This window comes from Durio zibethinus, chromosome 17, assembly GCF_047325235.1.
Source record: "Durio zibethinus cultivar Kanyao isolate XHJ-2024 chromosome 17, ASM4732523v1, whole genome shotgun sequence".
Classification (NCBI taxonomy): Eukaryota; Viridiplantae; Streptophyta; class Magnoliopsida; order Malvales; family Malvaceae; genus Durio; species Durio zibethinus.
This window is the reverse complement of record NC_143178.1, coordinates 25,355,848-25,500,026: the sequence shown is the minus strand read 5'-3', so window position 1 is coordinate 25,500,026 and position 144,179 is coordinate 25,355,848. Positions and strand designations below refer to the sequence as shown.

General features: G+C 29.3%; 1 pseudogene across 2 annotated transcripts; it reads left to right on the top strand.

Annotated features, from left to right (window-relative positions):
* The first annotated feature begins 23,184 nt into the window (after positions 1-23,184).
* On the top strand, positions 23,185-25,722 carry LOC111290184 (protein LATERAL ORGAN BOUNDARIES pseudogene; annotated as a pseudogene). 2 transcript variants are annotated; one of them, XR_016329425.1, is made up of 2 exons: positions 23,185-23,608; positions 24,656-25,722. The product of XR_016329425.1 is annotated as a protein LATERAL ORGAN BOUNDARIES pseudogene, transcript variant X2 (transcript). The 2 variants fall into 2 exon arrangements; XR_016329424.1 differs by having other exon boundaries at positions 24,652-25,722.
* Positions 25,723-144,179: the final 118,457 nt, after the last annotated feature.

Sequence of the window (144,179 nt, the reverse complement as noted above, 5' to 3'; positions counted from 1 at the left end):
GAGTCAAAATATTTTTCTTTAGAGAAAATATGCTACGTATTAGCTTGGACCGTTAAAAGACTTAGATAGTACATGCTTTATCATACTATCTTGCTTATAACAAAATTGGATCCAATCAAATATATCTTTGATAAGCCTTCATTATCTAGAAGAATTGTTAGATGACAAGTAATGCTCTCAAAATATGACATCGTATATGTGAGTTAAAAGGCAATAAAAGGAAATGCTATAGTCGATTTTCTTATAGATCGTGCTATTGAGGATTATGAGTCAATGAGGTTGGAATTTTTTAATAAAGATTTGATGGTTGTTTCCCAATTTAAAAAGGAAAAGCAAGATGAAAAGTGTTGAAGAATATACTTTGATAGAGCTGCCAATACCTTGGGACATAGAATTAGGGTAATTTTGATTTCTCTATAAGAACACTATTATCCTATAATAACGTGGCTGAATTTCGATTACACAAATAACATTATTGAATACAAGGCTTGTGTTATAAGTTTACAAGCTGCTATAAATAGAAGGATTAAAGTATTGAAAGTGTTTAGAGACTCAGCTCTAATTATATATCAGTTGAAAAGAGAATGAGAGATGAGAGATTCAAAACTCATTCCATATCATAACTATATCCTAGAGTTGGTCAACTAATTTGAAGATATTTAGTTTAATCATTTACCTCATGAAGAGAATTTGATTGTCGATGCCTTGGCTACTCTAGCAGCAATGATCCAAATTAATAATAATACCGATATTCAACCCATTAAGATAGATGTTAAAGATATGCTAGTTCATTGTTCTAATATAAAATAAGAAGAAATGAAAAGCCACAGTATTATGATATTTTGCAATACATGAATAATTAGTAATAACCCGACTAAGCAACTGAGAATGATAAAAGAGTCATCCGGAGATTGGACATGAGTTTTTTTCCTAGATTGTGATATTTTGTACAAAAAGAGCCAGGATTAGGTATTGAGATGCGTAAATATGATTGAGGCAAAAAAGATTATTAAAGAGGTGTATGATAGAATATATGAAGAACATACGCAAGAAAACATGATGGCAAGACAGATCATGAGAGTTGGGTATTATTGGTTGACAATGAAAAGCAACTACATTGACTATGCTTGTAAATGTCATAAGTGCCAGATCTATGCTAATAAGATCCATGCTCTACCAACTATTTTATATATTTTAGCACCACTTTGGCCATTCCCTATGTAGGGCATGGATGTCATTGGTCCTATTACTCCAAAGGCTTCTAATGGGCATAGGTTGATTTTCGTAATGATAGATTATTTCATAAAATAGGTGAAAATAGCTTCATTTGAAAGTGTGACATAATTTGTGATCTACAAGTTAAAAAAAAAAAAGAGATCATTTGCATATATAAACTTCTTGAGAGAATCATTTTAGATAATGCTAAGAATCTAAATAATAAGATGATATAGGAAACATGTGCCTAGTACAAAACATCATAATTCGATATTATACCATTCGAAAATGAATGAAGCAGTTGAGGGACAAACAAGAATATAGAAAGAATTCTTGAAAAGATGACTGAGACTTATACAGACTGGCATAAGAAATTGTCATTTGCGTTACCTGCTTATATGATATCAGTGTGTACCTTTATTGGGTAACACCATTTTCTTTGGTTTAAGGGATGGATGTTGTTTTGTAGATGACAGTAGAAATCCTATCCTTAAAGGTCTTAAGGGAGGTTGGATTGGAAAAGACTGAATGGGTTCGAGAGTGCTATGAGCAATTAAATTTCATTGAAGAAAAGAGATTGATAACACTGTGTCATGGTCAGCTATATCAGGGAAGAATGACGAAAGCTCATGATAAAAAAATGTTTGACCTTGTTGTTTTCGAGAATGAGAGTTGGTTTTAAAAAGAATTCTTTCAATCCAACATGAGAAGAGCCATATATAGCCAAAAGAGCTTTCTCGGGTAGAGCATTAATATTAGCAGAGATGAATAAAGATGATTTGTCCAATCCTATAAACTTTAATACTGTGAAAAAATACTATGCTTAAAAAAAAAAAGAAAAAAATTAAGAAAAAGGGAAAAAAAGAATGAAAAAAGAATACTCAAGTCAAAAACCCAAAAGGACGGTTCGAGTCAAAGAGGGTTCATCTAAGTTGAAAACTTGAAAAGGCAGCTTAGATGAGGTAGGCACAACATCAAATTTGGGAATTTACTAACATGAAGGCTAGCATGTTTTGATGAGCTCTAAGTTGTTAAGTGCATCAAGTGGTTGAGTTTTTGAAAAAGACTTTAAGATATGTTATCATGATTATTTGATTGTTTATTTTGGGCGTTGTTACCCCATACCCATTTTTATAACCATTCTTTCTTGTTAATGACCAAAGTTGTTTTGCCATTTCATTCCTAGTGTCTCTCTTTTAATGACTATTTTTCATTTATTTCTAATCTATCCTTTGGCTTTTCCCTTTAATACCTTGCAACAAAAAAAATATGTGATTGCATTTTTACTTTTTGAAATTGAAATAATAATTGATAAATAAATAGTAGCATGAAAGATTTTTTACATTACCTTGGAAAAGTTAAGAGTGATAAAGGCAAACATAAAGTGTTCAGCTCTTGGTAAGGACATTGAATTTGGAGAGGAAAGATTCCATTAAAAAGAAAATATGGAAAGATGATTGAGAACCAAATCAATTTGGTCTTAGTACTTAAAGATCGAAAACTTTGAGAAAGCTTGAGAAACTTGAGTACCACAATTGAAAAAAAATTAATTAATTGACATTTGCATAGCATACATTGCATTTGAAAATGTTTAGTGCATGAATCTAGGGAACAGGGATATTGCAAGATCCTACATAAAGAAGATAGATATGAAAACTTTCCAATGAAAGAATTTCAAAATCTCATTTGAAAAAAGAAGACATCTGAGGTAAGATTTGGATCTTTGAAAAAGGATAGCTCGATATTAGGAACGATTTGTAAGACTTCCGGACATAATCTTCTAAAATTTTTTTCAAATACAATTTATAAGACCTTTGGGTATAATTGTTAAAAAGAACCTTTGTTCATAGGAGCTTTATTTATTTTTAAAAGTTGTTGAGCCTCTATTTAGAGGAGCCTTATTTATTTTTCAAAGTTGTTGAGCCTCTACTTAGAGAAGCCTTATTTATTTTTCAAAGGTCGTTGAGTCTCTACTTAGAGGAGCTTTATTTATTTTTCAAAGTTGTTGAGCTTCTGTTTAAAAAGTTTGAGTATGCTTAAAAAAAAAAGAGAAAAAATGTGTCGAGTTAATTAAGTTATCTATATCTTTGCACAATTCATGTTTCATAAAAACTATGCAAAAAAAGGTAGCTGTAGACACCCCAATCTATCTAGGGTTTTTTTTTTTTTTTGTTAATTAAAAAAATAAAACTTAAAAAAAAGAAAAAATCAGTGGTTGAGTTTGTGTAAAACTTGGATTAAAGAGTTTAAGGTGGATTGGAAAAGTTTGAGTTGAATTAAAATTTGAAAGGAGAATTTAAAAAGAATTTGGATTTAAGCTTATAAATACAGCCCTACCAAATAGTAAAGCATACAGAGAGATAGGGAAAAAAATAATACAGTAGCAAGCAAAAAAGAGATACATGCAAAAATCAGAAATAAAAATTTTAAAGATTTTTTTTTTGAAAAAATCTGAAAAATTCCTAGATTCTGACAACTTTTTGTGATATTTGAAGTTTCTGGCGAGATTTTTAGTTTTCGATGAGATTTCCAGATTCCAATGTGGAATCCTAGAATACAGCATCGACATTCATCGACTTTAGAGAAAGGGAAAGAGAGAGAGAAAAAAATGGAGAAGAAAGAGAATGAATAGAAGAGATTTAAAGAAAAAAAAAAGAAATTTGGACTTTTATACCTTCTAGAAACGACATTATTTTTGCATTAAAAAATCCCAAGATCCACATGTTTTCTAGTGGGTGACCTAACCCGAGCATCGACTCGTTGCTTTGACCTGCATACAAGCTAAGCCTTTCAGCCAAGCTAAGTCACACTAAGCCTCCAAGCATGTCCTGAAGCCACCATCTATGTCTCCAATCGAGCTTTCTAGCTACCAAACCAAGCCATTTCTATTTTTGGTATTTTATTTATTTATTGTTTATTTATTTTAAAAATATTTTTGCATGATTAAATTTTAGGAAAATTTAGAAAGTATTTTTTTACAAAATAAAATTTTGGGAATAAATACTAATTATCCAATGATAGAATTTTTAGAGATTTCAAATGATAAATTTTTATAAAATTCCTAGGTGATAAGTTTTTCTAAATTTGTCCCAAGTGGTGGAATCATTTAGATAAAACTTTAATAATAATAATTAATATTTATTTTTAATTTAAAAAATAATAAAAATTTAAAATTAAATACTAATTACCCATGATAAGATTTATAGAAATTTCAAATGGCAAATTTCCTAAGAAATCTCTAGGTGAGAAATTTCTTTAAATTTGTTCCAAATGGTGGAAGAATTTAAATGAAACTTAAAAAAAAAATTATCATATTATTTTCTTTCCAAAGATAAAAAAAAATTTCTAAATAGACCTAAATAGTGAAAAATTTAGAAATAAAACTTGTAAAATAAAAAATAAATTTCAAGGATGAAATTCTCAGTAATCTCAAATGGATGATTATCTAGAAAATTTTTAAGTGAGAAGATATTTCTAATTTGGCCTAAATTGTGGAATAATTACATATATTTTCAATAAAAAAAACCAAACAAAAATAAAAAAAAAATTATTAAACTTTTTTTCGACAACGGAGCATCTTCAAGAAAATAAATGGGATTCTTAAATACTATTGAGATGAGAAAATATTTTTAAGAATTCTACCAGATTAATAAAAAATCTTAAGAATTATTTTCAATATTAAATTTAAGACTATTAGAATTAAGACCTTAAGATATTTTAAAATAAAATGGTACCATCCTTTAGATAAGCATATAGGGGTGCTATAACCTTTCCCATATGTAACCAAACTCTTGAACTCTATTTTGATTAGTAAACCAAAGCTTATTCTTTTAGAAACCCTTCGTCAAGCTTAGAATCTCTTTGAAATGATAGATTCATTAGGTGGCCAATCACACCTAGTTAAAAAAGATTGATGACGACTCATCTTGTTAAGTTTAGCTATAAATTTATGGATTTATTTGTTATGACAATACATTTGGTACACAAAATTATGGTAGGATAAGATAAAATAATATTATAAATTAAATTAAATTAAATAATATCATCTCATATTATGTTTGATATGTGCAAGGATTAGAACATAATAATTTATTTATTGGTCAAAATTATCCTTTCTTAAAATTTATATAATTTAAATTATTGATGTAATTTTTAAGGATATAATAAGACATATAAGTTCAATCCCATGGGTTAAAAATAATTTTCTCCACTTTAGGAGATTGAATCATCTTATACCAAGAGGATATTAATTCTCTTTGTAATTATATCATTTTCTTTAAAAACAAACCAAACATAATATAAGATAATTATCATTTTATACATCAAACATGACCCTAGGATTAATTAGTTTTTTTTTCTTTATAAAAAAGACTTAATTAACAAGACTTTATATTTGATATATTATTATTGTATAAATTTTATATACTGACAGTAAATTAGATGATAGTACCTCATTAATCAAATTAGTTTTATCAAAGTTTATATTTGATGTACTGTTAGTATACAAATTTTATACACTATCAATAAATCATGTGATATCACTTCATTATTAAGGTGAATCAGATGCTATTATTTCATTAATGAGTAGATTTTTTAGAAAAATAATTTTTGGTATATTTATTTCTATGGTATGATCTTTTGAGGATTTTCAAATGAGAAAGAAATATCTATATATGGTATTTATCGACTTAGAGAAAGTATATGATAGAGTTCTTCAAGAGGTACTTTGGTGGGCCTTAATGAAAAAAAAAAGTCCCTTTAAAGTACATCAACATAGTCAAAGATATGTATGAAGGAAAGGTAGCAAATGTGAGGATGGTTGGGGGTATGATAGATAGCTTCTCTATCACCTCAAGATTACATCAAGGCTTAGCAACTAAGTTCTTTTCTTCTTGAATTAGCTATGGACGAGTTCATTGGAAGTATCCAAGATAAGGTGCCATGATGTATGTTATTTGTCAATGATATAGTCTTAGTTGCTGAAACTTGTGATACCCTTAATACAAAATTAGAATTATGGAGGAGTATATTAGAGCCTCAAGGTTTTAAATTAAGTAGATTTGAGTATATGGAATGCAAGTTTAGTAATCATAAGGAAATTGGTAGTAGTGTAATTAACAATACAAAAAAATTTTCATATACTGACACTTTGTTATACTGATAGTTAAATTACGTCAGTAAAAGATACTTTTACTAATAGATTTTTAATAACGTTAGAATATACCATACCTTTACCAATACTTTATACAACTGTCGGTATAGATAAACTTTTTTTGATAGTATATAACTATATGTCAGTATAAGTATGCTATACATTAATACTTATTTATACTGATGGTCAAATTATGTAAGTACAATGTATCTATACTAATGAATTTTTGTTACGTTAGTATAGATAGTGTCTATACCAACACTTTGTAAATCCATCAATATAGGTAAACTTTTTTCGATGGTATATAAATATTCGTTAGTATAAATATGTTACATACTGACAGTTATAATAACTGTTAGTATAAGCCAAAAAAATATTTATTCCTAATTTTTTTTAAAAAATATTAATTCATAATATTTCCCTCTAATAAAAATTTTCAAAAACTATAATTTGATAAAGCTATAATTATTAATAAATAAAATTTGTAACTTAATTAATTTTAAATGATAATAAGTTTTAAATAAAATTTATAAGTATTATATTAATTAATAAATTTATAATTAAATATTAGACAAAAATTTTTTTAAATTTAAATATTCTATTAAATTGGTTTCAATTAATATTTCAATTTTAATATAGTTTCATAGCTCGAAAATCAATTATAAAGAATCTACATATATAGCAGTATTTATATTCATATAAATATTTTTCTCTGTTATTTGTAAAAATTTTTTTATAAAATAATATTTATCATTTATTGTATTAAGAGTTTGGGATTGCAAAGTTTAAGAAAAAGGAATGAATTTTAAAAATGATCACCAGGCATTTAACCAAAATAAACGCCTTCAATTTTTTGTAAGGGAATATTTAAGGTGTTTTCTGGGCAAAAACGCATTGAATATTCCAAAAAAAAAATACTGAGATTATTGAAGGCATTTTAGATAGAAAAAGCCTCGAATTATCCCCTCTAAAAAATTGGAAAAAATTATTGAAGGTGTTTTTGGCCAGAAATGCATTCAATAACCTTATTGAATATTTTGTTAGGGATTATTCAAATAGTTTTCTGAGCAAAAATGCCTTCAATAATCTCTTCATAAATTTCTGAAGGTAATTATTTAAGACGTTTTTTGCCATCAATACCTTGACTAACACCAAGGGATTATTGAAGGCATTTTATTATAAAAACACCTTGAATGATCCAAAAAAAAGGGAAGAGATTATTGAAAGCATTTTTTACAGAAAACCTCTCGAATTATCCCCGTTAAAAAATTAGAAGGGATAATTCGAGGTACTTTCTATCAAATTTTTTAGGGGGATAACTCGAGGTGTTTTTTGCCAAAAATACCTTCAATAATCTAGGAATTATTCAAGGCATTTTTTGCCAGAAATGTTTTTAATAAACCCATTCAATATTTTGTTAGGGATTATTCAAGATATTTTTTAAGTTAAAACACATTCAATAATCTCTTCATAAATGCCTAAAGGGGATTATTCAAGGTATTTTATCTCAAAAACGCCTTGAATGATCCCAAAAAAATAAGAAGGGATTGCTGAAGGCATATTTGACATAAAACGCCTCGAATAATCTCTTTTAAAAAATTGAAAGGGATTATTAAAGGGCGTTTTTGGCTAAAAAGGCCTTCAATAATCTAGGAATTATTGAAAGCTTTTTTGGCCAAAAACACCTTCAATAATCCCATTCAATATTTTATTAGAGATTTTTCAAGGTATTTTCTAAGCAAAAATGCCTTCAATAATCTCCTCATAAATGCCTAAAAGAGATTATTTAAGGTTTTTTATCACAAAAACACTTGAAGGATCTCACAAAAAATGAGAGGGGATTATTGAAGGTTTTTTTACAGAAAAAGCCTCGAATAATCCCCTTTAAAAAATTAGAGGGGATCGTTTCAAGTATTTTGGTCAAAAATACCTTGAATAATCCACTTATAAAAAATATAAAGGGATTATTTAAGATATTTCTAGCTAAAAATGCTATCAATAACCCTATTCAATTTTTTTATGAGGGATAATTCAAGGCATTTGCTGGGTCAAAATGCCTTGATTAATCTTCTCATAAAAAAAATGAAAGGGATTATTCAATGCATTTTTAGCCACAAATGACTTGAATAACCAAATGCTAAGATTTTCTAGAGATTATTCAAGGTATTGTTTTGGTAAAAAATACCTTCAATAATCCACCGTCCTTACCTTATGATCCCATGTCTTGGGAATGAAAATCTTTTAAAAAAATCTAAACTTATTAAAATAAAAGTAGTGAAAATTTTGTTCCCACCATTCTTACCTTGCCTTTCAGTCCTTACCTTGCCTAAAGCTTATCTCGTCTCACTCTCTCTCACCTTTGATCTTTTTAACTTTTTATCTAAAATCCTTGTTTAAATTTTCAAGCTTTAAAACTTTGTTTTCCTTGCAAAAATCCCTCATTTCTACATAGTTTTTATAAGCTGCCTAGATTTTGTCCTTTTACAATTATGAGTTATTTCAAATATTCTTGTTTTTGTTTTGAGTTACTTTTCTTTTATCTTCTGTCGCTCTTGCTTATTCAATTGAAACTGATCTTGGTTGTGCTTCTCTTGAAAATATATAAGTTTAATTATAAAGATATGTCTGAAATATTATTCTTAATGAAAATGTGACATTATGCTTATATAGTTAAATTTTATTTAGTGCTTAAATTAAATGCTATTGTTTTAATTTAAGTTTTTAAATTAAATATAATTTTATTACTAGGGCAAATCATCTTACATTCTATGGATAAGGTGTGGATAAATTTCATGTCAAGAGCCAGTGAAGAATACATAAAAAAAAGTCACTAGTTTTTTAGACTTTGCCTTTGCAATATCATCTGAAGATGGAAAATTTTGGTGTCCTTGTGTTAATGTGTCAACACATTTAGAGTTTGTAAGAGAGATGCATTTGATCACATAATATGTAATGATTTTCTCAAATAATATGTTTGACGGGTATTTCACGGGGAGGTCTTAGATGTATATTTATCTACTGAAACAACTAATGACAAAGAAAAAGGGCTAGGTTCTGATATTCATGATTTATTACATAATATGATGGCTGAAAGAGCTATAAATGTTGATGTGAGTAACATACTAGCTGGAGATACTAGTGGAGAGGAACACCATGGTCATAAAATTGATAATGACAAGTATTATGATTTACTTAAAAATGTAGAGAAGAAACTATATCCAAATAGTAAAAACTTTACAAAGTTTTCTTTTGTAATCTATTTGTTCCACATTAAGTGTTTTAATGGTTGGACAAATAAATCCTTCAATACATTGTTAGAGGTTTTAAATCTTGCTCTGCCATAAAGTAATATATTGCTAGGGTCTTATCAAAAATTGAAAAAGATGATTTATGCCTTAAGTTTGAGATATGAAAAAATCCATGCTTGTCCTAATGATTGCATGTTGTTTTGGAAAGATAGGGCAAATGAAGAAATATGTTAAAAAAAGAGCTTGAATGATGTAAAAAGTGATCCTCATGATATAGTGTCAGAAAAAAAAAAAGCTACTAAGATTTTGCATTGGGTTTCCTTTAATTTTAAGACTATAAAGGTTATTCATGTCTTCAAAAATTACTTCCTTGATAACTTGGCATGAATATGAGTGTTTTAAAGATAGACATGTAAGACATCTTACAAATTCTCTAGCTTGAAAAAAATTAGATTCTCGATATCCTGAGTTTTTCTTTGATCCTTGTAATATTTGCTTAGGATTGGCTTCTAATGATTTTAACCATTTCAAAACTATGATGTGACACATAGCATTTGGCTTGTTATATTGATACCTTATAACTTGCTTCTATGGATGTACATAAAACAGCTAAACTTTTTTCTTTCCCTACTTATTCTTGGTCAAAAATGTCTTAGAAACAATATAGATATATACCTACAATCTTTGATAAAAGAGTTGTAGGAACTTTAGAAAGTTGGTGTTCAGACTTTTGATGCTTCAAAAAATCAAAACTTTCAATTTTGTGCAACATTAATTTGGACCATTAACAACTTTTTTGCATATGCCAATTTGTCTAGATGGAATACCAGGGGAGAGTATGTGTGTCCTTGTTATGGATTTGATACTACACCTAAATGGTTATAACATGGTATAAAGTATTATTACATGTGCCATCATAAGTGGTTGTAACCTAATCATAGGTTTCAAAATGATAAAAACTCATTTGATAGGACTTAAAAATTTTAAAATGCTCATTCACCACCATTCGAGAGTGAAGTGCTAAGACAGTTGAAACAATGAAATGGTAATGAAGATGGGCTATGAAAAAAGAAGAGTATTTTGTTCACATTACCTTATTGGGAACATCTTCTATTGTGTCATAATCTTGATGTGATGCATATAAAAAAGAATGTTTATGATAACATTTTTAATGCATTGATTGGGTAAGAAAGAAAGTCAAAGAATAACTACAAAGTGTGACTTGACCTTATGGAAATAGGTATAAGGAATGTTCTTCATCCAAAGACTCATCTTGGCATTAACACTTAATACTTGCCTCAAGTTTCATATCAAATGAGCTTAATTAAAAAAATTTTTTAAAAAAAACTTTCAAGGAAATGAAAACTCCAGATGAATACTCTTCAAATATCTCACGTTGTGTGTAACTTAAACAATGGAAGCTAATATGGCTCAAAAGTTATGATTGTCATCTCTTAATGCAAAAGTTTCTTCTTATAGCAATACAATAGTCAATGCCTGATAAGGTGTGCTTGGTTTTTATTGATTGATGTACCTTTTTTTAAAGAACTTTATTCTAAAGTTCTCAAAAAACATAAGATTGAATTATTTGAGTTTAAAGTTGCATCAATTTTATGTGAAATGAAAAAGATTTTTTCTCTTTTTTCACAATAACGGTACATTTAGTTACCCATTTGGCAAATGAAATAAAAATTATTGGTCCAATCATTTATCGGTGGATGTATCCTATTAAGAGGTATATTTTAAGGTGTTATAGATTTTTTTCTTAAATTTTAACTAGAATGTTTGTTAATGATCTTTTCAATCGAACTTTCATTTATATAGGTTTCTTCTTACTCTTAAATCATATGTGCATAATAGAGCTTGTCCTGAAGGTTCAATTGCAGAATGGTACCTAGTAAATAAATGCATAACTTTTTGTTCAAGATACTTTGATGTGATAGAAACTATTTTTAATTGACTCATTCAAAATGATGGCAAGAATCCCTTTGTAGAGAAAGAAATATCCATTCTTTCTATTATAAAAAGATCGTTGATAACATTAAAACGTAAAGGTTTTAATGTTAACAAGCGTAAAAAAGTCTTATGAATTGTACTTGATACTATAACTTTGGTTCAAGCACATCATATATGCTATTTAATTTTGCTAAAATTGCTCTTTTTATAAAGTAAGATCACTTATCTACATGCATATTATAGTAGATAATTTTTTTTATAATATAGTATAGTATATAGTCTTCTAAGAATTTTTTTCATGTAGAAAACATTAGCAATTTATTAAGAAACATAATTGGTCTTTTTGACTTAAGCCATATGAGATACAAAAGTTATAAAATAAAAATTTTCATGATTGGTTTCATGATCATGTAAGTCATATATCATGGTTTGGAATATGTAATTAAAGTTTTTATAGTTAGATTATTATTTTAACCAATTATGAAATTGGATAGATTGCCATTTTTGGATTAACAAGGAGATGCAAACATCACAGATCAATTTAGATGGCTTGCTCATGGTCCAATTGATACTGTTAGAAAATACAATGGTTATATCATTAATAGTTTTAGATTTCGTACCAAGACACATGAGAGATACTTGAAAACTCAAGCTAGTGAGGTTATTGTAACAACCAAGATGATGAGTTATGCAAGTACAAGAGATGCACAACCTATTGAAAAGGAAGTTAACTATTATGGGGTTTTAAAAGGCATCATTCAATAGAATTATACTGGTAGAATAAAAGTTGTGTTATTTAAATGTGATTGGATTTATATAAATAGAGGTTGCAATAAGGATAAATTTGATTTCACTCTTGTAAATTTTTAACGTCTAGCTTATAGTGAAACTAATTTGGTTCATGATCCTTTTATCTTGGCATCATAAGTTAAAAATTTTTTTTATGTGAAGGATAAAAGACATAATGGTTGGGTTTTTGTCAAGCATGCAAAACTTAGAGATGCATTTGATATGGATGATGAATCATCCTTATATAGAGAGCAAGAAAATAGATAAATCCATCTTGAATTTGACGATATATAGTACTTCAAATTGGGTTACAAGTGAAGTTGATAATGAAGGAATGAAGGTCACACCAAAGATAAAAAAATGACCATTCCTATAGAAGAACATAATGGGGAGGACATTTTTTAATTCTATGTAATAGTTTAAATTGTTGTTAAGGTTTTGCAATGTAAGACATACACTAATATATATTGTTTTTGTGTTACTTGCTTGAATTACTTAATTTTGTGTGATCATGTAATATATTAAATCGTATTTTATGCTTTATATGTTTACCACTATCAAGTTTTCTGTTATATTATACATGGTATATTTTGTGTATTATTAGACTTGAAATGGCAAAGCGTAGATGATTGAATATCACTAAGGCAAATCATGCCGATAGTTTCACAACATAAGCCTCTACAAGAACCTCAAGAACCAATTTCTCAATCTACAAATAATGAAGATCAAGATAAACAAGTTGAATATAATTCAGGTATAAAAACACTATATTCTGTTAGTACAATTATTTATGTGTTATAATGTGATACAATTATAATTTTTAATGAATTTAATTGCTTTTGTTTACATGTAATTTTTCTATGTAAAAAATGTTTAACATAAAAAAGCTCAAGGTTCTACACGTATGGCTAATATTTGGGATTTGAAAAAAAGGAAGCATGTTATTGTTAAGGTCAATGATGATGCTATACCTATCGGTGATGAATCATGCTCTTTAACTTGATTCATTAGTAGTATGGTGAGAATGCCTAGCTTTGCACTAATTAATTATACAAATTGGCATGAAATGTTGGATGATAAGAATGAAGAAATGTGAAAAACATTAGACGTATCAATACGATAATGTTTTAGTTGCTAGCTAATACCATGACAATAATCTTTTAGTTTCTAGTTAATAGTAGCAATTCATACAATATATATTGACATTTTCTTTCCAATTACCTTTTTCGAATTGTAGTTAAAGTTTGAATTTCACAAATCTGATTTTGATAAGCACATTGATGAAGAAATATTTCAAAAAATTAAGTCTTGGGCACTAAAAAAACATGGATACTAAGTGGAGGCAATGGAAGAATGAATTGAAGTCTAAATTTTATGATGAACATAAGACATCGGAGGAAATGGTTACAAAAGTTGATGATTCGAGTACACAAAAGTCAATTTCTATTTCTTGCTGCACATTGGTTGACTAACAAAGTGAAGGTAAATGTTTACAAAATATACTATTTACTTTGTTTTAATACTATGATAATAATTACAAAGTTATTATAATATATCTTTTATTATTCATTTGTTTAAAGGAACAAAGTGAGATAAACAAAACAAATTCCTCAAAATTAGATGAGCCTCATTACACAGGAACAAAATCATTCTTGAGGATCATTCAAACCTTGTTACATATATCAATTTTCCTTATTGCATTTAGTTAAATGAATATGAAGTCTATTTTTTATTTGTGCGATTTTGTCATTAAAATAATTAATGTTATACCTTTATAGAAACAAGAAGCTAATGGAATTCCACCATCACATGTTGAGGTGTATATTTTTTCTCATACACATAAAGATGAAAGTGTTATGAATGACAAGGCAGCCGAAATTATGGTATTTAATTTAATTATTACTTGTTTTTACTTATGTTTAGTTTCTTTATACTAAAATGTTTGTTTACAATTTTAGGAATTTATGAAACAAGGTTTGAGCAAAACTAGTGCTCAAAATTCTGAAGGGAGTTCACGAAAAGATGATGTTTATTCAAAAGTTAAAAAACCAGAGAAAAAAGGCTATGTTCGTTGCATGGGTACAATATCTACTTCATCTAAACAATATAGTCCTTTATCTTCTGAATTAGTTCAGCATAAGAAAAAGGTACAAGAGTTGAAAGCTAAAATTAAAGACTTGAAAGAAAATTAAAGTACTATTTTATCGATACTTGAAAGATAATTTCCTCATAAGAATATGGATATCTTGAATATTGTTACTCATATGGTGAATAAAGAGGTATATATAATATCTATTTTAGTTTATATATATGTAAATAGTCATCTTGCTCATGAATCTTAAACTTTATTGAAATTTTTTTGAATTAATTTTAGGTTCCTAATGCTAATAATGCTTCAGAAATCACACGTGAAAACTATTGTTCTTCAAATTTAAGTCATCAACCTAATGAAAATGAAAATGGTAAACTCGTCATCACATGATATATATGTGAAAATGCTTTGCTTGATACTTGTTTCTTAAATAGACTGCCAATATCAATTTTGAATCTAGATTTTGAATCATGTAATTGTGATCTTGAAACATTACCATCGTCTTTGCCATAATCATTAAATTACACTATGATTTAAAGCCTACTCTTTTTTCCTTGAAAAAGCTTTCTTGCCTTTTTTTTCCCTTTGAAAAGGCTTCCTTATGATGTAAGCATGCTTTGTAGTTGTAGACTTGAATATTATAGTGAAAATATTTGTTTAATGATAGTTCTGTTGACTAAAATAATCTTAGGTTAGTTTCATTAAGTTATTATTTGGAATTAAACTAAAAGAATGAGGAGATTACACATGCAAATTAGGTTATTTCTTGTTCATTCATGCATTACACCAATGAATAAGATGTTTATAAAATTATTTTTGCTGGTATATAAATGGATGATTACCCTCTCTATATATGAATGAATAAGATGTTTATAGAATTATTTTTACTGGTATATGAATGGATGATTGCCTTCTTACCTTCTGTATATATAAGATAATTTACAAGAATTCTAATTGGATTTTTTTATGCTATAAAGATGCTTCTTTGTAGAAATCTATGATGGGATCATTTATTTTAGAAAGTTATTTATTTACTCGGAGCATTATGTTTGCAGGGGGATATGGTTTTGTTTTGGATGTTATGCACTTTGTTGAAATAAATATGTTGTGTTTTGTGATGCTTGATTGGTATATTGAATACTGTTAGTGAGCTAGGTTCATTGAGCTTGTTAGTTATATGATGTAGCTACACTTGTTGACTTTAAGACTTGTGATATTTTGTATGAATTAAAACATTTTGATTTTGGAAAAGGCTTGTAATAGGTGCATGCATTTTTTTCTTATTGAGGTGATTTTGCAATTGTTTGTTCATTTACAAAATTTTTAAGATTATCTTATTCAGAGTTCTATCAAAGTTTTAAAGTGATCAAAAGGTTTTTAGGTGTTTGGTGGTGCAAACTTATAATTATATTTTTTAGGGTGAAGTGGTGTAACTCTTTATCTATGTTTGTTTTGTTGATGTTTATTTTATCATACTTGGTACAATGACTTTAGTTTTTCACTTATACTAAGCTAATGGATTATAAATAATTTACTTGTAGTTTTAATGTTATTAAATATATTTTATTTTATTATTATTATTTTTTGTTTATATGAAAACATTTCATATTATGATTATAAATAAATTAATATTAATAATTAAAAATATAATTTTTAAAAAAATTTATCAATATTTTAACATTTATACTAACACACTTGATCGTTAGAATATTTCAAGCAACACTAACAGTCACCAAAATAGAATAAAAAAATTAAAACATATAAGTCTATATTGATAATCTCTAACCATCGGTAAAGATAAAAAAATTAAAGCATACAATTCGATACTGACAGTCTCTAACCATCGATATAGGTAAGAAGATTAAAAAATATAAATCTATACTGATGAATGTTAAGCATTAGTATAAGTAAGAAAAATTACACGTCTATACTGACAGGCGTTAACCATCAGTATAGGTTAAAAAAATTAAAATATATAAGTCTATGCTGATAGGTGCTAGTCATCAATATAGGTAAGAAAATTAAAACATACAAATCTATACTGACAAGTTTTAAGCATCAGTATAAGTAAAAGAAAATTAAAAGTCTATACTGATGATCATTAACCGTCAGTATAGGCAAGAAAAATTAAAACATACAAGTCTATATTGACGAGTGTAACACTGCTAAAAGGTATGACAGTGGAATACATAACAGATGCTATACCAACAAATATACGCTTACTGACGGTCTTGAACTATTGGTATATCTCTGTAAGCTATTTCAACACCTTAAAAATCGTTAGTATAAATTTATACCACAAAGGATATACTGATGGTTAAAAATTCATCAGAATACACATTTTGACCGTCATATAGGATTTATGGTGCTATACTGACAGATTTTTAGGTTTTTCTAACGTTTTTTTGAGTATCACTATATATCAAATTTCTTATAGTGTAAGTTGATGGCGAGAGAGTATCAAAGAGTAGCTAGTTTCGATATTTATGATCAATTATTTAGAGTGATACTGAGATAAAAGTAGATGTCAAATATAGGATTCAAGCAGGATGAGTGAGGTGGCAAAGTGCTTTAGGTGTGTTGTATGACCGTAATATGCCTTTAAAGTTAAAAGCAAAGTTGTATAAAATAGCTATAAAGCCTGCACTACTATATGGAACTGAGTGTTGGGTTATTAAAAAATAACATGAGAAGAAAATGAATGTAGCAAAGATGAGGATGCTTAGATGGATATGTAGTAAGATTAGAACAGAAAAAATTAGAAATGAAGAGATTCAAGAAAAATTAGGAGTAGTTTGAATTGAAAAGAAGATGAGAGAAGGCTATTTACGATGGTTTGGATAAGTAAAACATAGGTCTAGCTGTGCACCGATTAGGAGAATTGAGTCTCTAGATCTAGGAGAAATCAAAATATCTAGAGATAGACCATGAAAGATATAGATGTAAGTAATAAAAAATAATATGATGGCTAAGGAATTAAATGAAAATGTGGTTGTTGATAAAAATGAATGGCGCAAAAAAAATTCAAACTACAACCTAACTTACTACTCTTGTTTTTTTTTTTTCATATAGCTTACCCTAGAGTATGGAATATGAGGCTTGGTGTGTTATTGTTGTAATAAGATAGTATCATCTGATTCACTATTAAAGTATAAAATCCATAAATTGAGGTAGCATTTAATATTATTTTCAAAATTATCATGGTAATTTAATCACTGAGGTAATTTTATTACTAAAGTGATCTTGTCACTCTTGATCTGAAATCATTTTATTTGATTAAAAATCATTAATTCTTAGTAATTAAATATTATTGTATTTGGTATTACTAAAAATTAACCATTATTTTGTTTGAAAGAACCAAAATAAGCTATGCAAGTTAATGATTTCTATGTTTTTGAACTTATTACAATAAATATTACTTTGAAAATATAAAAATTATAATATAAAATAATAAAAATTAATTTTAAGAATATGTGAGTTTTTAATTCATATTTTAAATCGCTAATATTAACTATTGTTAATTTTACATACTACTTCACCCAAGGACAGATCTAGGATTTATGGTTAGTGGAGGCAAATTATTAGGTAATATTTATTTACAAACTATTGTAACTCAAAATGACTTTCATTAAAATATAATGTCAAATATTTTTAGAAATATAAAATAATAAAAATATTTTTAAAAAATATTATAAAATATTAAAAATATAATTTTTATATAAAAATTATATCTAAAAAATCACATTTGCTTGTCTTAATTGTGTCACATTAGAAAAGAATATTAACACTTATATGAGTAAACATAAATATGACAATTGAATAAACAAATTAAAGATTTAAACATATACACAAATATATTTATCAAATTGATATAATACCACACGGTTAACAAGTTTATTGATTAAGTTAGATTAAACATGACATGACATAACATGTTTTGTAACCCATTAAAAAGTCATTCTAACAAAATCAATAAGTATAGTAAAGAGATAAATTTTATATTTATATTTTGAATCGTTAAATTATTCAATTACTTTTTTTATTTTTTAATACATTCATATACATTTCAATATTATAAAAGATCCATACTTTTTTTTTTTAATATTTAGTAGGGGTAAAAAATAAAAAATAAAAAATTGAGTTTATTTCTAATAATCCTACTTGTAATTTTGAAATTTTAGTAGGTGCAAAATACAAGAATCACTTATATTTTGGATCTTTTACTAATAAAAAATTCAAGTTTCAAGATTTTACCTTAGATCTGCCTTTGACTTCACTCTGTTGATAAAAGTTTCTCACACTTTTATATGAGAATTAGATCATCTTTCAAAATAATGACATAATCACTTTCGATATAAGATTACTACCACCAATGATCATTAAGTGGTTATCAAATAAGGTAATTTAATTACTGTGCATAGATCATCATGATTTTTTAGATAATTATTTCATATCAAACATTACTAGAAAATACATTAAATATAAATCTAATTAACAATATAATTAGTATTAATATTTCTTTTTTATCAAACAATATATAATACAGTAAATTGATTCTAACTTTTTGGCAGCGAACTTCCTGCGTAATTTGCATATACCTTCTGAAGGTGTGCGCTCTTTATCTCTCCATGCAAGCTGATCGCGACTCCCACACAGGCATTAGGCAAGGCAAGAAAAAGGGATGGTACTCTTACCACTTTTCAAATTGAGCAGACCGGACCCAAATGATATTTGGAAGGTTTTTTTACATTGCTGATCTCCCTTTCTTTTGTCGTTGGCCCACACTCACACATGGATTGAGGTTAAGTGGGGAAAGTAGGTAAAGGGACCAAAGAACCATGGTTGGAGGCAGAGGCGCAGTAACTGATAGGGAGTAACTACCACTATAGTTGGGACTGAGTCACTGAGACAACCACTACTCTCCTTCTTAAAGGCCCCACTCTCTGCCCTCTCTACCCTATCAATGCTTTTATGATCTCTAGGTATACTTTTCATTGTTAATTGCAGTACTTCCTTTAATTTGTTTAAATCATTCACTTTTACTAAAATGGAAAATGCATTTGTTTTGTTATTTCATGGAGACTTGGTGTGTAAAAATGTACTAGTATATGTTATGCTATTATCTTTATCTTTAGCAAAATAAAATTAAACTAGAGTTTATTATGATAAAGTTGTTGGTTAGTTAAATTTTTGTTTAAATTTAATAAATTAAAATGTGATATTACGATATATACAAAAACAACACATGAAAATAATTTAAAATATAAAAAAATTATATAAAAATTTAATAAAATAAAAAATATATATTTTATATATTCGTATTGACATAAATTATGATATTTGATTTTTATGTAAAATATGATATAAATTTACAAATTATCGATATATTTTTATAATACAAATGTACAAATTATCATATATAATTTTATTTACTGATCTTACATCAATGCTTAAAGATATATAATTAATTTTATGTGTTGATTTAATTACTTTGTTTATTTATTTAGAGAGCCAAGACCAACTCTTTTATGTGATATATTTACATTTATGATTGAGTACTTAATTATCTTTTCATTTATTTATAATTAAAAAACATAAAAAGTATATGTACTATAAATTTTTGGCCGTGGCTTTGCAATTAAAAGAGAATAAACTATTAGTAAGCTTCATACTTTTGCATTAGCGCAATACAGCAGGTAGTATTTTTTATGATTGTATTAATTTTTTTCAAATCACAAACTGCAAGAATCTTCACTGAACGCTATAAAAGCTATAAAAATAATTACAAAAGCATATTGTTTAAGTGAACATTCTGCATTTTCCTTCAATGGTCTGCACTACTAAGTCAGCAATTAAGCAATAAGAGTTTCTTGTTTTAGCTAGTAAGGCCATAACTCATAAGGTTCACTAATCATGAAGGTTAGATGATGAATTATGTTTTGCCTTTGATAATTATCCATCAAAAAAGAAAATTCTTCAATAAAGTCATTAGTGCCACTTTACTAAAATTACCCCCACTAACTACCATTATAGCCTAGACCAGCTAGCAACATTAACACTCTATAGAGGGAACCTTAATCTTTGATATTCTAAGTACCCAAATTCATTGCCATTGTACATGTCACCATCATGTTGTCATCTTCATGAATGTGTCATAAAAAAAAAATTGAATCCATTACGGGGACTGTGCAAACCTTTGACAGATTAGTGACATCAAAACTTAGTCATGTCATGAGTTTAAGGTAGTAATCAGAGAAATGCTAATCCATAAAATTACATCTCACTATCTCCCACAGTTAATGTGCACAATTTACGCTAACAAATAAGTTTACAAGAAGTTGCTAACATTTTTCTAATTTTGAAAATTGCAGTAAAAAAAATGCTAAATATAATTATATGGTGAGTTTTGGATTGAAAATTACATTTAGTAGCTCTCATTTAGGTTGTTTCAGCGGATTTAAGACTTGAGCTATCCTTTTCCAAAAGAGTTTGTACGCTTATCATGTGAATGACTTGACTCGAAGCAATTAGGAGTCAACAACAGCTCATGAACCAAACAAAATAATTAACCTTAACCTGTATTACAGGAGTCATGTCAAAATTTGTCAGATTTTTGACACGTGGCAATTGTGCTTCGGGGTATATAGTTGTAAATTATATATATTAAGAAATGCGTGTCATGAGGCAAGCATGAAATTAAAAGATCATGAAGAAAGGGCATGGAACGCTTGTCGTCTAAGGCTGCAGCCTAATAGTTAACATATATAATTTACAGATGAAATGTAGAATAGGCTTTCTCTTAACATGCTTAGTCTAGCATTTGTGTTTTTTGAGTTTGATAGTAGATTCTGGCTAGGGCTTTTGGTCTTTGATTATCTGTAATGAAAAGGATGCCACCGTGAATTTAATATGAAAACCTAAGGAGAGCTAGAAAGAACAGTTGAATTTTATCATGAAAGGAATTGAATTCCTTTAAATCTCATTCCTTTTCTGAACCGTGTGATCTGTCAATTCACATAAAAGCATTGTCAGCTTGTTTTTGGCAGTATAAAGTTCATGTCATTGTATGGACCATCTAGAGAAAGCATACTGAAAAAGACCAGCGGCTCTAATAATAGTGGTACTTATTGGTAAATTTTATTGAATATGCTTTGATCAATATCTCGGTAGAGCTTCCACATGCATTCCAGCAAAACCTTGCAGTTGGTTCAGGTAATGCTTTGACGTCTTAGATTGATAGATCATTAGCTAGTTCGTCACTTCTTACTGAAATGTTGTTATTGTAGATATGAATTTTAAGTTTGATTTGACCCCATAATGGTTTCCCAAGTCATAATCTTTAGATAAAAAATGGATACAGGATCATTTTACATAAAAATTAATTAAAATACACGCCTTGCCAAAGAAAACAATGATGAATCAAGGTTAGAGCACAGTTTGTCTTTGCAAATATTGAAGAGAAACATTCAAGTCTGCTTAAATCCTTGGCATTGCAAGTATTTTATGATTGAAGATTTTAATTAATTAACCAAGTCAACTTCATTAAGCTTTCATTAGCTTGAGTAATTCTTACTTATTAGTCCTGAATGTGAAGTTTTTGTGGTGTCATAATAATCCGATTGCAGGTCACTTATAATAATTAAATTATCAATGCAACAGCGCCTTTTTTTTTTTTTTTGGTCAACATTAATACAACAATTACATTGATTAGCAAGAATATTGGAACAAATTAATATATAATTTCCCTTACATTTTATGCTACTCATTTCATTAACTATTTCGTCATTTCTAATTGAGTTAATGTTTGTATATACAGATGATTGTTGTTTATTTCAATGTTAAATTGCCTTTTATAAGTCATTTTCCGATCACAAACAGCTAGAGCCTCAAGTTGTCAAAATTAATTTTAGGAAATTTGATAGAAAGTGAAGCTTTGTTCTAGTTAAAACTTAAAAGCACTAGTATTGTACACTTTATTTCCTGTATATAGAAGGAAAATTTATTGTTGCATGTGTTTAAATTAAAATACAACTGTAGGTAATAGGAAGCAAAGAAATTACAGCCGTCATATGATAGATAGGATTAGTTAAAAAAAGAAAACCATTTAGCTTTGTCTGGGTGGCAGCTGGTAACCTTGGTGTTTGTGTTTGAGTTTGAGTTGAGTTGCAATGTTGATGTTATTCTGGTTTTCTATGTTGAACTGTTTTGGAATTCTGTCTCGTATTGTGAATGTGTATTCCACTCTTACAGTCCTATTATTAATGAATTTTGACTTAGAAAAAAAGAACTTAATAATTAAGTACTTTCAAAGGTTTATCACCCTTAAAAGTTAATTTTATGGTGTCTGAAATGTTAAATCGACATAAAAAGAAAGTAATCCTATATATTTTCACTTAGATTTTAGTTTAGCCTCCACCTTAATTAATATGCAGCTAGCAGCATTTGGGGCACCTTACTACATGCTTCACACACTCGTATACATATACATATACATATCCGCAAAGCTCTTTTGGTTCCTTTCGTATTTGACCAAAAGAGAAAAAGAATCCTTATAGGGTATAAGTGAAACTACAATTTAAGTCAGCAATGCATGCTTATAATTATGATCAAACGGGGATCTTTGAAATATGCATCTAGCAAGCAATTTTCTTTTTTGCTCTTTAATTGCTTTTCCTTTTCCCTTTCCCATCTGTTAATCCATTTAATTCTCCATTAGTTTACTTTCATTTTTTTTTGGATTAAGGAAATATATGTTAAGTCTCCAAGCATGAGAAAGAGATATGTTGCGGAATGAGAAACGGGAGACATCCCCACAACCCTGATATTATTATTAGATGGATGGTCATAGTCATTCTTTAGTGTACCTGCCATTTATTACCTTTGTCTTTTGCCTCCATTCCTTCTCCATCCACTAAATGCTCTTTGCCTTCTCTTCTCTCCATTTCCTTTTCTTACTGAATTTGCAGCTTTCCTTCTCTCTATATCACATCTCCAATTAGGGTTTTCGTCTTTAAGAGGCTCGCTCCAGCTCCAGCCCCAGCCCCTGCCCCAGCTCTATAATTAAGTTCACGCTTCACACCTTCACTGGCCAAGACTACCTTATCTTGGTAGGAGCAACGAAAATCCTCCTCAAAGAGCTCATATAAGAGGAAAAAGGTACTTCCCTTTTTATTCGTCTGATAAAAACACAGATCCAAAACAAGATATCATATATGTGTTGCTGCTTCGTTCTTTTCTGTGCTAATACTCCTTTTTTGTTTTTTTTTTTGTTGGCTAGCTAAAGGCTAAAGAGATAATCGACTCTCTCTCTTTGGCTAAAGGCTCTGATTTAGGGCTTTCTTATGTTCAAATACCTTAAATATACCTATGAAAAGATAATCTTGTCTTGCTGAATTTGCACTAGTCAGATCAGATCCCATTTTCATTTGATTGCAGAAAGGATCTTATGACTTTACAACTGCTTATGCAACTAAATTCTCTTAATTTATTACTCTTGACAGGTTGGGAGACGGAGAGAAATAAAACAAGTTAATTATGGAATATATTATAGCAAAAGACAAACTTAGGAACCAAATTTAATGGTGGCATGCACAAGTCCTTGTGTGGATCATGTGTGTCAAGTGCAAGAATTGAACTTTTTCTTCTAAATGTACAAGAAATTAGTAAAGGAGGAAAAGATAACAGACAGCAAAAAAGGAAAAAAGAAATAAATTAAGAAGAAAGAAGGAACTCTTGACATTAATGTTCTCAGATTTAAGAGGTTATGCATGTATGTTTCAAAAGGTTCTCTCTGTTGTATGTCTCTGAGTGTGTCAGAAAGGTGGACATGGGATTTTCTTTTTTTTTTTAACTTCAAAACTCTGGACATATTTCCTTTAGGAAACCAAATGGTTGGATTGCTTGATACTGATCATAAAGAAAATAGAGTCAGGAAAACCCTAGTAAATATAGATCATAGATTCTTGAGGAGTGACCCCAAACCCAAGTTAATTAGGAAAAAAGGAAGGAAAAACTCAAATATTGATATTAAGCAGTGGTCAAGAAAATATGCAGAAAAAGTTTAAATGAGAATATAGGTTTCTAAAACAATTTTAAAATTTCATAATTAATTAAGAACTAAAAGAGGTTCAACTTATACTCCAATTTTAGAAAAACTCACGACAAATGCTTCTTCTGGATATATGTGCATATTGTCCAAGGTAGCAGTGAAAATGGCTTCGTCCAGCTCTTACAATTCACCCTGTGCTGCTTGCAAGTTATTGAGGAGGAAATGCATGCCAGGTTGCATCTTTGCACCTTACTTTCCACCAGAGGAGCCACAAAAATTTGTGAATGTTCACAAGATCTTTGGAGCAAGCAACGTGACTAAACTCCTTAACGAGCTCCTCCCTCACCAAAGAGAGGATGCGGTAAATTCCCTTGCATTTGAAGCTGAGGCTAGAGTAAGAGATCCAGTTTATGGGTGTGTTGGTGCTATATCTTTCCTGCAGAGACAAGTCCAAGGGCTCCAGAAAGAACTCGATGCGGCTAATGCTGATTTGATCCGTTATGCCTGCAACGAGATCCCAACAGGCTTGCCTGCAGCACCGGGGACGAGTTCAGTTCAACCTCTAACTCCCCGTAACAGGCCAGCTGAATTTAATAGAAGGATTGGTAATGAAGGAGGAGGATTCTATCAGCCCCCTGGTGCTTTTCCTCTTCCTTATTCTTTTCCTTGGAATGATAACTCTTCTGGTGGTATGAACGATGGAGGAGAAGGTGGTATGTGAACCAAGACAATTTCAGACGGTATGGACCATTTAGGGTTTTCTATATAGGGCATTACCTGTAGAAAAGCTCTTGGTGGGATGGGCGTTATATATTTTTAAGTTAAGGTTTGGTTTCTGGCTAGTCTCTGTAGTGTAAACTCTCCTCGGTCCTAGCTAGAGATATCACTTAACTGCTAGTAATATTGTTTGCCTTCTTATTAATTAGGTGGGTGAAGTACTTTTTATCCTGCTAATAACAGGGGCTTAAAATGTGTCACCGGTGTTGTATTATATATATATATATATATATATTGTGGGAATTGGGACCTAAATAAGGGTAATAGAGCCATATAGATATTATATGACTGCTAAACCTTTTGTTGCGTCATTAGTGCAGCAGCAGCTCTAGGCATGAATGCATGTGGAGTTGTTCTTTATCTTCTGTCATTGTTTATGATTAAGAATAAATGAAATGAAATAGTCGCAGTGTTAAAGTCGAACTTTAAAGAGGATTCTCTAAGCCTAAGTCTACGGCGTAGTGCTCCTTTTCGCTATTTATTCTAACCTTTCTACTTTGTTCTTGAGGACCACTCGTTTACTTTCTTTCCAAAATTTATTCAGTAATTCATTCATAGCCACAGATTTCAAATGCCCAAAGTTCAACCCCAAGTTGCACCTGAATGATTAATCACTATTTCTATATATATATATATATATATAATATGCAGTAATTAAATTCTTATATATCGTCGGTCAGGTCTCTGACTTTTTTCGTATTAGTCATTAAATTAAATAGTAATAGCATTTCCCTTACTAAAATAATGTACTAATAAATAAAGCCTATACATATTAATAATCAGTCAACCTACTGTATGAAACAATTGTAAACAAAACGAGCAGTAGGTGTCTCAACTTTTTCTGCTTTTTGATTAATCGTATTCAAACGTCTTTAAATTCTAGCTTGTACCAAAAAGAAGGGAAAGGGCCGGACGCTGTGAAGTCTGTTTGATTATGAATTTTAGCAGTTCTTTCTTAGCTGGTGAGAGCCAGCTCGACCTTCCGTCTCCATGGTAACAAGTGTTTCAAACAGTGAGTCACAGTTACTGTCCTCATTGGATCGATATGTAAAGCATTTGTTTACTTGTTCTTGCATGTAAGGGTTTTTTCAGCTTTTCCTTCCCCAGCCATTTCACTATTAGGATCCCCAACATTTTCTACACTAAAGCAGTTGAACCTTAAACAAAAGTCTTAACATTGGGAAGTTCCCATCTCTCTCTCATAATAGTGTTTATTTCTTTTTTTTTAATATCTGGTATCTAGCCTAATATGACTGCTTCCAATTATCATGCATAAAGAATTCAAGACAGTATTAGTTTAGGTTTTAGGGTGAGAGGAGAGAGAAGATGAAAAAGAGGGTTTGTTTTAAAATTTCTTTCTTGACTTGAAATTTCCTTATTTTCTTCAACTGTTTAATTCATATATATATATATATATATATATATATCCTCTCATTCTCATTCACATAGCCACACGCTTGCATTCATGTGTCGTTGTAAAGCGGTAGTACAAAGCTTTCATCATAAAACGCGACCATCTCTCCTGCACTGTTACCCACTTTTTGTCAGTGTCTATCTGCCTGCCCACAGCCGGATGCTCAATATCTGTCCCCTTCAAACTTCGAACACATTTAATGACTAATTTTTATCTTATGCATGCACCGTATATATCTGTTATTTTCCCACACACAAACATATGCATATAATATACCATACTAACACCAATAGAAAGAAAGTTAAATCTGTCCTCTCCTCTCGCTCTCGCTATCTATCATATGGTCTCTGGATTTGGGTCTGCCAGCTCCAGTGAGAGTCACGTCTTTGTGCTCTAATTCATCGCCCCCTCATCACAGTACTGGTTTACTGCCAACACTAAAAAAAATTTTTTCTCGAGATCTGCAAAGCATCGCCTTTTTTTTATTGGAATATCTGGTGATCTCCACACTTTTACCATATACTTTAAAAAAAAGGAATTAAAGTCCTTAGTAATCTCTTGACCTCATTTCAGCATTACCATATACTATTAACTTTACAAAATAACAGTAATAGTAATAGTATTAATTAAAGAGTTGGTTTGATAGTTGTAGTTAGCTAGTACGTACTGTTGGGTTTCAGAAGGTACTCAGATCAGAGGGCAAGTACGGCTTTTCTGAAGTTAATGTTTGGACTTTGGTGTAAAGCTTTCTTTTTTTTTTTCCTAATGAAAAAGTCATTACTGAATTGAGAATCCATCATGGACCCTTACCCCATCAATCTTTCTCTCTCTCTGCAAAACGTGAAGCAGAAGCAAAGAGCAGGTGAAAAATGGCAGTGGATTTTTTATTCGTTTTGAAATATAAAAGAAAAATTGTCTCAAAGAACAAAATAACACATCAGGGTGCGTGGGTCCTATTTAAGCTATAGCCTATGCCCCCCCACCCATCCACACAAGAAACTCTGACACATATTCATTCTGGACAAGAAGGAACTCATTATTTGTATCTTTTAGGTTGGATGTTTTTGATGTTCCACGACACGCTTTCAGAAAAGTTCGGATTTGGGAATGTGGGATTTTTTGTTTTTCAATCATTTACTGTATTAGCCATGTAGATGATACATATCCGATAAATAAAGCAAAGAACTAATTACTTCCGTCAATATATAGTATTACTATGTATAGTTTAGGGTAAATTGCATTAGTAATCATTTAATTAAAAATATAGCGATTTAACTGTCAATATTTTATAATTTTTTTGTCATCTTTAGTAAGTAAAAGAATAATGATATGGCTTATCATATATTATGACAGTAGTCATATGGTATGTCATGTCATCAGAAAAGCCATGTGATATGGTCATGTCATCCTAAAAACCACATGACTTAGCTGACGTGGTTTCAGAAAATCTCAGTCCAATGCACAACTTACCACTACTACCTGGATTCCTAAACTTTCCGACCACCATCGCCCATATACCTTGCCAGAAGGTTAGATCTGAGACTACCAAACACGCAGACTCAAAACCCTCAGAGACACAAAAGCGTAGCTCTCCATGGCCAACAGCCAGGCATCACAAGAACACGAAATCTCAACCTACACAACATCCATCAAGCAGCAGATCATTACCGTAGGGGAATCAACACAAAAAAAAATAATTCAAAAACATCACACACCAAAAAGAAAAGCAATCACAAACAAAAAACCAAAAAGAATGAAAAGGAAGTAAGAAAATCAAAACACCCTTTTGGGTAGTGATTGGTGTTTTGATTTTCGTGTGAGAGAAAAGTGAATCAATGAAAAAGAGAAAGAAAGAAATAGGAAGTTGTATTTTGAGGGGATTTCGGCTAGAAATAAGAAGAAAGGAAAGAGAAAGGAGAAGAGACGACTTGTCTGCCAGCCACCACCGGTAGCGATAGCAACGGTGGTTCACAAGGGCGAGGAGATTTTCGGGAAAGTGAATAAAAGAAAAAGGAGCATAGGAGGGAAAGGTATTTTTGGTTATTTTGGGCTGTTTAAACAGTGACAGAAGGCTCCAACAGCAAAATTTTTTATTTTAGATTGTAAACTATGGTTTTTCATGAACATTTTGGGAAATTCGAACTTATATATTGAAAGAGGTGGTGAAGAGGACTTTCGAATGAAATTTGGGGGAGAACCATCGTTGACAAACGACGGCTGGCGATGGCCAGTGGTGGAGCACGTGGCGGATGATCGTCGACAGCTAGGTTTTGAGTTGACCAGATTTTAAATTTGAGAGGAGGAGGAAAGTAAGAGAGTTTAGAAAGAGGGGATGGAAAAATCGAAGAGAAGAACTTTAGGATGGGAAGAAAAGATAAAAAGAAAACTAGAAAAGAAAAAAAAGTAAAGAATGACTAATTTGTGATCAATGCCATGTTAGCATTAACACGTGATCTTTTAAGCTGACATGGTCTACCATGTGAAAAGAGTGGCTGATTTGTAATGCCACATCATCATTATGTTAATACCTTAATGATTGGGTGACAAAATAGTTATAAAACGTTGATGATTAAATTATTAGATTTTATAATTGAGTGGTTAAAATAAAAAATCAATTAAAATTATTTACCTTTTAATTTTAAAAAATAATTTCTCTTTTATTGTTTTTATATGTATTCTCGAGTTTAGTCTAACTAACGACATTAGCTACAAGTATATCATTGGTATAACACCTACAAATGATGACAGAATTTATTTAGTGAGATGAGGATAAGCGATTTGCGAATAAAGAAATATTAGTAACTAGCTTTTTACTTGCACGGGTTGTTTTTGTTTTATTTAAATTTAAATAAAAATAAAAATTAATATTATTAAATTATTTACATATTTAAAATATATGTAACATATAAATAATATAATTAAAATATTAAATTATAATAAAAATAAGGTTTTTTTTAAAATTTTATTGAAAAGCGATAAAGAATTCTTTGTTCGATAATTTTAGAGTTATCATAAGATTCATATCCTTTTTGTTAGAAATTTTAGTAAAATTTTGCATGGTTCTGAGTTATTTTAAACTAAGATATAAATGAACTTAAAATTAATACTACTGATGAGATTATCTTTAAATCATTTTTTTTAATTTTATTTTTTATAAAAAATAATCTCTTGATTTGAAATTGTGTTGCATGTTTCATAATAGAGATTTGAATTGAGAAATTATTCATTCTTTGAATGTATAACTAGCATATAAGTTTTTGTTTAGGGCACATACTCTATTATATCAATTAATCAGAGTATCATTTTTATTTTATATGAATGAAGAATATTGAATAAATAATCAGTTAAAAAATAAAATATATTATTTGATTGAGTAAAAAATTCATGAAAAATAAAAAGCCTGCAAACAACATAGTAAAAATATAAAAATATATGTGTTTTTATAGTTTTTGTAGTTTTTCAAAATATTACAATTGATTTGAAAAAAAAAATCTTACCTGATGGAATGAATAATATATTTAGTGAAATAGTACCATCTACTTGATGGAGTGAATAGTATATTTAGTGAAATAGTATTTATCATAAAAAAAAAAGCATGTTAGTTCTTACAGTAAGAATAGATTAATAAAAAAAGAGACTAAATTAATAGTAAAAAAAATACATTTAGCTTAGTGAGATATTGAGAAAGCTATATAAGTAAGAACTACAAAAAATGAGAGCTTTCCTATAGTTATTCTGGTATTTATATATTTTTTTTACATTTCTTTTGTGAAATATATTTAAAAGCTAAAGATAATATAAAAATTATTTATAAAAAAATTAAAGATATTAAATAATATTTTTAAAAATTATGATAAATTTAAATACTCATTTAACTACAAATAAATTGAAAAAAATAAATTATTTTAAAATTAATTTTAAATTGAGATAAGGTGTTGTATAAGTTAAATTTTCCTGAAATTGTTTTGGTATTTATATATTTTTTCACATTTCTTTTGTGAAATATATTTAAAAACTAAAGTTAATGCAATGATTATTTATAAAAATATTAAAGATATTAAATAATATATTTAAAAGTTATGATAAATTTAAATATTCATATTAACTTCTAATAAATTAAAAAAGATAAATTATTTTAAAATTAAATTTAAATTAAGATAATGCGATATACAGGAAAAAAATTTTATTAAAATTAAATTGGTTTTTGATTAAATTTTAAAATTTTAGTAAAAAAGAGACTAAATTAATAGTAAAAAAAATACATTTAGTTTAGTGAGATATTGAGAAAGCTATATAAGTAAGAACTACAAAAAATGAGAGCTTTCCTATAGTTATTCTGGTATTTATATATTTTTTTTACATTTCTTTTGTGAAATATATTTAAAAGCTAAAGATAATATAAAAATTATTTATAAAAAAATTAAAGATATTAAATAATATTTTTAAAAATTATGATAAATTTAAATACTCATTTAACTACAAATAAATTGAAAAAAATAAATTATTTTAAAATTAATTTTAAATTGAGATAAGGTGTTGTATAAGTTAAATTTTCCTGAAATTGTTTTGGTATTTATATATTTTTTCACATTTCTTTTGTGAAATATATTTAAAAACTAAAGTTAATGCAATGATTATTTATAAAAATATTAAAGATATTAAATAATATATTTAAAAGTTATGATAAATTTAAATATTCATATTAACTTCTAATAAATTAAAAAAGATAAATTATTTTAAAATTAAATTTAAATTAAGATAATGCGATATACAGGAAAAAAATTTTATTAAAATTAAATTGGTTTTTGATTAAATTTTAAAATTTTAGATAATTTAATAAATTTTAAAATATATATTTCATAAATAATTTAAAATTAATAAATATCTTATGCGTCATCATAATGAAAAATTTTAGAAATTATCTTATCTATCGAAAAAAAATTATCTACATAAGTGTCTACGTTAGCAATTATTATATGATAACTATATATGTTGTATCCTATATATATATATATATATATATATAATTAGATAGACAAATAGAACTACCATTTTCCTTATAACTATTTGTCATTGGCCAACCAATGTATTAGTTTTTTTTATTGTTATAATCATAACAAATATTATATTTAAATAATTAATTGTTATATCATAATTAATTAATAAATTATAATTTAATTACACAATTAAATTCACAGAAAATAAAACTTAACTCTAAAATCTCAAAACCGAAACAAAGCTTCATTTGCAACAAATGTACTAGTTTTAAATTCAAAATGTGTTTGGATGTTTTGAAACTTTATGTAAGTACGTGCTCGGTATATTCTGATAAAGATAAAGAAGTTTCTATACTATAAATAGTTGGAAAAGACCTAACATATGTATAAGTTAGAAAAAAAATGATTTCCATAATAAATTTCCAGAAGCAAAATGTGACATATCATGGTGTATTTATTTACCCTAACACTTTGTGGCAGTAAACAATCATACCGCATGTAGTGGAAAACAATTTTAACATTCCCAACAAAGTGAATAATTTGTAATACTTCCTACTAATTAATTCTGATACTAGCTAGCTAGTGCTTGTTGGTATTAGTATTAAATTGAGTGTTGTTTGGTTCTAGGCTAGATGGCCAACGGTCAAAGATTTCGTCATTGACCTCCTCAGAAGGGTATGGTTGCATCAAGAAAATGCAAGTTACATCAAGTAAGTCCGTCTACTTAAAAACTTGGCTTGGCTCACTCAAATTCAACGTAGATGGTTCTGGGAAATCGGATCTTACGAATGTAGAGTGCTTAGAAATGAATTCGAAGTTGTCTAAGTCATTGAGATAGTTTATTCAAAGGAGATTCAACTGATGACAATAAAAGTGTTTATTTTTTTTGTAACCTCTTCAGAGTTAATACTCGTACATTGATTATAGAAAGTGATTCTTTAAATACGATAACGTGGGTCAAATAACTTTAAAATATTCTTTAAAGATTGAAAAAAGCACATATTGCATTTGAAAACTTTAAAACAATAATTGAAAATTTAACAAAATTTTCATATTATGCAGGCTGGTGAATGAATTTGTTGATGTTCCTGTCAAATCAAGAGTGAATAGAATTTAAAACTTTTATTAGTTATCGTCTCCTGCCATGCTGTTTCCTAAGCTCTTACTTCGATTGCTGTTTCAACCTTGACTGGAATATTTCCTTTTGCCTTTAAAAAAATGTGCAATGATGTTTGGGTTCTATAAAAATTATTTAGTACGTACTTATTTTGTGTATTTCTAATTTAACTTGTATACATGTTGATTCATATATATCTTATCTTTGTCGAGTTTAATATTACATTTGATATAAAAAAAATTAATAAATTAAATTAAACTAATTAATTAATTAATTAATCAATGTAATTAAATAAATCCCATAAAATTACTTGAATCAAAATCGTACATAATGAAATCTGAATATGAAATCTCAAAGTTAATTATTGTGTCTCTTTTGCCACTAAGATAAGTTAGGACCTCGTTGTTGCTCTTAATTAGTGTTAGATGCAAGTGATGATTTTGTTATAGAATTAATTAATTATTAGTGTGTGTGTATATATATATATTCCCTCGTAGACGTCGTATGACACTATTTGTATTATTAATTGTACGTCCAACAAAGAAAAGAAATGGTAATTTGACTCAGTTTTCTTAATCCGTGGTTCAGTCCTACAAGTGTGAGCTCCAGTTACGATCTTTACACCACTTTTTATAAGAAGGAAAATTAGGAAGAAAACAAGAATCTTGATTTTGTCGATAATTTTTAATCGAAATTAAACCTAACAAAAAGTGAAGGCAACCATTTAGAATAAGATACAGAGGAACTTGTTGAGATGGATAAATAGATTGACTGACTGAAAACATAAAAGGAAATAACTTCGTGCTTCTAATGTTACAGTTGTATGCAGTGAAATTACACGGTAAAAGATAAGAATTTGGGTCCAGTTGATCTGTGAAGGCAATGCTTAACAGGGGCTACGATCCTTTTCGAGCCACTGAAATTGTTCCAGACTGGACAGAATCTTGGCTCATCGTCTCTCTCAGACATCATCAAACAACTTTCTTAGTTAGTTCTCAGCTGAGTCTGAGCCTGAGCCTCATCTTTCTTTTCTGTGATGTTTTCAGAGATCTTCAGGGCGCAGCTAATTTTGCAGTTCTGCAATTTGGCAAATGTGGGCCCCTATTGCCTTGTTAATATGCTTTGGAATTATTACTTTCTCCTCCCTTCCTCTGTCTCTTGTTCCGGCTCACCTCCATCATTCGAGCATGGTGGGCTATGAAAAATTAAGAAAACAAAATAAATCAAAATAAATACTCATTTCTAACTTCTAACTTCTAAGGAAAAATTTACTCTTGTTATTAATTCCCTGAAATTTCACTAGTTATGTAAAGTTTTCCTAACCCCCTTACCTTATTTTTTTAGCATGTTGACTAGTGAAAGGAGAAAACAAGAGAGAGTTAAGAATTAATGTTGTAGGTGGTTGTTTGAAAACAAGAAAGCAAATTAATTCATAAGCTTTTGCAAGCAGTTATTTCTATGCTCGATCCGGATATGTATGTTTGATTTCCTTTGAATGAAAAGGAAAAAAAAAGTCTTGAGTTTTTAATGCCTGGCGACAATCTTGAGCAGTTGTAATTCGAGCTATTCAGTTTGCGTTAGACATGGGATTTGAGGAGATAATAGTGGAGGGAGATGCACTTGGACTTATAATTAAGAAGCTGCAAACAAAGGAGACTGATCACCTTTCTTTTCTCCGGACATTGAAGGATGAGGCCAAGGTGAGCAGCGACGGATCTTTATATTTGATTTCGAGGGGTCAACTAAAAGTCTAATATTATATATATTTCATTTGACTTATATTATTTTAATAACATAAGATATATATATATATATATGTAAGTATCTATATTTCATTTGACTTACGTTATTTTATTACCAAAATAAAATCATAAATTTATAAAATTATAAGTTTTTAATAACATAAGATATATATATATATATATATATATATATGTAAGTATATATATTTCATTTGACTTACGTTATTTTATTACCAAAATAAAATCATAAATTTATAAAATTATAAGTTTTTCAATTTATAAATAAAAGTATAAGAAAATAAAATACATCAAAGAAATAATTTTATCTAAAATTATGAGCGATATTCTTTTAAAAAAACAAAATCTTTAAGAATAGAATCTAAACTAAATGTTTAAATAATTTCTCTTTCAATGTTGATAATTAAGTTATATGAACTAAACTTTCTTATTAATTTGTTTAATAATTTAAAATTAAAAGGTTTTATATAAATAAATCGATTATTAATATTATATTTTTAATCAAATATGATATAACCTAATTGATCCCTCATTTTCAAAGTTAATCTAACTTAGCTTGAAATTTATGTGATCACCCAAAACTAAAAATCAAATTCCACTATGAATCAATTCATCAAGTAAAAAACCTTTTCATTTGCCCATCCAAAATTTTTTTTTTATTCGAACAAAAATCAAATCCTATTAAGTCATTACTTTTTAAAAAACCTTAATATCAAGCTATGCTGGTTGTTGTCTAACCTTTACTTGTACTAAAATCTACCAAGTTATTGTAAAAAAAAAAAAAAACCTATCAAGTCAATCATTGTTATGCATAGAGCATTAAAAAATTATCATGAAAAAAAATTACCATATGGAACTAAAAGATACACAGAAATAGATTATATAAAAATAAAAATAAACTAATAAATTATCCTTTAAACAATTTTGTTATATATACTTTTAAAAAGCTGAAAAGTTAAGTCACAAGCAAGAATGAAAGGGGCTTAAGAAACTTTTTATAGTAAAAAAGAAGTTACAATAACTAGGTCAAAGAAAAAAGTTTAAACTTATTTGTTTTTTACTCAATTGAAAGTGTAAATTAGAATCTAAAAAGTTAAATTAAGTTTTTTTTTTTAAATTAACATGATTGTAACTTAATATTTGAGACAAACCAATTAACATTAAATATTTGTGAATAATGATTAGTTGGTAAAATAAATAGATAAATTTTAATATATTTTAATCGGGAGAACCAATTTAAATTTATTTAATATATATAATATATAAATATATGCATGTGAAGGAAATATTTCAAAATCTTAAGGGGGTATTGGCCCTCTCTGGTTTAGCTAAAGAACCACCCCTGAAGGTGAGCATATTTCAAATAGAGTTTATATTTGATACATTGTCAGTTTTTAAATTTTATATATTGTAATAAATTAGATCATGAAACTTTATTAATAAGTAAATATAAATTCTTAAAATAAATGTACACAAATTAAAATATTTTTAAAAACTTACTCATAAATAAAATGTTATCATTTGACTTACCTCATTAATTAGTTGTTGTTAGAAAAAATAAATAAGAGAAGAGAAATAATATAAAAGAATTTTCGCTCTGAAAGGTGAAGAACACTTTCTTAAAGGCAATTATACCTTTAGGATACAATAAAGCCTCAAACTTATCAATCAGAAGCAGTGAAAATGGTTGTACTAAAAGATTTACTTATAATAACTAAACAAACATAAACTTTTATTTAGATGATTATAACTTTTTGTGTAATCTTAACCTTTATGAATAATAATATATTTATATTCAAATAGTTATAACAATTTGTCATATGATAATTGTTTATGTTCAAATATAATTATTTAAAATATAAATAAAATTAATACAAAAATTAATTTTATTCATCAATAATTAAAATTTTCTATTCAATGTGAGATGCACCATATTTTAAACTATCAACAATTCCCTACTAGTTTGGAATGTTGGTGCTTAATTTTTACCTTTCAGACAAATAAATATTATGAATACAAGAAGGTATCTCTCAATTTAAACCTTCAATTAGCGTATATATCTTAAAATTCTAACGAAGTTGATGGCGTCCGCAAATTAAAATTCAACTCCTAGTGTTAAAATTGAAAATATAACACACATAGTATTTATTTATTCTTTTGTCAGAGGTTTATAACCGCTTTTAGCACTATTATGGCTATGTGCTTATCCTATTCATAAATATTTACAAGAGATACCTCAATTCTTCCTGTTGAAGCGTCATAACTTCTATGTTTATATAGGTAGAATTTTCATTATGTCTCTATTGCTTTAAACATTTAAAACTCCATTAAGAGTATAAAAACTCATCCTCCCCATGCAATGGATCACACTAGTTTCTAAAATTTGACTGAATTTTACTAGTGTTTAATAGACACATAACAATAACTTGTTTTTACCCGTTAAACTTTGTAATTAGAGGTTATTAATTCAAAGTTGGGTTTCCATTATTGGTGTCTAATAATAAGAGTTTAAAACCATTCTACTTAGAGTACTACTAACCAAATATTTTGGAATTCAATTTTCTTTTATGGTAGTTACTCCCACTTGATATTGAATCTCTAATATAATCACTTTAGGCTAATATATCCAAACTTTTTCATTTTATACATCATTTATATGCTTCAGATATTGTTGTCTCATTCTTATCATTTTAAGAAATAGTTAGTTTTGGTTGTGGCCACAACTCTATATTTATTAATTTCAACTATTATATTTTCATACTTTTATACATTTTTAATAAAATTATACTTCTAGTACAATCGGATAAACTTAATGAATAAACTAAACGATTTTACTCCTTTTAAGATTTTGAAGGACCTTTTTATGACTTTACTTTAATAAGTGTTTAAACTTATTAGCTTGTATAATTTGTTCATAAAATTGTACTAAAATTTTACAACACTATGGTGGTAATTTTTGTTTCTTTTGATTCTTATCACCCCACTATGTGCAAGTATGCATTCTTTTATTAAAGAATATCTCATTCAATTATCAAGATACCATATATACCTAATCAAGTTGCCATTTGATTTATCTTTTCATTATTTGGTGATTTTTTTTAGTAGAAGGCCTCTAAATTCACCCTTAGTGAAAGATAATTAGCTGATATCTTAATATTTCATTAAAAGTTTCAAAACTTTTACATTTTAACTAAATATAATAGTTTACATCAATAAGCAGATTTCAAATATAATCATGCTTCTATAGACTCCTTTTAAGACGTTATGTCAATTCATAAATATTTATATGAATCTATTTCATCATGGACACTATTAATAATTTTTATTACCATGAACAAAACCATTTTCATCACCCAAATGGATCAAATAGCATTCTTTTACTATTATAAAGGTTTTCAAATTCACAAGATCTTTGAATCACTCATGGCTTCCAAAATAAATATACTTTGAAATTTTCACTATATAAAATCATAGATGATAAATCATTTGTACAATCCATGAAGTAGACCATATACATAACAAAAATTACCACAACGTGATCAAGATTGTGGCATCAATTTTGGTTTATGGCTATTCTAAGCCAATTATAATAATCCACTTCATACCTACAAATCATGTAGATTTGGCTATTAAACTTATCTCATTTATAATTATGGCTTTTAATGAAAACCAATTATCTCAAACATTATTATAAACACCAAATTTGGTCCAAGACTGGATCAAGTGGGCCTGGTCTAATGGGGTCAATTAAGCCTAAAGGTTTAGCTTAATTATTTATTTATTTTTCTTCTAGATTTTATCTTTTTCTTGATTAATTCTCGATTGGTATTAGGAGATAATGATCAAAATAATTAAAAATAATAAAAAATATGAATAAATTCTGTCGTGAATAAGGCTAATAGAGAGTCATAAATGGATTTAACAAGTATCAGATAAATTCAGTGATTAATCTGATAATCCAGAAACCTAATCAGAAAGGAAATCTGGATTAATCAGGGATTCTGAAATTGATCCTATAAATACCTATTGATCATAAGCAAAGAGGACACAGAAAGCAAATAAAGAGAAAAGAGAAGTAAAAAAGTGTTTAGAAGGTGCAAAAGTGGTCTTAAGATTTTTAAGAATTTTTTTAAATTTTTGGTGATTTTTTTTTTGGAAAAGTTTTGAAAAATTCTAGATTCCGACGAAATTCAAGTTTTTTGGTGACTTTTCCTACAAAAAACCCAGGTTCGATGATAAAACCTAAAATCCAACGAGAATTTCATCGGTGTTCTTTACGTCTAGAGAGAGATGTAGAGAAAACTAAAGGGAAGAAAAAAAAAAAGGGTGAAGCATCTGGCGAAAAAAGAGAAAATTTTGCCTTTTATACTACTTGAAAATGACACCGTTTTGGGGAGTTGAAAGTGGACAGGATCTACGCGTCGTCCGAAATCCAACCCGATCGATAGCGCTTCAACTCGTTTACTTGTTTCACTTAGCCGTTGTTGAGCCACTAAGCCAAGCTGCATATCAAGCCGTCTAGCCCCTTTTGTCTCTCGAGCCGTGCTTCTATCACGCTTAGTCAAGCAGCTCTAAGGTTTTTTTTTAAAATTTTTTTATTCTTTTGTTATTTATCTATTAATATGATTAATTTTTTTGCCAATATATCTATGGATTAAATTGAAATCATTTATTCATTTAATTAAATATTCTTTAATTTTCAATGATCTCTTTAAAATAAAATTTTCAAAAAAAAAAATTTTTGAGGAAAAGTTGAAAGTATCAATTTTTCTTGAAAATAAAATTTCTAAAAAAATATTTTTGAGGAAAAGTTGAAAGTATTAATTTTTCTTAAAAATATAAAAAAAATTTTCAAAAAAATATTGTGAGGAAAAGTTGAAAGTATCAACTTTCCTTGAAAATAAAATTTCTAAAAAAAAATATTTTTGAGGAAAAGTTGCAATATCAATTTTCCTTGAAATTAAAATTTCCAAAAAAAATATTTTTGTGGAAAAGTTGAAAGTATCAATTTTCCTTGAAAATAAGATTTCTAAAAAAAATTTTTTTGAGGAAAAGTTAGAAGTATCAATTTTTCTTAAAAATAAAATTCTAAAAAAAATATTTTTAAGGAAAAGTTAAAAGTATCAATTTTTCTTGTATAAAGGCATGAGTTTTTTTCTTATAAAATAAAAAAAAAGATCTATATTGAAAGTCAAATTATCATTCCTTTCTCATTTTGTCTTTTTTCTCTTCTTGAAAAATTTTTAATATTAAATAATTCGATGATGGAGCTTCTGCAAGACAAATAGTAATTTTCTTGTATACTCTTAAGGTAAGAGAATTTTCTTAATTTTTTGTCAAAAGTATTGGAGTCGATTAAGAATTATTTTCAATAATTAATCATTTGGTAAAATTTTTTAAGCTTAATGGATAATACAAAATTAAGTTGGTATCATCTTTCGATGGGCATTGTGAGGGTGCTATAATCTTTCTCACATGTAATTGTATTCCCGGACCTAGTTTTGGTTTCACAGACATTGAATCTACCTTTTAAAGATACCTAAGCCAAACTTAGGATTTCTTTTTAAAAAGAGATAAATTCAGTCAGGTGGTCAATCACACCTAAACAAAAAAAGATTGATGGTGACTCTTTAAGTAAATATCTAGCGATAGGTTCATGGATCTAGACGTTATGATAATTTGGCGACTCCACTAGGGATTAGTCGAGAGTCAAGCCAGCAAATAAGTTTATGTTATCTAAAAGCCTAATAAAATTGATTTTTTTTCATTCATTCACTCTATTCCTTTATTTTGCTTATGATGTCATTCATATGCATGAGCATAACATGAGCATAACATGAGCTCTATACCCGAGCTCTATACCTAAGCTCCATCCTTCTAGGAAGAAGTAAAGTACTTATGCTTTGATGAGGTTTTAATACCTCCGTAATGGCTAGCGAAATGCTCTCACTCAAATTGAATCTTTTTCGCTTGCAGCCTGTAGTGAGTGAGGATTAGGGTACCTTAGTAGTCTGTGATGGACAATGATGTAAGGAGTAATTCGGGAACTTTTAGACTTTAACCTTGAACAACATATTGTGAACCTTAGATGTGCCTAACCTATAGATAGAGCCATCTCCTTCCTTTAAAATTTGTGATGTTTTAATTTATTTAGTTATTTATTTATTTATTTCTCTATATTTGGTATACTAACCTCTTCTCTTATTCATTTTTGCATTGATTCATGCTCATATCATAAAGTTACATAAAGAACATCTACTTGAAAAATAATCTTCAACAAAGAATTTTTCATAGATTCCACAGAATGACTAGTTTACTTTTCATCTGTATTAGCTCCTTGTGAGTCATCCAACGAAATAAAGGTTCAGTCAGAAAGGATTCAACAAAAAGAGAGAGATTTTCTACCAATCGGCTATGCTTCCACCTTGTTTCAAGAAACATCCATCCTCCTCAAACAAAATAATTTAGAAGATTTGCTTGATATATAGAAGAAGATGAGTCCATCAAGACAAAAGGAGTTTTGCTAGAGGTATGGATATATAGCACACCTCTTTGTAGTGAATGTTGAGAATCAACTAGTTAAAGTTACGGTGTAATTCGGGATCCTTCATACAAATGTTTCATCTTCAATGAAGTTGATATGACACCGACCATTGAAGAATATTCAACTTTGTTAGGTCTGTACCTCTACGCTTCGGATAAGATATATGTCAAAAAACATAAATCAAGATTTCATAAAAATCTGGCTCATCTTATGGGGATAAATAAGAAGATTGTGGATTCTTATACAAAGAAGAAATAAAAGCAGGTTTGCCTACCTTGAAAGTTCTTTCATGATTTTTTAGTACAACGTGCCGATAAGGAGCGGGGCTTAGACGTGTTTGCCTTGGCCATATATGGAATGGTGATTTTTTCGAAGGTTTTGGGTTATATTGAAATACCAATAGTTGAATTCTTCAAAAGTGTGATCAATGGTTGCAACCTATCAACGATGATATTGGCAGAGACCATTAAATTGTTGAGTTATTGTTACTAGAATGAAGGGCATTTCACAAGCTGTACACAACTATTGTATATATGGATGAAAAGCCACTTTGAGTGTAAAAGAGATGCTTTCTCGAAGTTTTATTTTCGTAATTGAGCTCCAATCAAAGACTTCTATGAAAGTGAGTGACCAGAACAAAAGTCTAAAAAAGAGTGAATAACATCTTTAACAAAACTGACAAGCATCGAGGTGAGATGGTTGGCCTTATGGATGAATGTGAACCTATGCTATATCAGTGTGGAGATAACACTGTGATCCCACTTTTGAGTTTATGGGGAGTAACAAGTTATGCACCACTTCTAGTGAGAAGAAAGTTTAGGGCAGAGTAGTTTATTCCCATGACACATAAGCTTTATCAATTAGATTTTTCTTATAATGAGCCAAAAGCATTTTAGAGGATCAATGATGTGATTAAAGCATGGAAAAACCCCCATAGGGTGAGTCCTAGACCATTCACTGATAAGGTCACTTATGGGTACTTCATTTGGGGAAAAAGATGGGGATAAAAAAGTGGTATTCACTCTTAAAGGTTTTCTACAACCAACATGAGAAATGCTCGAAGAAACACCATCAGAATTAGAATTTTTGAAGAAAGAATTCAAGATGGAAAAGGATAGACTAAGGTAAAAGATTTAAAAGCTTTGAGAGAAGAGAGATCAATGGAAAGATAGAGCTGAAAAGTATGAAGTCAAAGTTTACAAGATTACTAGAGAATGTGATACAGTTGTCAAAGACCTAGCGAAGCTACACCATGAACATAAGAGGTTGTGTGTGAAGGTAAAAGCCAAAAAAATAATAATTATTGAGCTGACAGATGAAAATAAACTGTTCAAGCAAGAATATATGAATTAAAAGAAGAAAGTACCTAAGTATAGATAAAAAATAGCATGTTGAACAGCTACCTAAGCAGGTTGAGACAAAGGTTAAATAAATAAGAAGACTACATTGCTGCATTGGTTAGAAAGCATAGAGAGTTCTCATACCAAGTATAGTATGGTAAAAGGGAAAATCTGAGAAGACAGAAGTATATTGAGTACTTAACAACCCAAATTTGCAAAGGGGTATGTAAGGCAAGAGAAATAGTCTAAGAGGCAGAAGCATTGAAGCAAGTGGTGGCCCTAGTAGGGAAACATGGATAGCGCCTGTTGAATTTCATTAAGGAAACAAGAGACTAGTATAAGCAGATCAAATGATTCTATGGTTATAACTTTAGAATGATAAATTCTATATGAACAAAATTTTTTGGAATAAATGAAATCTTTTTGTTGAACACTGTCTTATGGTAAATGTTCTTTGCATGTATGCATTTTCATTCATTGTATTCTCATTCTTTACATTTAACAAAATAACCATGAGATAGTCGTATAAACTTGCTAATTTTGAAATATGATATTCAAGGTTCAAGGATAACTCCATCTAGTAAGAATTCTGCCCACTAATATAACACAAAAGCCAGAGCTAGACAAATGGAGTAAGAAAACTCTCATTGACTTGAAAAAATAGAAAAGGCATAGAAAAAGCTTGAAAATGAGTTGAGTAAGATTTTGAATGCTCTCAATAAGTTAAACAAGGAAAAATAATAGAATAGAACACAAGCCAACAGGGCCTTCCATCACAAGAACTGGTCGACCCTTATATCATCTCGATTTTAGCCCACAATAAACCCAGTCCACACAGGATATACCACCATAGCAATTCACATATCTTGTATATCTTAGAATGCCATCAGCTTCGAATCCAAGGCATTGCCATAGCTATGTGAATCCTGTCTTTACTAAAAAGGTAGTAGAATTGATCCAAGTTCTTGATTTTGATGACTTGAAAGAAAAATAGAAAAAAAAAGCAAAAACGGTTGAATCTCAGGAAGACTCGAAGATTAGCATACTTGAACAAAGGTTATGGGCTATGAAAGGAATTAGGTTTTATGGTTCTATCGATGCTGCTGGGCTTTGCTTAGTCCCGGATATAGTTATTCTTTCAAAGTTTAAAGTACCAAAATTTAAGAAATATGATGGTATGAAGTGCCCAAATATTCATATTACCATGTATTGTCAGAAGATGGTAACCCATGCTCATAATGAAAAACTACTAATACATGTTTTTCAAGATAACCTTATGGGCTCTACTGCTAGGTGGTATGTCCAGCTGGATAAAACTTGCATCCGTTCTTAAAGCGATATGGCCTATGACTTCATCAGTCTATATTGGCATATCATAGATTTAGCTCCTGATCATTTATCTTTATAGAACATGGAAAAAAAAAGCAAATGAGTCCTTTAAGGAATAAGTTCAGAGATAGAGGGATGTAGCTTCTTAAGTGAAACATCCTCTAGCTAAAAAGAAAACTACAGTGTTGTTCGTCAGTACTCTGAAATCTCCCTATTATGAAAAGATGATGAGGAATGCAACCAAGAATTTCATCGATATGGTGATTTTGAAAGAAATTATTAAGAGTGCCATCAAGAATGGCAAGTTAGAGGAAGGGGAAGCATCCACTAAAAGAGCCCCAAAGAAGAAAAAGACTGAAGCTCAAGCTGTGAGCTTTGATAGGCAACAATTCAAGGGTTATCAACCCTACCCACCACAAGGATATTCTCCATATTATCCTGCTATGAATAATGTTGTCCCTTACCCATACCAACCAATCCCATAGTCATCTTACTTCCAAACTAATCAACCCTCTTTTAAACCTCAAAATACCACATGTAGTCCTAACACTTAACCTACCCTAACACCTCAGACCCGTCTGGCTAGCCCAATGAATGGTTCACGAGAGCAATGAACTACTCATAAAAAGCTTGTATTTGATCCAATTTCCATGACCTAAACAAAGTTATATCGTGAGCTTTACAATAATCATTTGATTGCTCCTAATATATTAGAGCCACTCAAGTCACCTTACCCTAAGTGGTATGATCTCATAGCCCATTATGACTATCACTACAGGATTGTTAGTCATTCCATTGAGAATTGCACTACTTTGAAACACAAAGTGCAATGCTTGATCAAGAATGAAATGATTAGCTTTGACACAAGAGGGGTAACTGCACAAAATGTTAGTGGCAATCTTTTGCGTAATCATAACGTGAATGCTCTGAGTAAGGAACATGAGCATTATTTGAAGAAAAAAATAGTAGATTAAGATATCTCTCAGTTAGCTATTTGATGCTTTATGAAAAACTGATATGATACAACCAGTAGGTCCGTATAGTTATCATGAAGCATATGTGATAGGTATAAGCTGTAAATATCATAGTGGGATAATTGGCCACTCTATTAAAAATTATGAGCAGTTTTGCCAAGAGGTACAAAACCTCATGGATTCATACCAGATAAAACTTTATGAAAAGGGAGAGGTATCAAAGAGTGCTAAGGTATTTATGATCGACAGGCTAGCAAAACTATTTCCAAAGCTGGTAACAATTCATTATGGGAATAAGCCAAAATCAATCATAGACAAACTCATTCCCAGGCCAGTAACTTTTAAAATTATGATATTATTCACATATAAAGATGATAAAGCTATACCCTGAAAATATGGCTATGATACAATAGTTCAGAGGCAAGAAGAGAATGCCTCTAAAATTGATACTACCAATATAATTGGTGTAGAAGGCATCACTCGAAAAGGAAAATGCTACACTTAAAAAATGCTGAAGAGGGCTAGAAAAGAAAAAGCCAAGATGGGAGAGGAATGAAATGACCCAAATATGGTCCCTGAAGAGGAAAACCAGAAGTCAGTATCAAAAAAAGAGGCTTGTGAATTTTTAAAGCTAGTAAAACATAACGAATACTTAGTGGTGGAATAGTTAAATAAGATGCCATCACGAATCTCATTATTACCACTATTATTGAATTTAAAACCACATCGAAATACCCTGTTAAAAGTGTTGAACTAAGCATGTGTGGCACATAATGTGTCTGTTGAATATGTGAACCACTTAGCTGGAAACCTAGTCATGTCGAACTATATTTCATTTAGTGATGATGAGATTCTCTTAGAGGGAAGGGGAAGTGCCAAGGCTCTGCATATCACAGTCAAATGAAAGAGCCATATCATGGCCAAAATTTTTATTGATAATGGCTTTGCTATCAATGTTATGCCTATGTCAACTTTGGTAAGGTTGTCTATCAACTACTTTCATATGAAGGACAGTCAAATGATCGTACAAGCTGTTAATGAGACTAGATAAAAAGTCTTAAGAGATATCAAGATGCCTTTATAAATTGGGTCGTGCATTTTTGATGTGAAGTTTTAAGTGATAGATATCTCTCTATCTTACAGCTATTTGATAGAAAGGTCATGGATTCATATGACAGGTGTTGTGCCTTCTATCCTACACCAAAAGATCAAGTTTAATGTACAAGCTCGATTGGTAATGGTATATAAGGAGGAAGACATGCTAGTGACCTAACCCTTGAATACTTCATATGTGGAAGCTACTGAAAAAGTGATGGAGTGTTTCTATTAGTCTTTTAAACTAGTCAATTCTGTAGGAGAAAGACCTAAAAATCAATAATTTTCAAAGATAGTGTTGAGTTAAGTCATTAATAAAGGTTGGTATCTTGGAGTAGGGTTGGGTAAAAACTTACAAGGAATAAGAAAGCCCCCAACAATGGTGGACAATAATGAAAGGCTAGGCCTAGGCTATGAAGCAAAAGAATGAGAGATTAAGATAAGACAAACAGGTTAAAATGATCATCCCACACTTGTGCGAGACCTTCCGGTCTGAAAGATTTATGTACCCAAATGTAGAAAGAGATTTTGAACAAAATATGGAAGAAACATTTACTCAATCGTCCATCCATGCTTTTGAAGATGAAAAGGGGCTTGAATGAGAAGAATGAGTTCGCCCTTGCTTGTCAGATTATGAGCTAAACAATTAGAGTATCATTGAAATGCTTTTTACCTTTGAGACTAAGTCAAAGTAAGCTAATTAAGCCTTATCAGGAGATAACTAACTTGGTAAATCTAAGAGATGAGAAGAATAAGAAAGAGGTTAGAATTGACACTTCACTTTCATCGAAAGATAGATAACGTTTGGAAAATCTATTTAAAAAATTCATAGATGTGTTTACTTGGTCTTACCAAGATATGTCAGGGTTGAGTACAGAGATTGTAGAGCACAGACTACCTTTGAAGCCAGAATGTAAACCAATCTAGCAAAAACTAAGGTGAATGAAGCCTAAAATACTGCTAAATATAAAAAAAAAGTAAATAAGTAGTTTGATGCAAGTTTCTTACAAGTGGCTAAGTATCCAGAATGAGTAGCCAATATAGTACCAATCTCTAAGAAAGATAAAAATGTACAAATGTATGTAGACTATCGTGATTTGAATAGGGCTAGCCCAAAGGATAACTTTTCTCTGTTTCATATTGACATATTAGTGGACAACACGGCTAAGCATTCAATGTTCTCCTTTATGGATGGGTTCTCAAAGTATAACCAAAATAAAGATGGCCGTAGATGACATAAAAAAGACCATTTTCGTGACTATATAGGGAACTTTTTGCTATAAAGTTATGCCCTTTACGTTAAAGAATGCTAGGGCAACGTATCAAAGAGCCATGATGACACTCTTTCATGACATGATGCACAAAGAGATTGAGATATATGTGGATGATATGATAGCAAAATCTCGAGAAGATGAAGATCATGTCACAAATCTCAAAAAGCTATTTGAAATGTTGAAAAAATTCTAACTTAAGTTAAACCTAACCAAGTGCACTTTCGAGGTAAAGTCAAGAAAATTGCTAGGCTTGGTGGTTAATAGAAGAGGATTCAAAATTTGTCACCTCCAAGTACATTAAAAAGTTTAAGGTTTTTTAGAAAGATTGAACTACATTTCGTGATTCGTGTCTTAGCTTACCTATAAATATGATCTCATTTTTAAGCTTTTTCGTAAAAATAACCCTGGGGAATGGAATGGGGAATGCCAAATACCTTTTGATAAAATTAAGCAATACTTGTCAAATCTTCCAGTATTGGTGTCACATGTTCTAGGGAGACCCTTAATTTTATACCTGGCGTATGCGAGAATTCAATGGGATGTGTGCTAGGGCAACAAGATGAATATGGTAAAAAAGAGAGAGCTATTTATTATCTGAGTAAAAAATTCATAGAATATGAGTCTAAGTATTCTTTTTTGGAAAAAAAATGTTATGCATTAGCTTGAACTGCCAAAAGACTCAGATAATATATGCTCTATCATACCACTTGACTTATAGCAAAACTAGATCTAATTAAATATATCTTCGAGAAGCTTTTTTTGTCTGAAAGAATTGCTAGGTGGCAAGTAATGCTTTCGGAGTATGATATCATATATGTAAGCTAAAATGTAATAAAAAGAAGTGCCATAGCTGAGTTTCTCGTATATCGTACTATTAAAGATTATGAACCAATGAGATTGAAGTTTTCTGATAAAAGATCTGATGACTGTTTCTCAATTAGAGAAAGAAAAGCATAAAGAGAAATGTTGGAAAATGTATTTTGATAGAGCCGCCAATGCCTTAGGACATGGGATTGGGATAATTCTGATTTCTCTTGAAGAACAATACTACCCTATAATAGCAAGGTTAAATTTTAATTGCACAAATAATATCACTGAATATGAAGCATGTATCATGGGTTTACAAGTTGCTAAAGATAGAAAAGTTATAGTATTAAAAGTGTTTGGAGACTCAACTCTAGTTATTTATCAATTGAAAGGAGAACGGGAGATGAGAGACTCAAAACTCATTCTATATCGTAAGTGTATTCTAGAGTTGATCAAGCAGTTTGAAGATATTCAATTTAATCATTTACCTCGAAAGAAGAATCTGAATGCTGATACTTTGGCTACTTTAGCAGTAATGGTTTGAATTAATGATAGTATTAACTTTCAACCCATCAGGTTAGATGTCAAATATATGTTGGCTCACTGCTCTAATGTGGAAGAAAAAGAGAATAGGAAGCATTGGTATTATGATATTTTACAATATATTAAGAACCAACAATACCTCATCCAAGCAATGAAGAATGATAAAAGAGTCATATGAAGAGTAGCTATAAGTTTCTTCTTAGATGGCAATGTTCTATACAAAAGAAGTCAGGATTAAGTATTATTAAGATGCGTAAATAAGGTTAAGACAAAAAAAATTATTGAAGAGGTACATGATGAAATATGTAGGGCACATGTTAATGGACATATGCTAACAAGATCCATACTCCGTCATCTACTTTACATGTTTTGACACCACCTTGGCCATTCTCGATATGGGCATAGACGTTATTGGTCCTATTATCCGAAAAGCTTCTAATGGGCCTAGGTTCATTTTTGTAATGATAGACTATTTCACGAAATGGGTAAAGGCAGCATCATTTAGAAATGTAACATGATCTGTGATCTGCAAGTTCATAAAAAGAGAGATTATTTACAGATATGGACTTTCGAAAAGAATAATTTTAGATAATACCAAAATTTGAATAGTAAGATGATGTAGGAAATATGTACCTAGTATAAGATCAAACATCATAATTTAGCAATATACCATCCAAAAATAAATGGGACAGTTAAGGTGACAAACAAGAATATAAAAAGAATTCTTGAAAAGATGATTGAGACCTATAAAGATTGGCATGAGAAGTTACCTTTTGCACAGCATGCATATCGAACATTGGTGCGTACCTTTACTAGGGCAACCCCATTCTCTTTGGTTTATGGGATGGAGGCTATATTACCAATGAAAATGAAAATCCTATCCATCTAAAGGAAGTTGAACTGAAAAAGGTTGAATGGATTCGAGAACGCTATGAGTAATTGAATTTCATTAAGAAAAAGAGATTGATAGCGTTATGCCATGGTCAACTATATCAAAGAAGAATGATGAGAGCTCATGATAAAAAAGCTTGACCTCATTGTTTCCGAAAAGGAAAGTTGGTCTTTAAAAATTTTCCAAAGTCAGCATGATAATAGAGAAAAGTGGACTCCGAATTGGAAAGGGCCATATGTCATGAAACGAGCTCTCTCAGGCGGAGCATTGATATTAGCTGAGATGGATGGAAATGATTTACCTCATCCTATAAATTTTAATGCTATGAAAAAGTACTATGCTTGAAAAAAAAAAACAAAAACAAAAAATAAAAGAAAATGAAAAATGAAAAAGAAAGACTCAAGACGAAAACCTTAAAGGGCGGTTTGAGTCAAAGGGGGTTAATTTAAGTTGAAAACTTGAAAAGGCAGCTTAGGTAAAGAGAATACAGCATTGAATCTGAAAATTCATTAGCATGGATACTAGCATATTCTGAGGAGCTCTAAGTTGTTAAGTGCATCGAGTGGTTGAGCTTTTCAAAAAGACTTTGAGATATGTTATCATAATTGTTCGATTATTTATTTTGGGGCATTGTCTCCCCATAACCATCATTTTAATTCTTTTTTTTTCTTTTCTTGGCTAAAGTTTGCCAGCATTTTTGCTAATAAAAGATATTCCACTTTATTTTTTGAATTTCTCTTTTTGTTGATTATTTTCCAACCATTCTTACTTTTTCCCTTTTTATTCCTTATACTGGAAGAAATGTGTGAGTGCATTCTTACTTTTTATGGTTGAAATAATGATTGATAAATGAATAATAGCATGAAAGATTTTTACATTACATTGGAAATGTTGATAGTGATAAAGGCAAATTTGAAATGTTCAGTTTCTGATAAGGACATTGAATTCGAAAAGAGATTTATTGCAAAGAGAATATGAGAATTAAATAAAAAGGATGATTGAGAGTCACGCTGATATGGTCTTAGTATTTAAAGATTAAAGGGTTCGAGGCCTAAGAAAAGAGCTTGAGAAGCTTGAGTACCACAATTAATCAACATATGTATAGCATGCATTGCATTTCTAAATGCCTAGTGCATAGCATATACTACATTTAGAAAGTCTAGTGCATAAACTTAAGAAGCATGGATATTCCAGGATCCCACATGGAGAAGACAGATGTGAAGACTTTTTGATGTAAAAATTTCAAATTCTCATTTGAAAAAAAGCTTGTGAGGTAAGATTCTTATCCTTGGAAAATGATATCTCTCAGTATTAGGATCGCTTTGTAAAACCTTTGAGCATAATCTCTTAAAATTCCTTCAAACATGATCTATAACTCCTCTGGACATGATTGTCGATGAGCCTTATTTATTTTTCTAAAGTTGTTGAGCCTCTAATTAGCTCTAATTAGAGGAGCTTTAGTTATTTTTTTCAAAGTTGTTGAGCTTTTGATTAGAGGAGCTTTGTTTATTTTTCCAAAGTTGTTGAGCCTCTGATTAGAGGAGCCTTGTTTATTTTTTCAAAGTTGTTGAGCCTCTAATTAGAGGAGGTTTGTTTATTTTCCAAAGTCATTGAGCTTCTCATTAGAGGAGCCTTATGTATTTTTTCAAAGTTGTTGAGCCTCTGATTAGAGGAGCCTTGTCGTTGAGCTTCTAATTAGAGGAGCTTTATTTATTTTCCAAAGTTGTTAAGCCTCTGATTAGAGGAGCTTTGTTTATTTTTCAAAGTCGTTGAGCCTCTGGTTAGAGGAGCTTCATTTATTTTTCCAAAATTGTTGGGCCACTTATTGGATGAGCATTGTTTATTTATCCAAAGTCGTTAAACTTTTGTTTAGAGGAGTTTTGTTTATTTTTTGAAAATTGTGAATTTTTGCTTAGAAGAATTTGGAGTCATTTAGCAAATTTGGGTGTCTATTTTTTTTTAAAAAAAAAACGAATGGGTTGGCATGATCATAAGCAGGGTGTTTACGTCTTTATGCATTTTCTATTGCATAAGAAATGCGTAAATAGGGGTAGTTGTAGACACCCAATTTTATCCAGGCCCGAATCAATTGGACTTGGTCTAATGGGGTCAAATAAGCCCCAACGTTTGGCTTAATTAATTAATTAATTATTTATTATTTATTATGATATTTATTTATTTATTTTCTTCTAGATTTTATCTTTTCTTGATTAATTCTCGGTTGGTATTAGGAGGTAATGATCTAAACAATTAAAAACAATAAAAAAATAAGAATGAATTATGCCATGAATAAAGTTAGTAGAAAGTCATAAGTGGATTTAACTAGTATAGGATAAATTTAGTGATTAATCTGATAATCTAAAAATCTAATAAAAAAGGGAATCCGGATTAGTCAGGGATTCTGAGATTGATCCTATAAATACCTATTAATCAGAAGCAAAAAGGACACAGAAAGCAAACAGAGAGAAAAGAAAAGAAAAAAAGGTGTTTAGAAGGTGCAGAAATGGTTTTAAGATTTTTAGGAATTTTTTTTGAATTTTTGGTGATTTTTTTTTAGAAAATTCCAAATTCTGGTGAATTTTTCGATGAATTCAAGTTTTTCAACGACTTTTTGGTGAAAAACCTAGTTTCCAACGATAAAAACCTAGAAACTAACAAGAATTTCATCAATTTTCTTCGCATCTAGAGAGAGACTCAAAGAAAATTGAAGGGAAGAGAGAAAAAAAGGGTGAAGCATCTAGCGAAAAAAAGGGAAATTTTTGCCTTTTATACTACTTGAAAATGATGCCGTTTTAAGGAAGCTGAAAGTGGATAGGATCCGTGCGTCTTTCGAAATCTGACCCGACCTACAGTGCTTCAACCCATTTTACTCGTTTTGCTTAGCTGTTGTTGAACCGCTAAGCCGAGCCGCATATCAAGTCAACCAACCTCTTTTGTCTCTCAGGCCGCACTTCTATAACACTTAGCCGAGCTGCTCCAAGGTTTTTTTATTTTTATTTTTTTCCTTTTTTGTTATTTATCTAGTAATATGATTTTTTTACCAATTTATTTATGGATTAAATTGAAATCATTTATTCATTTAATTAAACATTCTTTAATTTTCAATGATCTCTTTAAAATAAAATTTTCAAAAAAAATATTTTGGAGAAAAAGTTGAAAGTATCAATTTTTCTTGAAAATATAAAAATAAAAATTTTCAAAAAAAAATATTTGTGAGGAAAAGTTGAAAGTATCAATTTTTCTTGAAAATAAAATTTTCAAAAAAAAAATTTAAAGAAAAGTTGGAAGTACCAATTTTTCTTAAAAATAAAATTCTAAAAAAAATATATTTTTAAGGAAAAGTTGAAAGTATCAATTTTTCTTATATAAAAGCATGAGTTTTTTTCTTATAAAACAAAAAAAAAGATCTATCTCAAAAGTTGAATCATCATTCCTTTCTCATTTTGTCTTTTTTCTTTTCTTAAAAATTTTTAATGTTAAATAATCCGACGATAGAGCTTCTGCATGAGAAACAATAGTTTTCTTGTATACTCTTAAGGTGAGAAAATTTTCTTAATTTTTTGCCAAAAGTATTGGAATCAATTAAGAATTATTTCCAATAATTAATCATTTGGTAAAATTTTTAAGGCTTAATGGATAACACGAAATTGAGCTAGTACTATCTTCCAATGGGCGTTGTGAGGGTGCTATAACCTTTCTCACACGTAATCGTACTCTCGGATCTAGTTTTGCTTTCGTAGACATTGAATCTACTTTTTAAAGATACTTAAGCCAAACTTATGATTTCTCTTTAAAATGGGATAGATTCAGTCAGGTGGCCAATCACACCTAAACAAAAAAAGATTAATAGCGACTCTTAAAGTAAATGTCTAGTGATAGGTCCACGGATCTAGATGTTATGACAGTTATCATGAGTTTTCAATGCAAATAATAATTGCCCAATGGCTAATTCAAAGTTCATAATTATTAAAACCTTTAAATTTTATTTCTTCATCATTGTGTAACCTATATATCTCTGTTTTTTATCACTTTTAATTAGTTATAATATTTTTGGATATATAATAAATTCAAACTTTACTCATAGGACTAATATGCCTATAAAAAATAAGAGTCCATAGTATATTTAACTCCAATTTCAAATACTTTCACAATCATTTTGTGACCAATATATTCATATCTATATTACCATATCAATGCAAGTCATGAAACATGAATCCAAAGAATCATTTTCATAAAATAATATAAACAATAATTATAATATGAGTTCTACTCATATTTCATGTAAAAATTCATGATGAATTTGCATTAGTTAAATCATTGATTGACTAACTTTAAGACTTACGGCTTTCACAAACCAATATTATTATCTAAGCCCATATATTAATATGGTATATACCAGCCACATCATTACCATTGTCATGAAACTATTGAAAACATTGAAAACTTGTTCACTTTTTATTTTAATAGCCTACAAAAGGCCATTTTTTCGGTATAAGAAGCAAAAATACCTTCATTTTCTTTAATAAATAATGTATTAATTGGATGATAACATTCTATCTCCATAGTCCATATCTTTCTTATATGTATAAGAAAGAAAATTCAATCACATTCAGTTCATTTTTGTAATATGTGGTAAACTGTACCAATATTTTTCATGCTATCACAAAATAGAATTAAACACATACATGTATTGGTGCCTTTGGAGCATTAAATTTGCATGTTCTTTTCTAATTTATAAACATGCCTAATTAGACATTGATGAGCACCCTTCAAAATGCTAGTTACTGACAAATGCTTCAATATATATATGTATATATATTTTTAATGACATGCCTATTCATTTAATCAATATCCCATATACGAAAAGCAATAATGCTTTTTTGTAACTATTGATTAACTCTTTGATGACTTTTTATGATTTTCACTTTGTGATTGTTCACAATAAAATTTTATTTTGTAAAATCACTTCTAGTGTAATACACCCAGCAGGCAAAATACATGTCATACTACCAATGTTTTTGATAATAATCATTATTTGGTTTATTATCCACCAATTAATCCATGAAACACCATATCTTAATAATAATTATTCACTTATATCAATTTAATTTTAATTGGTTTTCATGGAAATTGAACACAAGTCAAATTTGAACCAATAATAAATTTTAAATATATATATATCAATATTTGATTTATAAACGATCAACAAAAATAGAATCATACAAATAGTTTGACTCAACTTATTATCTCAATTTTGGTGTCATGATTTAATAATAAAACTAATCTTGTACCTAAATCTTATTTTCTGCATATATTCTCTACTTGCATCTAATATCTCATGGTAAATTCTTTTACTCATTTCTAATTATTTTTCATAGAAACCATGGGACAATTTGCCTATTTTATATATAACAAAGACACATACCTCTAATGAAGATCTTTATGAAAATTAATATTTTGGTCCATAGAAACATTAATCCTTTGACACCTTGAGCCTCCTCTATTATTGATTTCCAAATCATGCCATTTCTTTTCTTGTATCTTCCTTATGCGAAATATAAATTTCTAATAATTACCTTTAAATTGTTAGAAAAAATAAATAAGAGAAGAGAAATAATAGAAAAGAATTTTGGCTCTGAGACGTGAAGAACACTTTTTTTAAAGGCAATTATGCCTTTAGGATACAACAAAGCCTCAAACTTTCCAATTAGAAGTAGTGAAAATGGTTATACTGAAAGATTTATTTATAATGAATGAACAAACATAAACTTTTATTCAGATGGTTATGACCTTCTGTATAATCATGACTTTTATGAATAATAATCTATTTATATTCAAATAGTTATGACCATTTGTCATATGATAATTGTTTCTGTTCAAACATAATTACTTAAAATATAAATAAAATTAATACAAAAATTAATTTTATTCATCAATAATTAAATCTTTCTATTCAATGTAGGATGCACCACATTCTGAACTACCAATAGTTATCATATTGATTCACTGACAGCATATAAATTTTATATAGTGATAATGTATTAAATATAAACTCTTTCAAATATGTCAAGTTATACACTCAAGATGGTTTGGGGTTTGGGAATGAGATAGCATATGCTTTAGCTAAGTTCAGATGAGGAAAAATGAGGACATGTATTGGATAAAGGATTATTTTGAGTTTCTTCAATTTATTGTTACAATTTATGCAAATTTTAATGAATGAATAAGAAATTCTTCTTTCAGAAAAAAAACATATCAATAGTTTATAAAATCACATTCATTGCTACCCTTTTTAAAATCACATGCATTGATGTAAGCATTAAGGCAAAATCATTACATGATAATTAAAACATTAAGAACAATTAAAGTGAATTGATATATCTGTTTGGATGACCATAATAAATAAGTAGAAGAAAAACCATTTTTGGAGTGACTAGATCTTTCTTTGTTTTTGTTCTTTTCTTACTAACGGCTATTAATAGATAGAAATTATAATTGCTAGAAGTGAAAAGGAAACTTAGTCTATTTTCATTAAAACCTTAGAAGCCTCTTGATCAAAGATTTTAACGAGTCAAAAGCCTATACAACCATCAAATTACAATGATAAAATAAGATGTGCAAAACCCATACGTAAGCAATCACATTAAATTATTTATTATACTCTTCTTGTATTATGACTTAATTTTTCAATCGATTTTAATAAATTATTAAAATCACCAATTAATAGTAATCCATTTACAGGAAAATTCTAACATTCTCTCACTTTGATAATATTAATTAGATTGTTTGATTTTAAAAAAAATATAATGTAAAAATAATACTCAAAGCTAAGTTACTTTATTTTGATATCCTACAGTTTTTAAAAACAATTTAGCCCTTTTGAGACAACATTTTAATAATCTTATCCAATAAACCTTCAAATCTCGAATCATGATAGCCTTTATGGCCCTTATTGACATAATTAATATTACAAATATTAATGATGTGCTAATAGTAATTGAAAGATCTCAGTGTATTATTACACTCCCCATTGGACAGAAAATGTAACATGCTAGTAGGAGCTTTCCATATAAAGCTAATATGAGAATGTCCTACCTTTTGAAAAATCTATCTCCTTTGAGAAGAAAATTTTTTTAAATTGGTACACTTTCAACCATGATGCGTTATGTACCAAAATAAACCACTTTACAAATTAACCCACTTAGGCAAAGTAATTGTATAAGATAATTTAATAACCATCCTGTAACCTTTGAATTGTAAAATATTCCACTAATTTCAATAGGTGAGTCAATTTGGCAGTAAGCCATTTTTATCAATTAATAAAAAATTTTTAAATTGGAAAATTTAATTAATTACCTAAAATTTTAAATTTGCATGCTTAATCATAATTAATGTAATAGATCACTCCATTTAAGATACTAAGCTTAGATGTATCTCATTGGGTCCTTTAAATAGTGTATATTGCATTTAAACTTAGGTTTTAAACTTGATTCAAACTAATATTAATTGCAATATTAATTATACACATAAAATTCAACTTGAAAGTACATAAATATTAAAGTTTATTTTGGAAGAGTATAAATTGTCATTAGACTCTCAACGTATCAAAATATTTTATCATCAAATAAAACAACCAAAAACATGTACATAACGTATGGCAATTAACTGAATAATGCATGAATATCAAATAATAAATATTTCATGCCATCCAAAAATTCCCCAAAAAAAATCAAAAATAAAATTCTTAGCATATCAAAAGAAATCATAGCAAAAACTCTCAGTAACAAGCCCACACAACCACTCTGCGGGTGTGGGCTTCGTTGCCGTAGAGGGAGGTTGTCATCAACCTCCAACCGAGTTGAGTCAACCCGGCTGAACCTACTTCCTTTTGGATTTGTTTGGGTATTTTGGTTGATTTTGATACTTTTTCTTGCTATTTTCATAAAATTAAAGTTTACAAAACTCAATTAAACCAATTTTCTGTGAAATTCAAATGAAAAACGCATAAAAAATAACAAAAGTAATATCAATTGATAAAAAATTTTAGATTACAAAAATCGATATTCTACCCATTTTTTTATTTTTCATATTTGGCTAAATACAACTGTTTTTATTGAAATCAAACACTTTGTTTCATCACTATAATGTGTGGGAAGCAATCTTGAAAAATTAATTTGAGATAAAACAAATAAAAAGTCAATGTTTAGATTAAAACAAAAATTTATACTAAAATTTTAATCCAAATTTTTAAATTTCGATTTCTCGATTTATATGACCAATTAAGAAATGTTCTACATATGATTTTAATTCTTTCACAGAAAAAAAAAAGTTTTAAACCAGTTTTGAGAAAAGAAAATCGAAAAGTAAGATTCCGGCAACGATAAAGTTTTGCCCCAAATAAGCATTTTATGTAAAAATTAAAATTAAAATTTTAGGTCTTAAAATTACATAACAAAATTATGATACTACATATAAATATTAATCCAAAATTATTATGTGATAATTAAAACATCAGGAACAAACACAGTGAATTAACATACTTATTTGAGTGGCTATAATCGATAAACGAAAACAAAATTGTTTCTGAAATGGTTAGTTTTTTTTCGTCTTTTCATGATTCTCGATGAATAAGAACTGTGACTGTTAGAAGTGAAGATAAGACTATTAAAAAATTCTAATGATAGTTACCCTTCCCCTTCCTACCAAAAGTAGGAAAGAAAGGAATCTCCTTCTTTATGCAAGGCAAATGGCCCCTGGCATTGCGTTCTCGGCCTGAAACAAACAATTCCTTGCCACTTTATTACCTAATTTGCAACATATCATCAAGAATAAAAAGATTTTATCGGCGACCATTTGTAATCAATCATTAATTCGATGTCGAGAGATTGCGTTTTCTGAAATCTACATTTTTTTAGTTCTTAATTAATTCGTCAATGTAATTAATAAAACGGAATATACTACAGTAATTACTTTATAATTTATTAGTTTATGCATTGATTCCAATTTCCATGAAAGTCGAATGTAATTTGCGTACAAATAAATGGAAAAAAAATGAGGCAAAAATTAGAAGAAAAAAAAAAAAAAGATGCTGGAAATGTATCTGAACATTTTACTGAATAATTAATGTATGTATTTTTTTCAAAAATGAATTTAAACTTTAGACTTGCCTTTAAAAAAGTGTTGCAATCCATTAACAATCCATGAACCATGATTAATATTAATCACGTTACTCTTATCTTTTGTTACAACATGCATTAGATTTGATGCTGCAAATGCATCATGACCCATATCTAATGGGCATGTTTTTTATGTTTATTAATTAATTATAAGATTCATGAACTTCATTGCTTCATTGTTTATTAATTAATTAGGGAAATCCCCGCATTATTAGTATTATTATTATTAAATCCAAACACGCATACTCTAGATTTGTGCAATATTTGTTTACTCATTCTTTACAATTCCTTGTGTATATATTATAATATATATTTAAAAGCTGAAAGTGTTTCCTTTGTCAGATTACCAATGATGACCGGCATCATGGCTGTTATCGGTGTTATCGAATAAACTAATAGTAGTATAGGGAGATAATGGGTTCAAAGAATTGCGCTTTTGTTTGATACATACTCTTTCTTTAAGGAAGTGAGGAAGAAAAGGGAGATCACAGCCGAAGTGCAGATCAGATATCATTTCACGTATGTGAATATATTAATATAAGAAAGAAAAAATAATCTAGATTTGAAATATTTCAAGAATATGTTTGAATGCAGCTGAGTATTAATATTCTTGGGAAATGCTGGCCGGTCACGCCCTCCTTCTATTAATTCTTTGGAAGAGTGAAGAATAGGGAATATGATTAATTATATAATATGATATTGCTCTAATCATACGAGCAAAAAATATACGGTTTATTATATAATATGATATTAATCATATAGGCAAAAAATGTTTCTCCCTCTCGATCGAATATAGGTAGGTTTTGACTTTTTTATTCATATTAAGAATTATACTCATGTTTTGTTGCGAAATTATTTTTATATTTTTAAATTATGTCTCAAAAATGAGAGAAGTAAAATTTTTATGTTAAATTTTAATGGATAACAATATATAGACTAATATAAGTGTATTTATTTTTTTAATATAAATTATAATTTAATTATATATAAATATAGCTTTTTGTTAAATTAAAATATTAAATAATATCTTTATTAATATAATACATATATAAATATAAATAAAATAAATAATTAAATATATTTTTATATATCCGGAAGAGAGTTGAGTAGAGCACCACAAACCCAATTTTTATTTGATCTAAATTGTTCAAAGGAATAAAATTTAACCAAATTCTTATTTGAAAAAAAATTGCATCGATTAGATCGTAACCAATCGAAACCCATTTGATATAACTTATTTTGTCATATCTATATCTATTAACTTTTTTTTATAAAATTTATATAATAAATAACATTTTAAAAAATAAAAAAAAAACAAAAAAAAAAAAAACAAATGGGATGGAACATGAATATATTAAATTAATAAATTAAATAATATTTTTTAATAAAAAATATATATAAATATAAAATTAAATAATATATTTTTATATATATCAAAGTCGAAATTGTAACATTCAAAATCTTACTCTTACCCGAATTTAATTAAAAAAAATCAACTCAAATTCTTTCAAATTAAAACAAAACACATTAATTCAATCGAAATTAATCAAAATCCATCATAGAGTTATTTTATTATTTTTATCTCAATTAACTTTTTTATTATAAAATTTATTTAATAAAAAAAAAAGCTTTAAAAAACAAAGAAAATGAAAAAAACAAAAAGAATAAAGATGCTACATGGACACTCAAGACAAGACAAAACACTTTAAATCCATATCTAACTTGATCCTATTTAAAAAAAAAAAAAACATTATCATGTGGATATCACTCATACAAGTATATAGGCATTTGAAATAAAATAAAGAATTGAAACAATAAATATAAGATTACTTATGTCGATTGAAATTTATTTTTTATGAATTTATATTTGATATAATATCAATATATAAAATTTATAAAATGTTAATAAATCATAAAATATCATCTCATTAGCTAAAAAGTTTAAAACAAAATAAATTTTTATATATTTGTTTCAAGACTTATAAAATATTTATATTTGTTTATTAATGAAATAACATCATATAATTTATTGATTATGTATAAAATTTATGCATTATAAATATATTAAACATAAATTTTTAATTAATTTTTATGACAAATTTGTAACATTATTATTATTAATCGAAGTCCAATTAAGCCTTGTGTTTTTTTTTTTTTTTTTTTTCTTTTTATACCTAGAGAGTGAAAGAGAAGGGAATGAAGAAAAGGAAATGAGCTGTCATTACTTGCTAATGACAGTCCATTAAGTCCATCAAAGGCTAGAAGCTAATCAAGCCCAGGGGCTTTTGGATAATAAAAAAAAAAAAACATTTTCGTAAAAAAACTCAAATAAAAATATTGCGTATAAATATGTACTTAATCATATATAATAAATATCAATAAACTATTTATTTTATGATAATAAAAAATAAAATATATAATGCAAATGTTAAAATTGGATTCTAATTTTTATGTTTATATCTTATTTCAATAAATGATATTTTATTTAAAATATTTTATTGCAGGTTATTATTTTATAATTTCAAAAAATAAATAAATGAAAAAAGAAAAGAATTACTTAATAAAATAAAATAAAATAAAATATCGTTAAATAATACACTTAAATATTTACTTATTTTATGCATTGTATTCTTATTTTATAAAAATAATATAACGTATGAAAATTGTTTTCATACTTATGTTTATTACTTTTAAAATATAAAGTTTTAAAAATAAAAACTCAAATTAATTCTTTGATAGAAACTTAATTATGGTATACTTATCAGTAAATAAAATATTTAAATACTAATTACATTTTTATGTAATAATTTTGTTTTCTTAAAATAAATTCTTAAAAATTTAATTAATTATAGTAATTAAAATATATAAAATATAAATTTTAAAAATTAAAAATAATCAAAATTAAAACTTCTGTTTCGCAATAAAACGCGGGTTTGAACCTGAGGTCAGATCTCTGCAACGTTACCTTCGCAGAGCAATAAAATCAGTACTGCAGTACATTTCACTTTTCCTTTTACATATATTTATTTATTTATCAGATGGATGACTTTTTCTCTCCCACAAGTTTGCATAGTAATAAAATAGACAATTGAAAATTTATCGGACAACATGAACGTACAATTTGTCAGGCATTGAAAATCTATTCTATCTATGAAAATGAAAGTTATCCTGATTAACTGTTTTTTTTTTTCTTTTATGGTTTTGTATAAATATGATAATTTATGTTATTTTATCATATCTCATTTCTTATTTCATATATGTAATAATATAAATTATTAAAATATAAATATGATATAAATTATAAATTTTATTTAAATTTTAAATATAAATACAATATATTTAATATACGTGTTACATGTGACATGATATGATTAATATGTGTATAATTAATTTATTTAAATATGACACAAATAAATATAAATAATATAGATATATATGAATAAATATGATTAATATAGATATACACTAATAGATATGATTAATATAACTAAAATAATAAATAATTATAAACTATTCATTATTTATAATTTAATAAATTTGACATATTAATAATATAAAAAAATATTTATTAAAAAAATTTAATATTCATTTAATATATATTTAAAATTTAATTTATATTACATAATTATATTAATTTTTAATATCAAATTCAAAATGATAAACTATTAAAAAGTAAAAAATAAAATAATAATGTATATGACTAATATTAATATATACATTATATTTATATTATTAATATAAAAAAATAATTTTATAACAATTATTAAATGAGTATCATAATTAAATATTTAAAATAATTTTTATATGATATTAAATAGCTAATTAAAATAATCTTTATATGTTTATATTAAATTAAAATAAATATAAACAAAGTGTTAAATATGTTAAACATATTAAAATTTTAAAAATTAAAATAATCTTTATATGTTTATATTAAATTAAAATAAATATAAAAAATATATTAAATATATTAAATGTGTATTCGTATGATAAAATTAAATTAAATATATTATTAGTATCATGTCAAATGTTTAAATTTATTAACACATATATAACATGAATTGCATCATGTTAAAATTTATATAGATATGAATAAATACAAAATATATCTTTTAAAAATATATATAATTTTATTATATTATTTTTATATTATATCATCGTGTGGTATATGAAATTATGGAATCGAATTGGCTAGCAGTTTAGCACCTATAAGTCTTCCATTCACCGTTGCTCGTTGGTAACAGAAAGGCCCAAGACTATTTGATTACCCAGTTGGATTAGAGTTCAACTTACAGTAAGCCCAAATTCCGTACAGAGTTTTGGGCTCCTTGGCCATTGAAATCCAAGAACGTGAAACACCAAATATTCACCAAGTTTACATTATTAGTATTAGAGGATTAGACTTATTATAGACCCTCTTTTCAAGAAAAACTTCAAGGGAAATTTTTTAAATAAAGTTTTTTTTATTAAAAATTATCAAAATAAAAATTAAATTTAAAAATTAAAATTGATAAATTAATAGAGTTTAATAAAAATTAATAATTTGTAAAAAGTTAATTAATAATATTTAATCACAAATTTCCATAGAAGTTTATTAAATGATGAAAATTTGTTAAAATTTTAGTAAAAATACTTATTTTAAATAAATTACCAAAATATATTTAAATTATTTAAAATTTTATATGCTTCTTAATGTATTACAATCTTTAAATTTCTCATTTTTAATTTTTATTTAATATTTTAAATAAAAAAATTTGGCGAATTTATAGATGACGTGCTTAGCCATTACGAAGTTATAAACCTGATATCAAGTTGTATTTCAAAGTCAGAATCCACAAAATTAATAGATACCAACGAGGTTAATTTTGATTGTAGTGCTTGCAACGTCTTACGCATGAACCTCAAATTCTAGAAAACATAAAAAGTTAATGGATCTTGATGGGCATTAGGTTGTTTTAAAACCTTCTACTAATATCCCAAACTAATAAACCATATACGGAACAGAATCCCAGGAAAAAATGGATCATGTTGAAGCATGTCTTACGAGTACGAGAGAGTTCTGCGGAAAATGAAGTTGCCTCCTGGCAATTAGACATAGCTTTGCTCCGTAACGAATAGATGTGCAGTTTTCTATTCTTCCAGCAATCATTATTTTGCTTCTAGTTCCATTAAACCATATAGATTGATTCCTGGTTCATGCTATAAATTAAGCAATACTTGATTAGGAGAACATATATATTTTTAAGTTTGTTCATTTTATTGGGACGATGGACATTGGTCATCGCTATTCAAATTTCGATATCATGTTAGAGCAAACATTGAAATATTGAAATTATTGCATTTGATAAATTTGAAATTTTGAAAAAAGGCTCTAAGGTGTGTAATATTGCCACTTTCCTTAAGGTTTTATTTGTTTTCACCGTATTATTTAATTAATAGGTTTGCCAAAGAGTTGCAGATAATAAATCTTAAGGATACAATTAAATCTAGTGATTGACTGTCATCCAACCATGTAAGCAAAAATAATATTCTTATTTTTATTAATAATATTAAGTTTGAACATATCCTTATACATATACATTTTCCCAACAAAAATTCCTCCCTTAAATGAAATAAATTTATCTCCCTCAAATATAAGTTTAAAACTAAACTTGTTCAATAGACTCCCAGACACTAAGCTTTTCTTAACTTTTGGTACATAATAAATATCATTCAAAGTTAGATTTTTTTTCAAAAGTTAATTCAAGGTCAACAGTCTCTTTACCTTTGATTGTTGCTATAAAAGAATTTCTCATGTGAAAGACACTACCATATTCACTTAGTTTGAATGTTGTGAACGTGCTTTTGTCCTTGCACATATATTTTGTTGCCTTAGAATCAACCCACCAAGATTCATCATTTTCAAGCTTGTTGATCTCGAAAATCATGCAATAAAATTTTCAAAAGTATCCCTTTTTGAGGAATTATTTTTCTTCTATAACAACCAACATTCTTTCTTGCAATGTCCTAGCTTACCACAATGGTAACATGAGCCTTTTTTATTCTTCTTGAATTTAGGCCCATTAGCAATTTGCTTGAATTTGAACTTTTTTTTGTCAAGCTTTGCAGTCTGTCTTTCCTTCAAAACATGAACTGTGGAATCACCAGAACTGGAATTTTGTTCTTGCTTTCTGTATTTTTCTTTAATTCGAAGATGATTAGCTAAAGCTTCAAGAATGATTTCCTCTTTTTTATGTTTCAAACTTTTTTTAAAGTCCTTCCATAATAGAGGAAGTTTGTCTATTGTAGAGGATACAATAATTGTTTCATCCATACTTGTATTATATTATTTAAACTGATTAAGTATTCTTTAAATTTCAATTAGTTGTTCAATTACAGAATGTCAATCAATCATATGATAATTATTGAAATGACTAATGATATAATTTCTTGTTGTATCCTCAGTCACATACTTAGTCTCCAATTTGTCTTATAACTCTTTTGTAGTAGCCTCGTTTTGGTAAGTATGTCAGATAGACCGTTCAGAATATGACCTTTATACATGTAGTCTACGTTATCCCATTTCTACCTCTCTTATTGCAGCAATAGATTCTTCTGTTTCATTTTTTTTGGTCTGAGAGTAGTCAGAACATATACAACTTTTAAGGTTGAAAGTAGGAAATACATCTTCTTTTGTCATCTTAAAAAATTGCCATCATTCAAAAAATCAAATTTGACATAACTAGAAACCAATTCCTTTAGTGTTGCTTTAGTAGCCATTGTTGAACTGAATAAACCTTAACAGTATGTTTGGATTAAGGTAAGGGGAGAGAAATGAAAGAAATGGTAACAAAACAAAGGAAATGGGGAATCCTTTCCTTTGTTCATATATGACATAAATAAAAATAAAGGAAAGAAAAGTATGTTTAGCTCCCCTTGGTTTCCTTAACATCATTTTTTAATTACCCCAAATTGGGGGAAAAGGAAGGGAAAGAAAAAGAATAAAAGTTTTAAAATATAAAATGACTATTATCTCCTTATTAATTACTCTAAATTTAAAATTGTATGATTTTAAACTTCAAAATTAGATTGAGAATACAAATTATCATTTACCAATAAATTTATTGTCTCTAATTTTTCTCTCTTATTTTTATGAATTCCATAAATTTCATTAATGATTATTTTTATGAAGAAATAAAAGAAAATTGAAAACATGGAACACGTTAACATAAATATATAAATGTTATAGTAAAAACAAAGATTGTTAGAGGTTATAATCGAGAAAAAATAATATAATAAATCATTTCTTTTCCTTTTCACTATTTAACCAAACAATGGTTGTTAAGATTCCTTTACTTTCTTTTTCTTTATTAGTTTGAGCTATTCAAACAAAGGGTACATATATCCTTTCATTTCCTTTAAAAAATCTTCCCTTCCTTTACTTTACTTTCCTTTTCTTTCTTTTACTAATGTTTATCCAAACATAGCGTAAGATTGTTAAAGTAAACATTGAAAAACTAAAATTACTACTTATAGTAAATTTGAAATTTTGAGAAAAGGCTTTAAGGTGTATAACAGTGGCACTTTCCTTAAGGTTTTATTTGATTTCATCGTATTATTTAATTAGTAGGTATGCAAAAAGGTTGCAGGCAATAAACCTTGAGGATACAATGAAACCTAGTGACTGACTACGTTTTGCATTGATGAAATCAATCCACCTAGCAATCATCGGTGCATCACAAGATCACTAAACTTTTATAAAAGTTTTTTGTAGCAAAACTTTTATAAAAGAAATATGAAGTTTTAAGAAAGAGGGAGAGTTTTAAGAGTTGTTTTTGTATATTTTTAGAAAATTAGAGGAGCTTTTTATAAATAGATAAGTATCCTTTCCTACAGACATGACTGTCTATTTTGAATAGACAAAAACTGTCTATTTTTGAATAGTTAAAACTGTTTATTTTGAACAAACTTATTTTTTTGTTTTGAACAGACTTAACAATCTGTCTTTATTTTTTCTTTTCCAATGTCAGATTATTTCTTATATTTTATTTTAAAAATCTTTAACAATCATCCACCATCTTCAAAACAATCTAGATTTATGATAACTTTGAAAATCAATTGCATAAATGAATGTATCTTTTAATTTGAATCTTTACTTAGTGAAAATAAGTTAAAGTTAACCAAAATCGCATGGTAGACTAAGCTTTAAACCAGATATTTCATTTGGTTAACTAAACTTGTCTTACACAATGATTTCAATACCTAAGGAATGTTTGGTATCCAATGACGCATTTATGACCATATGTCTGCATCCTTTTTTCATGAGTGCTATTAGAGCCAAGCTCTTAAGCTTCTACAAGCGGCCATAATTCACACTCACATAGGTAGCTTCCATCAAGAGTGTTCCTATAACTATAATACTCTAACATATTTATATTATAGGTTTATTAAGAGTATATTACTCATAATTCCTTTACCATTATGAGTACCTAGCACTTTACTTGGATGGCATTAAACATTACTATAGTGCCAGCAGTCACATACAGATGATGTACTTTGTCTCATTGAACTTAAGACTTGACGTTATACCAAGCGTTGAGTCGAGTTTCCATCATGGTGATTTTACTTTATGAACTCTATCCTTATTGAGGTCTTTCTTATCAATTCTCTAGCAAGACTTTTGGTTAAAGGATTTGTCAAGTTTTTGTTTGACTTCACATAATTTATAGTGATCACTCTATCTAAAATTAATTATCGACAATAGCCATGTCTTAATCCAATATATCTAATCTTTCCATTATATACTTGGCTATATGCCCTTGTTAGAGATGCTTTACTATCACATAAGATAGAAATTGAAAAAATTGGTTTAGGCCATAAAGGTATTTCATATAATAAATTTACTAGCCATTCAACTTTTTTAGCTGCTATGACTAAAAATATAAACTTGACTGCCATGGTGGAATCCATTATGCATGTTTGTTTCTTGGAACCCTAAGAAATGGCACCTTTACCAAGTACATAGATCCACCCACTTATAGAAGCATGATTTTTCATATTAGTAATCTAACTGGTATCGGAATATCTTTCTATAACTGAAGGATATCCATTATACACAATCCATAATTGATTATTTTCTTTAAATATTGAAATACTCTTTTAACTGCTTGCCAATGCAAGTTATTTGGATTACTTGTGTACTTACTTAACTTTCCAATAGCAAATGCTATGTTTGGCATTGTACAAGTCATTGTATACATCAGACAACTAATTACTCTTGTATATTGCAATCGATCGATTGTTTTATCAGTATTAGATAATAATTTTAGTTAAAAATCCATGGGTGTAGATACTGGAATATAATCGAAAAGATCAAACTTTTAAAGTACTTTTTAAATATAATGAGATTGTGACAATGTTATGCTACTATCATTCTAGATTATTCTAATTCCAAGAATAACATCTACTATACCCATATCTTTCATTGAAAAGTTATTTGATAAAATTTTCTTTGTTTCCTTAACTTGTTTTGAATTAGTGTCAAATATTAGCATAATATCCACATATAAGCAAATTATCCACATATAAGCAAATTATGACTCATTTGCCATTCTCAAATTTGCTTTATATTCACTTATCTAACTCATTAATTCTAAAACCATTAGCAAGAATGATTTCGTCAAACTTTTGGTGCCATTGTTTTGGTGCTTGCTTAAGTCCTTACAAGGATTTTCAAGCTCACAAACCTTATGCTTTTAACTTGGAATGATAAATCCTTCTGGTTGTTTCATATATACTTTTTATTCTAATTCACTATTTAAAAATGCCATCTTTACATCCATTTGATTTATAATCAAATTATAAATCTCTAATTGAATGATATCTATTATAACACAATCCATAATTGATTATTTTCTTTAAATATTGAAATACTCTTTTAACTGCTTGCTAATGCAAGTTATCTGGATTACTTGTGTACTTACTTAACTTTCCAATAGCAAATGCTATGTCTGGCATTGTACATGTCATTGTATATATCAGACAACTAATTACTCTTGTATATTGCAATTGATCGATTGTTTTATCATTATTAGATAATAATTTTAGTAAAAAATTCATAGGTGTAGATACTGGAATATAATCGAAAAAATCAAACTTTTAAAATACTTTTTAAATATAATGAGATTGTGACAAGGTTATGCTACTATCATTCTAGATTATTCTAATTCCAAGAATAACATCTGCTATATCTATATCTTTCATTGAAAAGTTATTTGATAAATTTTCTTTATTTCCTTAACTTATTTTGAATCAGTGCCAAATATTAGCATATTATCCACATATAAGCAAATTATGACTCATTTTCCATTTTCAAATTTGCTATATATTCACTTATCTAAATTATTAATTCTAAAACCATTAGCAAGAATGATTTCGTCAAACTTTTGGTGCCATTGTTTTGGTGCTTGCTTAAGTCCTTACAAGGATTTTCAAGCTCACAAACCTTATGCTTTTGACTTGGAATGATAAATCCTTCTAGTTGTTCCATATATACTTTTTATTCCAATTCACTATTTAAAAATGCCATCTTTACATCCGTTTGATGTATAATCAAATTATAAATCGAGCCAAGTGAAATTAGAAGCCTAATTATAACAATTCTAACTATTGGAGTATAAGTATCAAAGTAGTTTATCCTTTACTTTTATGTAAAGCCTGTGGCTACCAACCTTACTTTAAATTTATATATGGTTCCATCCACCTTCATTTTCTTCTTGAAAATCCATTTACAGCTTATTGGATTAGAACCTGATGGAAGGTCAACCAAAATCCAAGTGTTATTTTCTATTATTGAGTCTATTTCATCATTTATTACTTTTCTCCAAAAAGTAGAATCTTGAGACTTCATTGCCTCTTCATATACAACAAGATCAGATTTCGTATTAAAACAATAAGGAATTTTATTATTTATGCTTTTACCAGTCCCTTTCATAAGGAACATAAAGAAATCTGGTCCAAAATCTTTTACCTTTCTAACCCTTTTGCTTGTCCTTATTTCTTGACAAGATTTATCACTAATTTAATTTGTTCCAATGGATTTGGAATTTCTTTTCCACTTGTAAGATGAATTACTTGTAGTCGTGTCAAAACAGATTTAAATATATTTTTATCAAAAATTGCATCTCTTTATTCAATAATAATGTTAACTAAAATTGAATAATTTGGTTCAATAATCATGAACCTATATGCTTTACTGTTTTGTGCATATCCTATAAATATGCATTCTATTCCTTTTACCCCCAACTTTTTTTTTTTGGGTTGTGGAATTTTAACTATAGCTCTACATCTCTAAACCTTTAAATAATTAAGATTTGGTTTTCTTTCCTTTCATTGTTCATATGGGGTTATTTTTGTTTCTTTGTTAGGAATTCTATAGTATATGACAAGCTGTTAATAAAGCTTCACCCCAAAATCCTTGTCCAAAACTAGAATATGATAATATTGCATTTATCATTTCTATTAAAACCCTGTTCTTCCTTTCATTTACACCATTCTGTTGTGGTGTATAAGAAGCAGTAACTTGGTGGATTATTTTGGTTGATTCAAAATAATGTAGACTATAATATACTCCACTCTTATCTGACTTCAAGCACTTTGATAAAAGATTCACACTGAAGTTTGGTTTTAGATTTATATATTTTCAACTTATCAAGTACTTCATTTTTGGAATATAACAGATAAACATAACAATATCTAGTACAATCTTTTATAAATGTGATAAAATATTTCTTTTCAGATAATGTAAGAGTGCTATGTATATAAAAAACATCACTGTGAATTAACTTAAGTAACTTTGTATTTCTTTTAATCTTAGGAAAATGATTTCTAGTAATCTTAGTCAACATGCATGTATTACATTTATTAATGTCTTAACTAAATTCAAGAATTAACAAAAGCTTACTCATATCATGCAATATTCTATAATTTAAATGACCTAATCTAGAATGCCATAAATATGAAGATTCAACCATGTAAGTAAAAACAACATTCTTATTTTAATTAATAATATTAGTTTGAACATTGCCTCATACATATACCATTTCCCAACAAAAATTTCTTCCTTAGATAGAGTAAATTTATCTACATCAAATACAAGTTTGAAACCAAACTTATTCAACAAACTTTCAGACAATAAGTTCTTCTTAACTTTTATACATAATAAATATCATTCAAAGTAAGAGTTTTTTTAAAAGTGAATTCAATGTCAACTGTCTTTTTGCCTTTGATTGTTGCTATAAAAAAATTTTCCATGTAAAGGATACTGCTATATTCATTTGGTTTGAATATTGTGAACATGTTTTTATCCTTGCACACATGTTTTGTTGCCCTAGAATCAATCCACCAAGATTTATCATCTTCAAGCATGTTGATCTCGAAAATCATGGTAATAAATTTTTCGAAAGTATCCATTTTTAAGGAATAAATTTTCTTTTGTAGCAATCAACATTCTTTCTTGCAAAGTCATGGCTTATCACAATGGTAACATAAGCCTTTCTTATTCTTCTTAAATTTAGGTCCATTAGCAATCTACTTGAACTTGAACTTCTTTTTGTTAGGCTTTGTATCTTTTTTTCTTTCAAAAATGAACTTTGGCATCACCAAAATCAAAATTTTGTTCTTACTTTTTGTATTCCTTTTCAATTCAAAGATGGTTAGCCAAAGCCTCAAGAGTGATTTCTTTTGTTTTTTATGTTTCAGACTTCTTTTAAAGTCCTTCCATGACGGAGAAAGTTTGTTTATTATAAAGGAGACAATAATTGTTTCATCTATACTCATATTATATTGTTTAAATGGATTAAGTATTATTTCAATTTCACGTATTTGTTCAATCACATAACATCAATCAATCGTATGATAATTATTGAAATGACTAACGAGAAATTTCTTACTTGTTGCATCCTTGATCATATACTTAATCTTCAATTTGACCTATAACTCCTTTGTAGTAGCCTTATTTTTATATATATATCAAATAAGCTGTCAGATAGACCGTTTAGAATATGACCTTTACACATGTAGTCTACATTATCCCATTTTTGCCTTTCTTTTATTGTAGTAATAGGTTCTTTTATTTCATTTTTTTGGCCTAAAAGTAGTTAGAACATGTACAATTTTCAAGGTTGAAAGTAAAAAATGCATATTCTTTTACCATATTTGAAAATTGCTACCATCAAAATGATCAAATTTGACAAAACTAGAAGCCAATTCTCTGAGTGTTGCTTTAGTAGCCATTGTTGAACTGAATAAAACCTTAAGATTGTTAGGGCAAACACTGAAAAACTAAAATTACTACTTCTGGTACATTTGAAATTTAAAAAAAAAGCTTCAAGGCGTGTAACAATGCCAATTTTCTTAAAGTTTTATTTGATTCCATTGTATTATTTAATTAATAGCTATGCAAAAGGATTGTAGACAATAAACTTTGAGGATACGATGAAGCCTAGTGATTGACTACGTCTTGCTTTGACAAAATCAATCCATCTAGCAATCACCGGTATATCACAAGATCATTGAACTTTTATAAATGTTTTCTGTAACAAAAACTTTATAAAAGAAATCTAAAGTTTTAAGAAAGAGAAAGAGTTCCAAGAATTATTTCTGTATGTTTTCAAAAATTAGAGGAGCATTTTATAAATGGATAAGTGTCCTTCCCTACAAACATGATTATTTATTTTGAATTGAAAAAATTGTTTATTTTTGAATGGTTAAAACTGTTTATTTTGAACAGACTTATCTCTTTGTTTTGAATAGACTTAACTATCTGTCTTTATTTTATCTTTTCCAATGTGCACCATTATTTAACAATCGCATTACAATATATTCCATGCGCCAAAACCATTAGAAAATGTTGTATTTGGGTTGGCAAACTAATGCAATCTTGTTATTATACTTATAATTATTGTATACGGGGTGATAACCAATGCTAACTTTGTTAACAAAGAAGAAAGAATTTAAGCATGACACTTTTAGTAAAGAATTTGTTAAGGATAATAATTTCTTTATAAGGTGCAAATGGTTACTAAAAGCATTGTTCTTAAGATACAATATTTAACAAAAAAAATGATTACACTTTATTTCTTCTTTGAAATTACTTGAACCATGAACTAAAAAATAATGAAAAGAAAATCTATTTTTTTTTTTTATTTTCGAAGGATGAAAATGTTATAAAAGATCTTTGAAAATGAGTGTTTAGGAAGTATATATAAATCTCGAAAAATGTCTTTAAACATCCTTTTATAAATAGACATCATTTAAATAAAGGAACACCTTTTTTGAAATGAAAGAACATATCTATTGGACTTATTTTTTGACTTGTTAGGATGAATAGTTGATTACTTGACAAAAGCAATTAACTGCCTTAAATGTATTTTTTAATAGCATGCAAATTTTTGTTTGAGAAATCAATTGGTCATTAGAGTAGTTGATTGCTCAAGGCAATCTAAGGAGAACAGTCGATTGCTCATTTTTATTTGTCAAATAGAATATCAACCTAGAATTTGTGACAAAATTTATTCGTGAATAGTTGCTGGGCGGTCAACTGCTCTGCTCTTTTTTTACTTTATTTCAAAGATTTTTGAAGCTTTCAAAATATCAATTTTTTATTACACACTCATGGTAAATGATTCAAAAACAATGTTCCCACTTTAATAAACTTAAGAAAACATTTTCATTGGTAATATATACAACAATCTCCACTTATTACCAAAGAAAACACATGTATACAAAATTAAAGAAAATGTAATTTGGTTTTTATACAAGGTGTATGTCTAAAGATGGACATGGCTTGAACCTTTAGACTGAATATAAGACAAAGGAAACATATTCACACTTTACACTAGTTCATGTGTTCTTCTAAAGGTCGTGCAATTCATTACATGGGGCTTCGTTAGATCCTATGTTAGCAAATACTTTAGGATAAACTGAAAATTCATATGAAACATCCTTTGACTTCTTTATTTGTATAAAAAAAAAAACTTATCTAGAGTGTTCTGTAACTTTTTTTTTTTTTACTTTACACTCTACTTAATGAGCTATAAGTCTATTTTAGACTTATGTTCAACCATATTATTATGGACTAATAATGCATATAGATATGGGACCTTATAAGGACTAGTATTTTAATTAATTATCCCATTATTCAAAGAATGATGCATTGAGAATTCTACATATTTCATAAATAAATTCCTTTAATAATTCATGATGAACAGCCTTTAACTCTCATGCATAATGTTTTCCTCATTAGGAGGTTATCCTTTACTTTGAAAAGATCAATTTCCTAAGTGGCAATACTGAGATAAAGTAAGAATCAATCAAGATTGGTTCTTAGTAACATGTAACAATCCTATAACTCTCATAGTATTTGAAAATTTATCACCCATCAAAGGTTAGTTTGTGGATCCATTAACAAGAAGTTTCTTACCTTCCATACAATATATGATTGTTTCTTTTATAGCAATGTGTTTGCTATTATTAGATAAATGATTGATCCTTTAGTTATACCAATAAAAGGTATACTGCTCAAGAAGCTTTTTAAAACAAAAGTAAGTTCTTGGAGGCATAAGACATATCACAATTCTTGGTGGCATGAGACATATCACTGAAGCTAGATTTCATGAATGATAATGCCATATAAGTTTATCTCTCTTAACATACTTTTAAACTTTATGAATCATAATTTGATCTCAACTATCTAAAACAATTTCATCTTTTAAGATAAATAATAAATCATTTATGGATTTGGAACCCATTTTGTCCAGTATCTAACTTAGTTGCATAATGATAGATTTGTAATCTATCTTATTCAAAATTGACATAGCTTAAATATAAAGATTTTGATTTTAGCCTTTATTAGTCTTACCTTGTCTTTATTTTCGTTGTTATTTGTCTATAGTGCCTTACTTTCCATTATATGAATGTAAGTCCTCATCCATATCATCTTTAAGTGTCCAATTGCAATCTTGTAACTTAGAAATAATAACTTCCATATAAAGGATTTTAAACACAAAATAATAGATTTCAAGTAGTTAACATCTTTATTTGTATTATAACTTTTTGATTATCTTATTATCTTCCTTTTGTAGACACCCTATTTTGTCGGGGTTCTAATTAATTTTGTTTTTGTTAATAAAAATAAAAAAATGAAAAAAAAAATCTAACAGGTTGAGTTTGTGTGAAACTATGTGTGTGGAATAAAGAGTTTAAGTTAGGCTTAAAATTTGGAGTTAAAACTTAAAGGGGATTAAAACCCATTTTGGTTTAAGGTTTTTTAATTTGAACCCTATAAATACACGACCAAATCAACTAAGCATGGGATACATAAAAAGGTAGAGAAAAAACATACATAGAGATAAAAGAAAAAGCACGAAAAAAAAGCCAGAGATACAAAAATTTTTAGAGATTTTTTTAGGTTAAAAAGAAGATTTTTTTTTTGAAATTTTTTTTGGAAAATTTTCAGTTTTTGGTTGAATTTTTAGATGATATTTGAAGATTTTGATGACTTTTCGACAAGATTTTTAGAATTCGATGAGTTCCCAGTTTTCGACAACAGTTTTCCAAAAACTGTTGAATTTTCGATGAACGTCTGATGAACTAACCCAAATTCTAGCATAAACTTTCAGAATTCAATGAAGATTTAACTGGTGTTCATCATTTTCTAGAAAGAGAGAGGAAAAGAGAAAAAGTGAGAGAGGGAGAGGACAAGATTTGAGGAAAAAAAGAGGATTCTTAACTTTTATATCGCTTAGAAATGATGTCATTTTAGAGGTTAAATGGCCTTAGGATCCATGTGTTTTTGTTTAAGCCAACTTGACCTAAGGGCTTGACTTGCTTTCAAACCATGTCCCTGTCCTTGGCTCCAGCTAAGCCAAGCCGCGAGCTATGTCGTTTCAGCCACTTACCTTGCTTGCAGTCGAGCCGAGTTCTCTAATCGAGCTGAGTCAAACCGTTTTCTTGTTTTGGTTTTTTTTTTTAATTTTTTTAATTTATTTTTAAGTATTTTTTCATGATTAAATTTTAAGAAAAATAAAAAAATAAAATAAAATAATATATATATATTTTCAGAATAAATAATAATTATTAAATGATGAAATTTTGAGAAATTTCAAATGGTAAATTTCTATAAAATTTCTAGGTGAAAAATTTTTTTCTAAATTTATCCAAAATGGTTGAATAATTTAGATAAAGTTTCAATAATAATAATTAATATTTATTTTCAATAAAAAATAAAAAAATAAAAAAATTTTAATAAAAATTTTGAAATTAAATGCTAATTACCTAAGGATGATATTTTTAGAAATTTCAAATGGATGATTATCTAAAAAATCTCTAGGTGTGAAATTTCTTTAAATTTATCCGAAATGGTGAAAAAAATTAAATGAAACTTCAAAAAATAATTATCATTTTATTTTCTTTCCAAAGATAAAAAAACAGAAAAAAGAATTTCTAAATTGACGCAAATGGTAGAAATTTAAAAATCAAAAAGAAATTTCTAAATAAGCCTAAATGGTAAAAAACTAAGAAATTTTTAGGTGAGAAGATATTTATAATTTGGCCCAAATGATAGAATAATTAGATATATTTTTAATAAAAAAGCTAAATAAAAAAATGATTAAACTTTTTTCCAATGACAAACCTTTCCAAGAAAATAAATGAGATTCTTGAATACTCTTGAAGTGAGGAAGTATTTTTAAGAATTCTACCAGATTGATGGAGAAATCTTAAAAGTTATTTTCAATATTAAATTTAAGACCATTGAAACCAAGACTTAGGATAATTTAAAATAAAATGGTATCGTCTTTTAGATAGGCATGTGAAGGTGCCATAACTCTCTCTGTATGTAACCGAACTCCCGAACTATGCTTTGATTAGTAAACTAAAACCTATTCTTTTAGGGACCCTTAGTCAAGCTTAAGAGTTCCTTAAAAGAATAGATTCATTAGGTGGTCAATCACACCTAGTTAAAAAAGATTGGTGGTGACTCCTCTTATTAAATTTACCTATAAATTTATGGATTTATATGTTATAATAGTTTGGTGACTCAATTAGGGATGTAAAATAGAAAGTCAGGCTATAACACTTTAAATTCATCCTATCATTTGATCTAATGGTTTTAAAATGTAAAGATTTTGTTATGTGTTTACTAATGTTTTTCCTTTTTATCTCTCATTTGATTTATGGGTTGAAAAATTTATGTTCCTTCACATACACTATCACATGCATTTGCATTATATGAGCTCTATGCCCGTGTTCTGTCTCTCTTATAAGGGAGTAAAGTACCTACGCTATCGTGAGATGATAATCTTTGCAATGGCTAATGAAATACTCCCACTCAAATTGAATCCTTTCTGTTGGTAACCTGTGATGGGTGACGATTAGAATGCCTTACTTGTCTATAATGGACAATAATGTAAGGAACAATTTGGGAACCTTTAGTGGTCAAAATCACTTAACCCTATATATAATTTACACATAAGAGGCCAGCATTAAGATAGTGCCATTCCTACCTATTGATAGTGCCATTCCTACCTATTGATAGATGTACCCCAAAATTAGAACACAAGAAGGAACAGTTTGTGATCTAACCATTTTGTTTGTTGAACTTTGTGCATTTACATCATTTCAATAATTTAATTCTATGCATCATTTTCATGGTCATGTTTAACATTATCATTTGCATCATTTTCATATAGGGAATATTTGCCACATATTAGTTATTGATAAACAAGATCTTATACCTATATCCATGGAAAGCCAAATGCAATCAAATTTTATATTAGTTTATTATAAATTTGCTCATCAATTGAAAATCAAGTTAGAGAAAGATCAAAGAAAATAGGGTAATTGCTTGCCTGATGGTATTATCTTATCATTGCCTGAGAGAGTTTATATTGATCTCTAACAAAATGACCTGACTGACCTAAGTAATATTTAGAGATGCATGAGTAGAACAAGACATGAGGTATTTAAGAATAAATATAGAGACATAGCTTTACTGCTCTAAGTAGATGTGGACAATAGTCTGATTAGAGCTATTCTTCAGTTTTGGGATCCTTGTTATAGGTGTTTCATCTTCAATAAAACAGATATGGTACCAACAATTGAAGAATACATGGTCTTACTTTGCTTTAATTTGCCAAACCCAGACAAGATTTATTAGTCAAGTAAAGTGGGTTATCGTAAAAAGCTTATGCAAATGCTTGGACTTAGCTTGCCTCAAGTTGATGCATGTGTCAAGACAAAAGGTGAAAGTAAGGCTATCCCATGGGGTTTTCTATGAGACTTCATTCAAAGACATTTGAATGATGATCAGGGGTTAATGGCAATGGCTATAGCTCTATATGGATTGGTAATTTTTTCAAAAGTTATTGGATATGTTGATGTCGCAATGATAGACCTTAATAATAAGTTAGAATACAAAGTCAATGTAGCACCAACCATTTTAGCAGAAACTACTCATTCCTTGAATTTTTGTCATAAAAATGGTAAAGGTTGATTTAAAGGGTGCTTATGACTACTTTATGTGTGGATAAAGAGTCACATAGAGTGTGAAAAAAGCTAGTTTCGCAAACCATACATTCGCTCTAGTATTTCAATCAAGGAGTTTTGTTATAGCTCATGGCCTAAAGCAAAGCTGAAAGAAGAATTGGCTTTATATTTTCGTGTGCTTGATAGCCAAAGAATAATTTAGAGAGCACCTTGGATGCATCATGATACAATGTTATATAGTTGTGAGAATCAACCTTAGGTGTTCTTATTAGGCTTATAGGGTGCTATTACTTATGCCCCAACTTTGATAAGAAGACAATTTGGATGTGAGCAAATTATTCCAAAAACCTATGGACTTGACTAGTAGGATTTTTCTTTCACTGAAAAAGGGTCGTATGGAATGATTGAAATGATTAAAAAGGCATGAAAATAAACCATCAAGGTTAACTAGGGGAGGCTTACTTATGATATCACCCTAGAATATATTGTGTGAAATATAAGTAGGGGCAAGGACATTATATTTCCTCGAGAACAAATAGTTGATCATTTCCCAATGTCGATTCTTTAAAATCCCTTGCTCAAAGTGGAAATGGCTAAAAGAAAACTCCAAATTGAGAAAGATGAGCTAAAATAAGAAAATAAACGATGAAAGGTAGAAATGAGAGAAAGTTTGAAGCTACAAGAATAGAAAATCTAGAGCCTTACTGAGCAAAAAGATCAGTGAAAAGCTTTATTCAATGATCTAGACAAGACACATTCCTTAGTGATACCCGAACTTGCTTAACTTTTAAAAGAAAATGAATTATTGAAAGCAATGGTGGAATAAGGACAAAAAGCCATTACTAGGGTACACAGACATAGCTAAATGCTAAAAGGGATAATGGATTAGTGCACAACACAGGTAAAAGCTTTGACTAGTGAATACTAGAAATATGCTAAGTAGAGTGAGCTATAAAAGGGCATGTGCACAAAAAAATAGAAACATCTAAGGCACTTGTTCAATCAGCTATGCATTATTGTAGACAAAGCATTAAAAATGGAAGAAGAAATGGAAGAATTAAAGGCCATGGTGCAACTAGTAGGAGCTCATGGGTAGCAGTTGCTTGACTTCTTAGATGAGGTGCAAGATCATTACCAACAAGCTAGAAAATTTATAAAAAAAACATTAGAGTAATGTTTAAGACTTTAGAATATTTTTTGGCATTGTTAGGATGTAGTTTTGAAATTTTATTAAATAAAGTTTCGAATTGAGATTGCTTTTATCAATGATAGTTATGTGGCAAATAATAGTACATTCTATTCATGCATTAAAACACCAAACATAAAGCATAGCATTTCTAATAATAACATAATTGTGATACTTAAGGTTTAAGGATAACTCTACTAAGCAAGAACCCCACATAATCAACTCACTAATATAATATAAGAGCTCGAGCAAGATAAATAGACTAAGAAAATTTCAATTGTCTTGAGAAAATAATGAAAGCTTAAGAGAAGCTTGAAAATGGAATTAACTAAGATTCTAAATGCTTTGAACAAATTGAACAAGGGAAAAAATATAAAAAAAAATACTAGCTAACAGGATCATCCACCACAAGAGGTGGTTGACCCTTTATATCTTTTTGGTTTTGAGCCATATTAAGCTCAATCCACATAAAATGCACCATCATAGTAGTTCACATACTTTGTAGGGTATACATATCTTGAAATGCCATCAACTTCAAATCCAAGGCATTATCAGAGCTATATAAATTCTTTCTTTACTGAAAAGACAGTGGAACCAATCCAGGTCTCTGATATGGATGATCCAAAAAAAAAAATTAAAACCAAAAGGGGACGAGTTACTGGAGGACTCAATAGTTGACAAAAAGATGCATATGCTTGAAAGAAGGTTACGAGTAATGGAAGAAATTAGTTTTTATGGTTTTGTGGATGTTGCTGGCTTTGTTTAGTTTCAAATGTTGTTATCCTATGAAGTTTAGGGTACTAGAGTTTGAGACATATGATGGTACAAAATACCAAAAAACCCACATTACCATGTATTAATTGAAGATGATAGCCCTTGTTAATAATAAGAAATTGTTAATGCATGTATCTTAAGATAGTCGTATTGACTTTACTGCTATATAATATGTTCAACTAGATAAGATTTGTACTTAGTCCTGGAATGATATAGCCCGTGATTTTATCAGTCAGTATCGATATATCATAGTCTAGTACTTGATCACTTTTTTTTTTATAAAATATAGAGAAAAAGATAACTGAATCATTTAAAGAGTATGCCTAGAAATGAAAGGACATAGCTACTTAAGTGTAACCTACTCTAATTGAAAAAAAAAACTACAGTACTATTTGTGAGTATGTTAAAATCTTGCTATTATGAGAAGATAATAGGGAATGCAATAAAAAATTTTATTGATATGGTGATCTCAGGCGAAATCATTGAGAATGCCATTAAGAATAGCAAGTTAGAAGGAGGGGAAACAAAGAAAGCACTAAGGAAAACAAAAATTGAAGCTCAAGTTTTGAGTTTTGATAGACAACAGTTCAGGGGTTATCAACCTTATCCACTATAAGCTTACTCCACATATTATCCTGTAGTGAATAATACCTCACCCTACCATATCAACCTACCCCATAACTATCATACCCACTAACATATCAACCTGTTTTCAGACCCCGAGCTACCATGAATAGTCCTAACATTCAACCTCTGGCAAGACTTCAAATTTGTCTTGGTAGCTTAACAAGTGGTTCACGAGAGCTATGAATTACTCATGAAAAACTCGCATTTGATCCAATCCCCATGACTTATACAAAATTATACTGAAAGTGCTATAACAACCACTTGATTGCCCCTAACTTGATTGCCCCTAACCAAGTGAAGCTGCTTAAGCCACCCTATCACAAGTGATATGATCCTACAGCTCACTGTGACTATCACTATAGAGTTGCTGGTCATTCCATTAAAAATTGCACTGCCCTAAAGCATAACGTGCAATTATTGATCAAGAATGGAATGAGAAACTTTGATACTTGAGGGATAACAACACCTAATGTTAGCGACAATCCATTGCCCAATCACAATGTCAATGCTCTGAGTAAAGATCAAGAACGAGTTTGATCTGAAAATGCTTAGTGAGCTTCAACGAATCAAGGGGGCCAGATGTTAATATAAACCCTTCACTTGATCACATGGGGGCATAATTTTGAAAAGGATAAGGATGTTAAGGCTAGGTGAAAGTTGCTTTTTTGAGAGTAATGTTAGGATTTCTTTTATGTAATAAGATTCTACTTTTTATCATTTTAATAAAAGGCAAGTTGATGCATTTCATTACATTTTTTCTTTCATCCAAGCCATTATTCCATGCTTTGTTATATCTTTTTATCTTCATTCTTAAATTTTAAATTATGAATGTTTAGACAATGATAACAACAATTTTGAGATTTAATTTTGGAAACTCATTCACATTGATAAAGTTCACTCTGTAGAGATTATTTGAACGAAAAAAACAATTTGTAAGCAGATATGAAATAGATATATCTTGAACATATGCAATCTTTTATAAAGATCTATGAGTTTATTTTTGTGCAATAGATGATTTTCAAATAAAACATTCATGTTTGGGATGAAAAATGACCGTATTTCTTTTGTCATTCATAAAAACCATCCATTGCTACCCTTTTTGAGTCTATTATGATTTTTTTTAAAGAACCTCAACTAAAGATCACCCTCCATACTAGAGGGCAAATTTTGAAAAAAACATACTTGAAAAAGAAAAGAGGCCAAAAATCGTAAAAGGTTTCAAACATAGATAGTTAAAAAAAAATGAATGCCACAAATGAGTTGGAGCAAAGTAATGAGAATCTTTTTGTGAGAAATAAGATGAATGAAAAAAGAAAAAGTAGTGAAATGATGTAGAATGGGGTAAAATGCCAAATTGCATTAAATGATGAGAAATGATCTTATAGTTTTGAACCCTTTAAACATATATTTTGAGCCTATTTTATCCATTTCCTTCATAATCCTTCACCATAGCATATATTACAACTATTAAAAGCCTATTTTGATCAAATGTGAATGCTCAAATTAAATGATCATATGTTAGGCTAAGGCATGATTATGATGGAACAATGAAATCATGCTATGTTATTTTAGATATTGATGTGTGAGAGATATTAATAATGCATAAAAAAATACAAAATAAAAAAATAAGAAAAGAAAAATATGTCTAGTGTATGAAGTAGTAATATTTCAATATCTCACCTAGAAAAGATAGATATAAAAACATTCCAATGAAAGAATTTCAAATTTTTATTTAAAAAAAAAAAGGCCCCTAAGCTATGATTATGATCCTTGAAAAAGAATGTTTCAAGAAAAATAGTTATAAAAGTTGTGAAACCTTTGCTCAAAGGAGCATTCTTTTATTTTAAGAATGATTTGTAAGACCTTTGGGTATAATCTCCTATAATTTCTTCTGATGATTTATAAGACCTCTGCACATGATTGTCAAGGAACTTTATTTATTTTCCAAAGTCGTGAGCTTTTGTTTAGAAGAGCATTATTTATTTTTTAAAAGTTGTAAGCCTCTGTTTAGGGAAGCCTTATTTATTTTTTAAAGTCATTGAGCCTCTGTTTATAAGAGCCTTATTTATTTATCAAAGCAATTAAGCCTTTGTTTAAAGGAGTCCTGTTTTACTTTTTGAAATTGTTGAGCCTCTGTTTGGAGGAGTCTTATTTATTTTTTCAAGTTGTTAAGCTTTTGTTTAGAGAAGCTTTATTTACTTTTCAAAAGTCGTTGAGCCTCTGTTTAGAGGATCTTTATTTATTTTTCAAAAATTGTTAAACCTCTACTTAGAGGAACCTTATTTAGTTTTCAAAATTGTTGAGCCTTTGTTTAAAGGAGTTTTATTTACTTTTCAAAAGTCATTAAGCCTTTACTTAGAAAAGCCTTATTTAGTTTTTAAAAATTATTGAGCTTTTATTTAAGAGAGCCTTATTTATTTTTTAAATCATGGAGCCTTTGTTTAAAGGAATTTTTATGTTTTCAAGAAGTTTATGTACGCTTAAAAAAAATAAAAAAGATATGTTGAGTTGATTCCTAATTGGGTTGTCTATGTCTTTGTACAATTTTTGTTTCATGAAAAATACGTAAAGAGAGGCAATTGTAGACACCTAAATTTATCCAGGGTTTTAATTAATTTTGTTTTTGTTAATAAAAATAAAAAATTTGGCAGGTTGAGTTTGTGTGAAACGATGTGTGTGTAGATTGAAGAGTTTAAGTTGAACTTAAAATTTAGAGTTAAAACTTAAAGGGGATTAAAACCCTTTCTGGTTTTGGGTTCTTTGATTTAAACTCTATAAATACAAACCCAAATTAGCCAAGCAGGGGACACGAAGAAAGGCAGAGAAAAAACACACATAAAGATAAAAAAAAAAGCACACAAAAGAAGCCAGACAATTTTTTTACGTTAAAAAGAATATTTTTTTAATTTTTTTTGGAAAAATTTCTAGTTTTCGGTTGAATATTTCAACGATATTTAAAGATTCCATGACTTTCCAATGAGATTTTCAGATTCTGGCAAGTTTTCCAATTTTCGACATTAGTTTTCTAGAAATCGATGAACTTCTAACAAACTAACCTAGATTTCGATGTAAATTTCTAGAATTCGATAAAGATTCAACCAGTGTTCATTATTTTCTAGAGAGAAAAAAAAGAGAAAAGAGAGAGGGAAATGAGAAGATCTGAGAGAAAAAAAAGATTTTTTCCTTTTATACAACCTAAAATGACATCGTTTTAAAGGTTAAACAGTCTCAGGATCCGTGTGTTTCTGTTCAAGCTGACCCAATTCGAGCACTTGACCCGCTTTCGACCTGCATCCCTGTCATTGGCTCCAGCCAAGCCGAGTCACGAGTTGTGCCGTTTTAGTTGTTTCCTTTGCTTGTAGTTGAGCGAAACCGTTTTCTTGTTTTGATATTTTTTATTTATTTTATTTATTTATTTATTAGTATTTTTGCATGATTAAATTTTAGAAAAAATAAAAAAATATAAAACAAAATAAATATTTTTTTAGAATAAATAATAATTATCCAATAATGGAATTTTGAGAAATTTCAAATACTAAATTTCTATAAAATTCCTAGGTAAATTTTTTTTTCTAAATTTGTCATAAATGGTAAAATAATTTAGATACAGTTTCAATAATAATAATAATTAATATTTATTTTTGATAAAAAAATTTAATAAAAATTTTGGAATTAAATACTAATTATCTAAGGATGAGATTCTTAAAAATTTCAAATGATAAATTTTTATAAAATCTCTAGGTGAGAAATTTCTTTAAATTTATCCCAAATGAAAGAATAATTTAAATGAAATTTTAATAAAAGTAATTGTATTCTTTTCCAAATAAAAATTTTGGTTGAAAATATTTGATAATTATCCAATGATGAGATTCTTAAAAATTTCAAATGGATGATTATCTAAAAAAATTTTATGTGAGAAATTTCTTTAAATTTGTTCCAAATGGTGGAAGAATTTAAATGAAACTTCAAAAAATAATTGTCATATTATTTTCTTTCCAAAGATAAAAAAACAAAAAAAAATTTCTAGATTGACCTAAATGGTGAAAAATTTAGAAATTAAAAAGAAATTTTTAAATAGGCCCAAATGGTGGAATAATTAGATATATTTTCAATAAAAAACTAACGTAAAAAAATGATTAAACTTTTTTCGAACGACGGAGCCTCTTGAAAAAAATAAATAGGGTTCTTGAATACTTTTGAAGTGAGGAAGTATTTTTTAAGAATTCTACTAGATTGATGGAGAAATCTTAAAAGTTATTTTCAATATTAAATTTAAGACCATTAGCATAAAAACCTTAGGATAATTTAAAATAAAATGATATCATCTTTTGAATGGACATGTGGGGGTGTTATAACATTTTTCATATATAACTGAACTTTCGAACCGTGTTCTGATTAGTAGATCAAAACTTATTCTTTTAGGGATCTTTAGTCAAGTTTAGGAGCTCCTTAAAAAGATAAATTCATTAGGTGGCCAATCACACCTAGTTAAAAGATTGACGACAACTTATCTTGTTAAGTCTAGCTATAAATTTAAGGATCTATATGTTATGATACCTTTAAATTTATCAAACACCATTTGGTTTGATAATTTAATTCACATTTGTTATCTTAACAAGTTTAGAAAAAGAACCCATTATAACTCTTAAAGGCACAAATAAGTGACTCATGACATGTTATTCTTGAATTTAATCATTCACTAATATTGTTAATCATTTCTCACTTTCTCAAAATATTTTTTTAGTGGTCATGTTGTCTTCATTTGTCATCATATTAGTTTGTTTCCAAATTAATTTTCTTTTGAAATAATACAATTTAATAAAAGTGTTTATTCTCTTCACACATATAATATGGACTCTTCAAAACTCCTTCCCACTTTAACTCGAGATTGCTTAAAAAATTAAAATATGTTAGTAACATAATTTCATATAAAAAGGTATATGCTTTGATCATGAAATGATAAATCTCATAAAGTGATACTCATCACAATATAAAGCATATACTTTTAATCATGAAAAACTTACCATGAATCAATAAATATAAAAATGAAATTCTTATATATCTATAATATCATAATGCATGTAAATCTCAAGTTAAAAAAAATTTACTCATGCAATCATAGTTATGAATTAGAAACTATGATCACAAAATTTAGGGTTTCAAATAGCGCCCATGTTGTGGTATAGCAATTGCTATTTAACAATAGCAACGCTAGACACCATTGCTATTGACCCACAATAGGGATGTGAATCGCATTTATCGACACCTAATTTTGTCCATATTGATCAAAATTGACCCAAATTGCATTCATATCCAGTTTAAATTCAATCAAGAATTTTGATCACATATATTATATATTGGGTTCAATTATTATTATTATTATTATTATTATTATTATTAATCATACAAAAAAAATTTAAAAAGGAAGCAAGAAAGTCAAAAAAAGAAAAAAAAATCAAAATCAATAAAAAAGAGATGCTATAAAATTTGTTTGGAACTAAAGTCAAGCTCCAACTGTTTGCCACCCTAAATTTACATTTACTAATGCAAATTTTGTCAGAAAGTTGCAGCAAAACTTTTGGTGCCAAGATTTTGAAAAAACATCTCTTAATCCTAGATTTTCTGAGATTTGATTTCCTATGCAAGCTCTATATATCCAATACACAGAATAATAGTGAAGAACAGGGGGAGAGGGAAAGGGGGAGAAACTTTAAGGTTAGAAATTATTTTGAAAAATATCAACACTGCCTCTGTTAAGTGTTGATTCACTTGTCACAAAAAAAAAAAAAAACTTTATAACAACAATACCTCACAAACATAGAAAAAAAACCAAACAACCAACAAAAGCAACAAAAAAAAAAAAGGTTTCAACCGAAAATAAAAACCTCAATTTAGTAAGCTTGGGATTTTTTATGGAGAAACCATTTTAGGAAAAGTGTGGAGGAGGATAAGAGGATCATTTTAGAAAATTTTTTGATTTTTAAAAAAATTTTTTGGTCTCATCGAAAACTAAAAAAAATTGTATTTTTTGGTAATCGTTAAATTTTTCAATTACAGAAATCTAGGTTTATTTGAATTTTTTGACCACTGATTTTTGAAAAAGCTACAGGAATCTGGTTTTGATTAAATTTTTTGATCAGCTTAGAGAAATAGAAAAGAATCTAAGAGAGGAGAGAGAGGAAAAAGAGAAAAATGAAAAAAAAAAAAAGATTTAGGCTATTTATAACCTAACAAAATGACATTGTTTTGCCAATGAGGATTCAAGCATAGATTTGGATTTGACTTGAGATTTACGCACCTAACTTGTGACTCGATTTTTTTCTTGTTGACTAATCCAGCTAAATCGATTGATCGAGCCATTTGAACTACCCTTTGACCAAGGTTGACCATGGGCATTTTAGGTATTTTGTTATATTTTGTTATATTTTATATTTTTTTGCTTAATTTTTTTATATATTTATATTATTTAATTTATAGTTTTATTTTGTTTTTGTATAAACTTTTGATGGAAAAATAAAATAAATGGTAAAAAGCATAAAGTATTTTTTATTGAAATTAATTTAAAATAATTGCAAAAAAATAAACTTAAGAAAATTTAAAATCTTAATTTTCTCTTAAATAATTTAAAAAATAATAATAAAATTAAATAATGAAAATTAAAATGTTAATGAATAATAATAAAGAAAAAGATAAAAAGATAAAAAATAATAAATAAAATAATAAAATAACAATAAAGTCACAAGTGCTGATTTTATTAAAAATATTCTAAAAATGTTAGAAATATTTTTAAAAATTTTGAAGCATAAAAAATGAAAATAAAAATAAAAAATATTAATAATAAAAAATAAAATTATAAGTGATGACCTTTCATATACAGAAAATTTCTAAAATATTCTAAAAGTATTAAAAATATTTTAAAATTTTTCATAATAATAATAATAATAATAATAATAATAATAATAATAATAATAATAATAATAATAATAATAATAATAATAATAATAATAATAATAATAATAATAATCACTTAGAATAAATAGCAAGAATTAAATCAATATAGAAAAATAATAATAACAATAGTAATACAATCACAAGTGGCGATTCTTAAAAACATATTTTTTCAAAATTTTGCCAAAAGTGTTGGTAAGATTATTTGAAAATCTTTTCAATAAAAAATTAAAAAAATATAAAATATTTAAACTGCTAAAGTAAGTAAAATTTTATAAGAATAAAAGTCATGAGTGGTGACTTTATCAAAATTTCTTAGGTAAACAATTTTCTCCAAATATTCTAAAAGTGTTGAAAATATTTTAGGAATTTAACCAATGAATTTTTTTTTTTACTTTAATAATGAAAATAAACAACAAATAAATGTTTTAAAGTAAATTAAAACTTTCATCGATAATAAAATTAAGAGGAAATCGCAAGTGGTGATTTTTCTCCAAAATTATAAAGCCACTCCATAAGAATCGTTATAAAGAAATTATAATCTACTTCATTTTCAAAATATTAAATTAAATCTTACAACAGAGCATATTTCAAAGAAATAAGTGATTTCTTTAAATACTATTTAGATGAAGAGATTTCTTAAGTTTTATCGAAAGTGTCGGGAATAGCTTAGAAAATTTTCAATAATAAAAATATAATAAATAAAATGAAATATTAAGTAAAAGGCTATTTAAACAAGACTATTTTTAGGATTTTATAAGATTAATTGGTATCATCTTTAGATAGGTGCTATAAGGGTGCTATAACATTCCCTATACGTAATCGTACTCCCGAACTCAACCTCGAATTCGTAAACCAAAAGATAAGGTCGATGGCTAATTGTACCTTAACAAAAATGATTGGTGGTTATTTTTGACTTTTTACATCTAGTGATCGTGTGTTCAGACTAATACATTATGAAAACTTAGCCACTTTGCTAGCGATGTAAGAGGGTCAAACCAAAAAAAAAATTATATGATCCTAAAGTCTTGGTTGAATAGTCTAGTTTTCTTTATTCATTTATTTGCTTGATTATTTTCTTATTTGTTTGAAATGTGTTCAAGAATTTGTTCCTCCATACACTCTACGAGTATATCATAACATGAGCTCTAAACCAAAGCTCTATCTTTTTTAAGATAAGGTAAAATACCTATGCTTTCGTGAGGTGTAAACCTCCATAATGGCTAGCAAAATACTTTTACTCAAATTGAATATTTTTCATTTGAAGTCTATTATGGGTGAATATTAGAGTGCTTTACTAGTTCGGCATGGACAATAGTAAGGAATAATTTGAGAACCTTGTAGCTTGTATTAAACCTTTAACCCTATATATAATGAACCTTAGGGGTCTAGCTTTAGGATAAAGCCATGTCCTTCCCTTTTGTAGAAATAACCCAAATTTAAGTCATAAACTTGTTGTTTTACATAAGTTGTGCACTAACTTGTTTTGTTTTTTTCATTATTTATATTGTACGCTAACTCTATTCTTGTTTGTTACTCCCTTTTGCATAAATCATGTTAACATCAATAGGTTTGCATATATTTGTTTGTTTGTTTCTTATTTATCTATTTTCATTCATTTCATGCATTTCACTCATTCATAGATTATTATCATTCATTCATCATGTCATTGCATGATATAGAAATCTTTTACTTTAGTTGGGTTAGTAATTCAGAAGAGATGAGAGATCAATTGGAAGCACGAATACAGGCCTTGGAACTTAACTAAAAAGAATTTGATCATGACATATGAGAAATAAAAATGTGACTTACCAAGTTGGTGGAAAAGCTTGCATTGATCCATTTTCAAGAAGCCTCATCACACTCAATTTGCTTATGCATCAAATAAACACTAATGCTTCTTACAATATTGATGCTACCAATGCATCTGATAGCTAAAAGAAAGATCGAATAAAGAAAGAAACAGAAGAGATAAGGTCTTCTAACTTCGTCCAGACTCTACAAATTGGTTCATACCCAAGTCTACACCCCCATCCAGTTATCTCCAATAGCCCTTCCTTTCAAGAAAAAAAATATGGCCTGAAAGGCTTGTTCTTAAGAAGGGGAAATCTTTTCTATCACACGAACATCTTGTAAATCTTCACCATTTCTCTTTGCGATATTGGTATAGCTTTCTATGGATATTAGATATCAAAGTGCACTTACAACCCTTACAGTTATTGGTCTTCGATTACTACCCGGCTATCGTAGAGAAAAGCATACTTTTTCCTACCTCATTCACTTCTAGGAAAGAAGAGCTAACCGTCCTTGCTTAGAGCTGAAAACCTTTTCAATGGTAATTTGAATTGGGAGAAAGGCGAGAGAACTCTTCTTTAGTCTTACTAGCACCCAATATAATTTACTATTAGGATATTTTGAATGAAGCTGCAGTTTTAAAGTTGCTCAGGCAAAAGAAAAGGTGAGGGTGTTTGCAGATTGGCAAGTACCTGAATGTACGACGTGAACCAAATCTTTTAAGCATCCAAGTATTGGCTTTGATTTTGGCAGAAGCAAGATGGCACTTAATTGCATAGATAGACAGAAGAGACGATCTTACTCTAGCAATGCTTGGAAAAGGTCTTTCAGAGCCTTGATTCCATGTGGTTTAGGCTTTCTTTCCCCCAATGGTAACAGTAAGAGTGCATTCCTTGTCCGATTCTCGACTATGGATCCATGTGTCAAACAACTCCTTTTCGGCATCTTCGCTAGTTGCCTTTACTTCTCAAATTCCTGTATATTTTTACTGAAAATAGGTTATTCTCAAACAGTCACTTTTGGATTTAATGCTTTCCTTGGCCTTGCCTTTTGTCATGTATTCTATTCGCCTATTCTCAGTGCATTGGTGTGGCTATCTTCTATTGATTGATGAATCCATTGAAATGTGCCTTCGGTGTCTCAACTGGTCAATTTTGAAGATTCATTGTCCATCAAAACGGAATAGAGGTTGACCTTTCGAAGATCAACACTATACTCGAGATGGCACCTTCGACCCTTTGAAATAATTAATGAGTCTCATAGGCAACATATCCTGCATTCGCTTATTTATTCCAAACATCTCGAATAAAGTCATGCCCCGTCAGTTCTGATGAAAAAAGGTGTCAAGTTTGTATGGTTGGAAGAATGCTAGAAGGCTTTCTAAGTGATGAAGAATGAGCTTTTGTCAGAGCCAATCTTGATGGTGGATCTATCATTAACTATTTGTCCACATCAACAGGAAAGTCATCAGTCCCACATTCTAAAACAGGGGATTCTAACAAAGCACATAGAACAGCTCCTTCTATTTTGAGTTACGACTTCTTTCCTTATTTATAGACTTTCTAGCTAAGTCCACTAGAAACGGATTTGTGAACAACATTAGCAAAAATGGAATTGCTTTTCTATCTAAATCATTTTCCCTTCGCCTGGGCTTTCTTCTTTAAAGAGTGAGGTCTGGGATCGATTTCAACTCAGATCTTGTCTGGTCTTTCTCGCCTTTCTATACTATGCCTTCATCGTGAACTACTAAATCGACTCCTCTTGTTGGCAAAAAGAAAGATAGAAGGAGAATTCCCAGCTCTAGAGTTGATTGAATGATTCTTGTTCGCCGCTAAGCTAATCGTTCTGTCTTACTTGACTTTATGTTGATACCTCACCCTAGGGTTAGGAGCTGGCTTCAGCCATGCCCTTACTTGACTCCCAAGATTGGATGTACAGCTAAGAAGAGAAAGAGCTTATCCCTCAGGTTAATTTTTTTCTTTTAGCTTTAGAGAATCTAGTGAAAGCAGAACCCGCGCCCTAAAGAAGAGTAGGAGAAGTTGGCAAGTAGATTCCTATTCCCTAGGCTATGAAACTCTTTTTCCCATCTTAAAGGGGAATGGGTTAACAAGAGCAAGTAGTAAACTAACCATCTTATAAGAAGGGAGTAAACTGCCCTCTAATCCTAACAACTACTGTATTGGTCCTACCTTCGGCTGACTTCCCCCTTTTTTTTCTTTTTTTACATGAGATCAGGAGTTCAGAGTTGACTTGAGCGAGAAAAGCTTCAAAAACAAAAGCAAGAATTGCTCCTAAGGCAAAAAGTCTAGTAGCAGATTTTATACCAGCAAAAGCAGAGTGAACAGCTTCACATCCTAGTGCCCATGATTCCAAGGTAAAGTACAGTCGAGGATCCTATGATTCCGAATTCGTAAGAACTCTCTCTCTTTTTTTCAAATGACAGCTTTTTCTTCTTTTTTCTTGTCTAGAGCTTAAAAAAAGACTTGTGAAAACATCAGTAATAGCCATTTCTCCTTAGGCTGGTGTGAACTCCTAACCTACTGATCTTCATCCAACAGCTAACTCGATGGCACTTTGGTTACCGTAAAGAAATTTCTATCTCCGAATCGTTGCTACCTCATCACAGTCAACCCGTTTATTTATCCTAGCCGTTAAAACATGTAGCCACTCATTCGATTAGGGACACTAACCAAAAATACAATAACATATCTTGACACTCTTTAGAGAAATACACACACACAATCTATATAATACACTACCAATTACTGACATTCAGACTAGAATAAGGGGAAGAGAAGGAAGAGATTGCTTTCTATATTATCATAGAATAAGAATAAGAATAAAGAGCTCGAAAGAACTAACTTCTTTTTCTTCTTTCTTTCTTTATTCATGGTTTCTAGTTGATCTTGAAAGAAAAAAATCAATTGAAAGAAGAAGAATTATCCTAATCTAGTTAAAAGATAGTTGAGAGTTAAGATAGTGAAACAACAATCCCATCTGTCCTGTCTAGAGAATAGATAGGGAACGAAGAAGAAGTTGAATAAGAAGTGAAAGTTCGAAAGAACATTATATATTATATAAAATGAAAATATGATAATAGTCTAAAGAGTATAAATAAACTAATTTTGTGTTTTACCGGGATTTTGAGATGAAATTATGAAATTATCATATTCGAATACAGAGTTCTAAGAATAGCTCATTCTCTTGGGAGTTGTTCGCTTTTCTCCTTTCAATTGACAAAGTAAATTGAAAAAGATCGAGAAAAGAAAAATCAATATTAAAATGGGTATCCTATCCGAGATTGAGAGAGCAGAAAACTCTTATTTGTCGTCTACTTTCTATAGCTAGAGTATAAATAAACTAATGTTGCGTTTTACCGAGAAAATGAGATGAAAAAGACTTATTACCATATTATATTATTGAATTTGAATTCCATCGTCTAGTTATTTTTTTTTTACCTTTTCTATTCTCTTTCTAGATTAGGAATTTAAAAGAAGGATTTTTGAATAACTTTAATCAATTTTTACTATCTTAAGTTTCATCAATTGAGAATGCTAAAACGTCTCGAGATTTTTATTTAGGTAGTGTATGAAATATAAATAAACGAATATTGTATTTTACCAAGATTTTGAGTTGTAATAAAATTTCATTCTTATGTTATAGAATTGGGATTGTATTTTGCATTTTACCGATATTTTTTATGCAAAAAGCAATAGCGTCCGTGGCTAAAAGACTACGATCGGATACGATATTCAAAGTTTCTTCCTCTTGACCTCTTTATTTCTTATTCGTCTTGCTTTCTCAATGAATTCAAATTGTATTCTTTTTTTATATCATATTTTATATTTTATTGAAATAGTATTGTATTATTCGTAGGGACTACACTTTTTCGTGGGTGAGGTCTAATCAGAGATATGTCCTCCAGTGAAAGATCCTAAAAATAAAAGTAGGTTATGAATGACTTAGGTTGTCCTTCTCTTTTCATAGGTCAGGGCTAAAGATAGAGTTGGGTTAAAAGTAAAATGCACAAAAGCAAACGTCTTATCAAGTTGTTCAAACGGCAATGAAAATGAATGGGCAAGTCGATTCGCGGGTGAGTTAGCTAGAGCAACTAGGTCAATAGTGGTAAGGGCAGCTAACATAGATTGATATCTTGCCCTTTTTTCAGTTCGAGTCCTAATATGAAAGTCCAAGTAGTTTCCTTAAGGGTCTTAGACAAAAGCAAGCTCAATTGGAGGTCTAAGCTAAGACCCCCCCCCCCCCCCTTTTTTTTTCATGGCCATCTTTTTCCATTGTAGTTCCTTTGTGTGAGGTTGTCAGCGATGAGTAAGCCTTTACATCCCCCTTGGCATTGAAGTTGGGAAAGAAAATCCATTAGATAAGGGAAAGCCAACAAATAAGATAGTTCAAGTCAGGGCAGGTGAGTATATGTGCTTTTTCTCAGCTAAAGAAAGGTCAAGGGCCTAAGCGAGTTTAGTTCCATCTAGTGATCTAGTTTCAATCGTAGTTTCAAGTCATGCATTTCTAAGTGATCAAGACGGCCAGCTATTTGGAGTGTTTAAACTCTCATCAAATTGCATTTAAACAAGCTTATCCATTCCTACTTGCATCTCTTAGGAGAAAGCAACATCAATGGTCTTTCCCTTCCTTGTACGTTGTAAATAGGGGATCCTTTCTTTCTTTCTTTGATTCTTTATCTCTAGGCAAGCTAGGAAGTAAGCAAGTAAGGAAAGGGTTTGTGATTAATAGGTAAGCCTGTGCTGCTAGTGTTAAGCTAGTGGTAAGGCAGCAGTAAAGCCAATAATCCTTCTTTATAAGAGTCCTTAAACCTAGGGTCCTCGTAGTCCATTAGGAAGAATGGAAAAGAGCTTAACTCTAAAGATTGAAGGAACAAGCGATTACTCTAAACCAAATCGAACGCGAAGGGGTATCGATAGTCCCTTTACTTTATTCCTTGGCAAAAATAGCAAAAATGGTAACTCCAAACCCTTGAGTGGATGGTTGAATATTACTTCCTTCCAACATGTTGTCAAAAAGCGGATTCGTACCATCTTGTTAAACAGTCAAGTTGCGAGAAAGAGATAGCATTCATCACGTTCAAGCTAAAAACTAGTTCGAAGTACAGTCTTTATTCGATTGGGTAATTAGAAATATCTTAAAAGAAGAAGAAATAGAGAATGTTGCTGACCTACGATCTCACCTTTCCCCATCTCCTTACGAGTGTAAGAGCAAAAAATACAATAACAATAGTTATTGTATTTTCCCTGCTTCCATATGAGTTGAGAGGATCACACTGACAAGGGAACCTTCTCTGGTCTAAGAGCCATTTCCAACTATGTCTATGTTCTTTCAATGTCCCTTCCCTCTTTGGCAGCTAATTCATCTTAGAGAAAGTTATTTTAATATTGATTGGTATACATATCCTTTTCTCAATGTCCCACCCTTTCTTTGAACCTTGTAAATGCCTAAAATCGATCCGGGGGATTTCGTATACCCGTTGAATAGTATATACATCGACTAATCATCTACTCATTGGTGTTTTTCTTTCTTTTTATTAATAATATCTAAAGAGATAAAAACCCTATTTGAAAACTCATACTATCAATCCAAACCTCCAAGCATAAATTATCATAATGTAATTTTTGACTAAAAAAGTATAACATAACTATATATACAAAGACCAGCATTTCTTTTCCTTCATTAATGATCAGAGACAGTTTATCGTCTCAATAACTAGAAAAAGATGCATGAAGAGATTCACTAGAATGAAAATGAGAGTCACATTGGGTACACCGAACAGGGTTCTTTCATTATTGGAATGTGATATTCCTAAAAGAGATTTATTAGAAAAGAAATGGAAAAAGACAAAACTTGCCACAAACCCGTCTTGCTTAGGAATAGAAAACAGATAGTTGAAGCCCCAAGCTAAAGCTAATACGAAGATCATAAAATATCGATGGGTTGGATCTTGATAATATAAAAATCCCAAAATAAATAGCAACATAAAAATGAAAATGTTTGAAAAGAAGATTGGGTTCTCCTCTTTTTCATCCTATAAAGAAAAAGAGAAATGTTTGTTGTGTAATAAGAGTGAAACCCGATTGAGAAATTTCAGGAGAAATCAAAACTCATCCGACAAGGATGACAATGAATACGAAATCCAAAGGAAAAAATAATAGTAAAACAAGATACAAAATAAAGGCCAGCGCTGCTATTTCTCGGATATCATGAATGACAAGAATGGAAAGATTACTGAACATAAAGGACCATAATGTTATATGGAACAAAAAATATGTCTGAGAAATAAAAAATAAAAAATAGCAGACGCACCACCTATGCAAAGTAGAGGTATGGATATTCCAAACTCGGATATAGTTTTCTTAAAAAAAAAACAAAAAAAAACATAACAAATTGCAATAAACAATAGAACTACCATAAAAGTGGGTTAGAAATAGTAATTCAACGTCGAAGTAAGCTTATAAATAGGAAGGTAAGGTGATAATGATGTCAAGTCTTTGATTGTGGAGTGAGTGAATGAAAGTGTGGTTGGAACTGCTTACTGGCTCAAGTAAAGATTCCAAGACCCCTGCAAGTCTTCCTACCAGTCTTTTTCCATTTCGGTAGACCAACAAGTGGTAAGGTATTATCATAAGAGAAGAAAGTCATCGATTTACAAGGACTAACAAGGATGAAGGATACGAAGGAGATGTTAGAGATTACCACATTTTTGATATCACTGTTAGGTCAAAAAGCCTCAATCCAATCACACTAACAAAAGTGAAATCAAACAATGAATCAAATACAAAAGAGACAATAATTTAACGTAGTTCAATTCAACTGATTTACGTTCACGGATGATAAACAAGATTTGTTAGTTATAAAAAATTACAAATATACATCAAACATATCAACCACTAAACAATTAATATTCATAGATCCTCTCAATCTACTCTAGTCTTATGGAGTATTCTCAATCTAAATAAACACAAACCCTTGTGCACCCTTTCAACACAACCAAACACATACCCATATGCATGAAATCAAATAATGAATCAAACACATAAGATATAATAATTTAACGTGATTCAGTCTAACTGATCTACATCCATGGATAATAAACAAGATTCACTAGTTGTAAATAATTATAAATATAAATCAAGCATATCAACCACTTAACAATTAATACTCATAGATTCACTCAATCTACTCTAATCCTATGGAGTATTCTCAACTCAAACAAACACAAACCCTTACGCACTTTTTCAATACAACCAAATACATACTCATATGTACGCATACATCATACTTATGTGGATCCTCTCAGTTTCTTCTAATCCATTCACAAACAAATATACACACATCCTCTCAGTTTTTTCTAGTCCATTCACAAACAAATATAGACACATCCATAAGACGTAAATCTTCATTAGTCTTATGAGGTGTCTACCCATAAAATCTTATAATTCTTTTACATATTTTTCTCATACCTTACTTTGTAAAGACTTCACGTATTTATAATTATACAAACTTACATATTAAGAATCTCTTTCCTCTTAGAATTCTTTTCCTACAAGTGAAATTTACCTATTAAGAATACTTTTTCTTTTAGAATTTTTCTCCTGTAAGTCAAACTTATCTATTGAAAATCTTTTATTTTTTTAAATTTTTTTTATCCATCAAGTAATATCTAATCAATTCAAAATAAATTTCTTATGAGATTTAAGTCATTATTCATAACAGGAGAAAGGGAAGAAACGGGGTAGAGTAACGGTGAACGCATACGGCTCATGATCTGAAGAATGCAGGTTCAAACCGCCCTCGCCTAATTACGTCAGATACTTTCTAGAGTAAGGACACACTTTGTCTATTATCAATCTCGACGTGAAGAATATAACTAGTCTCTCAATACCTTCTGATACCATCCAAAGTCCTGTCCGCCATATAGGCATTTTCCACAGCCTGTAGGAATGAAGCCTAACAAATGGAGAGTATCAACTCGACATCTAATTGCATAGATTCACCTTGTCTTATTGATATTACTGATGATAGTCGATCGAGTCGGTATCATATCTAAGGTCAAGTAAAGGGCATTTTCATATCAGTCGGTGAAAGCCCCACGTCAAAAGGCAGAAAATATAGAACGACTAGCTTCTTGATCACCAGTTCGAAGATAAAAGAATGATTCAGTCCCACGGGAAGTGGGTCTTACTGTCAAGGTATACTCTTCGTAGTTTGAACTTGGTTCACAAGGCATTAAGAAAGAGATACAGAAAAGTTAAGGATATAACGAAGGGCGAAATGGAGCACAAAAAAGTGCAATACCAAAGCTTTTTTGAAAGAGAAGAATACGCCGTAGGTTTCCTACTACTTTGCTTTGGGGAGGGGCATTGAAAGAGCACAGACATAGTGGAAATGCTCCTAGACTAGATAAGGTTCCCGTGTCAGTCTGATCCTATCAACTCATACGAAAGTAGGGAAATAAACTTTTTTGGACAGGGTCTTCCTTCTCGAAAAATAGGTCTACTATGCTGAAGCAGAAGGGAACATGATGTTATTTAAATGTCGATGAGATTAGTCAGGATGCTTCCTCTAGTACATTCCCAGATCTGAGCTACCTGAATCAACCTACCAATTATTACAGTTCGTCAGTGAGTACATCGGAATAGCCCAGTAATGAATAGATATATTAGTCACCAAGTGAAGAAGCGAGGCGAGGCATACCATCTACCAGGGCACTTGTTCCCAGTATCGATTTACGAGTCAGTAGCGGAGGTCTTGTAAAACCTGTATCGATTTGTTTTTTAGTATTTGTTTATTCCTACCTTTATTGATTGATCAATCGATAGGATGGAATCTGGTCCTACCTAGCATCCATCTTTCGCCCACTTGAGAACTATCCGAATTCCTATCGATCTATTCGGAAATGCTTTTTATCTAATTTATGTTCGAATTGTCTATATTCCATTATTCATCTTCCTTGATACTCTTCAAGTCAATCTAAGCATTCTATTCTGTTAGGTTCTTAGTGGCAGTCGGTGACCTTTTCCTCTTTTACTTCACATAGCTTTTCATCTCCTTAATAGCTGGAAGTTCTCCAAAAGTATGAAAAGCTGGAGGACTTTGTACCATCCATCATCCATGGAATTTTTGGTATGATCACAGCTTTCTTGTATGCGCTGCATGCTTGAAAGTTAAGTATAGAGTCAGTTTTGCGATTGCTTTTTTGGAAAACGTGAATAGACTTTAGGTCTCTGCGCGCTCTAGTGAAACAATTACCAGAATTGACTACTTTAGCCAATGCACAACGCACTTTCTGTGATCATATATGATAATTTACTAATTCTATAGGAATGCTCTTCAATAGCGCACCAAATGTGCGCAATAAAGCAGTGCACTAGAAAGAAAGAGGAAGTCCCAATTATAAAGCTGAAAAGCAAAAAAAGAAGAAAAAAGAAGAGACAAAAGAAGATTACCAATCACCCATTAAGATAGGTGGGGAAGGGGAGAGTAGAGAGAAAGAGAACACCCGAGTTGAGCTAAACCCCTTACACCTAAACAGCCTTTTCTTAGAGGTTACTCTAGTGTCGAATTGATAAGATAAGCCAGCTAAACCAAATATCCGAATGGTTCCATTTAGCTTTTGTTTAACCAAGGAACGTGGGGGGCTTAAAAGCGCCTTGGTTAAGTCTTTTTCAAACAAAAGATCAACTACGAGATCGGTTTAGGAAAAGCATAGCCTCACTTCATCTTTCTCCTTTCAGTCGAGTCACTGTTACAAGTCATTTTCTCATTCACTCATAAACTCATGAAATAAGGGTAAAGGTTATTGTCAAGATGAATCTCTTTCAAACGGAACAAGGGATTTGCCCACTACTTAAACGAAGAGAGGCCTAGCAGATGAAATCTTTTTTGTACGAGGGGCAATAAGGATTAAAAAGGACTTTCTACCCCACTTTGAAAAGAGGGATTGCTTTGAATCCCACTCATGAGAAGGCAAGAGACATAATCAATTTCATAAAAGAAAATACAATCCGAATGAAATGAGAAAGCAAGACAGTTGTGAAGAATACGAATTAGCTAAGATGCAGAAAACCTTACAACACTTCCCCCATCTTACTAGCACCCGATAAAATTGACTATGGCTATAGAAAATGGCGTTGTAAAGATGTAGAAACAACGATAAAGATCGAGAAAATGAAAGAAAATGTGATTAGACGACTACTTTCAAAAGCATGGGAATCATGGGCTTCTTCCATACCACCCATAATGTGATAAGAGCCCCCTCACCCACCTATGCTTTGTTGATGATTTTATTTTAATACCCCAGCCCAAATGATAATTATGTTAGATTAATACCAAAGCCCATCAATTTATTAAAGTTCTAAGAGAAAAATCAAGAAAAATTATGAAATCTTTCTTTAATCTTCATGATCTATTTGAGCAAATTACTGGGCTTTGTTTATTTCATGTCCTTAAGATTTATTGATTATTATTGAATGAAGTTTAAAGGCTGAAAGTGGGGATTTGAATTTTTAAAAATTGAAGGAGAAATTCTATTTTTAGATGAGATGTTATGATTTGCAATAGTGAATTAAAATAGGATTTTGTATTAATGGATACATTATTTCTATGATTATTATATATAGTTGGAAAACAGAAGTCGAATCTACTTTCTAATGAAACAAACAGAAGTCGAATCTAAGTTTTCTATGAAGAGTTGTTTAATTTTTACTTAAGGATATGCAGGCTGTAAGGTAGCAGCATCAGGGTTGAATTTCGAAAATTATCTTAATTTTTATACTAGGATTTACAAATTAAGCCATATATGTTTGCAAAACTTATTGAGTCTATTTTCCAAAAAAATAAGCGGAATTGAATTTGGAGTTTCTTATGAATAAATACGTAATTTTTATGAGAAGGCATACAGGCTGTCTGACAGTAGCATATGACGTGGATTGCAAAAATTATTATAATTAATTCACAAGGAATCACGAGATGGGCCATATATGGTTAGAAAACTTATCGAATCTAGTTTTTAATGCATTAAAAAGATTTTAATTTTGAGTTACATATCTCGAGATATGATCATTTTATTGAAAAAAGCGTAAGCTATTAGAATTAGTTACTTAAGTTAATTCTTGTTTAACTTAATTATTTTGGTATAAGTGGTCTTAAATGGGTTGATTAATTACTGTTATGTTGAAATTATCTTGAATAGGTCGTTAATTATTTGGGGAGAAAAACTAGGTGGTGAAATCAGAATGAGGTAAGTAGAATCTCACATACTTTGCTTGTTTTCGAATCTATGTATATATGTATGTTTCTAAATGAATGAATATTTTATTTCATTATTTTCAATGTATGAAAATAGGATCAAACATATGATTATTTTGTGTTTCTCTATATAAACGATAGATCATGCTTATGAATGAAATGTAAAAATGGTTTATGTTAAAAAATGATTTTATTATAGCTACATTTTTATATCCCTGGGAAGTGGGATCATCGACATCAGAACTAGTTCTATGATCCTGACTAACAGGTAATAGTAGTTAACAAAAATATGATTATATGACCCTAGTTAATAGGTAATAGTAGTTAGCAATGATCATAAGGATGAAATTGTCGATACGGCCAATATCACGGATTATAAAAGTGACCGTAGCTAATGATAAACGAATGATAATGATGATTTATGATAATGATGATTTATAATGATTTTTAATGATTGATCTATGATTTGGTTTGATTACGATATTTGAATGATTACATATTTTGCAATGATTTATAAATTGACATGTTTTGACATTGATTTATGAATTTGCAAAATGTATGACAAAACAATGATCTTTGAAATATTTTGATATTATGATTTGACGAATATTTTGAATGATCTATATGATATGTATGAAAAAGATGCTTGATCCGATAAGGTGTGTAAGTCTATACTTATTGAGCGGTGGTTTGCTCATTCCTTTTTACTTTTTTTTTACAGATGAGTAAGTGATAAATTTGCTTAGTTTTGTAAAAAACTAGAAGATCATATGAGAAAGATTACTTAGTCGTCGGAGATAATGTTGGCCGGTGAGATTTTATGAAATGGTTTTGTATTTTATATAATTTGTATTTGGATATGTAGATATCATTAGTTCGATTAAAGATATAGATTTTACTTGACAAATTATTTTATTAAAGAATTTTAGAATAGTTAAGAAAGAATGTTTCATATTACTTTGAGAATTTATTTTAAGATAATATGACTGTGTTACGTCTTGATCTTAAGGCGAGACTAATACGGTGCTCACTAAGGGGAGCTTGAAGCTGTTTAAGTTTTGAAGAATGTTCTGAATCAATTCTATGAGCTGTTAGGGTTGAAGATTAATCCAACAAAATGTGAGATGTTCTGTTCTGGCATAAATGAAGATATTCAAACTCAAATGATGGCTACTTCAGGATTCAAACTTGGTTCCTTGCCAGTCAAAAATATTGGGGTGCCCCTTATTTCTAGTAGACTCAGTGAGGAGTGTAAACCTCTAATTGATAGAATTCTGAAAAGAATAAGGAGCTGGATAGTCAAGCATATATCTTTTGCTGACAGATTACAGCTTCTTAATTCAGTCCTCTTTAGCATCCAAAACTATCGGTGTAATGTCTTTATCCTGCCCAAGAAAGTCACTAGACTTCTCAAGCAAAAATCTAATACTTTCTGATGGAAAGGCAAAGATAGAAATGCTACAAGAACTAGAGTCAGCTGGGACTGAGTTTGCCATCCAAAGAATGAAGGGGGTTTAGGCATCAAGAAGATGTCTGATTAGAATAAAGCCTATGTGATGAAAAGCATTGGGCTATTCTTATTCAATCAAGATCTATGGGTTGTTTGGATCAAAACCTATGCACCGAAAGGCAGAAGTCTGTGATCTATTGCCCTGTCTAGTGATTGCTCATGGGAGTGGAAGAAAATCTTGAAAGTAAGAAACTATATCAAACCATATGTGCAAAACATAACAGATAATGGAAAATCCACAGATTTTTGGTTTCATAACTGCCATCATAACGGGCCTTTTTTGCTTATACACTATAATTTCACAGTTGTTTATGACTCTGTTCTTCCTTTTCAAGCAAAAGGGGCAGCTGTCATTAATGCTGCAGGTTTGGTTTGGCCTCCAACTAGATTAGATGATCTAGTAGAGACTCAGTGCTCCTTATGTGATGCTATTATTCCTAATCCAACTTAGAAAGATGAAGTCATCTGGACTCAGTCTAGCAATGGAATGGGAAGTTCTCAATCTTTAGTGCTTAGAATATTGTTAGACATGAAGCTGCTGCTGTTGACTGGCATAAGCTCATCTGGGTTAGAGAGGGTTAAGAACCTATGTTGACGGAGATGAGGAATGCCCTTCATGAGAGATCGATCGCTATTGCTGACGCGCATATCATGTGGTATATGTTGACACCGGCTTAGATTCACTTGTTGAATCTAGGGGTTGTTCATTTGCTATCGGAGTCAAGTGAGAATCCCAGCTATCTTAACCCCGTATAGTATGTATTCCATACCTCACTTTTTATCCTAACCCAGACTTGAAACCAAGATTGCGACTGGCTGAGATAACTCACAACATTAGGCCAAACCCTTCCTGTAGCTTTGAAAGGGATATTTTCTCTAGGACACAGGCCTTAGAGCGAAGCTTTCTCACACTCGGGCATACCCTTAATCTACATCCTCGTTGAGAGAACTTGCTTTAAACTCGCTGACGTACAAACTCACCTAAACTAGACTTAATCAACCAGGCCAGATCATGAATTCAATAACTAGGCTAAAGGTTTATATGCATATTGGAACAAAACGGAAGCAATCATTGGAGATTTTTTGTGAGCTACAAGTCCTATCGCAGGACAGGATACTCTTTCTTTAACTAGCTTGAAAATTGGCTTGAAACTTCTAATCAACAGGCTACTGGAGCAAAACAAAAAGACTGAAAAGGATAGAAAATGAATAACTAAGAAATAGACCTTACCTTTACTTGATAGGCTTTGCAAGACCTTATCGCACTGATAATTCATCCCAGAGTGCCTAGGCTGGAAGCCAGTACTCATACCCATCGGATATGAACGGATTCAATAGCTGCTCTTTCTTTCCTCAGTCTCCTTTGCCCTTCGTACCTTGGAAGATAGAATAGACACTTTTGAATCCCCTCTTTCGATTAGTAAGGGATTTCTTAGCATCAATCCCATTCCATAAATAAGGGAAAGCTAAGCTAGTCCTTCTTACTGCTTGAATGTGGCACAAAAAGAAGAAGAGGCGAAGGAAGGGCTAAAGTTGGTAATAAAGGGATTCAACATTGTAAGATTCCCCTTATCAATGGGTTTTGTCTAAAAAAATTCTAGATTTTATGACTGCTTTTTTTATATGAAAAAGGTTATAAGCTTAAGGTGCGCAAAAAAAGGTATTAGTTTTAACTCCACCAAACTTAGATCCTAATCTTGTTTTCTCAAAAGGGGAAAGACTCGAGGAAAGAAAAGAACTTTCAAACTCCCTAGCTTTCTTGTCAGATGATCCAGTTCATCCTTATCAAAGGCTACAGGCTAAGAAAAGCTTAATCGAAAGAAAAAAACTTCTGCTATTGATTGATTTAGTCGGTCGAGATCAAAGAATTAAAGGATTTGTTCCTGCACTTGAAGGAAAGGTAGATTAACCTAACTTGTATATGATATTGATCGAAGTTGCCAGAAAAAGCGAACTTGAAAGAGCTTTCTTTTGACCAGGCTTGATTGTGCGAAAGCGGTTCCCGTGATTTAGCTTTGACTAGCCAGCTGCATTCGTTAGTGAAAACAAGGACTAGACTACTCTAGAGAAAGGCATGGGGATGGTGAACAGCATTGATTGTTGCTAGCCAACTATTTCTAATATCCTTCTTTCTCTTACAGGATATGCAATCGACTTTCATTGTCCAACTAAAAGCTCTATTTCTTATGATACAAGCAATCACGAAGGTAAAAGTTCAATTCACACTAGGATTGGGAGGTTTGTATCGCTGCCTTAGCTTCGTGTTAAAAGCAAAACGGAAAGAACTATGACCTTTATTGACGTAATATTCATTCAGAGTGGCTAGGTGGGTCGTGAGAGAAAAACCTATGAGAATGTACGCACCAACTTTCTTCCTTTGCGCGAGAGAGGTCGATCCTTTTGATAGAGAACACGTATGAAAGAGACTCTTGCAAGCTATCGCAGATACATTGTCGCAGATTAGCTTTATTCTAATATGGGTAGAGAAAGGAAAAGAAGCTTTATGCTATAGATCCACTATGGTAGCAAATGCGCTGTATGCTTTCTTCCTCTCATGCCTAAGAGTACTAATCTTATTAAAGATAGCACGGTAATGCACAATCGCTAAAGAAGCCACTAAACCCACTAATGTTAGTCTATCGGGCCTATTCCTACTTTTTCTGCTAAAGTTACTGCTATTTATATGTGCGATTTTAAAAGAACATATTAGTAACTTCCTCGAGTGGCGATTACTGTCTAACTGTACTCTCACGCTCCTTCCTCTCCCCGAAAGTCAGTTCGGGTATAGCCTTTCAACACTAGCAGTAGTGGAATCAAAGAGAGACTTGATTGATCTTGTATTAGGTGCATAACAAAAGAGATTCTCCATAGAGTGCAAACTTTCAAGTTATCTTCAATCAATAAAAAGGATAACATGCGAAGCGAAGACTTAAAAGTACATTTAGCTGGGGAAATAGCACTAATGGTAGGCTTTCTCATCTCCTCTCCCCCCAGAGTGAAGATGGTAGGGGTAAGAGAAGAGGAGAAAGCCAATAAGCGAAGGAAAATAAAGAAAAGGAAAATACAATCCAAGTATAAGACGACAAAGAAAGATAGATCCAGGCCTTAAAAGGGAGAACAAGGATTTACAGTATTTCAAAGCAAAGAAATAGGCACCTTATGGTGATTGTAGTTCTTGTAGGCCAATCGAATGCTTATCCTAGATATAGAGTCAGCGGAGTCGAAATTGACTTTTTTAAGGAACGGACTTTCATTCATTCTTCTGATTCCTGTGGTAAGAAAGAATTGGCAACAATTCCCATAGAACCAATAGAGACAAGTCCAATTGTAGATCATGCTTTGACTTCAACCCGATTCCGTGACTCCTTGAAAGCACGGCACACGTTCTAGGACTGAAAAGACCACGGACCCCTCCCATAAGATTGAAAACTAGAACCACTTTGAGAAAAGCTGTACACAAGACATACTTGGGCACCTTAGGCATTATGGATGAAGGAAGACCAGGCATGATTCCAAGCCGTAATATGAAAACTAGTATGCCCACTTTATCTGCCTTGCAGCTTGTCAAGGGAGTCAAGAAGGACGAAGAACCTTTTGTGGCCCACCATTTGTTAAACCTGGGCGATATGGGTTCCTCTTTACTTTATACTCCGAGTCTCGAGTTCCTTTGTTTGTTGGTTGTAATTGTTCTAGGGCAGCAAGTCCCCTCATGTAGAAGTCACTTTGAAAGTCTTACCTAAACTCTTTTGACTAAATATGGTAAAGCATATAAAACAAACCCTAACTACATACCTCCGAAATGCAAAAAAGAATCCAGAGCTTGGGCAAAGTGGGGACCCTGCGTGTCCTGATTGACGAGGTCTAAATAGATTTGGTTTATCCATTGAATGCTTTCATCGATGAAAAAAAGATGTTCGACTGCCTCTCGGAGATTGACTCTTATTGGTAAGTTCCAATCTCTAGTAGTATCCCTGGTATACTTTCAGAAAAAATGTCTAGTTGGTTAACTCAACAATCCTTTTTGATAGCCCAAACAAAACCTGCTCCCTTTCAACCCCCATAAATCAATCCAAATCTATACTATTTCTCAATTATGAGCAGTGTATCTCAAAACCCTAGTGCTTATTAATTCATATAGCAACCAAGTTTCCTAATGAACCAATTAGGCCTATACACTTAATTCTAATCCAAGGCCTGCACTGGTAAGACAAACAACTACTCAACCTAAAAAATCATTGAGTAAAAGGAAAGAAAGAGCCATCATTAATCAAATTCCTTTGACTTACACTAAGGTATTCCTACAACTCTTTAAAAACCATATGATCATACCATTTCCTCTAAAGCCATTAAAATCTCTTTATCTTAAGTGATATGATACTGATACTCGATGTGATTATCATTATGGAAATGCATATCATTCAATAGAAAACTGCCTTGCTTTCAAACATAAAGTATAAGGTTTAATAAAAATTGGTCAGTTAAGTTTCGAGAATGAAAGGAAGATTAAGATTGTTAAAAGTTCATTGCCTAATTGTATCTGTTGAAAAACCTATCAATAGCAATACCATGATCCTGAAGTTAAAATATAGGACTAGGCAATAGATTTTAGAATTATTTAGGAATGTTATTTGGAGATTGTTTTTGTTAGGATGATTTTTAAGTTTTAAAAAGCTTTTTTATTTTATAACATTCAACGCATGCATCTATCCATTTATTCACATAAATCTTTTTTATTTTCATAAATTTGTAGCTACCTGTCATCCTAATTCTTAATTGTGGTAATAATGCTTCAAGGACCTGATCATTAAAACTTTCAAAGAAATTTACTTGCCACTTATCTAATACCCATGGAATAAGAACAAAATAGCCGAATTGAGAAATTTGAGAAAACTTAAGATAAAATGAGAGGATACGTGGCCCAGATAATGAGAATTTTGAAAAATTTAAGTGGAGAAGTGGAGGAAGCCCATGATCGAAGAATAAAAAATTCCTTACATCTTGCTGGGTTTGGTTCACATCAAATCCAGGTATCCTAAGGAACAAAATCACAACAAAACCCACTTTTTAGGGTATACTTTCATCTTGGAATATCTTTAGCAGCTACATAAGGACAGTCCTAAGGACACATTATTCCTGGATATAAATCTGATCCAATTCAAATCCCTGACTATCTTGAAAAGCTAAAAAAATTGAAAGAAACTTCATTTGAAGCAATAAAAAATTCAAGCACCCAAAAGAAGGTGGATTTCATAGAGGAAAAGCTTCAAGTTATTGAGAAAATAGCTTTTTATGGATCTATAGATCCATCGAAGCTTTGTTTGGTGCCAAATGTGATTGTTTTGCCCAAATTCAAGGTCTCAGAATTTGAAAAGTATGATGACACTAAATGCCTAATGACTCATGTCATTATATATTGCAGGAAAATGGCTGCCCATGTTCATGATGACAGGCTCTTAACCTATGTATTCTAAGACACTTTTACAAGGTCTGCTGCTAAGTGGTATACTTAAATAGACAGAACTCGCATCACTTCGTGGAATGAACTAGTTAGGGCATTTGTAACCCAATACATGCATGTTGTAGAATTAACCCCTGATTGTCTATCATTTCAAAATATGGAGAAAAAAGCTATTAAAAGCTTTAAAAAATATGTTTAAAGATGAAGAGATATGGTTGCTCAAATTCAGCCACGCTCATAGAGAAAGAAATAATTGTTTTGCTTGTTAACACTTTTCAAACACCTTGTTATGATAAGATGATTGAGAATGCCATAAAAAATTTTACGAATATGATAATTTCTGGAGAGATAATTGAAAATATGATCAAGAGTGAAAAAATTGATGGCAAAAATACAAAGAAAGATAGGGCATCCAAAAAAGAAAAAGATGTGCAAACTGTATCTCATGAGGAACAATAAGGTAGTGGTTTTGTCTTGTATTATCTTCACTCAATTTACCACCCTTACTACCCTCCCATAAATAATATCTCACCAAATCTTTACTCGAATCAATTAGGGGTTCAATTAAGCTTTCAACTTAAAACACTTGCACCTACGCCCCAACCAACCAATTAATCAGATCCCTTGAGAAATAACATAAAAGGGTTGCAAAGCAATAAAAAAAAAGAATCATGTCGACTTTATTCCCATATCTTACAAAGAATTGTTACCCCAATTTATCCAAAATCAACTTTTGAAACCTATGTGTCTAGAACCCCTTCAACTCCTTTACACAAAATTGTATGATCCTAATGCAAAATGTGATTACCATAGTAAAAATCAAGACCACTTAACATAGAACTGCCCTGCACTGAAATACAAAGTTAGAGATCTCATTAAAGCTAGGAAAATAGAATTTGGAACGAAGATAGATCATCATGTCATTGAACACTCGTTACCTTGATATATTAGAAAAAAAGTGAACCAAAGGTGTTAGAGCATCGATATGAATAATTTTGATGTAATGATTAGAAGAGGAATTGGAGAATGGTTCTATGTGCTTTTGTGGGGAAATGGTGGACACTTCATTCAGTGTTGCAAAGTGATTGATTGATTCAAAATAAAAAAAAAATGACCCATTTATTTCCTTTTTAATCTTTCACTTCTATATTGGACATACATATAAACTTCATTACTTGTATGAAAGTTTAAATTTGAATTCTAATTAAGAGAATTTTTTTCCATTTTTTTGTCTCAATTTTTTTAAATTATTTTCTTTTCATAATAAAAACTTTCAAAAAAATTAGTCGTTATTATTATGAATCTATCCAAATAAAATATTTTCGTGTCTTTTCCATGTCCCAAACCACTTAAAAAACCTTAATGCTCTAAATGATACAAGTTTAAACTTTGTGACATCTCGTCAAGGCAACAAACATTGAAATGATCAATTTGGAAAAACCTTCTAATTTCTTTAAAATCAGGTAAATATGATGCTTTTTTTATTTAGAAGTTGGTGATTTGGTAGATGTCAAAATTATGCTTCAAACACAAAGTCATATATAAATGCACCATTTTTATATCTAGGGGGATATTGACAGAAAAACATGATTTCCTATTATCCCAAGATTACCTAGTTCATACCACTATCTAATTTGGTGATGATGTGTGCAATCAAGGCCTAAATAAACCCTTTTAACATGATTTTCATTGTCACATAAACTTTGTTGGCTTATTAAGATAGGACAAAAATTGGTTGTCATATGTGTTGTGAAAACAAAAAGAAAAAAAAAGGTCGATGGTTATATCATGCACTTTAGATATTTAAATGATCTCAAAAATAGAACATGATAAAAAAAACAAAAAAATGATAAAAAATGTGATAAAAACAAAATTTAGGTTTTTCAAGAAATCACTCTTCATCATAAGTGACCTAACTTGAAATGACAAATGGTCATTTTTCTTCATCCTTTCATAAAAAAGAAAATATCCATTTGCTACCCCTTTAAGCCTAGCGAATTCTTTCTAAATAAACCTTAACCGAGGATCATTTTCTGCATTAGAAAAAAAAAATACAAAGAAAGATCTATTTGATGAAGTCATGCTTTAATAATAAAGTAAGAATGCCTTATGTTGTAGGGGCAAATGTAAAATAAATTGAGTTTTAGAAGTTTTAAACATATTTCAGTAAAAGTTGAAATAGGCAAAAAAAAAAAAAAAGCAAAAGTGGGAATGGTACAAAAACAAAACAAAAAAATAAAAAAAGAGAAAAAAATGAGGGAAGAAGAAAAAAAATGATGGGATGTTACAACTAAAGAAACAAAAGGGATGAATGCCCAAAAAAAGTCTTTCACATGATATGAAATGATCATTGGTCTGATCAACTTCAAACACATGTTTTGTGCCATTTACCCATTCTTTTAGAACCTTGAATCCTGACCTATGTTACATACCTTGAAAAGTTCATTTTGATTAAACATGGACACTTGAACTAAAAAATTTATTCCTTGTAGAATCCTCATAACCAATTTTGCTTTTGCCTATTTTCTTTGCAAAATTTTCTCTTTCACAAGAGTACTTAAGTGCACGATGAAATTGTCAAAAAAATAAAAAACTAAAAAGAATGAAAAATGAAATAATAAAACTCAAGTAAAAACTAAAAAATGGGCAGTCTAGAGTGCGATTGAGATGGTAACATGAAAACTCATTGCAACCAATGATTGAGATGTGTGCAAGGGTTATCATAAAAAATCCTGGCCTTTTCCAATATGACTTTGAATTTACCATAACTGGTATTGACATCTATTAAAATACCACATTGTGATACTAACAAGGATGTCAAATCTAATTGTACCTCAAAAGAACCTTCCAAAGAAATTTATTGTAGAGCCTAGATAAATAGAAATTCAATTTCCCCCATCAAGTCATGAGGTCCCTTTTTATAATCAAGACCTCAATCTAACAATTAACCATTTAAGCCATTCGAAAAGATGGAATAGCCATCCTGTTTAGACATATGCAAAATAATGATCACCATTGTGTTTAGAAACTTAAGAGTCACATTTCTCATAAAGTTTACTAAAGCATTTTTTTGTGAGAATTTTTTCATTGAAATAAAATGGTTTTAGGGAAGGAAAATAAAATTTAAAAAAAATAAATGATTTTCAGGAAATAAGTGGCACCATGGGAAACATATTTTAATGCCAAAGTATGTTTAATAAATTGAGTTTCACCACAGTTCAATGGTTTGTTTTCTTCAATTCTTTTTCATTAAGTTCAAGTTGATCATATGCATATTTGATCTGAAGATGAAAAAATGGAAACGAAAGTCGAAAAGTCCAAATTGTGAAAAAAAAAAAAAGCAAAAATTGAAGAAAAATGAGTAGTAAAGAAAGGATTTGGAATTGTATTGAGATGAAAGATTCAGGATTGAAAGAAAAAGAACTTCGAAAAATTTAAGAAAAAAAGATTTTTGGCATTTGCATATTTTGACTTGGTTTTTTTTTTAAAAAAAAAAAAATTTGAACATTTGTATCTTTTGACTTTGCTTTTGCATAATTAACTTGTCCATCATTGCTAGGGATGCATGCATTGACCTTTTTGTAAAAGACATTTCCATTTCATTTGCATCATCACTTTAAGAGAAGACATTTGCATTGTAGTGGTATTGGCCAATTTTAGAATCATTAAAGAAGAAAAAAGAAAAAAAAGAGGCAAAAACATATTCTAAAGATAAAAATTTTTTAAGAATTTTAATAAGATGGCACAAGATGAGAGCTTTAAGCCTAATCTAGTTGGCATGAAAGTTGTAAACCCAGTGAATTGGCATAAGTAAAAAATGATGTTGTGATAAATTATTTTTAAAGTATTCGGTGGTGATATCCGAGCCCATTTTCAAAATCACTCGATGATGATATCCAAGTATTAAAAGTCTCAATTACATTTTCTTGGTGGTAATATTCGATCGTTAAAATTTTAAATTGCATTTTCTTGGTGGTGATATCTAAGTGTTAAAGCTTGAAGTTCATTTTCTCGCTGATATCCAAGTTCCCTTCAGTGGCAATATCTGAAGTTATTTGTAAAATCACTCGATATTGATATTCGAGTCTTTTTTGGTGGCAATATTCGAAGACATTTATATATTTCTCGATGGTGATATTCGAGTTTCCTTTCAATGATGATATTTTAAGTCATTTACATTTTTTCAATGGTGATATTCGAGTTTCTTTTAGTAGTGATATCTGAAGTTATTTTTTTATGTTGAAATATATGCTTTCATTTTAATTTATTTTTGTTGAGCATCTAATTATAAAAGCTTTTAGATTTGAATTCAAAAAAAATTAACAAAAAATTTTTTTAATTAAAATTTTTTTCTGTATATGCTTATACAAACAAAATTATTATTTTTTAGTCTTTGCCTTATTACTGATTTTCAGTAATATGTAAAGAGGGGCAGCTGTAGACACTTAATTCTATCTGGATTAATTGAAATTGACCCAAATTGCATTCGTATCCAATTTAAATTCAATTGGAATTTTGATCACATATATTATATATTGAGTTCAATTATTATTATTATTATTATTATTATTATTATTATTATTATTATATAAAAAAAGTCCAAAAAAGAAAAAAAATCAAAATCAATCAAAAAGAAATGTTGTAAAAATTGATTAGAACTAAAGTTAAGCTCTAACCATTTGCCACCCCAAATTTACACCTACCAATGCAAATTTTGTCAAAATTTTATCAAAAAGTTGTAGCAAAACTTTTGGTGGCATGACTTTGAAAAAAAAATCCTTTAATCCCATATTTTTTGGGATTTGAATTCCTATGCAAGCTCTATATATCTAATACGCATAGCATAGTGGTGGAGAATGGGGGAAACTTGAAGGTCATAAATTATTTTGAAAAAATCAACATTGCCTCTATTAAGTGCCGATTCACTTGTCACAAAAAAGAAAAAAAAAACCCACAACAACAACTCCACACAAACCTAGAAAACAAAACAAAACAAAACAACCAACAAAAGCAACAAAAAAAAGTTTTCAACCAAAAATAAAAACCTCAATTTGGGAAGCTTGGAGTTTTTTTGGAAAAATCATTTTAGGAAAGTGTAGAGGAGTATAAAGGGATCATTTTAAAAAATTTTGAGATTTAAAAAAAAAAATTTGGCCTCACTAGAAATTGGGAAAATTTGCATTTTTCGGTCACCAAAATCTAGGTTTCAAGTCGAAATGTGGGTTTCTTTGAATTTTTCGATGACTATTGAAATTTTTGGCCATCGATTTCTAGAAAACCTGTCAGACTTTGGGTTTGGTTAAATTTTTTGTCTTAAAGAGAAAAAGAGAGAGAATATAAGGGAAGAGAGAGAGAAAGAAAGAAAAAAGAGAAAAATGAAAAAAAAAAGATTTGGGCTATTTATAGCCTAACAAAACGACATCATATTTCCAAGGAAGATCTGTGCATAAACGTGAATTCAACTTGGGATTCACACACATGACCTGCACCTTAGTTTTTTTCCCTACTAATCGATCCAACTGAACCAATTGATTGAGCCATTTGAACCGTCATTTAACCAAGGTTGACCAAGGGCATTTTAAGTATTTTCATCCTAATATATTTTATTTTATTTTTGTATAAACTTTTGATGAAAAAATAAAATAAATGGTAGAAAGTATAAAATATTTTTATTAAAAATTAATTTAAAATAATTACTAAAAAATAAACTTAAGAAAATTCAAAATCTTAATTTTCTCTTAAATAATTTAAAAAATAATAATAAAATGAAATAATGAAAATTAAAATGTTAATGAACAAGAATAAAGAAAAAATATAAAAAAGACAAATAAAATAATAAATAAAATAATAAAATAACAATAAAGTCACAAATGGTGATTTTATTAAAAATATTCACAAAGAAATTTTTTTAAAAATATTCTAAAAATGTTTAAATTATTTTAGAAATTTTCAAGCATAAAAAATTAAATGAAAATAAAAATAAAATTACAAATGGTGATTTTTCATACAAAGAAAATTTCTAAAATAGTCCAAAATTGTTGAAAATATTTGAGAATTTTTCATAATAATAATAATAATAATAATAATAATAATAATAATAATAATAATCACTTCGAGTAAATAGCAAGAGTTAAATAAATACAGAAAAAATAACAATAGTAATAAAATTACAAGTGGTGATTTATAAAAAAGTATTTTTTTTTTCAAAATTTTGCCAAAAGTGTTGGTAAGATTATTTGAAAATATTTTTAATAAAAAATTAATAAAATATAAAATATTTAAATTGTTAAAGTAAGTAAAATTTTACAAGAATAAAAGTAATGAGTGGTGACTTTATTAAATTTTTTTAGGCAAACAATTTTCTCAAAATATTCGAAAAGTGTTGAAAATATTTTGAAAATTTTTCTAATAAATTTTTTTTTACATTAATAATAAAAATAAACAACAAATAAACGTTCCAAAGTAAATTAAAACTTTCATCGATAATAAAATAAAGAGAGAATTGTAAGTGGTGATTTTCCTCCAAATTTTTAAAATCATACCATAAGTGTCAGTATAAGGAAATTATAATCTACTTCATTTTCAAAATATTAAATTAAATCTGACGATATAGCCTCTTCAAGAAAATAAGTGATTTCTTTGAATATTTTTGAGGTGAAAGGATTTCTTAAATTGTACCAAAAGTGTCAGGAATAGTTTAGAAAATTCTCAATAATAAAAATATAATAAATAAAATGAAATATTAAGTAAGACTATTCAAACAAGACTATTTTTAGGGCCTTTATAAGAATTATTGGTACTATATTCGGATGGGCACTAAGGGGTGTTATAATATTTCTCACGTGTAACCATACTTTCGAACCCAACCTCAAATTCATAGACTAAAATATAGGATTGGTGGTCAATCGCACATCAGCAAAAAAGATAAGTGGCAACTCTTAACTTTTTACATGTAGCGATCGAGTCCTCAAATCAATACGTTATGACAGCATTCATGCACAAAGCGGCATTTTGTGGTCGTAAATAAAGGCATAGTGGCAAATAACGGCTTTAACATCCCACTATAGCTGTTATTTGTTTATTTATTAAAATCAAATCAAACAACAAATTATATCAAAATAGAGAAAATCCTTAGCCCAGCTACAAACAATTCAACCAAAATGCAACAAATTTAAACCTCAAAATACAAAATTAATTCATGTAAGAAACAAATACCCATTTTTCTTCACACTTTTTAAATCTAAGTTGTTGATGGTTTGGAGAAAGAGTTACCTTTCATGCCCATCTGCTTCAAGTGTGTGTTGCTTTCATTTTCTTATATAAGGATGGATAAACAATTAGTGTTGAAAATCCTTTGAGGAAAGGCTGTGAGGGTTTGGATTCTAGGCAAGGCATTATGATGATTGGATGTGTTGGATCTTGGGGTCCCAATGCTTTGTTATGGGTTGGGGAAGATGGTGAAAATACAGGAGAAGGAGAGAGGAGAAATAAAGAATGGACTAGGATAAGGTGCGGTGGGGAATTTAGAATACTTATGTCACATGCATCCAAATTAATTTACAAAAGAGAATATGGTTAGGATGAGGTATTTGGAAGGCCAACACTAACTTTCAAAATTAATTTTTGTTTTACTTATGTAGGTGAAATTTTGATACGGAGAAATAAATTATTGGTGAAAAATGGGAATATGAGAATTTTTTATGATTTAGATCAAAATTATAGAAGGATGTTGGTTTTTCTTAGTAAATTTAATTTATTTTGTGGTTTAATACATGTACAATCATTTAAAAAGAATTAAGTTTTTATATAATTTTGATATTATAATGTTATTGTTAATATAGTTTCTTTGTGAGTTTGATTATGGTTAGGTTGCTAATTACGTATTACATTTTTTTATCAATTAATTATTCAAATTGTTGCATTTGTGTATTTAATTTAAAGGTAAAGAGAATATATCTATGCTCAAAGAATTAGATTTTAATTCCTTTGCCATAATAATTATCTTATAAACATATTTTAAATGTTCATTATTAATTTTCTAATTAGATTGATTTATAACATTAACTTCATAATGATATTTCGTCAATCGTATGCATTTACAGCATTTATGTCCATAAAATTTATAGATGTATTAATGAACCACATTTTATATACACATATTATATACACATTGATTTATAAGTCATAACTAAAAAATGTAAATTATTTGTTTAAACATATAAAAAAAGAATAAAATATCATGAATTAATTTAAATATTATAAATAAATGTTATTATGCTTACAATTTTTATTTACTTCATTTTATAATAAGTTGTGCAAAATTCAAAAAAAATTCATGACTGCAATGAGCTTAATTACTGTCATTTTATTTGCTATGTCCGTAACAGCAATAAATTTGACGCAACTGAAAACATTGTTGTGATTGTAACTTAAATCCTTGATCACAATATATTTATCAATATAATTTATCTTGTCCTTTCTAATTAGTTTATAAATCATTAGAAATATGCATATTTGCACCAAACAGCTTCGAAATATTTTAAAATAATTTTTAGAACATTTATATATCAAAATCATAATTAATGACAAGACAAAATCACTTAGCAATTTGTCATATGCACTACACCATCAATTATCAATGCAAGAAAATACAATAATCTTAAACAATACGCATATAACAAAATTACTTAGTAATTTATGACAATTTTAACAACATCATAATTAGATTTAAATCATTCAATAAATTTTTAATACCATGAAATATATTAGCAAACATATATTTAGTAAATTTTATTTAAAGAAAAGTGGATAAACTTTATCTTGTCTTTATTGAAAATTCGACATCCATTTACACACCAAACAATTTGTTGTGATTTCTCACATAATCTTTCATCAGTTGTTTTCAACATTCCTTTTATCCTTTTTGGCACGTCCCAAGATCAAGACGCAATACAACTATATTACTTTGAAGTAAACCTTAATATAATACAAAGCTTTCTTTCTTAATCATTCCAAAATTTATCAATAAATTGATATAGTCTGTCAAGTAAAATTCATATATTTAATCTAACTAATGATACATCTCTGTATATCCAAATACAAATCATATAAAAATACAAAATCATTTCATAAGATCTCATTGGCCAACATTATTTTCGACGACTAAGTAATCTTCCCCATTTGATCTTCTAGCTTTTTACAAAACTAAGCAAACTTATCATTTACTGATCTGTAAAGAAAAAGTAAAAGGGGAATGAGCAAACTATAGCTCAGCAAGTATAGGTTCACATACCTTATCAGATCTAGCATTGTTTTTATACATATCATATAGATCATTCAAAATATTCATCAATTTATAATGTCAAAATATTTTAAAAATCATCATTATGTCAAACATTTCGTAGATCGTAAATCAATATCAAAACATGTCAATTCATTAATTATGAATTATAAATTACAGTTAAATACATATTTCATACAAATCATGGATCAATCTTTAAAATCATCATAAATCATCATCATCATAAATCATTATTATCATTTGTTTATCGTTAGCTATGGTCACTGCTATAACACGTGATATTAGCTGTATCAATAATTTTATCTTCATGATCATTGCTAACTATTATAACCCGCTAACTAGGGCCTTACGCTAACCACTATAACCTGTTAGTAGGGCCGTATGATCATGTCTATACTAACTACTATAATCTGTTAGCCAGGGTCGTAGAACTAATTCTGTTGTCGATGATCCCACTTCCTGGTGATGTAAAAACATAGCTATTATAAAATCGTTCTTTAAATATAAATTATTCTCTCATTTCATCAATAAGCATGATCCATTGTTTATATAGAGAAATGCAAAATAATCATATGCTTGATCTTATTTTCATACATCGAAAATAAAGAAATAAAATATTCATTCATTTAGAAGCATACATAAATACATAGATTCAAAAACAAGCAAAGTGTGTGAGATTTCACTTACCTAGTTTCGATTTCATCACCTAGTTTTTCCCCCAAAATAATTAATGGCCTATTCAAGATAATTTCAACATAATAGAAATTAATCAACCCATTTCAAGACCAATGATACCAAAAACAATTAAGTTAAACAAAAGTTAACTCAACTAACTAATACTGGTAGCCTGACCTCTTTTCATTAAAATGATCATATCTCAATATATCCAAATCAGAATTAAGATCTCTTTAATGCTTTAGAAGCTAAACTTGATAAGCTTTCTAACCATATATGGCCCACCTCGTAATTCCTTGTAGATTAATTATAATAATTTTTGCAACCACGTCATATGCTGCTGCCAGACAGCATATATACCTTCTAATAAAAATTACATATTTATTCATAGGAAACTCCAAATTCAATTCCGCTTGTTTTTTTGAAAAGTAACTCAATAGGCTTTCCAAAAGTATATGGCTTAATCTGTAATTCCTTGTATAAAAATTAAAATAATTTTCGTAATTCAACCCTGATGCTGCTATTTTACAACCTGTATATCCTTAAGTAAAAATTAAACAACTCTTCATAGAAAACTTGGATTTGACTTTTGTTTATTTCATTAGAAAGTAGATTCAACATGCTTTCCAATGATATATAATAACCATAGCAATAATCTATCCGTTAATATAGAATTCTATTTTAATTCACTATTGCATATCATAGTATCTCATCAAAAAACATAATTTCTCCTTCAATCTTTAAAAACTCAAATCCCCACTTTCAGCCTTTAAACTCGATTCAATAATCATCAATAAATCTTAAGAACATGAAATAAACAAAGCCAAATAATTTACCCAAATAGATCATGAAGATTAATGAAAGATTTCATAATTTTTTTTTGTTTTTCTCTCAAAACATTAACTCTATATAATAACAATCAACATGATATTTTTTCTTAAATAAAAAGAGGGCATATACTCACCAGTAGGAGATTAACTCGATTGTAGCCTCTGATTTTAAATCTTTAACTTGATTTTTCATGTTCTCTAACCCCAAGGAAGATGAGGAAGAAATACTCCTATTTTCTTTCTGTTTCACGATAGCTATGTTTTCTTTCATATAATACTTTAGCCTTTTTTTTTTTTTTACTAATTAATCTCTTAATTAACTTAATAGGCTTTAGTAATAGTCTAGCCCAATTATCATTTGGGTTGAGGTATTACAATTTTACCAGAACATGACTCTTTGATTAAGAATCAAGTCATAAAAAATGAAATCTGAACCAATGATAATTTAAAAAATATATATATATATTCTCATGAGATTTTTAATTTATGTTTTAAAACAAATATTAAACCATTAACATGCAATTTGCATAAAGTAATGCAATAAGTAAATTACATACCTTAATATATCGAAAAAGATTATACTTTTTAGAACATTTATCGTTTGTTTCTTTATTATTGAAAGATACTTACTCTTATTGAAATTCAAAAATTTGCAGAAGCAATATCTTGAAAACAAACATGTTTCAAGAATCAAACTATGACCAAACTATAATTATCCACCATTCACTATGATTATTCTTCCAATGATAACTATATGGTTTTGATTCAATACCAAAATCAATTTTTATGCCTTCCACATAAATTTCTCCACTTCATGAATGTGACGCTTGAATGTAGAAGTTGTTATGGAGAAAAATATTGTCCTTAAATTGTTGTATTTGGGTTGGCAAACTAATTGCAATCTCGTTATTATACTTAAATTGTTATATGTAAGGGTGACAACCAATGCTAATTTTGTTGAAAAAAAGAAAAAAAACTTGGGCAAGGCACTTCTGGAAAGCTTTCTTAAAGATAATAGTTTCTCCACAAGGTGCAAATAGTTACTAAAGACATTGTCTCCAAGATACAATGTCTAACAATGGAGATTATTGTACTTCATCTTTTCTTAGAACACATTTGAATCATGAACCACAAAATAGAGTGAAAGGAAAAGAAAATCTAATTTTTATTTTTAAAGAATGACATGCTAAAAATCTATGAAAAATGAGTGTTTAGAAAGTATATATAAACCTAAAAATATCTTCAAATGTCCTTTCACAACTAAACATCATTTGAATGAAGTAACACCTTATTTGGAATGAAAGCACATGTCCAACGGACTTATTTTTTAACTTTCTTAGATGAGTAGTTGATTGCTTAATAAGGGAAGTTAACTATCTTTGACATTTTTCTTAACAGAATGCAAAGTTTTATTCAACCAGTTAATCGGTCCTCAAGGCAATTAAGGGAAAGAGAGTCAATTGTTCCTAAGGTGTAGTCAATTTGTCTTACCTATTTTTCGAACAAACTGTCACACGAGAGTCTATGAAAAAATTTATTCATGAGTAGTTGTTAGTGTAGTCAATTGCTTAAAGGCAGTTGTTAGAGTAATTAGCTTCTGTAATGTAGCAGTTGATAGGAAAATTCATTGCTCTTTTGTTATTTCATTCTAAAAATTTTTCTAGCTTTCAAAATATTGTTTTATTACACATGCATAATAAATAATTAAAAAACAACTAAATGCAAGCCCGCACAATGCTGCATGTTTAAAAATTTTTTATATAAAATAAATAATCTTTTTTTATTATCTAATAATCATTTTATATATTAAAATTTTTCTATAGTAAATATATTTCATGTTTATCTTTCTTTTCAGCTAAGGTTATAAAAAGTATATGAAACTTAAACTCTAATATATGGCCAGGGTTATGATCCCCTTACTATTCTAGCAGAATAATACAAGTCATACCACAATTTACCAACAGGCAATAAATTTCAAATCAATTAAAGAAACACAAAAAATTAATTGCAAAGTGTAGACACCATTTTTTTTAGTTTCTTCTCATTTCAATAATTTATTATTATTATTATTATTATTATTATTATTATTATTATTATTATTATTATTATTATTATTATTATTATTATTATTATCTTTTCATTTCTTTTGATACCTTTTTAATTTTTTTCTTTTTTTTGACATATTTTTTTCATCTTCTACATAAAATCACAGTGCATTTAATGCACTAAAAATTTATCTGCACTGTCTAACTTGGCAGCATGAAATTCGATGACCAAAAGTCACTGGACAATTCTTTATTTTTTTCATAAAAAATTCCATAAAAGTCCCAAACAATATAGGATTTGATCTTTAAATGGCTCTTTAAATAGAGCCAATCTCTACAAGCAAAACATAAAAAAAACCTATATAGAAAGGCACGCATAAGCACAAAAAAATAAAACAAACAAGCAGTAAACACAAAAGAAAAATTTAGAAACACAACAAAACCCTGAGAATGAAATTCTCGATCTAGGAGGTTTGATTTTTTTTTTGTTAAATCAATTTTGAAAGAGTGTTTACAAAATAAAAAGGAGTGATCTAAAATTTTTTATGATTTTTTTTAAATTTTCTTGTTTGCCAAAATCTGAAAAAATTTAAATTTTACGGTGATTGGTTGAAGTTTTCAACCACTGAAATTTGGAAAACCCACATGAATCTATGTTGTGTTTGAATTTTTCGATGTCAATTGAAGTTTTCGTCAACAGCATGACAGCGACCGATCAAAAACTGGGATTGCATGGTGATCAACAGGGAAGGTATTTTCTAGAGAAAGAGGCTCTGGGTTTTTAGAGAGAAAAGGGAAAAAAAATAAAAAAAAAAACAAATATAAACCTCTTATAGGTGTCACAAAATGACGTCGTTTTAGGAACCTTTGGCCCGTTAACTAGCGTGCGACTTGCCAAGTGACAAAACCTAATTGGATGGTTTTCCCTTTCTTTTTTCTTTTTATTTTTTGTTTTGATTTTTATTTTATTTATCATGTGTTGATTTTTATCGTATTTTTTATGTTTTTTACGGTATTATTGTTATTATTATTATTATTATTATTGTTATTTTATGTTATTATTAATATTCATTCTTTTATAAATAAATAAAAAATTAAAATTAAAATAAAATATGGACCTAATAAAAAATAATATGCATAAATCTTAAAAAAATCTTTAAAAAAATAACTATTTAAGAAAAATAAAAAATTTTTTACAAGCAAAATATTATTTAAATTTCACCAAAATGTTGGGATAATTTAAAAAATAATTTTTGCTAAAAAATAATAAAAATGTAATGAATTGTTTAAATGAATCTCTTAAATGTAATTTTTAAAGAAAACTGAAAAAATTTGGTTTTATTTAATTATTGCAAGTAAAAGTAACTTTTTGAATTTCACCGTAGAGTTGAAATAATCTAAAATTATTTTTACTATAATAAAGGTTTATTTAAACAATATAAAATAATAAAATAATAATAATTGATATTTTGAATAAATATTCTAAAAATGTAATTTTCAAAGAGAATTAAAAGAGTTCAATTTTCCTTAATTAATGCAAGTAAATATTAATAGATTTCATTAATGAGTCGGGATAATCTAAAAATTATTTTTTTTACTAAATAAATATTTTTTTAAATAATAAATAGTAAATAATAAAAAAATTAAAATAATCACAATAAAAATTAATTAAATCTCTTAATTTAATTATTATCAATAAAAAATAATTTTATTTAGGATCTTGTCAGAAAGTTAAAATGATCCTAAAATTTGTTTAAAATTTTTAAGATTTCACCAAAGAATTCGGATAATCTAAAATTTGTGTAACAAATTTTGGATTTCGTCAAAGAGTTGGGATGTTCCTAAAATCATTTTTAATAAATAAATAAAATATTTTATGATGAAATAGAATATGAAATAATAATAATACTGATTTCATAACAAAAAATATTTTTCATAAATAAATTTTAGGAAATTAAATTTAAATATAAAAAAAGACCACATTGTCAAGGTTAAAAGATAACACATGTTTAATTGGTACTATTCTTCAAATGAGTGACGTGAGGGTGCTGATACCTTCCTCATTAGTAACCGTATTCCTAGATCTTACCCTGATTTCACAAAACAAAATGTTTTTAAGTAAATCTTAATTAATTTTAAGATGTTTATTAAAAGATAATATTTTTGGGTGACCAATCACACCCTTAAAAAATAAGATTGGTGGCGACTTCAAAAATTTTCACCAAGTCTAGTGATCAAGTCCCCCAAATAAGAAATCATTATGACAGCTTGGCGATTCCACTGGGGACGCTAGAGAGTCAAACCAAAAATTAAACATGTGTCATCTAAACTTTGATTTTACGATCTTTTCAATATTTAATTTTAATTTCTTATCTCATCTTAGAATAAAAATAAGGAAAAAAAAAGGTAAAATTTTGATGGATTCATTCAGTTTTGTAATGTCATTTATTTTTTTATATTGTTGATTTTATTTTGATTAATAATTGTTACATTCCCTCACACACATGCATATTTACATTCATGCATAAGCTTCATACCCGGACTCCCAAATCTATCCCTTTTTAGGAGAGAGTAGAGTACCTACACTTTTATGAAGGTATAATGCCTCCGCTTGGGCTAACGAAATACTTTCACTCAAGTTAAACTTTTTGTGTTGGTAGCCCATTATGGGTGAGGATCAAGGGCCTTACTAGTACAGAGTGGACAATAGTGAGGATCAATTTGAAAACCTTATTAGCCTATGTTAATTACCAAAGGTTGTATATAGTGAACCTTAATAAACCAACCTTAGATAAAGCCATACCAGTTTTGTAGATTATACCCTAAATAGGACACACGAGGGAATATTTATTTTAATACGATTACTAACCTTAATCTATTCTGTTTTTTTTTTTTTGTTTCATGTTCATGCATCATCATAAACACTTGCATATGAAATGTACTTGTCAATGTGCCAATATCAGTTAGAAGATTTTCGATCTTGCTTAAGAAACACCAACCTGATGTTTTTAGCTATGAAGCCCATCACATGTGAAGAGACTAATGTCGTGATAACTCTATCTTTAGAAGCCCAAAGAATAATGGGAAACTGTTTGAAAAAAATCTGAACAAAAAAATTATGCTTGAAAAAATTATACTGGGGCTTCAACAAAATGATATCTTAGAGTTAGTCAAGATCTGGCACCATGTAACAACTCCTAAAAAGATGGTTTTCGAAGAAAAATATGGTCATATTGCTTCACTCCTTGAAGTGTCTATGAAAAATTAGTTAATAAGAGCTCTAGTTTAGTTTTGAGACCTTACATACAGATGTTTCATGTTTAACGAGATAGATATAACCCTGATGATTGAAAAGTATACTACATTACTATGGTTACATCTTCTTAATACAAATAGAATCTATTGGTGAAGTCAAAAACTTGGATCTCTAAAGAAACTTGTTTATATGATGAAGGTCATCACTCAGAATATGAACTCATATATCCAAACAAAAGATAAAAAATCATTGCATCCCATGGGAAATCTTGCGTAACTACATCATCAAACACTTAGAGGATGAATAAGGCATGAGAATAATAGTTTTGGCAATTTATGGCTTCATCATTTTTTCAAAGGTCCCGGGGCACCTTAAGTTATTAGTAATCGACTTCTTCTAGTAGATGGACAATAAAATCAATCTTGGTTTTTCTATACTAGTAAAAACTTTTAGATCATTGAATCACTGTCGAATAAAAGACGGATGCTTCATAGGGTGTGCATAATTACTCGACATTTAGGTAAAAAGTCATCTTCAGTATTTGATAGGTAAATTTCATCATACTTATAGTAATAAAAGTAGGCTAATCGAAGAATGCTACAATGTTAAGTGGCTAGAATCAAAGTCTAAAGAAGAGTGGGTATTGATTTTACAAAATCTAACCAGTACTTAAGTTATATGGAAAGCTCCATGGATGCCACCAAAAGTCATGTTGTACAAGTGTGGCAACAAATCGTGGATCCCATTCTTAGGGTTATGGGGAGGTATAAGCTATGTTTCGACAATGTTTCATCAACAATTAGGGACAAAGCAATTTGTTCTTATGACTCATAGGTTTCAAAAATTAGAATTCTCTTTCAAAGAGCCAGGATTCCTTGAAAAGATGAAAGAGATTATCAAATAATGGAAATAGACCCAGAGAGTGGATCGTGGGGGTATATGGAAAAAGCCACACCTAAATATCTAATATTGAGGAGTCAATGCATCATAAGCAAAGTTAGTCCTAAATAAAAGAGACCATGCCACCAAAAAATTATCCATTGTGAAAAGATCCCTGAAAACATAATGATTATGAAGCGTAAATTTAAAGAAAAAAATATGAAAACTTGAAAAGAAGAAGCTTCAGCATGAGATTAATAAGTGGAAAGATAAAACTGATAAAAGTGAAGCAAAATCTCGAAAACTTGAAAGAGAATAAGAGATTTCTGAAAATTGTCATAAATCCATCACTTCAATGACCACAAAACTTGAAAAATTTAGAAAAAATGCATAACAACTCCTATCTAATTTGTTGTCTAAAGAAAAAGAGCTTAGTTAGTTTATGAAAGAAAAAAAGATACTACAAGGTCTCGTAGATGACTTGAAACAGCAAATGCGTTATCGACGTGAAGCTATTCAAGTTTTGAAAGGACAAGATCAATTTGAACATAGAGCATAGTATTAGAAGAAATAATGTTTACTGATGGAATCTTAAGAAACTCACCTAGTATAATAGATAAAAAAAGCCAGCTCTAAAGCAAGAGATATAGCCCAAGAAGCTAAACAAGTAAAGGAAGAAGTTTACCTAGGATAGCATAGCCAATGCTTGACAATTTTTCTAAATGATGCTTATGAGCAGTACAAGCATGTAAGGCACTTCTTTTAAAAATTTTAATATTATAATGAAGGAAGTAGTTAATAAAAATAATGTGACACTATGATATGGTAGTTTAAGTTTAGATTTAAAATCTCTTACAAATATTGGATATATAACAAGCACATCATTTACATTCATGCTTTATACGTGTGTTTCATTCAATGCTAAATCTTAAAATAAAAATACATCATGACTAAAAAAAAGAGGCCTCAAAATAACAAATCTCGAAGAGTTTTCCTTAACTCGATCAGGTGCAAGGATAGTTAGGCCATTAGAAAACATATATCAGACCACTTGTCATCATTACAATATCATTCACAAGTTAGAATCATAAAAAATGAGCAAACATCTAGAATGAAAATGATGAAGAAAGCTTAGTTTTATATGCAAGTGTAGATGATTAATTCTCAACAAGAGTTAATAGAACAAATGACTAAGTGTCAAGAAGAGACTTGAAAAGAAATGGTTGTAATGATGGACATGATAAGGAAAATCACAAAGAGAAAAAGGGTAGCTGAAGAAGTGATCACTTAAAAAGAGCCTCAAGCCTAAGAAAATACCAGTGATAAGGAATATCCATTATATCCACCAGGGTTTACCCCACCCTATGCTCAAACTTCTCATTAAGTGCATCCACAAATGACATAGCCTAAAAGGTGGCCATATGCTTAGTTTAATTACTTCCCTTCACAGTTCAACCAGAGAGTTAAGGACACATTAGTCTAAACATTGGGGTAAGTCATGTTGAGCCCATTATGGTCTCAGATTTAGATGACCTAAAATAATGAAAGAGAATAAAAAAGGGCATGTCTAAACAATTTGAGAATATAAAAGTACAACAGAAGTTAGATCTCTTAAAAGAAAGGTTGTGAGCTATTGAAGGTGTGAATATTTTTGGCATAATTGATGTAAGTGACTCAGTTTTGTTTCAAATTTGGTAATCCCACCAAAGTTTAAAGTACCAAAATTTAAAAAATATGATGAAACCAAATACCACTTGGCATATATCACCATGTCTAGCCAACAAATGATCGAGCATACAGACAAGGATAAGTTGCTTATCCATTATTTTTAAGATAGTCTTATCGAATTAGCTATCAGATGGTATATTTATTGACAGATTGAAGGTTGGTCATATCCATCAACTCCATATTCTTGAATACCATGGGTGCTTGTGTGTACGAAATGCACTATAAGTCTAAGGTATGCACCTTCTTAACGGTAATTACTTTTGGGAGAGTTGGTAGTGCTTGAAGTCCTAAAAGTATTGTTAGCCTTGAATTAATAAAACATTTTAAAATGACAAACAAAAATTTGTTAAACTTGAATTAAAATGATTTGAACTTAATTTAAATACTTTTTCAGCTTTTAATCCAATTAAAAATTTATTCAAATTCATCTGGCATGGTTTTAAAAATAGAATTAGGCAAAGTAGCATAAAGGGATCGATCCCCTCTCAAGGGGATCGATTAATTTTTTTGGCCAGAAAGCTTTCTTGTGCAAATTTCATGAAAACCAACTGATCCCCTCCTTTTATGAATTGATTGGTTCAAGGGTTTTAAAGATAAGATCAATCCCCTCATGAAATGATTAATTGGTTTTTTACATAGAATGAAAACTTTACTCTAGATTTTAGGAAGGGATCGATCACCCAAATTGAATGATTGATCACCTAAAAAAAGGATCGATTGGTATTAAATATGGATCGATTGCTTGTGCCTTTTCATACGTAAAATTGCTTGAATTTTAACTGACCCGATCGATCCCCCCATAAAAGGGATCGATCCTCTTTTGCCCAGAATGTTTGCAACAACTATTTTTGTCTAAAAATTGTAGAGGCTTCAAACAAGTAATGCAAGCAATAGCATCTTTCATTCTTAACATATAAATGAAAGTTTTCCACCATATTTAAAGTAACCAAGAGCCAAGAAAACTTATTACTTTTATCTACCATCTTCACCAAGCATTAAAGAGCATCTTAGTGGGAAAAAAATGTATAAATTCTTGTTATATCATATTTTCTCTTGATATTCTTCTTAATATTGATTTGTACTTCAAATTAGCAAACACCCAATCTTAGAGAGATATTTGAGTTTGTAAAACACTTAAAAAACTTGTATTGTGAGGTTGTAAGCTAAAGGGGGAGGATAACCCTTAAGAGATCGTGTTATTGTTCATGTAGAGCTTTGAAAAGCTAGGTTGTAACTTTCAACACATAGTGTATTGAACTCCTTGGCAAGTGAGGCTAAAAAAGAGGACGTAGGTTTCTAAAGGAAATGTTGAACCTCTATAAATTTTAATGTTTGATTTTCTATATCTATCTCTAGTTTTTAAGATTATTAGTATGAATATTTATTGTATTTACTTGCTTAGAAATATTGATTTGTGATCTTTATGCTTATTGGATATTGAATTTACAAAAAATTTATTATCAACCAATTCACTTCTCTCTTAGTTTAATTCAAGTCTTTGAGCTAACAATTGATATCATAGCTAAAATTCTTTTTTTTTTAAGTCTAACAACCTAAGATTGATCTTGAAAATGACTCAATAAAGCATGGTGATCAATGTGGAGCAACCATCCTCAAGTTACAACAAATATAGTGGGCAACAAGAAATGTATCTCATGGTAAATGAAATGATTGCTACATCTTTTGGAGGTGAAGGCTATTCAATTATAAGACTTCAACTTTTTGTTGGTGACAACTATCCATATTAGAAGACTAGGATAAAATTGTTTATTCAAGCCAATGACTATGAAGTTTGAAGGGTTATTATAAATGGTTTTCAAATTTTAATTAAGATTATGGATGGTAAAGAGGTGGTCAAGTAAGAAAGTGAATGGGATGTCAATGATATGAAGATGGCTTAACTCAATGCCAAAGCAATGCATACACTCTTTTTTGTATTAAGGCCTAATGAGTATAATAGAGTTTCTTTGTGTGAAAATGCAAAGAAAATTTGGGAGAAATTAGCCATCACTTATGAAGGTACTAACAAGTGAAAGAGATCAAAATTGGCATGTTTATTCATGATTATAAGCTATTCAAGATGAAATTAGAAGGAACCATTAATGAAATGTCAAACCACTTCACCAACATCATTAATGGTTTGAAGGCTTTTAGGAAGACTTACTCAAATGTGAAGATGGAGAAGAAAATTTTAAATAGTCTACCAAAAAGTTATGAAACTAAGGTGGCAACCATTGAAGAGTTTAAAGATCCTCACATACTCTCTTTGGATGAACTCATGGGCTTTCTTCTTACCTATGAGATGAAGCTAAAAAAAGTACAAGAACCAATCAAGAAAAATGGTATTGCTCTCAAATTAACCTTTTAAGAAAATGAAGAAAAAGTTAAGCAAGATAAGGTTAATGAAGATGAAGAAAGGCCCATGTTTATTAAAAGATTCAAAAAGTTTATAAAGATTAACAAGTTCTCAAATAAGAGAAAACCACAAAAGGAAATGATCAAAGGAGAATTAAATAGAAGAGAAAGGGATCAAATTGTTTGCTATGAATGTAACAAACTAGATCATATCAAATTCAATTGTCTTTTATGAAAGAAAAAAAAAACACCACAAAGCCAAATAAGAAAGTAATGGTTGTAACATAGAGTGATAGTGACTTCTTCGATGATGAATCAAATGAGAAGAAAATAGCAAACATATGTCTCATGGCTCTTGATGAGCCCAAGAAAATTTCTAATTGAAATGATTTAAGTTCACACACATTTGATGAATTGCAAGAAGTTTTTAATGAATTAGCTATAGAATGTGAAGGCATGAACATGAAGTATAGAAAAATAATTTCTAATTTGAAAGTATAGAATGAGCTTTTGATTAAAGCAAAGAATGACTTAGAAAAGCAAATTAAGCTTTTAAAATTGAATGTTGATGATTTGACTAAGAAAAATGAGAATTTGCATAACTCATTTTCTAGATTTTATATGAGACATTAAAAACTTAATGACATGCTTGAAACATAAAGAGCATTCTTTGATAAAGATGAATTAGGTTATAATAGTGGTGGCAAAAAGACTTATTTGAAGAATTTTCTTGTTAAGCCAAATGATTCATCTAGCACATGTAAATATTGTCATAAATTAGGTCATTTTATACGATATTATTCCTTGAAGAAAGTCACTCATAAAGGTAAACTCATTAGGAGTGTGTGGATTCTAAAAGGAGTTAGCACATATGAAGATGAGATTATTAGAATGAAGTGGATTCCAAAATGTACAAAAATTATAAGTACTAAGACTCAAAGACCCAAGAAAGTTTAGGTACCCAAAATAAAATTTTAATTATGTTCTTGCAGGTGAATGAGCATTGTTACAAGGTAAATTCAAGCAAGAACAAATTCATGGTACCTTGATAGTGGATGCTCAAAACATATGACTAGAAACAATGCTCAATTCAAGAACTTAAAGGCTAAAAGTGGAAGAGATGTTACATTTGAAGATAACTCTAAAGGCCAAGTTGAATGGATTAGCTCTATTGGTAATAATTCTTCTACTACTATTAAAAATGTTTTACTTGTAAATGGACTTAAGCATAACTTACTTAGTATTAGTCAATCATGTGACAAAGGACATAGAGTTGTATTTGAACCCATGTGCTGTCAAGTAATTGATATCAAGATTACAAACTTGTTTTTATTGGACATCATTAAGGAAATGTTTGTGTGGTGCATTTGGACGATCTATCTTCTAAAAATGTTTGTTTTATGGCTTAAAAAGAAAATGAAAGTTTGATTTGGCATAGAAGCCTTGGACAAGCAAGTATGGATGTAATTTCAAAACTTTCTCAAAATGATTTGGTTATTGGTTTACTAAAATTAAAATATGAAAATGATTTGGTTGTTGGTCTTACTAGGACAATGAGCTTTGGTGGAAAACAATATAGGTTTTTTAATTATTGATGATTTTACTAGATATACATGGGTTCTTTTCTTGCATTCAAAGAATGAAGCTTTGAAAAAATTCATCACTTTTAGCAAACAAATACAAAATAAGAAGGGTTATTCAATTTTTAGTATTAGAACTAATCATGGAAAAAATTTGAAAACCTTGGCTTTAATGTGTTTTGTAGTGAAAATGGTATTAGCCATAATTTTTTGCTCTTAGAACTCGTCAATAAAATAGGCTAGTAGAAATGAGAAATAAAACTTTAAAAGAAATGGCTATAACCATGCTTTGTAAAAATAATTTGTCCAAATATTTTTAGGCAAAAGCCATAAATACTTCTTGTTATTTTACAAATAGAGCTATGATTAGGTCAATCTTAAATAAAACTCCCTATAAACTTTTTAAAGGAAAAAGACCAAACATAAGTTATTTTTATCCTTTTAGTTGCAGATTTTTTTTTTTTGGAATAATGGAAAAGATAATCTCAGAAAATTTGATGTAAAAAGTGATAAAGGCATTTTCCTAGGATATTTTTTGAATTCAAAAGCTTATAGAGTCTTTAATAAAAGAACATTAGTTCTTAAAGAGTCTATACATGTTATCTTTAATGAATCTAATCTACCTCTAAGAAAGGTATCTCTTGATGATGATGATGTAGCTATACTTCAAAAAAATATCAATGATGCATCACATGACATTGAGGAGAACATTCAAAAAGAAGATGAAAAGTTTCTAGAAAAACTGCAACAAATAAAGAAAAAATCAAATCACTATAAAGAAAGGAGATATGCCAAAGATAGTGAGATTATTGGTGATCCAACTCAAGAGGAAAAAAATATATCTACTTACAATGTGTGTAATTATGTTACTTTTCTTTCTTATATTGAATCCAAGAATATAGATGAAGCCTTAGGAGATGATTATTGAATATTAGCTATGTAAGAGGAATTGAACAAATTTGAAAGAAGCCAAGTGTGGAATCTTGCACCTAGGCCTAGTGATTATCTTACTATATGTACCAAATGGGTTTTTAGAAATAAAATAGATGAGTATGGCAATGTTGTTAGAAACAAAGCTAGGTTGGTGGCTCAAGGTTATAGTCAGAAAGAAGGAATTGATTATAATGAAACCTATGCCCCAATTGTAAGGTTAGAAGCCATTAGAATGTTGTTTGCATTTACATGTTTCAAAGATTCAAGCATTTTTAAATGGATGTCAAGAGTGCATTTCTAAATGGTTTTATAAATGAAGAGGTATATGTAGAGCAACCTCTCGATTTTGAAAATCTTCAATTTCCAAATTATATTTATAAATTGACAAAAGCTTTATTTGGTTTAAAACAAGCTCTTAGAGCTTGGTATGAAAAATTATCAAAATTTTTAATTGAAAATGATTTTAATAGAGGGAAGGTTGATACTACACTTTTTATTAAAACAAAAGGAAATGACTTTTTCATTGTGCAAGTTTATTTTGATGATATTACACTTGGTACTACTAATGAAGTTCTTTGTCAAGAATTTGCTAAAACTATGCAAGATGAATTTGAAATGAGCATGATGGAAGAGCTTACATTCTTTTTAGGATTACAAGTAAAGCAAAAAAAAAGATGGTACCTTCATCAATCAAGCCAAACTCATCAAAGAATTGCTCATAAGGTTTGGATTGGAAGAATTAAAGCCTTACTCAACACCTATGAGCACTTCAACAAACCTTGACAAGGATGAATGAGGTAAATGTATTGAATCCAAATTATATAGGTCTATGATTGATTCATTGTTAAATCTTACTGTAAGTAGACTAGATATAATGTTTAATGTGTGCTTATGTACTAGATTTCAATCATCACCTAGAGAATCACATTTACTTGTTAAAACAATTTTAGATACCTTAAGGATACTCCTAACTTAGGATTATGGTATCCAAAATATTCATCTTTTGCTTTACAGGCTTATTCCAATACGGATTTTGATGGTTGTATATTTGATAAAAAAAGCACTTCTGATACTTGTCAATTGTTTAAGAATATGCTTATATCATGGTTTTACAAGAAACAAAATAGTGTTGCTTAATCTACAATCGAAATTGAATATGTAGCGGTCGATAGTTGTTATGCCTAAATTTTATGGATTAAACAACAATTAGAGGATTTTGGAATTACCATGGATCACATTTTCATTAAATGTGATAATACTAGTGCCATCTGTTTCACTAAAAATCCAATTCAACATTTAAAAACTAAGCATATTGAAATTGGGCATCATTTCATTAGAGATCATGTTCAAAAGGATGATATTGTGCTTGAATATGTTGATACTTTGTATCAATTAGCTTATATTTTTACAAAACCTTTTTACAAAGATAGATTTTATACAATTAGAGGTGAACTCGGTATGATGAATGCTCTTTAAAATGAAATTCTTGATGAATTGATATATTTGCACCTTGTTAGACCTAATGTATGTTTATGTTGATATATTTTTGAAATCTTGTCTATGATTATATTTGTAATTATATGATGCATATTTGAATAGTTACATTGCATGTTTTTAAAAAAAATTTTAAAAAAAAATATTTTTGCTACAAGTGAACCGATCAATCCTAAACACACCAGATCAATTAGTTTTCTTTCCAGTATCCAAAATAATGTTGAAAACCTTGGACCCGATTGATCCCCTTTGGACCTAATTGATCCCATTTGAACCCGATCAATCGGTCCATGGCTTGCCCAAGTTCACCAAGACTTTACCCGAATGATCTCCTTGCTATCCAATCAATTAGGTCATGAACAATATCCTTTATGTGTATCATTTTGACCATTTAAAATTTGGGCTTTCCTCCTTTTTTGGTTGACCAATAGTCTTTTTTTCTTTTTCTAAAAACATTTTCTCCTAAAACCTAGGTATTCATGCTTTAATTTCTCTCCAAATTGGTCACTTTCAATTAAAATCTTTTGCAAATTGCTTCATATCTATTTGATTTCTTACAAAATCTTCTTTAAAAATCCTTCAAGTCACACAAAAATTTCCACTCATGCTTCTTACTTGAAAAAATTGATCCCCTTTTGTGCCTCCATTAAAACTACCTCGTTCACTCAATTTTTTTGTCTTTCTCAAACATATTCTACTTCTTGTCACCTATATTCACAACTTCCTTTATCAATTTTCATATAAGCCTTTATATTTTCACTATTCCATTATTTCCATGGCACCTAAAATAAGACCTCATCTTGCCACAAGGAGAAATCCACCAAGGAAAGCTTCTAGTTCTTCAATCAAACCTTCTTTTAACCAAAATTTTGAAAATCCTACAGCAAAAAAAAGATATGAGACTTATTTTGCTCATAGAGAAGTCAAGCAAAGAAGGGTAATCAATGTTAATTTTTTTCAATCTATTGGATTTGCATACTTACATGCTTTTAAAAATTTTGGTTGGATGAATTATTTTAGTTTGGATGGCATTGTCTTTGAGAATCTAGTAAGGGTATTTTATAGTAATGCAAACTGTATTGAAGTTGATGGACATGGGAATAGGTATTATATTGATAAATTTAGGACATTTGTGATGGGTAAAGAAATAGTTATGGACAAAAACTTATTAGTTGAAATTTTCATGTTAAAAGATAATGGAGACACAAATACTAGATGTGATATGCTTGAATTGGCCCAAAATATTTTTGAGAATGATGATTTTAAGGTTGCTCTAACTCAGGCTTCTAGGTTGAACATGCATAATAGATTACTTCATCTTATCGTCACACATGTGTTAGCACCATTTAGAACCCAATAGTCCACCATTAGGAAACAAGATTATTGACGGATATATAAGATCAAATATAAGGTAAAATCCAATCTTATACACTTCATTTTTAATGATATGATGAGGGTTGTTCAAAACATGGACTACACTTTGGTATATAGGATAGCCATTAGCAATCTATTTAGAAAGGTGGGTATCAATACTATAAGTGATAGAAAGATTGTATCTGATCTTACTAGTGTTATTGAAGTTCATACACTTCATAGTATGAGATACACTTATTATATTATTAGGGTATAGATTAAGAAAAATGAACTTGGAGTTAAACATAAAGAAAAGCATGAGATTTAAGATATTCTACAATAAGTTCTACAAGATATTCCCAAGAATGTCCTTCTAATCCACCATTTGATACCTAAAAAGTTTTACAAATTCTTATGACTCAGATGAATAGTTTACACTCATTGGTTGGGGATATGAACTCTAGATTGAAAAATATGAAACTAACCCAAAATGAGATGGTTTCACAAGTTCAACAAGTTAAGACTGATATTGGACTCATCCGACTACACAAGGACAAATAAAGTAGCATTTTCATCATTTTCCTTCTTATCCTCTTCCACCTTGACCTATCCATAGAGCCAAGCCTAAATGTTTTTCCTACATGTCTTTCTTTTGATGTTTTTTTTGTTTTTAATTTTCTTTAAGATAGTTTATTGTAGCATCAACTTTGGTACTTTGCATATAATGGCTGAACTTTAATGGCATGAACTTTTCTTTGTTTGCTTGTGTGCTTTTGAAATTCAAAGTTTATTGTACATGATTATGTTGCTATAAAAGTGCTATTGTGGTTATTCTCATTCTTGACATTATGATGCTATGATGAGCTAAAGTATTGACATTCAATGATAGTGGCCTTGGGTTGAGTATAATATTATTGCCTTGAATTGATTGAGTAAGTTGATCTTACATTGGTTATAGTTTTGTTGCCTTACTCTTAGATTTTTTTTTTTTGTTATGACAAAAAGAGGAAGAAGTTTGCTTGTGTATTGTGAAATTTTGCTAGTGAAAAGTAGTTGCTAAACTATTATGTTACTAGTTGATAAATTTTTGCTATGTTCATAATGCAAAATTGGCCATTTAATTTTGTTGATCTTGCTTAAATTCAGGGAGAACTTTCTTAAAACAGAAAAATGTTTTCAAAGTAAATTTTTTTACTATTGGTTTTTTCAAATAAAAAAAGAGGAGATTGTTAACCTTGAATTGATAAAACATTTTGAAATAACAAAACAAAAATTTGCTAAACTTGAATTAAAATGATTTGAACTTAATTTGAATACTTTTTCAGCTTTTAATCCAGTTAGAAATTTGTTCATATTCATTTGGTATGGTTTAAAAATAGAATTGGGCAAAGTAACATAGAAGGGATCGATTTCCCCTTAAAGGGATCGATTAATTTTTTGGCCAGAAAGCTTTCTCGTGCAAATTTCATGAAAACCAATCGATTCTCCTTTTATGGATCGATCAGTTCCAGGGTTTTAAAGATAGAATCAATCCTCTCATGAAGGGATCGATTGTTTCTTACACATAATGAAAACTTTTCTCTAGACTTTAGGAAGGAATCGATCACCTAAAAAAAGGATCAATTGGTACTAAATATGGATTGATTAGTTATGCCTTTTCATGTGTAAAATTATTTAAATTTTAACTGACCTAATTAATCCTCTTAAGAGGGGATCAATCCCCCCGTACTTAGAGTGCTTGCTACAGCTATTTTTGTCTAAAATTTGCAGAGGCTCCAAACAATTAATGCAAGCAACTACTATCTTCCATACTCAACATATAAATGAAGGTCTCTCACCATATTTGAAGAAACTAAGAGCTAAGAAAACTTATTGCTTCCATCTACCATCTTCACCAAGCATTAAAGAGCATCTTAATGTGAGAGAAGTGCAAAAATTTTTATTGTATTAGATTTTCTCTTGATATTCTTCTTAATCTTAATTTGCGCTTCAAATTAGCAAATACCCAATCTTAAAAAGGTTCTTGGAGTTTGCAAAACATTTCAAAAAATTATATTGCGAGGTTGTAAGCTTAAAGGGGAGGATAACCCTTAAGAGATTGTGTTGTTATTTGTGTATAGCTTTGAAGAGCAAGGTTGTAACTTTCAACACATAGTGGATTAAACTCCTTAGCAAATAAGGCTAAAATAGAGGACGTAGGTGCCTAAAGAAAGGGCTGAACCTCTATAAAATTTGGTGTTTGATTTATTATCGTTATTTCTTGCTTTTAAAATTATTAGTACTCATCTTTGTTGTGTTTACATGCTTAGAAAAATTGATTTGTGATCTTTGTACTTGTTGGATATTAAATTTACAAAAAATTTATTATCAACTAATTCACCCCTTCTTGGTTTAATTCAAGTTTTAAAGCTAACAATATTCAATTAGATAGGAGCCATATTCATTCATGGAAAGATCTAGCCAAAGAATTTATTACTCAATACGAGCTTATCATAGACATGACTCTAGATAGACTGTCTTTACAAAACATGAAAAAAAAGGCTAACGAAAACTTTAAAGAATATGCTAGAGATGATTAGATGTTGCCGTTCAAGTTCAACCTCGTCCTACCAAGAAAGAAACAATTATTCTATTTATCAACACCTTTCAAGCCTCGTATTATGATAGATTCATTCGTCATGCCATGAAAAACTTTGCTGATATGGTGCTTCCCGGTGAGATAATAGAAAATGCTATTAAAAATGGAAAGATCGAAGGAGGTAATGTTTCAAGATAAAAAAAAAAAAAGAGGACCACCCAAGAAGAAAGAAGTAGAAGTGCAAGCTTCACCACTGAAAAACAAAAATCGAGACCTTTTACCCTATACCATTCGTATCCTATATACCAACCTTTTTACCCAACCATTTTCAACATTTCCCAAAACCCATACCATTATCAACCAATGCAAACCCAGATTCCTGCCTTGTAAACCAATGTTTATCCCTGAACACCTCCACCACAACTTTCCTCTCAATCAAACGTGACAAACTTTAATCAAAGGGAACCTTAAAATAATTGAGAGCAATAACGATTTGATCAAATTCCTATGACTTACACGAAATTGTTCCCTCATTTATTTCAAAAGCACTTGGTGGCTCAACAACTAATAAAGCCTTTAAAACCTCCATATCTGAAGTGGTATGATCTTAAAACTTACTGTGATTTTCATTATGGGATTCAGGGCCACTTTTTGAAAAATTGTATAGCTTTCAAACATAAGGTGCAAAGCTTGATTGATAACAAAATTTTCAATTTCACAACTAAGGTCAGACCAAGTATGGAGACCAATCTGTTACCCAATCATGGTGGGGGATCAATAAATGCTTTAAGTAACTAGACAACTTGAAACATCAAAAGAGAAGTAAGCAAGATTAAAACCCCTATTTGCTACTCTAGTGAAAGCCAATATGATTTGCCCAATACCTGGAAATACAAAAAATAAGAATTTCTTAGATAATCCTAATCAAACTTGTGAATTTCATATGGGGATAGTTAGTCATTCACTTCAAGATTGTGAAGCATTTAGAAAAATTACAGAGGATGATGGATTATTTCATAGTCGAATTTTATAAAAAACATGAAAAGAGTTCAGTAAATGTTGTGACTGGAGATTCGTCCAAAAACAAACCTTATCGAATGAGTTTTGAGGCTATTACCATATTTTATGAAGAGAAATTGAGTGTTAAGGTTGATATGCTAGTTCATATGAATTTTAGAACTATCACCATCTTTTATGATGAGAAATCGAGTATTAAAACTAATAAACCAGTTTATACACTATGCCAAAGGTGACAATTGAGGTCCCTAGCCCATTCCCATACAAAATTGATAAGGCAAGCCCTTGAAAATATGATTATAATATCATATCACAAGGTTTGGACAATGGATCCCTTCAATCTAGCTTATGTGATGGAAGCACAACAAACATAACTGGTATGGGACGCATAACTCAAAATAGGTGATGCTATACCCCGAAGCACTCGAGAGAGCATGAAAAGAAAAAGCAAATAAATGGGAGATGAGTTTAGAAAAAGAAAATAAACCACCTAATGATCAAAAAACTCATCAGCCCCAGTCCTAAACTGAGAACATAAGAATCCGATTACGAAAAATTAAGCTTGTGAATTCTTAAAATTTATCAAGCACAGTGAGTATAATGTGGTAGGGGAATTGAATTGTTTACTAGCTCAATTTTTTAGGTTGTCATTATTGTTAAATTTTGAGCCTTATAGAAATGCCTTACCCAAAGTACTCAACGAAGTTCATGTAGCTCATAATATATATATGGAGAAATATTACAGTAGAGAATTTTATATTATTTAGCGATGACGAGATTCTACATAGTGGTAGGGGTGATGTCAAGGCTTTACATATCTCCACAAGATACAAGGATCACATATTGGCCAAAGTGCTTATTAATAATGAATCTTCTTTAAATGTCATGCCTATGACTACATTATCTAAATTACTACTCGACATATCTTACATTGAAGACAAGTTACATGATAGTGAGGGCTTTTGATGGGATTCATCATGAAACTATAGGATATATCGAACTACTAATTCAAATTGGCTTGTGTACTTTTGATATAGTCTTTCAAGTTATGGATATCACTCTTTTTTATATTTGTCTTTTAGGAAGACCATGGATTCACATGGCAAGAGCTATCCCTTCCATTTTGTAGCAAAAGGTAAAATTCATAATTAATGAAAAGATGATCATTATTGCTAGTGAAAAAGATTTGCTGGTGACTAAACCATCTACTGCATTATATGTTGAAATAGTTGAAGAAGTCCCAAAATGTTATTTCAGATCCTTTGAATTTTTAATACAACTTATGTGGGTGAAAGATCAAAGGTACCTATTCCATGTCTATCCAGAGCTTTCAAGATGGCCTTTAATGAAGTGGCAAAAAAAGGATAACAAGTGTGAGCTGACTTGCAAGGGATGAAATGACCATGGATGATACCTAAAAAAGGTGATTGGTTTAGTCTAGGGTACAAGCCAACTAAAAAAAAAAAGAATACAATTCATAAAAGAGAAAAGAGAAAAAAATTGGCTCATTTTCTAGGGCAAGAGGTAGAAAATGAAAGCTCGTATTTTTTTTCCTTTTATAAGACTTTCATCTCAACTGGCTATATCTATCCAAATGTAGCAAAACATATAGAGAAGGGGTTTATACCATCATTTAAGGATATTTTTACTAAATTTTTAATACAGATGGTAGGTAAAGAAAAGATGAACGAAGATCCAGGAAGTCCATAGGTGTATCCTACTCCTCCTGATGTAAAATTAAAAAATTGGCATGTTAAGGAGCTTCTTATTGTTTTTAAATTTTTTTCAGAGTAATAAGTTGAACCTAATCTAAATGCTTTTGTTAAAAGCATTAAATGTCATATGTGTGTCTGTTTCTTTATTTTTAATTGAATAAATTAGAAACATAGTGCATTTGTCCATTTCTTTTGCCTTTTTCATTTCAATTCCTCACATTACTATACATTTCTCTACATTTCATCCATTTCACTTACTTTCAAGTACTCAAATAATGAATGTGAAGATCATCATGACAATATTCTAAGATTTGATTTTGAAAATTCTTTTTATATTGGTGAACTTAATGATGAAAAAAAAGTAAAAGACCATACAATATCCTTGGAACTATTGAGATTAATGGAACAAGAAGAAAAGAAAATTATGCCTTATTAAAAAGCCATTGAAGTTGTGAATTTGAAGAATGAAAAAATTAAAAAAGAGGTTAAGATTGATACTTCAATGTTGTCACTAATAGAGCAAGAGCTAATAAATTTACTATATGAATATGTAGATGTATTTGCTTGGTCATACCAAGATATGCTAGGGCTACATACTGAAATTGTAGTACATAAGCTACCTCAAAAATCCAAGTGCAAACTAATTAAACAAAAGTTGAGGAGGATGAAGCCCGACATGTTGTTAAAAATAAAAAAAGAAGTGAAAAAGCAATTTGATGTGGTATTCTTAGAAGTGGTCAAGTATCCTGAATGGATAATGAATATAGCTTCAGTACCTAAAAAAGATGGCAAAGTGAGGATGTGTGTTGATTATCAGGATCTGAATAGAGCAAATCCAAAAGACAACTTCCCATTGCCCCACATTAACACCTTAATGGACAATACCACTAGGCATTTTTTATTATCATTCATGGATAGGTTTTTAGGTTGTAATCAAATCAAGATAGCATAAAAAAATGGAAAAGACTATTTTTATGACATTATGAGGAACATTTTACTGTAAAGTGATGCCTTTCGATTTTAAAAATGCTAGGGTAACTTACCAAAAAGTCATGATAACTCTATTCCATGATATGATGTACAAAAAAATAAAGGGGTATATGGATGATATGATTGCTAAATCCCATGAAGAAAAAAATCATATGGTTAATCTCATAAAGTTATTTAAAAGATTAACAAAGTTTCAACTCAAGCTCAATCCAAATAAATTTACTTTTGGCACAACCTCTGAAAACTTGCTTAGATTTATCATTAGTAATAGTGGAATTGAAATAGATCCAGATAAGATACGTGCCATCTAAGAGCTACCACCTTTACATACACAAAAAAAAAAGTGAGGGGATTTCTAATAAGGTTGAACTATATTACTTGTTTCATTTTCCAACTTATAGCCAAATGTGACCCCATGTTCAAGATTCTTCGAAAATAGGGTTAGAAGAATGGGATGAAGAATGTCATATGACATTTGAAAAAGTAAAAGAGTACTTATTAAACCCATTAGCATTAATGTTGCCCATCCCTAGAAAACCTTTCATTTTGTATTTAACTATGCATGAAAAATCAATGACATACATTTTGAGGTAACATGATGAAACAAGAAGGAAAAAACAAGCCATGTACTACTTGACCAAAAAGTTCACTGATTACGAGTTCAAATATTCACCATTAGAAAAGATGTGTTTTGCATTAGCTTAGACAACTCTTTAGCTTAAATAGTACATGTTGTATCATACCACTTGACTCATTGCAAAGTCAAATCCAATCAAGTACATCTTTGAAAAACCTTCATTATCGAGAAGAATAGCAAGATGGCAAGTGCTACTTTCTAAATATGATATCGTATATGTATCCCAAAAGATAATTAAAAAAAGTTTTATTGCTAAATTTTTTACAAAACGCATTCATAAAGATTATGTGTCTATGACATTCAGTTTTTTAGATGAAAACTTAATGTCTATATTACATAGAAATGAAGAAGAGCCTAATGATGATACATGGAAGATGTATTTTGATGGCACATTAAATGCTTTGGGGTATGGTATAGGAGTAGTTTTGATATCTCTAAAAAGATATTACTGCCTAATCATTGTAAAATTAAGCTTTGATTGCACCAATAATATGACAAAATATGAAGTATGTGTTATGGGTCTTCAAGTTACTTTTGAAAAGAAAGCCCATACATTAAAATTTTATGGAGACTCTACCTTGATCATATACCAATTGCGAGAAGAATGAGAAACCAAAGATTCGAAGTTGGTTCTATATCAAAAGCACATATCAAAATTGATCAAAAAATTTAAGAATATTTGATTTTATCATTTACCCCAAGAAAAAAATCAGATGGTTGATGCTTTGGCTACATTGGCAGTAATGTTCAAGCTAAATGAAAACTTAATGTCTATATTACATATAAATGAAGAAGAGCCTAATGATGATACATGGAAGATGTATTTTGATGGCATATTGAATGCTTTGGGGTATGGTATAGAAGTAGTTTTGATATCTCCAAAAGGAGATTACTACCTAACCACTGTAAAATTAAGCTTTGATTACACCAATAATATGACAAAATATGAAGTATGTGTTATAGGTCTTTAAGTTATTTTTTAAAAGAAGGCCCATACATTAAAATTTTATAGAGACTTTACCTTGATCATATACCAATTGCGAGAAGAATGAGAAACCAAATATTCGAAGTTGGTTCTATATTAAAAGTACATATCAAAATTGATCAAAAAATTTAAGAATATTTGATTTTATCATTTACCCCGAGAAAAAAATCAGATGGTTGATACTTTGGCTATATTGGCAGTAATGTTCAAGCTAAATGAAAATGCTAAAGTCCAACCCATCAAGTTGAGCTTACAAGAGAAACCAGTTCACTATTCAAATGTTGAAGAAGAAGTTAATGGAAAACCATGGTATTCTGACATATTATAATATGTCAAGTATCAATAATATCTACAGCATATATAAGATAATGATAAAAGAACTTTGAAAAGATTGGCAATCGATTCTTTTTAGATGAAAAAATTTTATATAAAAAAAGTCAAAATCAAACACTATTGAGATGTGTGAATGCTGCTGAGGCCAAAAAGTTGCGTAAAGAAATTCACAGAAGTGTTTGTGGAACTCATGCAAATGACCATATGATAACTAAGCAAATCATGATAACAGGATACTATTAGTTGATAATGAAAAAAGATTACATCGATTATGCTAAATAATATCATAAATGTCAAATTTATACGACAAGATGCAAGTTCCTCCAACATTCTTGCATGTTATGTCAATACCTTAGCTTTTCTCTATGTGAAGAATGGACATGATAGGGCCTATTATGCTAAAAGCTTCAAATAGACATCGATTCATTTTAGTGGTAATTAACTACTTCACAAAGTGGGTAGAAGCAGCTTCATATGCTAATGTGACAAGAATGGTGGTTTGTATTTTCATCAAAAAAAGAGATTATATGTCGATATAAACTTTCAAAAAGGATCATTTTGGATAATGCTCTTAATTTGAATAACAAAATAATGAGTAAGGTTTGTGCCTAGTTCAAAATTCAACACCACAAGTCATTACCTTATCGTCCAAAGATGAATGGGACAGATGAAACAACCAATAGGAACATAAAGAGAATTATTGAAAAGATGATAGATTTATATAAAGATTGGCATGAAAAGCTATCATTTGCATACTTATCAAATTTCAATTCGCACATCTATAGGAGTTACACCATTTTTATTAGTTTATGGGATGGAAGAAGTGTTGCCTTATTGAAATTGAAATTCCTTTTTTGTGCATTCTCATGGAAGTTGATTTGAAAAAAACTAAATGGGTTCATACTCGGTATGAACAATTGAATCTCATTAAAGAAAAGATACTAGCTATACTTTGCCATGGTCAACTGTATCAAAAAATAATGATGCTAGCTCATGACAAAAAAGTTCACCTTTGAAAATTTCAAAAAGGAAAATTAATATTGAAAAAGATTCTTCCTAACCAATAGAATCCTTTGAGAAATTGGACACATGATTGAGAAAGTCTATATGTGGTGAAAAAAACCTTATCTGATAAAATACTGATCTTAGCAAGAATGGATAGGGATGATCTACCAAATCTAGTCAATGTCGATAAAGAAAAGAAGTACTATGCTTAAACAAGAAAAAAAAGATGAAAAAATAAAATGAACTGAAAAGATATTTAAGTTAAAAATAAAAAATGGCAACTTAGATAAAGAAGCATTGAATGAAATGAGGCAATTCTCAATATATGCCAAAAGATCTCATTGGTTTTAGGCTAGCTTAGTCTATTACATTTTCAAAATGTCTAGGGATATCAATTAAGAGTTTTCATAAAAGAATCCAAGATGAATTAGTTCATGATGATTTGAATTCGTTATGTGATTATTTGTTTTCCTTGTTATATGCTTTTATATAATGCATGAAACACTTCTCTTTTTTATTGAAATAAAATACCCCTTTATTTATCTTTTCTTTGTCTATCTCATTGAAAAGAAAAATCTGTAATGTATTGTCATAAAATTCAAAAGATGATAAGTGAGTGACGATGATCATGAAAGGCACACACATTATTTTGAAAGAAATTTAAAATGATAAGAAAAATAGTAAGGAACAAAGGTGGATAAGGAAATAGGCCTATAAGTTATAAAAGTGGTAAACATTGAATATGAAAAATGAAGAGAGAAACCTTTTTATCTGAACCTAATCAATGGCTAAAATACATGGGATTTGGAAAAAGAAATGGAAAAAGACAATGAAAAATTTTGAGCATTAAAAATGA